We start from the raw sequence: 133,432 nt of genomic DNA, 5'->3' as shown, positions 1-133,432 counted from the left end.
TGCTATGAACAATACTAATTTCGAGATAGATATTTTCTGCAGTTTTTCTTCTAAGCATTTTATCCGCCATTCGATTTTCATCATTGTCACAGGTAACAAATAATTTAATTATTTTGAAAAAAAAACTACTTAAACATAACGTAGGTAACATTTTATTACACACATCTTAACATATACAAATTAACTTTTTAAATACTTTTATTTTTTTACTCGACGCTAGAGCAGTTCTTGCATTTCGCAGCTTGCGTGTGAACAATGTATTAGCGTGCACTCGACGTCGGGGTAACTAACTCCACAAGAATTACTTTTATTAATTTAATTTGTAACTCTCCACAAATAGCCGTATTACAATAATTTACTTTTAATGTTTACTTTGAATACTCAACATTGTTAGGCAACTTGTTACTATACACATTTATATTTTTTATATTTAATTATATTTTTTAACGCTTATAATGCAGTATGTAGAAAAATAACAAACAACTATTTAGTATTATCACATTCAGCTAACTACTATTTTTTGACACGGAAAGTTTTATCGACTTAAAATGTAAAATATAGCAAGACATATAGTGCTGTATGTTTGTTCAATTGTCCGATTATAGGCAATAGGCGTTGGTTGAACCAGGGCTTTTCGGCGTATACAACGGCTGAGGCTGGCATAGATGTATGTCGACTAAAACAGGAACGCATAAATTGAGCCTGTGTCCGCTTAGCGTACTGTGAGCCGTGACAGCACAATGTTCACTTATCTTAATTGCTTTCCGAGATACGATCACCGTCAAATTTATCTGCGGTACTTGAAATAGCTAAAAACTTTTTACTTAAAACTCTTTAGAAGTTAGAAGTATGTAAATAACACTAGCTTGTTGTGACAATATTTATATTCACACACAAAAGCGTGCCCATTCACGTTAAATTATCGTCGTGAATTAACAAATAATATCTAATTTGTATATTTTGTCGTGCTGTCTTTCATTAGTCACCTCACGCACACGCACAAGACACTGTAAGTACGATATCACTCATACTTATTCCCGTCGATAATTATGCGTGGAGGGGCGCGCCTTCGTGAGTATATAAATTCATGATGTATAGTGGCACACTAATACAAATAAAAACCTTACGTAATTAATTTCAATTCGTGTCATGTATTGATAAACTTGTATTCGTGTACGTTTGAATAAATAATTAACGCACGGTTTAATACGTGTTTAAAGTTTCTGCTTTCTCCCCGTAGGCCGTAGCGTGTTGTTAGGCAGTAAGAATCAGAATAATGTTATACGTAAAGTATAAAAAAAAATTACTAACAACAAATAAACAACCTAAAGAAGATGATTATATTAAATAAAAACGAGACCTACAGTAGTCTCATTCTATGTAGCGTCTCGCATATCACTTGTAATAAGGAACATTAGCTTTATATCCTTTAGGAAAATAGGTTGGTACCATCTGATGGCCAACAATAGCACCGTGCGTGCTTGGTTGAATCAAAAAACACGTGCTTTTCCGTCTTGCTTTTACACAATGGGTAACAGGATCAAGATTATCAATTTAGTTATACAAATATGTAGTTCGAATTGCCTTAAAAGACAAATATGTAACCATTGGGATTCAATTAAATACCTAACGATTAATTATTTATTTCAAGGGCATATTAATAAATGTCGAAAATATACTAATAAAATAACGGTTTGAAAGAAAGCGATCATTGCATTTCTTCTTTTTTTTTATGGCCTTGGTTGGCGGACGAGCATATGGGCCACATGATGGTAAGTGGTGGTAGAATATCTGCTGAGTGGGTGGTACCTACCCAGACGGGCTTGCACAAAGCCCTACAACCAAGTTGAAATATGTAATATATATATATATATGAAATAAATATAAATATGATTTTATTGGAACACACTGAAATCTTCTTATGCAATGCCGGATATAATACCTCAGTGGTTTATGGATCGCCACGAATCCTGGAAGTTGCAACTTAACTTCTGATCCTATTAGCTATTGCGGCACCCATTCGTTACTCGAGCTTTAGACTTATTTAGATTGGAAAATAGGAATATAGTAATTCTCTGAAATAAAATTTGAGAATAAGAGTATTCTCTTCGCAAAACAGCTTACTTATTGATCCCAATCTAGTGTATAAGCCCGTGTACTTAAGTGGGATCTGCAACCCACTGCAAGTTTAAGTTACAGTGATAAAGCAAATGATTAACATAACTGAGAAATATAAGAATGTACTAAGAACCTATGACAAAGAATCGAACATATTTACTTTTGTGTATAAAGGCTTCTGGGTTTATAAAATTGAATGTATTTTTTGTTAGGATATTTTGATACACATCTATTTTATATTAAAAATAGAGCCGAGATAGCCCAGTGTATCCACCAACCCGCATCGGAGCAGCATGGTGGAATATGCTCCAAACCTAGGCCTTAGCCCAGCGGTGGGAAATTTACAGGCTGCTAATGTTAATGTTGTAACACCTGAAAAATGTTATGACTTTTTGGCTTTGAACGCTAATAAAACAAAATTTTCAGAGTTTATCGTACCTGATGTAATGTAATATAAATTCTCTCTCCTACATGATCAGCTAGTAATTTCAAATAAGAAAAATACGGAATTAATTGAATCCAATTAATTTAGATGTAAGGGTTTGCATATATGAGTGTTTGTTATTTAATCATGCTTTAAAGCGTGTCTTAACACATGGATTACATAACACTTGACCCCATCCCCCTCTCAAATGCGAGCGAAGCTGTGGGCGGAAGCTAATATAATAATAAATTAAATAATGCAAGGAAGATATTTATCCGTATGTTGGCGCGCAGCAATGCAGCGCTATCCGGCGAGACCGCACTGGTTAATGTTTCATGTTAATGACTCGCACTTAAAATATCGCACGTTTTACTTTACGGTCCGGCAGTTTACCAGCGCCCATAAAATTCTTTGGTTAACGATATTCCCGTATTCGCTATGCAAATTGGTACTTTTTTACTAAAACACGTTCGCTCGTTGAAAGAGAGTATCTTTGAAACAGTTTGTCATAAATTCAGTGGTAAATTAATAAAGCAACTAACATTTCCTTCACTGTCAAAACTGTTCAGCTCTGAAAAGCATTATCCGCAGATCTTCGGCTGTGGAAATGCTATTATTATTTATTAGTCCAGTTTTCATTTTTATTTATATATGTTTAATTTCCTAATTACAGCTATAAATTAGATCCTAGATGCTCCATTGATTCGAACACGTGAATTTTAAATGAAGATCGAAATAAATTTCCATTTGCTTTTTTTGTGTATCTTATAATTAACATTTATCTCGTCCTAGATGGAAAAGGAAAACATCAAGAAGAAGGTTAGACTTGTTAGATTAAAGTATTTCAAATTTGTATTTACCAAACCTTAAAGTAACTTGGTCGATTAAGCTCTTCAAAGAGGAGCAGGCCTTAGTGCAGTAGCGTGACATTTACAGGCGGCTACTTTGTATGTATTATTGTAATTTTTCATACATGTGCGTATTTTAATATCATATTTAATACGATTTAATTTTATACAATAGTTTTCATTAAAAAATCATAGTTTTCTTAACTCGTACTAAACTTCTTTTGCCGATGGCTCGCTTTAGACGGATAAGACTCTTGTCTCTATTGTGAATTTATCTTTTTGATTGATTTAAGTTAAAGAATTATTGTATTTGTGAATAATTCTTTAAATATACGCTCACTGATCATGAATAGTACTAATATTGGTAATAAATTTGTATATATATTATTCATTCAATGTGTAATATAAATTTATTTTACCCTGTTCTTATATATGTATATGACATGCAATAAATTATAAGAGTAAGTAATATATTTTTTCTTTTTAAAAATACTTTCAGTTTCAGGACAGAAAGTGGCCACACTTTCAACCATAGCACTAAAAGATAATGAAGGTAAGGTAATAAATCCCGAGCATCCATCTTATGAAAGCAATTTGAAAAAAAAAACCGATATCGCGTAATTTAATCGCTTTTGTTTCAATATAATAAGTTTATATTATTGTTAATTAAATATTCATTGCATTTCAACTCCAACTGCAAATTAAAGCAATAAAAGCGCTTCATCAATCCGTTTCGTCGTAATAAGTCGCTTAATGTTGCCCAGTAACGGCATATATTTTAATAATGTTTTCACAAAAAGGTTTTATTTGGTACTCGTGTTCAGTAATCTCAGTAATAGTGTATGATTATGGTAAAGAACCACAAAAGAGACAATGTGACGCCACTTAGGAAAGATACTAAAAATTGGAATAGTGGTTAGTGTGGTCGCATGTAGATCATCAAGTACCAGATTGGAAACTGGGTCGTGTATCTCCAACTTATTGGGCTTTACCGTCATAAAGTTTTGAGTTTTCACTTCCTCTGATAATCGTGACTTCAATTACTGTTATTATAATTTAAGTAATGTCTCTCTTTTTATTATAATTGTATTTTCAGTGTTGCCACTTTGACATTAATTAATGAAATCGATTAAAACAAGCAATAATTTTGTACACATAATACTTGAAATTAAATATATATTCTTCACAGTAGATCTCTTAGTGAGCAATTACAATTACAATTTTTATGTTATAGGTGGCAAACGAACAGGAGGCTCACCTGATGGAAAGTGATTACCACCGCACCTGCAAGCCCCCAGCGTGGCAGATGTCCATGGGAACATCTGCCAAACTGGGGGCTTGCAGGTGCATTTCCGGCCTTTAAGGAATGATTACGCTCTTTTCTTAAAAGTTCCCAAGTCGTATCGGTTCGGAAAAACTGCCGGTGAAAGCTGTGTGGTTGTGCAAGGCAGAAAATATCTTAAAAATTGCGCGCACTCAAATAAAAAATATTAAGATCTAACAATCCATCCAAAAAATTAGTATCTCTATCGATATTTATTTTTATTTAAAGTTCATAAAATGAACATCTGTATGTTTGTATCATGTATACATAACATTAAAAGATTTCACATAATGATTAAAAAAAAACGTTATAAATATTAAAAATATATTCAGCAAAAGTAATACGATATTCCGTTAATATTGTGTATTAATATTCTAACGTAACTAAAAAAGTCTTGTGTTACCTAGCTTAGAAAAAAATAGCTAATAATAACAAATTTTTATTATTTTTTTCATTTTTATGGTGAAATAGGAGTTGGAGTTATATACGACGTGGGATAACATATATGCTCGATAAATATTACCGAGAAAAAAGGAATCAAAGTGATCAACGTATGTAATGAAGTCATTTCACGTGCATGAACACCTAAGCCGATTGCCTACCAAATATTTTTTTTTTTAGCATTTGCAGCCCGTAAATGTCCCACTGCTGGGATAAAGGCCTCCTCTCCCTTTGAGGAGAAGGTTTGGAGCATATTCCACCACGCTGCTCCAATGCGGGTTGGCGGAATACACATGTGGCAAAATTTCGTTGAAATTAGACACATGCAGGTTTCCTCACGATGTTTTCCTTCACCGCCGAGCACGAGATGAATTATAAACACAAATTAAGCACATGAAAATTCAGTGGTGCCTGCCTGGGTTTGAACCCGAAATAATCGGTTAAGATGCACGCGTTCTAACCACTGGGCCATCTCGGCTCAAATCCAAATCTTTAGTATGTTATATTAATATTACAAAATTATTAACAACTTTTATTCCATATCCTTATTAAGCTTTTAAAGCTTTCTCTGGAATGAAATCTCAGCTACGTCAATGGTTAAATCAAACATAAACCATTATGTTAGTAAGGTCTAATGAGAATTCAACTTTAAATATTTATTTAACCAAATTACATTGTATTTCGTCGTTGTATTCAAGCACGAAATTTACCTAATAAGTAAAGGGCAGGGGTAGATTTCTAGCTCGAGCCTAAGGGATTTCTGTGTAGTGAGATGTCTTATTTTAAACTGACATTTCTAATTTCAATAGACCTACGTTTAGTACCCTATTTTATTTGACGTCATAGCACGGGATAGCTAATAATAAGATTGCTTTTTTATGGCATAGGTTGGCGGACGTGCATATGGGCCACCCAATGGTAAGTGGTCACCACCGTGCAAAGACAATGGCGCTGTAAGAAATATCAACCATTCCTTGCATCACCAATGCGCCACTAACCTTGGGAACTAAGATGTTATATCCTTTGTGTCTGTAATTACACTGACTCACTCACCCTTCAAACCGAAACACAACAATACTGAGTACTGTTGTTTAGCGGTACAATATCTGATGAGTGGGTGGTACCTACCCAGACGGGCTTGCACAAAGCCCTACCACCAAGTATAGCAAGCTACTTATACAATAGTTATAGTCATAGATTATAAAGGCTGAGTTCGAATTTTGGATCGGGACTGTTGTTATTGAAGATATATTTTTCTTGGCGCATTATGAAATAAATATGTGACTGTAAAGTACGTTTAAGTTTGCTTGCCTGACTACCAATTGAGTGTCAAGTCGCTCGATATGAACAACTTCACACCTTATCACACCTCATTATATCTCACTTACTCTTGCTAAAAAAAAGGAGAAGAGAAATGGAGTCGCTTAATTACAACAAAAAATATTTACAATATTTATTTACTTAAAATGTTATATTTATAAATGAATAAGTAAATAATTATTATTTAATGGTAATTGATTATTTGCATGCAATTAAAAAACTATTTTAAACACAAAAAGGAAGTATAATTTACAAGCCCGTATTAAGTACGCATAGGTTCTTTTGTTTACTATAATGGTTTCTACGTAGTACATTTACGAGTGAGAAATGAATCGTATACACAAATTTAACACATGAAATTTCAGTAGTGCTGACTGCGTTTGAATCCACAATCTTCAATTAAGATATATATATTTTAACTGCTGGGCTATCACGGCTGGGCTATAACAATACAAGATAATACGCTACAAATATTTTTATTGTACCTTTAATGAAAGTAAAAATAACATACAGACAAGGAAGATGTTCAAGAGCCAGTTTTGTCGCTAAGAGAGTGACATTAGGCAGAAGAAAAATAACAATAAAGTTTGTTTGTACTCATCATAAACATGTATATTTATAAGATATGTTGTAGTGACAAATATTAAAATAAATACAATTCTAGTTAAAAATATGTAATATAAATAAAATTACAGATTCTAATATATGAAATAGTTAGCCGACTTCGAACAAGCTAGGTTATCGATTCACCTGAATATTTTTTTGTTTTACGCGGTTTGTGAGTAAACTGGCAGAAATCGTCGCGGAAGGAAAAAGCGAAGATCTCCTGGATAACAGGAGATCTTCGCTCTCTTTCTGTTTCGGTCTCTTTCTATTGCATACAATTTAGTATAATATTTACAATTATCTTTTGTTAATGTACGAGATTTTTAATAACAATTTTATTTCTTTTCATTTAATTATTCTCATCTCATAGTTTATTTAATTGTGTCTGCTGTTTTACAGTTAATATATATCGAAAACAACTTTGCTCTAACCGGGTGTCCCACGATATATTTTTTTTGTGTTTGATACGTATCTTCCGATTCCAAGCAGGTTTAAATAATATTTTATTGAATAGGCCCACCTCATTGACCTTTCAAACTTGCAACTCTAAGGTAAATAAGTCGTATGTGTCGTATAACTTTACTATGATTTACCTATACATAAATAGATTTCCCCTGCCGTGCTTTGACTTATACAGCTAAAAGCGTAACGATTATAGTAAATGCATATTTTAATAACGATAAAAATGTTATGTTTATATTAGTTGAAGTGTGGGGTACAAGTACGAGTGCATGCGGATAATTTTTTGCAATCAGATTTTATTTTGAATTTCATAAAGATTTTATTTATTTTAATATTTAATGAAAACGCATTTACCATAGGTATGTTTTCTCAGTACCGTAACTACTGTTCATATAATTATGTACATCGAATAATTTATACCTTATATTTCCATCTCACTTACTCTTACTGAAAAAGGCGAGAGAAAGATATTCGGCTTTTTTTATTCTTTTTGGTACTTGTCACCATGTTCATATAAAACCGTTTTAATTAATAAAAGCATTAGCAGCCCGTAAATGTCCCACTGCTGGGATAAAGGCCTCCTCTCCCTTTGAGGAGAAGGTTTGGAGCATATTCCACCACGCTGCTCCAATGCGGGTTGGCGGAATACACATGTGGCAGAATTTCGTTGAAATTAGACACATGCAGGTTTCCTCACGATGTTTTCCTTCACCGCCGAGCACGAGATGAATTATAAACACAAATTAAGCACATGAAAATTCAGTGGTGCCTGCCTGGGTTTGAACCCGAAATCATCGGTTAAGATGCACGCGTTCTAGCCACTGGGCCATCTCGGCTCTCTTAATTAATAAAAAAAACATATATATTACTAAAAACATAAATATAACTTTAATCATTTTTTTTTTAATTTATTAATTGTAAATATCTACTACATAAGTATTAGTTAGAGTGTAGAATGTGTAGTGTCTTTTTTGTAATAACATTTTAAATATTATTATTTTAAAATATGAAATGATATTTTTTTTAATTATTTTGCAAGAAAGAAGGCTGACCATTTCTTAATATGTCAAATAATTTCTTATCCTTTAGTTATCTAGGAACTGGTTCCAAATATATATTATAATGTATATTATTGATAAAATACCTTTTGCTCGTTATATAATAAACCAAAAAAACCATTCCGTTATTAGAAACGTGAATTATAATTAGTAAAATATACCCAAAATATAACGGCTCAACTAATAACATTGTTAAATAATCAATGATATTTTTACCCACGTAATATCGAATTCGGAAAAGTTTTGTACCTCAAACATTCTAAATTGACCCTTTGTATGATATGGAAAAGAAAATTCGCCGTTCTGATTTATGTAATGTTTAGTATACTAGTAGTATAACTCGCGGCTTAGTTCGTGAAAGTTAGATATTTATATAGTAAGATGATCGAAACTATTTGCCTTGTATTATTTGGCCAAGTCATAATCAGTGCAAATTTGTTTTTTAATAAGCTTAAATAAACATATATAGAGCCTATTGAAGACGTCGTTCAACTAAGGCTTGGCTATGGCTACGTTACAATAGCCAGAATTTATCCGACCAATATAAGTATAAAGGTAATTTCCATTAAATACAAAATTGCCAAAAATAATAATATAATAATAAAATAAATGTCCCATTGCTGGACTAAAGCCTCCTATACCTTTGCGGCGAGGGCTTAGAGCTTATTTGCCACCACCATGCTGCTCCAATGCGGGTTGGTGGAAATACAGGTGGCAGAATATTTTTGAAATTAGTTACATAAAGGTTTCCTAGGCTATCACTAAGCAAGAGATGAATTATAAAAACAAATTAGGTTTGAACCCGCAATGATCGCACTGTGCCATCTCGGATTTTTATTTACGTTTATTTTCTCTTATTCAAATGTCGCCTTTTCATGACGTCCAAAAAAGTATAACAAAGTATAAATAAATAAAACGACGTAAAATACTTTTCAAAGTAAAGAAATATCTGTCTGGATGATCGAGGTCCTCTCAGACATACAAGTATACGTAAGAACTATTGGCAGATAACTTTAATACCAAAAATATATTAAATATAACACCCACCTTCAATGTTGATAGAGACAGCCCAAGAAGTTCTAAATCAAAACACTAAACTAAGCACACAAAACATACCTCCTTATAACATAGGTATATATATATATATATATATATATATTTAAAGAATAACAGATAGTATAAACACATCATTTTTATAAAGTTCCGTGGATAAAATTAAGATGAGAATGGAAAACCTTCAGATCTATACAACGTATGTCAGGGACAGCGAAAAGGTTTTATGTCCAGATTAATCTGCCCCTAGAGTTCACCCCCATTAATTAGGCCAACCGCCGCTGCCTTAGCGGTTTTTGCGGTGACAATTGACGTATGGTTCACACTAATACCAGCCAAGCCAGTAATGCCAATTAGTCATATAAAAAATTGGACTATGAACTAAAAATATTAATATTTTTTTTATATTTCTTATCGGAAACCCTTTGCTAAATATCTGACCTAACAATATACATATTAGTTTTGTTGTTAAATACTAATATTATGAAGAGGTAAGTTTTGTTACGTTTTTTTTAGTCTCACTCTTAATCTAATAGTCCTATTGATAGTTAATATGTTAAATATTGTGCTTATTATTGCATTACATGTTGTAGTTAGCAGCACTGTAAAACCATGAGTAGATAAAAACAATCTAAAAATAATGAATAAACTACATTTAATAAAATATCACATCGTCATCCACTTCTATAAGGTAGACAAGCGGATATTTATACGGAGTGTTACAAAAAAACTTCAATTGACGAGAATAGAACAGCCACTATTGATTGCCTCTATTTTCAGTACCACTTCAGCTACCTCCATATAGCACACCTGTTTTATCTACGGCGAGATTATTAATGACTTATAGCCTTTACTAATGAACTAGAAAAACTTGGAACTGGAACTTGGTAAAATAGAATTCGTTTTTTCATCAGATAATTCTAATTTTCTAACATATTGTGTTGATAAAAAGTGTTTTATCTTTTTTAAATGTGCTGGGTTTTGGCTTCTCTTGTATAGGGGAACATTTAAAGCATGTATCGACACGCTGCTCTAATACAAGAGGCAGAATTCCATCTTATCCGCCGAGTAAGAGTTGAAATATAAACATAAATTAAGAACATGAATATTCAAAGTTTCTTGCCTGTGTTTGTATCGCTATCTTCACTTAAGATTCAGGTGTTCTAATCACTGAGCCATCTCAACTTCATTAATTATTATTATTAGTCTCAGTTAGCTTAAGTTTCGTTCAAACAGAGAAAACCAATTCGTACCCGCCGTCACGTAAATGATTTGACTAAGATTGTATCAAGTAACCAATTTACATGGAGAGATTTTTAAATTTCCCTTCGCAATGTTAGTCGATTTAAAAAGGGATGGAAGTTATAAGAATGGGAGAGATATTTTAGGCGTGTTTACATTAACATCTGATTCGCTCGTGACGTCCTTTACGTGTAAAAACGGCCGAGTAACAGATATTGTTTATTCTCGGCACGTATTCGACTCCATTGTAAACATACGCAAGATAATCAAAGTGAATTTTAAAATAATGTATTTTTTTTAATGTTTCTTTTCTTTTAATTAGAATTTTTCGTTATGATCTTTAAGTATTTTGAGAAAAAGTTTTTACACTGTATTTTTTATTTAAATGCTCATTACTGGGCAAATAGCTCCTTTCCTAAAGAAGTTTTGGTGATACATGCATACTGCTCCCTATTGGTGCTTTGGATTGGTGAGAAGAAGAAGAAGAATGTGGCAGAATTTCATCCGACACATTATACAGTTCTCCTAATGATGTCTTCCCTTGCCTGGTGCCAAGCACGGGATGAATAATTAATTGGTTTCCTCAATCTTTGGTTAAGATTCGGTGTTCTAACCGACGAGTTATCTTGGCTCTCGTGTTAAACTTGTCTAAGAAATTTTAATTAGTTATGTTGTTGGCCTTAATTTTTCCAAGCAAACTAGATAGAACTCTAATCATTTCTATAAGAGTCTCAAATTTCATAACCATCATTAAAACATCTCTAAGAATATTAAAAGTTATCGTATTACACAAATTATTAATAATAAAAAGTTATATTAACTTAGGTTAACTCATATTGTTACTGGACAAGATCCTTATAAAATACGCTAAGAAACTTATTATTGATAGACGACGTTACCTTATGAATACTTAAAAGGTGAAGTACATAAGCTAAGTGCACACCAGAACGAATTATTGGAACAATGCCCGCAATAATTCACGGATCGCGCGAAACGTTGAAAAATATTTGTGAAACGACTGCTGTTCAAAACATCGTGAATTCACTCGTTGAAACAATGGTCGCATGTAAGGAAAAATAAGTTTCACGGTTCGTGCGAGCTCCAGAGCTGTCGGTGTGAGTTAGGGCTTACTGTGATGGAGACATGCGCGGTGTGCGCCAAGAGCGACTTCGACACAGTGACGGCCGGCGTCGCGGCAAATGCCCGCCAGGGTGCATTCGGTAAGGTGCAAACATGCCAGCTCCACGTTCCAACTTACGTAAGTTGCTGATTACGCGAATTTGTAATTAAATTAAACTTGACTGATATTACGGGGCTTAATAGTGTCGATTTGAAAAATAATAATAAACTTTTTTATGTATGTTAGTCGTGAAGTGAGCAATTATAAGTGTGTGACAGATAAGTGTTTAGTCAAATAAAATCTGGGACTCGAATTCATTGAATTCATGTAAGTTTCATTGAATTTACATACATTTATTTGAAGCAATAACATTTGTGGAAAATATTCTCATTTACGTATTTTCTAAATATTTCGACGAATTTATTTTAAGATATCGCTGATCATGTAAACACAAAATTTATGAGTTATCTATAATAGATTATAAATATAAAAACTAATAATTATAATATCAAATTATTCATGGTTCACGTGACACAGTATTTGACGTTAGATATATTGAAAAAGTTGCCCGAAAAATAACTAAAAATTTAAAAATATATAATTATTTCATTATTTTAGAAGAGTGATACATCCCTTGGTAGATTACCTGATTACTAATAATATTATATAAATTTTTGACTGTATTCCATTCGATGGAAATAGTATTTATACTACTGATATGTAATATTTTTTATTTTTTTATTTACTTTACAACATTCACGGGCTCACAGTTGCCCGTGCACATGCTTTTTTCACATTTTATTTTTATAAATTTTGGCGTTATTTTATACGTTTGCTGAACATCAGCAGATCTTCGCTGGACTTCTATTATATGTACTATTAAGTTTTTATAGTTGTTTTTCTTTAGAACAAACATCCCGAACCGTTGGTAGCTTGACATTAAATGTAATTCTTTAAAATGATGTGCTCATCTTTCAATAAAGAGATTTTATTGATTTTTGATGTTAATTTTTTTAATGAGTTCAGCTTAAATATTAAAAAACAGACAGTATAATAAAGAAAGTATACACCGTGAATAATCTGTTTTCGGCTTCTTCGAACAAATTTACTACGGAACTTAGTCCATTAGTGCTTGCGAAGTAACGTTTTTAACTCGCCCTTGAAAACTTGGGTAATTGCTGCGGCAAAATGTTTTTGGATTAAAATTTGTACTTCATTGTCGTAAGTCTCGAATGATCTCGGGGGCATTTACTCGAAAAATGTTAACAAGAGTTTGTGATTACTTTTGCAAGAGAGGTTTTTAAATAGAACGAAATATTTTTAGTACATAGGTCGTCTGTATATTATAATAAATAAATAATTCAATTTACTAATCATTTTATACTGTATCTTGATTATTATTACAGGTAGTTGTTAGTGTTTAACCATCTTTGAAAAATATAGTTAAGTTCAATGCTAAATTTTTATTTAACGTGTGCAATTATTTTTCATAATTTTTTGTATGAAGCCGTTAGAAAATTTCTTCTAATCGTTCGAGCGTCTTTGATTTTTGAGGACATCATATCCTGAAAGACATTCGGTTCTTTTTTATTATTTATTTAAAAAAAAATACATGAGCAAAGCATGCTGGTAGTAGTTAGTTCTGAATTCGAATTTATTTATCCAATTCAGAATCTATTGCCAAGGTAAGAACAGGAAAGAACAAAAGTAACTCATTGTGATTTCTGATTCTGATGTTTCAATAAATAGCACAAGGAAAAAATCTTCGGAACACTATCATCGGTTTTATAAGTTTAAGTTTAAATATTTAATAATAAAAAGAAACGTCTCGTAAATCGCTTTTCAAAAATTGATTTTCTTATATTACTATTATTTTTTATAGTTTGTGTGATTTAAGAAAGTCGTCTATATAAAGTTCAAAAGAAATTGTCACAGAATATATATATTGTGTGACGAATATATGTTTATTTAAAGAAACATATAATACATAATTGGAATTATAAATCTAGAAATTTCTCGGTCTTATTGCTAAAAAAAAAATTCGTACAAACAAAATTTTACACTTTATTTACACAAGAAAGAATCATTAATTAAATTCATTGTTAATACGTATACTATTATTATTAAAATTAACGAAATTTATTTAACTTATTACATACAAATTAAACAAAACATAAACTAATTATATCAAAATAAGTTTAAAATTATGCTCATTTATATTTATAATCATGATAATATAATTTGAAGGTAATTTTAAATAACTGTGTAATATAATAATCTTAAATGGGTTGCTTTATTATCGGCTGGCGAACTGTGATTGATTTACGTGGGTCGAAAAAGAGTGATCTTGTTCCTCCGCACCCCTCATTAAGGCAGACGACAGCTCGAGGCCATCTAGGCTGTCTACTAAACAAAAAATATATTTGTTGCATATGAGGCCTTGGTGTTAAACTTACTTTTAATAATATATTTAGATGACGAACTTTCACATAGTATTATTATTACGATTTACCTTCAGTAGCTCACCGCAGAACTCGAGCGACGAATGTCAGAATGTGACATTGACTGTAATAATAATTAGGATACACGTTGATACGTGTGACGTTAGACTTACAGTGATACCCCAGTTTGATAACTGGGGTATCACTGTAAGTCTGTTGTCAACATTTCACGAGTGAAATAGGTAGTGAATTCTTACAGAATACCACAGTAGGTTATTTCATAGAAAATATATGGCATTGGACAGTCATGCGGGTACAATTATAAATAACTCCGAAAATTTCAACAACAACTATGTTGAAATTTTAGAGAGAGCGGAAAATTATTCTCCTAAACTTAAATTGCTTAGTTCATTATAATAAGGAACAAACAATTACATTACATGATATATTTTTTTCTTTTGCATTTATCAAAAGCTGATGTGAAAAAAGTATTAAAAATTCAGTCATATATGTAGACTATATAAAATGACATGTATGATAAATGGGCTTGTATTTGAATTAAAAATAGTATATATAAATTTATAAATATTGCATTGAATTATTGCATTAACAGCCTGTAAACTTCCCTTTGTAATGTACAAAGGGAGAGGAGGCCTTTATCCCAGCAGTGGGACATTTACGGGCTGCTAATGCATTCATAATGCAAAAAAACTTCCCTCTGCTGGGCTAAGGCCTTTTTTGAGGAGAAGGTTTGGAGCACACTCAACCACGCTGCTCCAATGCGGGTTGGTGGATACACATGGGGCAGAATTTCGTTGAAATTAGACACGTCCAGGTTTCCTCACGATGTTTTCCTTCACCGCCAAGCACGAGATGAATTATAAACACAAATAAAGCACATGAAAATTCAGTGGTGCTTGTCTGGGTTGAACCCGCAACTAACGTTCTAACCGCTGGGCCATCTCAGCTCGGCAAATTTATAAATATTAAATATTAAAAAAAGAGGTTATTCTTGGTAATATCTACATTAAAAACAGGTGGTTTTGTATATTTACATTACAATTATTTTGTTTAATAATAACATAATTATAGTCACAATTTTAACATGCATTATTTATTTTTTACAGATAACATTTTAAAAGTATTTTATTTACCATTCTAAATATAGACATGATTCTTTATAAATTCATAAACTACCTTAAGATTTGTGGCCAGTTACGAAAAAAAGCCCAAATGGCCCAATGAAGGGCTCGTCAAGCGTAACTGAAAGACAAATCAAACACAGACAGTCAAATCCGAACAAATCCGAGTATACATGTTCATCATTTCAATTTAGAATTCATCTCATGATGAATATGCATGTATCGCATAAAATTGTGTTAGATCTCTATTAACCCACTATTTTTGGAGTAGCGTGATGGAATAACCATCAAACCTAAAGAGTTGAAACCTGTACCCAGTAGTGGGCCATTTATTACCTGATAAGTTCCATACCATCAGTTACATAATGTAACACTACATACTTTTACTTAACCATCCAAATAATCAGTGAAAAACAAAAAAGGTTTAATCTATAGGAATATATTTGCTACTATGTTAATCTGTACCTGCATATATATACCAGATTAATATAAACATGTCGTAGCTTTGGTATTTGCTTTGACGAAGTATCATTACACGGTCTATGGCTCATAGCAATAACGGCAGCTGGTAAATTATTATCTCTACAATTTCGATTACTCGCCTTCAGTGTTTGATCAAATAAAGAATAGCATTAAACCTTCACCTTGCTCTATTTAAGACCGAATGTACTAATAATGTGTAAGCTTCAATTTAAATTCCAAAATCCATTAATGGCTCTATCGTTTTGTATAAGCCAAGTTTACATTTTATAAATAAATATTTGAATTAATCAAATAATTAAATTTATTTAATTTTGATGTATTTTTATTTATTGATGATTGCAAGCTCAATCCCATGCAAGCACTACTGAATTTTCATATGCTTAATTTCTGTCAATAATTAATATCTGCGGGCGGTGAGGGAAAACATCGCGAGGAAACATGTGTTCTATATCAACGAAATTCTGCCCCATATATATCCACTAACCCGCATTATAGTAAAGTGGTGGAATAAGCTCCAGCCCTTCTAGTACATTTACAGGCTGTGTGGCATTATTGCGTTAATATATATATATATATATATATATATATATATATATATATTGTGTTATCGGTAAGCGGACGAGCAAATGGGCCAACTGATGGTAAGTGGTCACCACCGCCCATAGAAAATGACGCTGTAAGAAATATTAAACATTCCTTACATCACCAATGCGCCACCAACCTTGGGAACTAAAATGTTATGTCCCTTGTACCTGTAGTTACACTGGCTCACTCACCCTTCAAACCGGAACACAACAATACTGAGTACTGCTGTTTCGCGGTAGAATATCTGATGAGTGTGTGGTATCTACCCAGACGGGCATGCACAAAGCCCTACCACCAAGTAAAATATATTGTTTACATATAAAATACATGATATAAACTTTTGACTAGAAGAGTATTTTTTCGGGTCATGATGCTAATAAACTATGAGTTTTGTATTGGGAACATTCGTGAGAAGTGATGAATGAACGTAAGCGAATGATGCACAGGAAACACAAACGTTTTATCTAAATATAGATAAATAAGATTTAGCAATATAAATTCGTGATGTCAAGTATTTAGCATAATATGTAGGTCAAGTTAAGATCAGCCAAAGGAATGCGCCATTTCGTTCGTCGCAAGCCACTTTCATTTTTTGTATGCAAGCGAGAGTGCCAAAACTTTTGCGCAGTGCGTCGCTTCCTCAAACTGAATATGTATGGGGTGAACTTGCCAATTCAAATTCGAATAGGTGCTTTATTCACCACACCGCGGATTATTGAATTTTTGTTTGGTAGGGAGAAAAAAACTGGCTGAATATAAACGGGATGACTATAACCAACTTCATTTTTGGGTGACCACCTTTATTTTGACATTCTGCATACGCGACTGCATGAGCTCATGTATTGGATAACCATTTTAGGTCTTTTCAATGAATGTCTTATGCTGGAGAGCGTTTAAGTTATTACCATAGAAAGTAAGCCAGTGTAACCGAGACATAACATTACTAAGGTTGGTGGCGCATTGACGATATAAGGAATGGTTAATATTTCTTATAGTGCAAATGTCTATGGGTGGTGATGACCACTTACCATCAGATGGAGCATATTTCAGTCTGCCTAGGATTTTAAATTTAACAAAAAATATGAAATACCTAAAAATAAACAATAAAAAATTACTTGATTACTATTTGAGCTACTATACCCAAAATGGTCTTCGTTGAGCATATGTCGTGTCTGTAACAGCGTTGATCTTCCGTGAAGGCAATATACGTGAAATAATAGAACGTATGCTAGAAGTAATTTTGTTCAATCACAAATCCCATCATTTGGACGAACTTGTGATCTCAATAAGTATTTTTTTTTTCATGTTATGTTCAAACCCAATTAAAACGACATTTTTTTTTATTCAGAACATATTGTGTTACACCTTTGTCGCATTTATAACATGTATAACAAAGCTGTTATACAACTTGAATAAAATATCAAATTTACTTTAGTCCAATTAGCGCCGTACTCAGAGTGCTGATTCAAGATGTCGTTTCATACAAAGTAACATTATATCAGGATTAATTTTCTCCACATTTTTTTATTTATGAGCACTGTTATTGCACGACTACTGACCATTTTAGTAAGCTATTTATTTAGGACATAATTGTTACTTTCTAAATATAGCTAATAAATAAAGCAACAATAGTTTGTAATGATTAAAACATAAATAGTTTAAGCAAAAGTTTTAGAATGACAAGGTCGACCCTATTCGAAGTCAAGTCAAGTCTGTGCGAACAAAAGCATTTATATTCGCTTTATTATATTAAGAGTTGAGTTATATTTCTTTACGTTTTTATGTATTCAATACTAGCGTTAACCTTCCTCGCGTTATACCTCGAATTTTCACCTGCGTGAAATTTGAATTATACATACTTATTAAACGTATGAATTTGCCAACTTTTAAAGTTACAGCTCCGCTCTTAAGGGTCATAACTTGAAATTAAAAAGCCCATAACCTCTGTATCTCTATCTAAACAAATACAAGAAAAGTTACTTTCTGGAAAACCCTCACAAACTCTCCAATACTATTATATTGTACTAGCGCCCCGCCTCGGTTTCGCATGGGTGCAATGCTGTTACTAAATATACTACAGAATATCTTTATACAACATTTACAGCTTTTTTTGTAATTAAACAGTACAAACCGCAATGTCCCTGCATTTTAAAACAGTAATATTCTCGAAAATATATTTAAATTAAATGCTGCAAAGGCCCGTATTAATATAAATATATTAAATGCACAATGTATTTAAGGTACTTAATTGGATTAATGCTGAATTGCTTAAAATCACTTCGTAGATAAACCATTATTTCTCGTAAAAAGTAAAGAATAATAAATGGTTATTGTGGGTTATCCCTAACAGATAGACAAACCATCGCGGACCTTTGGTAGTCCTTTTTAAGGTGTACAATACTGTAGTACTGCAGTAGGGTTCAGCCAGTCTTTACAATGTAAGCGCAAAAAATGTGTTAATTTACGACATTTCATTAGAATTCTCTAAAATTATCAGTGTTTCTCTACTATATTATGCATGCATTGTACATATAAAAGTTTCTCTTGAAATTTTTTTTAAAAAAAATCGCATAAAAATTAGTTGTGTTGTTTTAAATGTACGCCGAGCGTAAATTATTAAAACTAGTGCCATGAATATTGGCAAGTAGAATCCTTTTTAAGTTAATCTATAAATATATTCAACTTCGACGCGGGCAAAGTCGCGGGAAACTGTTTGTTCTAATATAAAAGTACCATAAGTTTCACTAGCAGATAGCTGATGTAATAAGTGATCCTTATTACATCTGCTAGTGAAAGCCCCATCAAAATCGTTCCAGCCATTTTAGAGATTTGCCGGAACAAACGAACAGACAAAAAATGTAAAAATCTTATTTTGGTATATGTATCGTGTATACATACATATGCATTTAGTAAAAAGCGGTTATTTTAATATTACAAACAGACACTAAAATTTTATTATACCTATGTATAGATTAGAGATTATATAACAGGCCTTGTACATTTAGTCGACGTATGTTTAGACAGTTTGTCATGGAAAGGCTTTAAATTGCTAATTGCTGTCCGTATTACAAGCAGATCTAGATCTATTAAGCATTAAATACACAAACGTTATTTATCCCTTAACATAGCCCATGACCGGAATTAAGGACCGTTAGACATTGAAGAAGGACCAAAATAATGTATGAAAGTTAACATAATATATTATTAACAAAAACATATTTTTTTACATTAATATAAAATAATAATAATTAATAACAAAATATTTTAAATAATTTCTGGTTTGCTAAAATTATTACAAAAACAGCTTAACAATGATACGCCTGACCGTATTTCGCCCTGCTTCCCGCCTAAAACGAAATAATTTATAACATGTCTGACAGCTTGACGTATGACGTTCGGAAAGGCACACTACATCTCCTTATAATATTATTATGTATTATTATCTACCTTCACTTTTTTGTATTGGTGTCGCTACTTTGGAATATCGGGTACGATTGGGTGCTCGTAATGTCGCCTCGTTGCGACGTCCGTAACGGGTGATGGCACTCAGATCGGTTCGAGCTTACCGCACGGTATCATACAACGCTAATAGTTTGTTGTCAGCAAGCCGGGGAACTCAAAGCGTTTAAAGAGTCAGTCGAGCGCAAACACGGTCCACTCACGTATCATCTGTCGCAACTCCTGACCGACCACGGGTGTTTCGCCAAATACCTGTGCGAGATGTTTGAAAGGGAGCCGTCAGTGGAGTGATGGCATGGCGGCGATGGAGCCGTGGATACGGCCGAGCATACGCGCGCAGAGTGCCCAGCTTTGGCAGAGCCTCGCGCAGTTTTATCTAAGAGGAGATCTTTCATTTCGGGCCCTCGTTAAGAATGGCTAAAAGTGAAGAGGTCTGGGTGGCAGTATGCCAATGAATCGGTATTGTCATGTCGATTAAAGAAGAAGCGGAAAGGCAGCGGGAGGACGTTATCGACTCGCTCCCGCTGCGCAGAAGAAGACCTTCTGTCACGGGAGTCCCACATACCCGTCCCGGTTCCGACCGAGCGGGATACGTAAATGCATTTCCTTCTATGAAAAAAGGGGTTCAAACTTGGGCAAATGATACTGAATTTTTAGTAACATACAATTAATTTGTGTTTATAATTTAAATCGCATTTAGGGGCGGCCTTAACCTCGCTTCTAACCTCGCTTAACCTCGCTTCGCTCGGCTCTTACTTCACTTAATGTACACATATCTATATATGTCATAATATAACATTTCATCAAGAAGAACTTACAACTTTACGGTAGTTACTCTTATGAACAAAATGCTCGTAAGATAAATTTAAGACATGAACAATTTCACCCCGACGACCACAATTACGAGGTAGTGCTTTCATTAGAGTTCATGAAGTTAGGATTTATGCCACGAAGTTGTACAGAGTTTGACACACCGTTCACGTTATACGCGATCTCGTTACTACTTACTATACTAACTGATGTTCCCATTTTTATTGTTATGTGTAGATTAAAAAAAATTGAGGAAATATTTAGAAGTAGAAGTTCCAAATACAAAAATATAAATGATTCTACATAAAAAAAAAATCTACGAAACAAGGTAAACCAGGATTAACGGGAACACTTGACTTGATACGGATCGAGAGTCTGAATACAACTAATATAAAAATACGTAAACAAATTGAAAGAAATGAATTTATTATAAGTAAAATAATGTCTCTTATGCCATATTTATGAGGTAAATTGGGATTCTTCAGTACAAGTTGCTAAACAAACAGGTGGCAGAACTTCATTCAACACATGCGGGGCGTAAATTCTACTACCAAATTGTCACTTTATCGCAATCGAAACGACATCGTTGCCGTCCAGCCGTTTCCTATTCGACTAACACAGCGATCCCGTTGCAGTTCGCTCGTAGTTAAATCGAAATATAATCTTATCGTAACCAATATTAATAAGTAGAATTCCCCTCTTTACGATTATTTTTGAGCTGCGATTTGTTTTTGTGACGAATAGTCGAAGTAAAAAATATAATAGAAGTATCCGGAAGATATCATAACTGTTATAAGTTGTTAGAATCGGCCCCTAGTTTGCCTCACGATATTTTTCTTCACCCCCGAGCAGGGATGAACAATAACCTCAAATAAAACACATGAATACTTAGTGGTGTAGACTGAACTCGCAGTCTTCGGTTGAAATTCACGCCTATTAGTTACTACGCATTCTCGGTCTCATTATTAGTAAAAAAAGTAGTTAGAAAAATAAACGATTACATCTCGAAACGAAACTCATAAATCTTCCGTTGAACTTTTGTTTTCGACGTCTAAGGGTCAGCCTGCCCATAAAAAGGCCTTACTTTTAACATTTACTCTTTCGCACCTAATAACGCTGTAGTCATACTCCGTTACTGTAGTTACTTAGCTACAAACGAGGTTTTATTATACTGGCTGTTATTGCTCGGGGCTAGCCTTCGATATATATGGATTCGTAGAAAGCAGTTTTGCTTTTGTCCCTAGTAAGCTTATATTCACTTTGAAAACTTTTCACTTCTATTCAATCTAAACATAAATTTGAAACTCCAACAATACAAATATATGGTTCGGTATCGAATCGCTCTGTGGATACAGATGATAAGTGGTAATGCGGCCTTTATAACAATGAGTATGTCGACAGTTGTAATTAATCCTTTGGTTGAGCACTACTTATGTAAATGTTTTTTCCCATAATTAATTCATAGGAACATTGTAATTTGTTGGATGGGCTTTGTGGAAGCCGTACTGTCGAACTTTAAGATATTCTACCTTGACGGTAGCAATACTTAAAACTGTTATGTTTCGGTTTGAACGCACAAGGGATATAACATCTTAGCCCCCTAATGTTGGTGGCTTATTGGTGATATAAGAAATGATTAGTATTTCTTACAGCGCCACTGTCTATAGGCGGTGGTGACCGCTTACCATCAGGTGGCATATTTGCTCGTCCACAAACCTATATCATAAAAATGAATATTTATCTCATGCTCGGTGGTTCAAGAAAATTTTACGAATAAAGTTAGATGTGTCGAATGAATGTTAACCGAATTTGTATTTATCGAACTGGATTAAAACAGCTTGGTGTAATAAGCTCCTCGAGGAGGAACAGGCCTTAGAGCAGCAGCGGGACATTTAAAGGCGGATATTTTAAGTATATTATTGTTATCTGTCTATGTTGGTATGTGTATATTTAATTATAATTTAACTTTATACAATAGTTCTACTTTAAAAATCTTAATTTCCTACACTCGTCTCTTCCTAAACTTCCTCGAAGTATGTCTGTGAGAGATCGCTTTGACCTAATAAGACTGCCGCAGCCATTTCTTAAAATATATTATATATATACTTATATTTATGTTACTCTGTTGTTATATATCTACATGACACGCAATAAATTATAAGAGTAAGTAATAGATATTTTTTTCAAAATACATTCAGTTTCAGGACGGAAGCATTAGGTGGCCTATTTGCCTATCTGCTTACCAATAACATGAAAAAACGGCATGAAGCTTTCTTATACCGTCATCTTCCCTCCTCGACGCCGCTCTCTAAACCATTGCGAGTCTGTGGTGTGTATACTTACGATATACATCTTTTTTTTAACGCAATAAAGTATTTAATTTTAACGATAACAACATTTAACAGTTTAACAGTTATTATAAAATCATAAACAACACCAAAAAAAAGAACAGGTTCTCTAACGCTTGTCAAAATCAGACTCACTAATCGGACTAAATTCTGAGCGCTCATTGGTCGTCTATGGCGTTATCGATTTCCATCAGCCAATTACAATTATAAATTAATTACGCCAGCTTTTCAGAAGCAGATAGAAATTCGCTGTTTTTTTAATTAATGATTTTGAAACATGTATAAATATAACAAAATTAATTGTAATTTATATTACTAGACATTTTAAGGTACGCTTCTGAAATGAAACGTGAAATTAAAAATTAATGCATCGATTTTAATGGAACATAAAATTTTTGAAAAGAGAAAATGTTTTCTACAATACAATTTTCTATTTTATAATTTTAGTTTATCTACAAATAATTGATATTATCTGCAAATTCAGGGCAATGTCCATATTGACTGACTGTTCGACACAGAGACTTGAAATTGGAAGGCGACTTTTTTCGCATTATTTTATTAGAATAGCTTTTACGAAAATTTTATTGTAAATTTCACAAAATGTGTAAAAAAAAATATTTTGAAATATCCTTCTCTTACTTAATGTTTCGAAGTGTTATTGATCCTGTGAATTATTGTTTCCAAGTTGGCTTAAAATCTGTTACTGTCTATGGCTGGTAGGACCACTTACTAAGGTTATCAGGTTAAGGTTTACCAGTTTACCTATTTAATTAAAATAAAAATATACTCCCAAAAACAATTTTGTACAGTTTTTCTCTTAGATTACGTAATAATTAGAATGAAAGCACTTAGCTGCTTCATCTTGTAAAAGGAATCAAATCGCATAGAATTTTATATTCTATTCAACGACTTATGGCTATCTGATCGCATGCCTGAGAGAAAACAAACCACTCATATAATGTCTTAAAATAAACTTAAAAGTAAATCGATATTTTTAAATAAACATGATAAAATAATATTCAGGTTTTCACACGGATTGTTCCTACACCACCAAGCACGAGATGAATTATAAACACATTTTATTAAGCACATTGAAATTGTTACCCCGGTTTGAAGCCGCAATTTTCACACTTGTCCTAACCACTGGGCCATTTCGGCTCTTAAACATTAAATAACAACCATTTATTTCACCAAAAATCTTGAAACCGTATCGTCAAGTTAACTGGGGCTTGAATTTTCGAGTTACAATTGACTAATTGCTGCTTTATAAAATATTTTTCAATTAACATATTTTTTTAGATATTTAACTTGTTTTAGTGATTCAATATTAATTAATTTCATCAATTGCGAAGTCGCTATATTAGAAAATTGAGTCCTATTTGTAATTCAATAAATTAAAATTTGTTTATTTTCTATGTATTGAAACATCCTATTAATGCGTTAAAATTCATGTTCTGCTAACCCGATGCTGTTCATTCTCCACGGCGTTCATTCTTCAGAGAATATTAAGTCCATAAGAGTATAACATAAGTATATGTGCAAACACAAATGCACCCCTTTTTCCTTCACGAGAGGAAAAAGTTCGACACAGCACCAAACGCTTTATTTCGCTCGACTCGGGATTCAAACTCAGAACTCAGGATCTTATAAGCTAACTAGTAAGATACGTTAGTAAATACTTAACACGCTTAAAATAACTTCTTAATTAATACAAAATAAAATTATGTTGCATTCGCTATTTAAAATAAATTGGATTCACGTAAACAAAATACAAAAATACTGGAACAAATATTAAAAATACAGAGAAAATATTAAGCAAGTTTAACGTTTAAAAATAAAATCAACTAGATCTGTCGTAGAACGAAGTTGCTTTTACATTCCAGTTCCAGCTTGTTCATTATATATTATGTATTACATAACAGACGCAATTATATAATAAATCTGTTTTGCATTACAACAAAACAGTTATTATGTGTGTGAGAAAACACACAGCATTGTTTGAAGAAGCATCCATAAATCTTACCATAAACAATTAAAAAATAAAAGTTCATCTTACCTCTCTTTCCGTCCTTTGTTACCTTTCTCTTTCACACACAGCAGAGCGCGCCATTTTGTTTCAAATTTGCGCGCCACTGACATTGTCAAATCATAGTCTTCATCCACCACCAGCAAGCACCTTGCTACAATGCTGTGTGTTTTCTCACACACATAATAACTGTTTTGTTGTAATGCAAAACAGATTTATTATATGTGTATCTAAAACACACAGCATTGTTTGAAGACCTGTTTGATATCTGCTGGTGTAAGAATACAAACGCTATGTGAATTATAATCAATTAAAACAAACATGATGTTTAATATATTCTATATATTCTATATGTTCAACTTCCTTTACTGAACCCTATAATTGAATATACTTATCATGTCAGTAGAAATAATATTTAAACATAAAATCTATATTCATCATATTATAATTAAAAAACAAATAAATTGACAAAAATATATCTCAGGAATTAACAAAAAAGAAATAAAGTTAGAAAATAATTATTAATTCTACCCCTAGGTAAATAAAGTAACTTTATCAATTGAGATCAATATTTATCAACAAAAATATACTAAGTTTATGTATTTCAAGTTAGTCTTGAATATTAAATCAAAATAATAACAGTATTTAATTAAATATTTGAAAAATTCTTCATTAGTAAGTCTTCCTTATAAGTATCTCCCCTTTTCTCCACTACTCGACAGTAATACTTTCTAAAGGTCTGGGCACTTCTCCAATTGCCTCTACTTAAAATCTCATCTATAGGTCTATTTTCCAACCAGCTTCTAGATGCTACAGCAGATCTTACACTACCTGGTGTTGCATCAATTCCCTTTTCCTTAAATATTGATTTTATCCAGCCTGCTATCATTGTTCGAGTGGCTGGTTTAATCACACCCGTAATTGATATAAATAAGTTATTTAAACCTCCTTCTAAACGTCTAGTGTTGGTTACCTCAATTAGCTTTTTGATGTGTCTTACTGGACAAAAACATTCTTCAGTGTGTTGTTTTAATAACCACCCAGGTTGTCTATTATTGATATCATCTGTCTTTGAGCCAAACCTTGGCCATAACTTAATTACTCCCTTATCTTGGTCTATTTCTAAACTTTCTTCAGATACATCCAAGAGTGTGAGGTCATGAATTCTTCTTCCAGAAGCTAAAAGAAGAATTATTGCTGTTCTTCTAACTATATCAAAAATTGTATTACAATTTGGTGTGTCTTTAAGCCATTCAAATAATAATGATGTGTCCCATATTGGTGTCTTTCTTTCTTGAGGTCTTTCTAAGGAAATAGCTTTTAATATTTGGTTTATAAAAAAATTCTTTGATAAATTGTTTAAACCACAGTAAGTAGAGACTGCAGACTTATGTAGAAGTACAGTTCGGTAAGCTAACCCATCTTTCAAATAAATTTTGGCTAAAAATCTAGCAACATCTATAGCCTGAGGCATCTTAGGATCTATTCTGTGGAATTTACACCATAAAATTCATCTTTGTATAGGGGCCTTATAAGTAGTTTTAGTTGCTGCTCGCCAACTCTTATTTATTAATTCCTTTTCCTCTAAGGACCAGTGCGCTATTTTATCTGCCCACCCCCAACTTTCCACGCTAGCAGCTTTAACTTCTCCAGATGTGGTGGGTTCTTCCCCGTTGTCAGATCTATTAAATAATGATGTAGGTCTGGTATCACCAATGGTTCTGCCAGAGTTCGTGCTCGTAAGTCTGTCAGCCAAAAACATTGTGTCCACTGTGGTGCTATTATTATAAATGTCCCCCTGGCCGTGTTTAGGTGACGCAACACCCTTGGCATTAGACTTGGTGGTGGAAACACCCAAGCCAAATCGTAGTTCCATTGTCGACTGAATGCGTCGCAGAATAAGGCGCAACCATCTCTGGAGTCCCAGGTTACGTACCGTTTTACGACTGCGCTGTCTTGGGACGCGAATAAGTCGACTTCGGGGACGCCCCATATTCATAATACGGCCTCCGAGGCCGGGGGCAACAAATGCCATTCCGGCACTGGTCGATTCCTTGAAAGGCGGTCGGCTATGCCGTTGTACCTCCCCGGGAGGTACGCCGCCGAAATTTTTATGTGGAGCCGCTCGGCCAACTCCATTAGCTTCATGGTCAACTCTAATAAGGCTAGAGAGCGCGTGCCTCCTTCGTTTCTTATATGCGCCACCAGAGTCCTGTTGTCTGACTGAACTAAAATGTGCGCCCCTCTTAGATTCACTTGTCGTGAATTTATCGCGCAGTACACTGCAAACATCTCTTTGACGTTTGAATGCCAAGACTTCTGGTGTCGCAACCATTTCCCTGACAGACAAATCTCGTTTAATTGAGCACCCCAGCCTGCATCCGCTGCATCTGTGGTTAAGAAATGAGTGATCTCCCTCTGGTCCAGATCCACACAACTGTGGCCTATGGCTTCGAGCCACCAGGTTAACTCCTGCTTCACAAGAGGTGGAACATTTAACTTTTGTCGTAAATTGTGTTGAGGAAAAATCTTTAAAAACCTCTGTATTCGCCGACAGTGTAGGCGTCCACGGGGAATGGTCATATTTGCGAAGTTTAAGAGGCCTAGCAGACTCTGTGTCTGTCGAAGAGCGCAGCAGCCCGCCCTTAGAATTTTTTGGATTACAGATTGAATCTTTGTTACCTTCATCTGAGGTAGGGCCATTGTAAAGTTGTAAGTGTTCCATAAAATTCCTAGGTATTCGAGTTGCTGAACAGGTGTTATCAGGGATTTTTGAAAATTGATATGCCACCCCAGACTCTCGAGAATGCTTATGGTCTCTGTGACTTGGTTCACCAATAAGCTTCTGTCCTGGCTGACTAAAAGAAAATCGTCCAGATAGACCATTAGTCTGATACCTCTTGTTCGCAGGATCTCTGCGATCCAGTTTGATAAGGCTGCAAATGTTCGGGGGGCAGAAGAAAGGCCAAAGGGTAGAGCTGTTAGCTGTAGGACTTCGTTGTTGTAGTAAACTCGAAGAAATCTTCGGTGTGATTCTGCTATTGGTAGGTGGAAATAGGCTTGTTGTAAATCTATCTTGACCATCCAGTCGTTCTTCTGTAGCAAGTCTATGACATCCATCTGAGATACCAAGTGGAAATGCTTTGTAGCAATATATCGGTTGAGCCCTCTTAGATCGAATATTGGACGGAGCCCACCATCTGATTTTCTTAGCAAAAACATCTTGGATAGAAAACCCGTATTCAATATCCTTGGTGTTTCTAAAATTCCCTTGTCTTTTAGGTCCTGAACTATTGTAGTCATATTTGTGGATATCTTTGTTGCAAATTTCTTTAATAATTTGACTGTTGGGTACTGAAGAGGAGGCTTCAATTTGAAAGGTATGCGGCCTCTGGTAATTATATTTATAATAAATTGGTTTGCACCCAAAGCTTGCCATCTTTGAACTGCCTGTTGCAAACATCCCCCTAGAAACACCCTCTGAGTCCTTATAATGTCATTTCTGTTTCCTGGTAAAGTTGGTAGCACTTTCTTTGTTGTTGTTTCGAAAGTTAGATTGTTTCTTAAATGAACGAAAATTATTATTATTATTCCTCATCTTCTTACTGGTCTTAAAGTTTCTATTTGTATTTTGAATTTGTGATTTATTATCATATTTGTAACTAGTGGATGGACGATCATGTGTTGTTGGTTTTTCTTTCAAATAGCTTGGCATGTTAAGCCATGTTTGTGAACCACCTAAGGACTGAATTAAAGGTTGCAAGGCTTCTCTACTAAATAAATGTTCTGAGCTTGGTGGAATGTTTCTTAGAGTTGATCGCAGGTTAATATTACTAATTTCTTTTAAAATTCTCTCTCTTCTTATTTCAATGCATTCACCTCGCCTGCCACAAATGATTTGCATAATCTTTTCAGAGCATTTATGTAAGGATGAACCTGGACCAAACAGTGTTGATACTTTATCAAAGAGTAATGTAGCATTTAAATCTCTTGGATTTGAAGCAGCCCAATTAACAATATCTTGTAAGCTACTCTTTAAAATTTCCCTCTGTTCCAGCTCTGCATTAGTTAAGCCGGCTAACATATTCTCAGCTGATGCTAAATAATCCTTAGTCTTGTTAAAATTACAAAGTTCCTCATTAACCTTTAATGCAACAAAACCTGGCGAAGCAGCAAAAGATTGTAATGTTGATTTATAGCGAATTCCCTTCCAAGCCTGAGTGTCAAAATGTTGTAAACGTGTAACTTCATCTAAACGTTCCTTAATAGCTACGGGAATAACCCTCTTCTCATCAAACTCTGTGTTTATATCCCCCATCTGCAACTTATTAATAACAGGACAAGGATTTACTAAAAATTCACTCGCAGGAACATCTGTTCTCTCCACACTACTGGGATTCATATTATTTACTTGCGAATTTTGAGTCAAGGCCACAATATAATGAGGCAACTGAGTTAAGTAGCCTGAAATGTAATCTACCTGATTAACTAGTGAATCAACTCGCGGGTCCGACCCACGGTGTTTATACTTACGTCGCTTATTAGGTGGAGGTGACGCCAAGCCCTCCTCATCTTCCGAAGATGAAGAAGACTCTCTTTGATCGCTGGACACCTCGGATACTTGTCGAGACGACCGCTCTCCATCCGAAGCAGCGGCATCCGTCATATCCTTACCCTTACCTTTACCGTTTACGACACTCATTTGTAAATGGTTTCCTTAATGCTCTGCAAGCACGTTTTTAACAAAAATTCACTATATTATTTAATTTTTGAACTTCTAAAAGTTGATAGAAAAATTTTAAAAGTTTACGCGGCAAGATTTACAAACGCTATGATTTGACAATGTCAGTGGCGCGCAAATTTGAAACAAAATGGCGCGCTCTGCTGTGTGTGAAAGAGAAAGGTAACAAAGGACGGAAAGAGAGGTAAGATGAACTTTTATTTTTTAATTGTTTATGGTAAGATTTATGGATGCTTCTTCAAACAATGCTGTGTGTTTTAGATACACATATAATATAGATATTATTAGATACAATTAAATAAATTAACGTTTGATAATAATGAAATGACAATGACAATATTTTTATTAAAAATCTCGTGTGAATTAAAACTGTAACAAAAAAAAAAGTTTAAATTATTTTAATTAAAACCGTATACAATACAAAGAGAAAGGCAGGGAAAGGTTTTTTCCTACGTGATGATTTCCGCCAGCTAACTCTAAGCTGCGTAAAAAATATTCGTTCCAAAAAAAAAAAAAGTTTATTGTGTTATAAACAGGTCTGTAATAGTGAAGGAACCAAATCTAGCAAGTAGTGTTTATTTTAGATAGCCCCGATCTTCAATACCACAACATTAAGTACGTACGAACAATTAAATTTTTTATAACAGCAAATAACTTAGACCAAAATTACGAGTATGTAGGTGTGTTTATGTGTGTGTGTGAGTGCTACTTATTTCCCATACAATAACAATTCAATTATTATAAATTTTACGATTTCGAATGATTATAATAATTCTTTCGTTTCTGCTGGATGGAAAGTTTAGATTATATGTGAGAGGATAAAAGTACCATTTTGATATTATTTTCATAATATTCATTTATACAAAGATTTATACCACATCAAGGCGGATTTGTTTACGGATAGGCAACGCAAATATTCTCATAGAAACGAAACATGAAAGAAAGATATTTCCAAATATATTATTTACTATTTATAGTTGTTTGTTCAAAGACATATATATATGTATATATAGTATTGATTTGATTTCATTAAGGAGGTTATCAATTAGGCTGAATAATTTTTCTTTCGTTTATACGTAGTTACGTCTGGACGGATTAAGAAAATTTTTCTTTTGCTTGCTTGAAAGGTGAATAACCTCAAATTTCAAACATTTGTAATACAAAAAACGTTACATTTTTATGTGTTCGTATATCCTATACTTGCTTGTATTTATTAGGTATTTATGTGTGTAGATATATTTTTATATATTTACACACTGATCTTTATTTATCTTATCTTGTAAAATTCACGACACAGCATGTGCATGGCACGGCACGTTCAACATTTTATAAAGATAAATATTGCCTTGTAAACATTGTAATTCGGACTACTAGTGTTAAGGTATATTTAAATAAATGTGTGAAAAAATACAACGAACTTTTCCGTTTCATTAGCAAAGCACGAATAATAGTTCGGTTGGCAACCACTGAAGATGAATTTTATCATTAGTTGAAAAATATCTAGGTATAAATTCCTTATTTTATCCAAACGAAGTCTGAAAGTTTTTATTTTATTTACAAGATTTAATAAAATTTAAAATTAAATTTCAGAAGCAACATTGTTTAAAATACTTATCGACATTATTTTTTTAAAATAAATAAAGCCGACTTAAAAAAACACTAAATTTATTTTACATTTACGATACAAAAATCAGCTACATAATCTTAACACCCAATTATAAAATACTGATATTAATAATTTCAACTAATACAGTACAAACTAATTTAATACCTACCTATTTATAATTATATTCAACTTCTTAATATTTAATCACCATTTGAAATCTTTTATTTCTTTCTATAAGGAAATGCTTTTTCAATGTGTGTGTGAAGTTTTTTTGACATTTGCTTATGCAAAAGTTATTTAGGCGGGAAAGGCGACACCAGAACTCATATTAATATGCTTAGATGACATTTCTCTGTGATATCTGTGGTATTATAAATATAAATTTTACTTTATAAATAAATCCAGGGTTTTTTTATTCAACGATACATTTTAAGCTTTAAACAAAACAATGTAAGATTTAAGTTTACTCGACTTAACGAGCTTGCGTTTTTATCCATAATTTGTGTTATCTGTTCACCGTTAACAGCGCACACCCGTTGAATCTTGAAAACTTTACGTAAACGATTGAAAGCTCGAATGCAACCGACATTTTAGAGTTTTGGACCTGATTTGCGACGGTTTTATCTTATGGTAGTCTATGGTTATGTTATAACCTATTAATATATCAAAGACAAAATACAAATAAAATGTAAAGCTATGTTAACTATTTTTTCGCTGTTTTACCGATCAGGCCGTCTTGTAATTTTTTTAAAAATATTATGTTAATGTATACTTATGTTTATTGGAGTACAATAAAAATATATTTTTTGAGACTACTTGACACAAATGTTAATATAACTAGCGATAATATTTGACTATTGAGAAACAATTAGTGCCCTCAGAATTGTATGACCTTAGTACACTAATATTAAGTACTAGCGGGTGCCCGCGACTCCGTTCGCGTGATTTTAAGCCACAAAATACTAGTATTGTATGGTTGACATATCTGTTTATCTTTGAGTCTATGTTGGTATTGTAGTTCCCAATAAGTATTTGTCTTGTTGAGTATTTGTAAGTATTTGATTGGGGATTAAAGCATAGATTTTATTGCAGTTCGAACACGGGACAGAGCCACATAAAGCTAGCCGTGTACACTGGACTCGCTTAAATGTCAATGAATTTTTTTGGAGTGGGAAGAAACCGGGGCGTAAACCCTTATATCATCTTATATATCTTCTATGTACAGATAACGATCACTGACTTTTATTATATGTATAGATATAGATAGATATAGAAGAAGACTAAATATTCACACATTTTTCTAACACACATAGTAAAAAATCAGATAGCCAATTTACCCATCCAAATAAACATATGTATAACCAAAGTTCACTCTAACCCATAATGTTCTACTACCTTAATTAAATAATATTTTGTAAAACTAAACTAATTATTGAAGGCGCACATATTTAAGAAACAATATAATAATGAAGTAAGTCTACTTATCTATCCAAGTTATCGAAAATAATACTTATATAAAAGATTTTAAGTATAAAACATAGCAACCAAGCTAACTAATAAACAAAAGTTTAACCTATTCTATAATATATCTATGCAAAGTAATATGTACCTATAATGTATTTACCTATCTTATTAATTATATTACGGAGACATAATACATTGGTTTTTAAAAATAGTATTGTAGCCGCAAGCGTTTTTAAATATTATTGTAATCTACGTGCACACTGCAAGCGTTATTCAATACTACAGGCAGCGCCGCTTTTTTTTCGAACTGAGTAAGCTGTTGGCCCTAATGGCCTATGGACGGCGTCACCGGGCGCGGCTTGTTATAGTATAAGTATACCCTACGGCAGTATAAGTTAAACCCTATTTCATATGATCGACTATATTGCTGAAAGCTCAACTTACGTTGGGCTTCAAATTATATAATTTTTAACTTTATCAATGACATTTTTTTTTAAATTGACATATATGTATAATTTTTGGGAACCGATTTTAATAAAACAAAGCCTATATATTACCCCGAGTTAACAACAGTATATCAGTATATCAGTATATCAATGAAAACCGCATCCAAATCGGTAAAGCGGTTTTCGAGATTAGCTGTAACAAATGAAAAGATAAACAAACAAACAGACAAAAATTCTAAAAATCTAATTTTTGTGATTTATTGCTTTTTGCGCATCCAAATAATATTTTTTCTCAAATATCTTGGTAATAGCGAGGTTCGATTGTAACGTCGATGTGCTTGAGGTTCAGTGTTGTAGCACCAAGTCCAAACTAATTATTTAGGTATAAATCAAATTATCAATTCATCATTACTCAAAATGTGTAGGTGTATCTTATTGATAATTAAGAATGAAACAGATATTCGAAACAAATAAATTCACCAAAAAATGTGTATATCACGACTGTTTATAAATTAATAAAATACAAAATTATCTACTAAACATGGTACACATTTTTAACGATGTTATTTAAATTTATAATTAAAATATAATTAAATAATTATTAAACATAAAAAAAAGCTTATAAAGATGTTCCGCATAATATTTTTGCGTAAAAAGTTTATATGGAATATACACGAACAAAAAACAAATTTCTCTCCGCGTCGTTTTGTTATTTGATATATAGCATCATACATCACCCGTGTATTGCGAATTATCATACAAAACACGCTGAGATAACTCGACTGTTGCATATATATCCCATAAAACTATTCAAAAAACTGTTGAAAAATCGGAAAAATAAAACCTATCTGATAAAAAAGAACGTGACTGCATCTTTGGACTAGCTAGTTTTACACGCTACTGATCCCGTGATCCTGTTTCAGTCCATCAACTTTTTTATTCAGCCTAAAAATTTTCACTTTCAATACCGAATCTGGAAGTCGGCCTTTACATTGCCGTGCCTCGGAAAACACGTAAGTACTGCGCCTAAATTATTGTCGTGTTGTATTTGCCGTCTAATCAGATTACGAGACATCATCGTAAATGTTAATGTTTGGTATTTTTGATGACTATTATAAAATCATGCCTAAAGTTTTATTTTTTCATAATTAATTTTAAACAGAGGCATTTTCTTATAAAGCCTGGCCACGTGCAAGTCGATTTGAGCATCAAGGATAACATATTGAACTTTTTATAGTATTTCGATTATTAATCATGGAATCAGTCTGTGAAAATAAAAGGGATCAGAAATAGGTAATGTAAAACAAAATTTACTTCATTACCGTGAGTAAGACTCACTTTTTGAATTACTATTTGACAAGTTTCGTACAAATGCAGGCACCTTCGATGTACACTTAACTGAGAAGAACAATCAGTACATCATCATAAGGAACTCAGTTGGTAATAAGATTATCGATTGATTGTCACAGATAACTTAAACTGCGTCAAGTTCGTGGCAAATGATTTAAAAAAATATGTACTTTTGTCCAACCTTATTAGATTACAAAACCATATAGCAAAAATGAATAAAAAAAATATTATACGGTATTTGAATACTGTAAAAGTTTTTTTTTCTAGACACTTAATTTAAATTAAGACTCTAAAGAAGTTATACAGAATTATTTTTAATTATGAATTGCACTTCTTCGTTTCATAAGTTGGGTACTATAGCACCCAATGGACCAATTATTGAAGTTTATATTCCTTGTTGAAATATGGTAATCTATTTTGTTCGCTTTTTTTTACTTGAAGAGTTTATTTGTTTCCCATAGGAATCAAAAGATTATTACGATTTTTCTAATCGATTTTTTTGTGGTCAGGCAGATGAACGCCCCTGACGGTGAGTTATCACCACTGTCGGTAGAAATCGTCACCGTATGAAATTTTCATAATTTCTTAAATAACCAATGCAACATCAACCTTGGGAACTGAGATGGTATGTCCTTTGTACACTAGCTCACTCACCTTTTAAACCGGAACACAACGATACTAAGTAGTACTATTTAATGGTAGAATATATGATGAATGAAAGAAAACCTAACCAGACAGGCACACAGCCCTTCCACAAAGTAAACAACTTAAGATAAGTAAGTGATTACTATTAGTTATCTTCATTCTTATTTTAAATAATAATATGTAGTTAAACAAGTATCTAACTTTTTGAATTTATACTTCAGTCGAGTACTAATACGGTACCGAGCAAGATTTGGCACTAACGATTTTTATCGATATTCAATATTTAAACTCTACACAGAAACTGTAATTAATCATAGTGATCCTTGTTAATCTCTTTTTGGTTCGAGTTCATCGATTAAACGTCCAACGGGAAAATATTGTATGGATTTCCTTGTATTTTTAACATCTATTCAATCTAAAACTAAAAATTTATCTTACTTTTTATTAAATTATGTCAAATTATGTACCTAGTCTTATTGCCTCCGCCGTTGACAGGAAGGCTTTATAGACATTTTTATAAACGTTTTGTTACGGACTGTCTTCATAAACGTGCGAGTTTTGTTTTCTGCAGCTGTTTGTCTGTCGATGTCACATGTGAGCAAATAAAAATCAAAACCTATAATAATCTGCGCCTTCATGGCACAAATAAAAGCCACAAAATAAAAATAAAAAACATCTTCCTTATTAAGAAATCTAAAAAGAGTTTTTATATCAATAAATTCTATAATATACTGTCTAATTCAAATAAATCAAACTGTCATCATAGGTTTCGAACTTCCTAAGAACTCTTTTGAATAAACGCGAAATTTCGCAGGGACCCACTAGTATATTTTTACCAACCCTTTCAGTGGAATATATAGCTCTGCCAATAAGCAATATATATGTTATCGATGTGGTTTTATCACCTCAAGTTTAGTAATCTTTGAATTCGGTATTCGTTATTTATCTAAGTCTTCCGCTTCTATACTTGTTTCTCCCTTAAATTAAAATAAAATGAATATTTTGTTTAACAAATATTTTATAATATCTGTATTAATTCTCTACATAACATAATGATGTAAGCTATCTAGCAGTTTTACATATTATGATATTATTAATAAATAGAAGTTATGAATTCGTGTAATAAATTAAATGAAAAAACGTTTTGGATTTAATTTAAATTTGTTTCGACTATTTATCCGAAAAAAATAAGTCTATGACGTACGATGGCTACGTAGGCAATATTTTTTTTAGTAATAAATGCTATCACAACAAAAAAAAAAACATCACATAAAAACCAAAGGCAATAACATAAATTCATGTTAATGATGCTTCATTACACAGATTCCCCACAAATGCTAACATTTACATAAAAATCCAGCGAAATAACGTAAGCGACAAAAATAGCTCGTTTATACGCGATCTCTAAAAGTGTACTAAATCTCACTTCTATTGACAAATGACGCGTCTTGTTACAATATCGTATCATTTCCCGCGCTCATCGCATTTTATACTCGATACCATTTTGTGTCATTCGATCGTGTGCCTCATTTCATTGTAACGATGACGTGAATAATGTCAGTCAGTACTTATGGTTCAATATTCTATGCATCCTATTTTGTTCAAACGGTAGTGTGGGAATTGATTTTGATAAATTAAGGAAGGACAATGTAGGTATGTATTAACATTAGAAATGCCGGCATTTGTATTCTATCCAGAAATATCAACATAATTTTGACGTTAGGATGTCCGTTGTCGTTGATATGTAATTATTATAAGGATCTATAAATTGTAAATCGATAACAGAAATGGTACACCACAGACTATAAAATTCTTACAAACATATAACAGAGTTCAATTTATTCTTGACATTTAAATTTAACCAAACTGGAAGTACAGGGTATCCTAGGGTATATATACATCCAAACAGAAAAGAAAAACAAATGTAAGAGTTAAAAATGCAATTTTTTTTTAAATAAATAAACACTAATTTATGTTTGTTTGTCCTTTATGAATTCTTAAGCCATTTATCAGATCGCTTGGAAGTCTGGGGAGATGTTCGGCTTACGCCAGAGCTGGTCCCTAACCCAAAAAATAAGATTTTTCGTCGTTTTAAGTGGACTCTTAATAAAATAAGCGTGGAGAGCTGGTGATTAGTAACAATGAGAACTACTGTTAACTTTCTATTTAATTGCTATAATATTAAACCAATTTGACAAACAAATATAAAAAATAAAGCTAAGTATAGTCACACATTAAAAATCCATAAATTTAAGTGTATCCGATAATGTTTGTCAATACTCACGCGATGTTTTCATATTTGTTGATAGAAAGTGCAAAGATACGAATGTCTGCTCCAACGTATAGTGCCGGGATTATGCTAAAAGTATTTTTATTCTTGGGCAAATATCATGCAATACAACAAGCAGCATTAATGTACAGATTGACGGTTATCCTTGTCTATATTCACTTACACTGCAAGGAAGTCAGTAAGTAAGAATAAATTAAAGAACCTGTTCAAGTACTCGTGTAATTAAACAGAACTGTCTGTAGTAAGAAGTAATCTGTAATTATATTATAAGTGAGGAAGTAACTATCTAACGCGCTTTCTTGGCCAAACTACTGAACCGAATTTGATGAAATTTAATATAAAGCCAGTTTGATCCCCAAAGATGGACATAAGCTTTTTATACGTAACTAGCGACCCGCTCCGCCGCTACCGCTCATGGTGATAATAAATATAATACAAAAAGTCTTACAACATTCACCGTTTTTCAGTCATAACACAATAAAAACCGATATGTCCTTGCGTTTTAAATAAGTAATATATTCGTAAACATTAATTTAAATTACATGCTGTAAATGTGCACAATGCATTTAAGGTACTTAATTGGATATATATCTTAAAATCGCTTCAAAAATAAGCCATTATTTCTCGTTATTTCAGTAGAGACAGTATAAACATATACCGTTGTAGCCTTTTTGTGGACCTTTTTAAGACGCACAATACTGTAGTTTATAATTTTGATTTATCTCGTAGTGTTCGGCCAGCGTTTGCCATGTAAGCGCAAAAAAATGTATTTATTTACGACATTACTTTAGAAACCTCTAAATGAATCAGTGTTTCTCTACTATATTGTGTATACATATAAACCTTCCTCTTCAATCACTCTATATATTAAAAAAAACCACATCAAAGTCCGTTGTGTAATTTTAAAGATCAAAGCATACATAGGGACAGACAGCGGTAAACGACTTTGTTTTATACTACATATGTAATGAAGCCTAACACCTTCGAACCCCATAATACGAAACGAAGTCGCGGCAAAATACTTTTTAAATGACGTTGTCGTGTTTTTATTTACCAATTTTCCTAGCGATCAGTTGAACGTAAAGAAGTTGATGTGCCGCAGCGCAATCTAGCTACTAGTTACAACAAAGTGGATACTATAAAATCTCGCTATGAGAAAATACATGCATGTGCCAATTTTCAGGGTGATTGGTTAAACGGTGTCAAAGTCTATTAATCCCAAACAGATACACCATCATCCATTTTTATGTACATGGAGATGTGGCGTAGAGTGCATGAATTTATAAAAGGATTATGTGCACTTACTCACTAATAAACTGAATTTATAGTCAGGCGAGATAATGTATTTTCTGTTAAAGAGAATTTTTGTTTTTAATGAAAGAACAGATTAAAACGTAGTTCACACAAAATTACACATTTAAAATAAATCAATTCAAAAAACGATAAATTGATTACTTTATGTATCATTTACTATAGGTAAATGAGATAAAAATAAATCTTTCTTTGGTAGGCAGACGCGCTTATAGGTCACCTGATGTATGATATTAACCATCCTTTATTTAGCTAAATCACCAACGTTAGGAATAAAATATTATGTCCCTTGTGCCTGTAGCTACACTAGCTCACTCACCCTTCAAACCGGAACACGACAATACCAAGTATTACTGCTTGCCGGCAGAATATCTTAATATATTCATGATTTTGAGGATTACGTGATTATCAAACTCACTAAGTATTAATAATAAATTTTTGAATTAGATATGAATACATATTTAGATACGTTTTAGTGCATAATCCATAGTAACAGCGTATAAATATCACACTCATGTCCACTTTTTAAGAGAAGACTTTAAACTTCTTTAGTTCAAGTTTGAGCTTATATACGAATACCGCCCTGCTTGGAATAGTCTTGGATCCGTAAATTGAAAATACCAAATTGGTACTGATAGTACCAATTTAATTTTAAAAATAGTTCTTAATTTATTTATAGAAATACAATTATTAAACTTAATTTTACCAAATAGTATTTCTGGTTCAAAAGTAGAAACAAAAATGTCCCTTATTATGAAATGTCTTTAACCTAGTTTCCGTATTTTTTTCAAATTCAAATTAATTCTGTCCCCTTTATTCTAAGATCTATTCTTTTAAATTTGAGAAAATCGAAATAATAGTATAAATCAACTATTAGTATAGATTTTGATTTTAACGTTTAAATTTAATTTCGTCGATCTAAACCGTCTAGACGGTTAAATAAGATAATTCGCCAAATATCCTCCGAATGCCACAAACGCGGCTATCTTGAAATCGTGAATTCTCTCCGGAAATGATGAGCAGAAACGGCAAGTAAAAGGCATTAAATCTGTCTGAGGCGTTCGATTTGCATTGAGAAAATTGCATTTTCGAATCGGCGGCGACAAGGAGGCGCCGCCTGCAAATGTTTGCGAATGCTTCCGAGAGCTTTACTTTGGAATTTTGTAACAGCTCTTTAAGATCCTATACCAACTGAAAGTTTATTTCTTATATAAATAAACATCCAATAATAAACAGTTTGATTCCATAGAAATTTATATTAAAATACTAGATGTGCCCGCGGATTTATCCGTAGTTATTTCAGTTTGTAACTGTAAGAGTATTATTGTCTACAACCTATAAGAGACCTACCTACCAGTTAGCTTGCCAATTTCAAGTTTTTAGGTGCTAAAGTTTCTGAGATTTCGTGATTAATCAGTGAGTGGTATTTCGCTCTTATATTTATATAGATTACAATTTAAAACTTATGATAAATAAAACATAAATAATACTGGCTGATAATTTAAAAAGCATATAAAAAATAAGAATCAATTTAAATTTGATTTGACTAGTTGAATTTTATTTTCACCGTAGTATGTTTTATAAATTTCAGTGATATATTTACTAAAAAAAAATTATAACTAAACAAATAATACGACAAAAATTGTAAAACGTTAATATAAATGGCTTGTTGTTTCGATGAATTGGAAAATTATGCGGTGACTCCGATGCTCGTAACTCCATGTGTTCCTGATCACTGCTGTGAAAGATCACCTGCATGCTGTGCATCTTTGCCGCGCTGTCGGAAAGGAGAAATTGTATACGTTGAAAAGCCACAGACAAAATGTTACAAAAAGACAAATGCTACTAACTATAATTATTGCAGCGAATGTTCAAAACAATCTCGTTCACCCGAACCCTTAAGACGACAAACGTGTTGTTCATCCCAAGAATATTGTCCCACATGTAACAATCCCTGCAAATCAATAAAGACAAAATACGTCATCCCTTGCTACCGGTACGAAGATGGTCGAATCGTAAGTTTGTGTTATTATTTTCAGACTACAAATTCTCATATACTGACGTATTTATGTAACAAAAATGATAACAAATGAACTATGATTTCTGAAACCAACAACGAACTCAGTGATGTTATTTATTCAGTTGTTGGTTTCAGGAACGGTATGTTCCAACGCGTCACGGTAGACTTCCGGTCTCGGCGTACCGTAGAAACGGCTTACAGGATAAAATCTATGGCTACAGAGGCGCAACTCGTTACTTGTGCGCCGGTGACGATACGAAGGAGTGCTGCGTTTACACTGTCGTTGAACCCATTCGAAGAATATATCCGAAAATTACACAAGAAATGCTGCCTGTTAAAAAGAAAAAAGATAAACGGGCTTAATGTGTGTTGAGACGTAACTACAGAAAATACCGCCAACAGGTAAACCCGATGCCCTCAAGTGCATTTAAACGAAATGGAATCCAAGATCAGAATTTTCGAGAGAGCGGAGGAATATCCTACATTCGTAAATCTTGGGAATCAGCGACATGGAGCTACTACCCATTTGCTATACCCGTCAAACCTATGAAGAAACTCTCTGCTACTGTCTCTAAGAAGCGATGACCCATTTTGGTGCGTTAATTAATCAATTTTGTCTATAAAGGACATCTCATGGCAGTGACTAATGAATTTACGAAAGGGTTGTCTTTAATATTAGATTTATGATAGCGCACTATCCTGTCAAGTGCCTCTTATTCAATATTAAATGAATCATCTAGTAATCGATAGATACTTGAAAATTATTCATAATAGATCAATGAAAAAAAAAAAAACTAAGGCTGACTGTAAATTGCAGGTCAACAAGTTACCAGTCTCCGCATTCAAGCGAAATGGAATGCAGGATCAGGAGCATTCGAAGCTGTTGGGAACTGCTAACTTTCTGACGCGATGTCCTCGTGATGTGTCTATTGAATGCGAAGTTAACCCAATACCTATAAAAGTGAAAGATCCAGTGAAAGTGCCACGACATGGTGACTGCACATTGGAATCCTGCTTGTTGAAGAAAAAACCAATCGCTGTCGCCTTAGAGGATATACTAGATGATTGATTGTTACATAACGAAATGAAAATTTCAGGTGAAATTGGAAAATCATTTGCACCCATTAAATTTTAGTTTTCACATGAATAACGCTGCTCAATGTCTACGTTTTGCTTGAATTTCATATAATTATTCAAAGCTGGAATTTATTTTCTAATAATGGTTTAAACGAATGCTTAAAATGTGAAAACGTGTATATATTGATTCCGTAGTCTATAGTTTTTTTTTTGTAAGCAATTACATTACACGACCCTCGCGCTACCTATTATTCGTTAACGGTAGGTACAGAAGCGTTTAATTAATGCTTGTTTTTGTTCGTTTTGTATGCGTTCACTTATCACTTTCCCCCGATTCAGTTGAAATTTAGTATTGCTGTTGTGTACACTTGGCCTTCCCATGACATCGTATAAATACGATTAATATTTTTGGCGAGATTATTATTATTATTTTTATATATATATATATATATATTTTTACTTGTATTACGTTAGCATAGCAATAAACTGTAATATCATTTAACATTGAAGCGATTTTAATCAATACTGCATTCATCCTTATCCAATTAAGTGCCTGCAATATTGTCCATTTAATATAAATCAATATGGTTACAGCACGTAATTTAAATGAATATTATTGAAGATATTACGGATTTAAAACGCAGGATCATACGTGTATTGTCTAATGACAAAAAAACTGTGAAATTTGTAAAGACATTCCATAGTATATTGAGTATCAGCGTTTCAACTGTGGGAACCGGGGCCGGTCGCTAATAAAAATCTGATTATCAGCTGATTATCAGTATCAGTGATATATTAGTTTTAGCAACAACCAAACAATTCAATTTAAAATCCAATAATATAATTTAATTGTTACAGGTAAATCAACCAACAGTTCTGATGCGCCGTGCATGTGAAGTTGCTGTCGGCGCCCGGCCTCGACGAAAACCTTTTGTTGAGTCCTGCTATAGTGCCGACCCGGACCAACAGATACATCGCTACGTCTCACAAGATGAACGGGTATCTTACAGTTAGTTTCCATAAATATTAGAATAAGAGATCGATTTCCTTATGACAGGTCGAATATTACTCATAATATTATTCTTGCGAAAATATTGATTTAATACCAGAATAAAATGATCGCATTTTATGAAAGATTAATATTCAGAGAAAGGTATATTACCCCGGCACCTGAATTGATTCCCACGCAATATCCTTTGACGAAGCTAGAGCAAAAAGCCGAATAAACGCCGTCTCTATCATCGAAGAGAATTTCAATTTTATTACGAAATCACTTCAGACTTGAAATAGACACTAATATCGATCACAGACTTCATTCGAATATCTTTTAATATTAAACGAATAAGTCGTTTAATTAAGATTTTTCTTTCTTCATTAAATGATGATTTCTTTTTCTTCATTGATGGTCATAAAGCAAATATATTTCGAGGCACAAAATGGTTTTCACTCGTCTAACCGCTTAAGTATTGATTAAATTCAATTACGAATTCAATGAAAGTCCTCATGTACAATTAAACGAAGTTAATTCAACTTTTGCTTATCGATTTCATCTGGTACATGGTAGTTGTATTTCCAAGTTTAAGATAAGGCATTATCGCTTTTACTTGCTTAGTGTCATCAATCGTTTTGCTTGTCAGACGGCTATGTTTATTCGCCGAACGCGACGGGGTTCAAATGGATTTATTTTCGACTGATGCTAAAGACCCGACCCTTCGTGATTTTCCCTTATTTTCTGGCTGATATAATGTCGAAGCTAACGACGTTTCAAATGTAATACCCTTATAATATGAGACGTTTTATGTTCTCGTTTAACGTGAGGTGATTTTGATTATTTATTCAAATATCGTCCCAACCATCTGAATACCTGGTTATCTTCTACCACTTTTTGTTTGTACTGACAAACTACGGAACCAGCTTACTGCTATTGTTTCCTCAAAACTACAATATGCGCTTATTCAAGAGGCGGACAGATACCTCACAACACACTCAAAGGCCCACATTGCGATAGCAGTTTCTGAAAATGTCCATTGGCGACCGTATTCACTTGAAATCAGGTGACCTATGTACATGCTCGATTACCTGCAAATAAATAAAGATTTTAATAAAACGCTATGACTTGTAAACCTAATATATGCAAATCACAAAAAGAGATTTAACTTTTCACTTCGAAAATTAACGGAAAGCGCAGCAACTGGAAAAACATCGAGATAGAAATTTCGTCTTTAGATTTTTAATTACAAAGTTAATTAATTTACGTGATTCGAGTCGGAAAACTTCGCATCTTATGCAAATAAGTCGTTTATTTACTTTGAATAAAACTAGGTATCTTAAGAATTGTAATATCAATGTGCCGATTCGATTGAAAAAAAAAAGATTTCGTTTTAGTCCACCCTTCTCAACAACACTGAGTCGAAGCAGTTTTTATCATAAAGAGGTGTTTAACACTGATGTTTATACATATGTATGTATGTGTGTATTATGCAATCATATATTGGGTGTGATTATTATTTAAATATCACCACTTAAACCTAATATTTTATCAATATACGACATACACATATAAACAAATAATCTTACATAATCTTCTAAAAAACCTAGAATCAAAATCTGTGTGAATCTCCCAAAAAATGCAATGAGCCCTTGAGCCATAAATGTTTGAATTTCTATAAATGCATTACCCATTACAATGTTTCAGTGACTAGGTTAACTATTTTTTGTATATTGTCAGGGTAATTGTTGCTACCACTTCGAGAAAAAGAAAAACGAACCATTTTTCAACGGCACTCATTGTTGCCATTCGAGCCCCCAGTGTGGAGACGGTGTTCGAGCGAATGTTGTTTCTACGGGGAGTCACTGCGCCCATTTCTATTGTTGTTGATAATTGTTATTGTGACATGGCTGGTGGCTGAATAACGTCACTATGGTATATTAAATTGATTACGTAAATATTATTTTATTTTTTTTATAATATCGCCATTTAAGTAAATTGTTGTTAAAAAGGTTATTCAATTAATTTTACCTTTAATTATTCCTTTTCAAAATGTAAAAAATAGAGGGGTAAAAACAACTATTAATTTGTCTTAAAAAAACTTTTGAACCGATTTCGTATATAAGGTAAACTATGAGTAATAAATCATTTAAAAATATGTGAAATATTACTGATGTATATTATTCACTAACATAACATAACTATCATTATGAGTATCTTCGTTATGATGATGTCGTCCTGGCCGATTTCAGTCACGGCAGCCACAGATTTTACGTGCTTTCCGAGGCACGGAAGTACACAACAAACGATTCCAAACTCCGAGCGGTTACTGAGATTTCTTGAAAAGAAAATATTAGATCATTATTTATATGAATGTCAATGCATTCACAATCCCAACTTTACGAACTATAACTAAACAATAATTATGCCGTTTTGAGCCTAATGTGAAAATTGTAAAATATGAGTAAACCTTGAATTACAAAACATATTATTTTACACAATAAATAGTAAAATGTAATTGATGAATACCTGTTTTCGACTCAGCAAATAGATTGTAAAGGTATTGGGAGTCTTGGCGGTTTTTAAAATATAATTAAAACTACGGGTTATCCCCCGCTTTGCTTGGTTTTAAATAAAAAAAGGAGGAAAATTAACGGAATTTAAAAAATCGAGTCGATGGGCTGTAGATACGTTCTGTATTTTTCACGTGATTGCAATACACAGAAAAAAAATAATTTCATTTGATATAAGGATACTAATTTGTCACTGCTCACTAATTAGATATTCACTGCTCACAATTATATAATCATTCAACGAAATTGAACTGCAAATTGATTTTAAGCGTTTTCTTCAAATGTTGCTGTACCAATATATTGTATGGCTGCCAAAGACCGGCAAAAATCTTCTGGTTGGTTGCTGACTGCACATTTTCAAAAAGCAAAATTTCGAACGTCGACGACGCTGTTATCGGAACTTTGGAAGTTAATTTAAAGTGAACACGACTCTACGTGTTGTATTCAAAATAAATATATTCTTTTAAACGAACCCTTAGTCGTGTGTGTATATTCCCAATAAATGCCTCGTTGGTCTAGTGCTTAGATATGAGTTTCGTAAGAGAGATAATAAATATTACATAAGAATATTAGAGTATAAAGTATAACAATAACACACATATTTATAAATCAGAATAATATAATACGCACACGCGAATACGTTATGTATTTTACAAATTGTTTTAATATATGTAATTATTGACATTCATAATAAAATATTTTATTAATTATCTCTATAATAACATCAATAGTTAAAAACATATTTGTATATATGTCGCAATAAATAATAAAAGCAATTAATTTTATTTATTTGTAAGAATTTTTGTTATTTGATACAATAGCAGAAATATTTTGTTTAAAAATTAAACATAATACTATTGATGAAATCGTTGTATCTGAGTATCGTGTTTACGTAAGGCCAATAATAAGCAATGTCTTTTGCAATGCTTGTTCAATGTTCAGATAGGAAAAAGGATTGGCTTTAGTATCCGGTAGTAGGAAAAAAATGGAGTCGTATTTTTTATATGTTGTGGCTCAAAAAACAATTTTTCCGAAAAAGTTACGAAAACCAACCTATTATCGTAACGTTTATAATTAAATGATAATTTTTAAGAACTTCAAGTGTACACCTCGTCTGTTATATTTCCCTGCGCGCCAACGGCTTTATAAAAAAATCTGTAAAGAGTATTTTTCTTTTAAATAGACTATTCTACATCCAGTCAGGATTGTTTCAGTCGGTCTCAGTGATTCTCTGATTTTTTAACGCAATCTGAAACGCGAGTAAAATGAGTAAAATGAGTACCTAGTGGTAGTGCTGAATACTTTCGGGTTGCAGCTGCATGTGCCGGCACGCCCGGGGAAGTGCCGCGTTTCGTCCCGTATGTGTGTGTCCTAGACGGATAATAAAAAACATAATGATTGAGTAGAGCTTGTTTTCTTGCTGGGCATCCATGCTCAGGACATGCACCAAATAAACCAAAGGATGCCCAGGCGTCCCTTCGAATTCTGTGGGTTAGGCAATTTTGCGCTCGTCACTGTTCGCGGCGAGCGGAGCAACTTGAAGTTCACTTTTAACTGGAGACTGCGAAGCCGGTCTTGCTCTTCCTACCAACACTCAGATATCCTCTTCGACTGATACCACTTTACCATTACATGGGATTTTCGTTGGAAGATCCAAACATTGTTGCTGACTCTGTCTGTGCTTCAGGGTATGGAACTGTTCATTCCGTATTCTACAGTGCCCATCGATGACTTGTTCCATCGCACGACTTGACGCATCAGCGTCTTATGATATAAATATTATCGCATTCTGGAATATAATTCTTTGCCTTAAAATTAGTCAATTTTGGTGTTCCACAAGGCTATTCTATTTCTTCTACATATCAATGACTTGTTGCAAATCAACAATATTCACTGATATGCAGACGACATTACCATAGACATCTTATGCACCGGCCATCCTAATATTTCTCGGGAATACATCAACGAAAACCAGAAGAAACTTGTGTCTCAAATCGAGTTTTTGTTAACAAAGTCTTGGACTAGAGCCGGTTAAGCCAAGTCCAATTCAACCCCAAAAAGACATAAAAAATAATTTATAAAATTCCCATTACTGCCATAGCTAATATCGGAGTACTAGGCGTTGGTGTTTCGAACCTCATTCGGTTCCGTGGCTAATTTGAAGTTTAAGCCAAATTAGCATCTAAAAAGCTTGGTATGCTCAGCAAGGTAGGATGGTTCTTCACTTCGGCCCATCACCTAAAACTATGCAAATTCGACCCCAAATGGAGTATTGCTTAACCTAGAGGTTATTTTTTTTTTAAAGTTAAACTATGTTTATTATTAGTTAAAATATTAGTTAAATTAAGGGGGTGATCACGGCTTTTCCGAGTTGTTTGATTCTTTGACTTTATGTAAAGATGTTGGATTACTTTGCATCTTCTACAGCATTTTTCATGGGGAATATTTCGACCAATTGAGTGGATTAATCCCGACTGTTGAATTTTGCCATCGGACATCGCATCAAAATTCTAAAAAAAGTAAAGAAAAGAACGTACACATTTCTTAAAAGCCTGTAACGCACCTGCAAGGCCCCCGGTGTTGCAGATGTTCATAGGCGGTGCTAATCACTTTCCATCAGGAGACCCTTAATGATGAACTATTTTATAAACTTCTGCTACTGGATACTAAACCTAAGAAAAATATTAAATTATATATTTCTTATTATTTTTGATATGTATGAATGTTGAATAAAAAAGTTGTATGAAGTTTAAATATGAAAGGAAAATCCTTTATTGAGCTATTTATGGCTAGAGTAGCCAGAAAATTATTACTTTTCTTTATCAGTGAAAAAAGGAAAGTATACATTTTCTGAAGAAGTAAAATATAATTTCGAGACATCACATTAATATTAAAAAGGGGTAACATTATTTTTTCTGGGGAACTTCGATGAATAACCAATATTAAACCAATTTAATGACTCAGGTTCGTGAGGCTATTGTACAGAAACGACGTGAGATGACGACGTAAGATGATGCGAGGCAAGCCCTGAAAGACACGGGGTTTTCAGAGATTAACCACCCTCCATATAGCCCAGACCTAGCACCTAGCGATTTTGTCCGGTTTTCTAATTTTAAAAAGGACTTACGGGGATGTACTCCAATTGATAGTCGTTTTGTAGTGAAAGATACCGATTATTTTCGTGTGGGTTAAAGGCATTGTATGCGAGATGTGAGAAATGTATTTCACTTGAGGAACATTATATTTAATAATAAAATAGAAACAATATATTTTCTTTTATTACGTACCTTAGGTCGCGGCCGTCCCTCATAAGAGCGTATAAATAAAAAACAAAATGTTAAATCTATGAAATTAGTACCAACTATTGATCCGCTCACGATCTTTCAACGTATATAACTTATCGTTAAAGCATGCGACGACGTCGCCTCGAAAAACACAGACGGACGACTGGTTTAAATAGAAATTGTAACTACTTTAGTTACTTAAGATTTTCTAATAACATTATGTTATTTTCCAAGACTGCTTCACAGTTTGAAGAAATGATAAACAATCTTAACAAAAATAAAAGGAAAACAAGTAATATAATCAAAAATTTAAAAGGAAGAAAAAAATTTAATGATTCCCTACTGTTCAAGAATATACAAACATATATACATAATTAGGTAAATTTATATATTTTAAGGAATTCCAACATCACGATGGCTTTAGACAAGTTGGCCACCGGATGGTGAGTGGTCACCACTGCCTATAGATATTGGCGCTGTAAGAGCTTGGGAGCTAAGATATATGATCCTTATATCTGTAGTTGCATTGGCTCACTCACCCTTCAAATCACAATACAACCATACTTAGTATTGCTATTTAGTGGTTGCATAACTGATGAGTGGCTGGCACAAATTCCTGCTACCAAGTAAAAGCTGTAAATAATTCTTAAAATCTGAATTCCCTCTAAATTTGAGAAAAAAATGCTTGATTCAAGTCTAATACCATGCCTTTCATGTGGAAACCAGACATGGATTTTGAATGAATTAATAATTAAAAAATTGAAATATCTCAATGAGCAATGGAACGAATTATACTTCCGTTTTTGTCTGTAGCTTCTAAGTATGTAACGAAATACTTTTATTACTTATAAGATAAATGTCATAAACATTATCATATTGCACTAAAACTAAAGTGGGTATGGGCATATCGCGTTGCATGCATGAATGAAAAAATGGACTTAAAAATGAATTGGAAAAGAGATAGACAACCAGTAAGGTGGTAATCATATTTAAGAAAATTGGTGAAGGCATTTACTCGTTGAGAGTTCTATAATGATAGTCATATTTTATTATAGGTACTTATTTTAATTACTAATTGATTTTTTTTGCAAAATTATTTTTGGTTCAAATTTACAGTATTATTTCTGTGAACGTATAAAGATGGGATATAATTGAATATACTAAATTATGAAAAATATTATATAAAATAACTAAATTCAACATCATATATATTCATATATGATAATATAATGAAAATAATTTAATGCGATTGAAAATTATATATTTTTTATTTAACTGTACTATTATTAAATAAATACATATATTGTTTTAAATAAAAACATGCAGATACTAAAATAATCAACACAAATTAAAGATAAGATACACCAAAGTCACGTCTGTGAAGATGCAAATATAAGAATAAATAAATAAAAATAAATAAATAAATGAATTTTGTTACAGAAAATCCTCTGGTCGGAATGCGAAACGGAATTACCAGGAAAACAGAGGATCAAGGGGATTCGCAATAAAACCCCGATAAACTAGAAGCGCAGTGAAATAAAAACTACTTTTCAGTGATTGTACAATCATGCAAATCGGGGCATGGCCGTTTGTTACTGTTTTCGTTGGTGGTCCGTGAGCGGGGGGAGAACGGGGGAGTAGGGGCAAATGAGAAAGCGACGCGGTAGGGCGGCGCGAGCGCGGTGACTGTCCGCGCGCATCATGCGGCAGGCCGTAGCGGTTCTGATAATAGCCGCGTGCGCCGCTGTCTCCGCGCAAATTGCTTGGACACCAATATTTCTCGACGGAAGTAGTAAGTATTTTTTCGGAAGTTATAAAAACATTAATAGATGTGTTCGTATCTGATGTTACTTGAGGCATTGGACATAAAAGTAACTTTTCGTAAAAGTTTCGCAAGAACCTGTGAGATTTCATATGCTAATAGAATTAGATTGCTGAAGTTTTCTTATGCTATTAACCATAAAATCATATTTATCAGTATAATTTATTCAATGGCAGAAAAACAATCACATATCATATCACATAGATACAGACACGGCGCTATTGCAAGTGTAATGAATCTAAGTTAAGGCATAAACATAATTGTTTAAGCAAATAACGATAAAGGAATGGTATTCCATAATATTGACTATTGTGATCAGGCCAAGTCGATCTATGGACGCAGTCATCATCAGGCTGTGCGTGTCCCGGAGGGGAAGGCGAAGATTGTGCGTGTTGCGTGCGGGACGGTGCGTGCCCGTGCGGCGATATTGCGCCTGGGCGTTGCGCGCAATGCGGGCTAGAGCAATATTGTTCTAATAGTGAGTACTATTTGTTAATACAAAAATAGCGTTAACGTGTATTTAATGAAAATAATTATATTCAACACTGTAACTACTTAACCATCTGGCTTAACAAATCAAAAGTGTCAGTGATTTATTTAAATTGTGAAATGTCGAAACCGCAAAATAATGTATGATAATAAACGGCAGTCATTTGAGTATTTTTTCCATGTACATTTGTTAATGTTATAATAAAAATTAGTTGGTGATAATATATGCTTAGTATATACCTAATTCAATGAGTTTTTTTTATGTATAGTGTGCAACATTACGATTGATTCGCGGGTGCTCAAGAGTAAGTCAGGGAAAACGTTCGGGCAAATTAAATCTCCGTCTATTGAGGGCCCCAGCGCGTGTTCCTACATCTTGCAACCTGACGCAGGCCAGAGAGTGGAGATACAACTGTATCGACTCGTGTCTGTTGGGAGATTTAATGGTTCAAGGTAAGAATATAAAATATGTAAATTTAAATATTAATTAGGACGTGCTAGATCTTTTACATTTTCAATCAAAATAAATCAAATAATTGAATAATTGAAAACAAAAACTAATCATATTTTATTAATAATTCATACCTAAATAACTGCCTTTGACTTCGAACAGGCATTTCCCGAGTTGGTACAGGTAGGACTAGTGCTTGGTAGGATGAACAGCGATGAAAAAATAGTACGCGGTCTTGGAACGTGCGCTTAAAAAAAGCATAACTTTTTAAAATTCCGTTCCTTGACACTTCAATAAAAAACAAATTACCGACTCTGTTTCGTCATATTCCTCTGGGTTTAAAATATTGTTCTCAACTGTAAAATAAAATTTAAAAGTAGCTTCCTGTTTCCTCAGATTTTTTAATCAATTTGAATTAATTAAAAAAAGTAATACCAAAACCATTTAAAATTAGCTTTTATTATGATCATGGTCAGACTAATTTTATTATATCTTAAAGGGAAATATAAAGTAACAAATCATACAAATTTAAATACTTAACAAATTGTTCTTATTCTTAAGAGAGACTAAGCAATTTCACAATCCGTCATAATATAGTGCACAAATGTAACACACAGATATACTCTCCTTTTCTTTATCCTCGTTATCCAATGAGACGGCGCATCCAACACGAACAGAAAGAGTTCAGGCACGGAACCAACATCTTACGTGCTTTCCGAGGTACGAGATTGACTGCCAATTTCCAAACTCTGATCTGCTACTGAGAATTTCTCGACAGAAAAGCCCAATATTTTTGAGGCCTCACCTGGGTCTTATATATTAGACAGAAGACCAACGAGGCAGTCATACAAAAATATATCGAATGTACATTTAACAATTATTATTCCGCATAAAAAGTATAATACAATACATTTCTGCAAATTGTAGCCATACGAACTGAAAGGGAACCCATACATATGTTTATTTCAAAGTAGCGTCACGCTTTACAACAATGCCTCTTTAATATAGCAGCGACTTATTCAAGCAATTGCTTTGTTAGAGGTTATGAAGCTCTAACCTGAGAGTTATGACGTTGACAATAGTATGCATGATACTTTCTGTGAATTCATTCAATTAAATTTTTGCTTTGAGACGAAATATTTTTTAAACCTAAAATAAAATTAAGCAATAATTAATTCCGTGGCTTAGTGCTACAAATGTTTTAGTACATTTTTGAGTTAAATACGCACAGCAGCACATTTACCGAATAATTAATAAATAATTTATTTCTTCTATAACGGGATAAACTTATTTAAAACAAATTGATTGCAATAACATTTTTAATTTTAATAATATTTAGTAAAAAACATAAATTATTATAGAATAGCACCTAAATTTGTTCATATATATTGGCTCCTTTAGCACCAGGCCACAGAATTATTCTTTGTTATTTTTATAAAGTTCAAGTGAAGCTTATTTTCAATGTGAATTTATTCAGCTTTACAGCTCAGCGTCAAGTATGTTTCAAATAGCGAGGTTTGACAATAGCCAGGGGGGTCACGGCCAAACCAACACAAAATTGAAATATGCTTTATTCAAGTAGGCTTTTACAAGCACACTCTTAATTAAGTAAGAAGCTAGTAAAGCTTCTAAGCGAACGAGTTCCAAATATGGATTCTAAAAAAATTAAAATATCTATTATTTTACAAATCAATCTTTACAATATACATACTAACTAACATACATTATTTTATGTATTTCTGAGTTGTTAAGTATCAAACAAATAACATAGTCCAGCGTTCTTACGAAGTTCACCTAACAACCAACAGTCATAAATATTGATTTTCGAGTTCTAATAAACACATACGCTTTGATAATTCTAAAAAATATTACGTAAATAAGTTATTTCGTGGTTATATTTTTAATGACAACGCTTAAATGATCGCATATCAGCAATCCATTTCTGTATGCAGCGAGATATCGACCGAACCACAATTTATGAAAAAACAGGTTCCATTTCCATCAAAGGTTGTTGAGATCAGCGTTCACAAACTCCATAAATCAAAGCCGAGTAAATAGAGAGTTACAGAATACACAATCCGTTGTTACGATCCGGTTGTAGAAAAATCGCGAACATTAAAAGAACTAAATCTCACAGTGACAAAACATTGTTACGTGTTTTTAACAAAATAATAATGTCATTTACAATATAGATAATTTCTAGTAACACTCAGCTCTTTAAAAGCGCTTTAAATTTTTCTCTTACCTTACGGATCCAGCGCTTAAGTTATGATTTGGATTTATTGTGAAAGAGCACAGCGTGAAAACAATGAAATGCCTATTTAATTTTTTTTTAAGAAATAAGAAGAGTCTTTTTTAGTTATTGGAGTAAACAATATAAAATAAGTTTAGAATTATGGAATAAATTACACATCTGATGATTCTGAGGCGAATTTAGACTATCTCCTCTGATAGTACAAAAACATAATTTGACAGTGTTGTGGACTACAAGATATCTTATATGGATGCAGACCTCGAGGTTTTGAATTTAGATCAACCCAATCAATTATTGGTTTTTTTTTTGTCTATAAGTTTTCTAGTGCTAAACCTGCCAGATCTTTTTCCGAAAGTGTTCGATTCTCACGAGGACACTCATTGATACTATTTGTTGTGGACAATATTTGATAATATGATATTAACCGTATTATGTATTTATCTAGTTGTGTAGGTGGATGGCTGCAGCTGGGCGACGCAGGTGCAGTGCCAGACTCAGGAAGAGCTGCGCAGACTAGGCTCTGTGGTGCTAACGAAAGATACACACCACCGGTCGTATTATTTGCTGATCACGGAGCATCGGTACTTGATTTTAGGTACGCACTTATTTTAATTAATGACTATATAATTAGATTACGCACTGAAGGTAAATCATTTCAATAGAAAATATTTTGTTGAAAGTGTTTTGCAGTATTCCTGATAACCTTCGAAAGATAAGATTCTGTTTTTTTTTTACCGTCAATGTGATTTCGTTTATCTATACTAATATTATAAATCCGAAAGTAATTCTATCTGCTGCTCTTTCATGGTCAAACTGCTGATGCGAATTTGGTATGAATCAAGCTGGAACTCAAGGGAGGGACATAGTTTAAATATCTCTACGACGCGAGCGAAATCGCCGACGACTATAAGTTGACTGTAAACGTTTCGTTACGTCATAGTGGACTATTCCTTAAAATGTGAACATAGTTATTGTGATATATGATCTGAGAAAACAAAAAAAAACTTGATATCAGGAAAAGCGTTTTCTACTGGTTTCAACTATAGCTATACACCATCCAGATCACATCAAAATTGGTCTAGATTATGAGGAGAAAAAATACACACATACCATATTAGTAACCATAAAGATACTAGTAGTTTTCAGTGACGTCAACAATACAATTACAATAGATATTAATAATAATGAACATGATGTTAATTCTACAAAGGAAATGTCAACAGCAGTTAAATTACCTACATCCCGCTTAAATGTTAATTATTCATTTGTATGTTTTTAGTGATTATAATCGTAGCTCGTAATAATATTTATTTGTATGTTTTAACACACTAAAATAGTTGGTGTGTTTATATATGGTCGGACTTATAAATATGTGGTATGTGTTCACATACGCCCGTAGTTATTATGGAAAATATCGACAACGTATCACCTTCGAAATTAAACTGGTGCGTTACGTCTATTAGTGCACGTATCACACTAATGTCACCGAATTATATTTAAACCTGCGTCGAATGATGAGAATACCTACTCATTATCAGAGGAAATGAAAGACTATTATATTACCAATCTGAATGCGAAATAAAACGCTACCATTTTAGGTATTCGTTTTCATTTGTCATTCTTTTTAAGCATTTTTACGTCTTCCTTCGCGTCGGTTCTCATTAAATAAGCCATCTACAGACAGTTATATTATAAAACCTTATTAGAATCCCATTTTATAATAGGATTATATTTTTTGTACTGATCTATTTATTACTGGAAAATTAATAAAATTTAGACCAAAATAAGATGGTCTACAACCGTCCCGAAACTTTTCTATAGCATGTGGGTTAGTGAGCTTATAAACTTATGTCTATGTAAAGGTATATTACTGCAGTATAAACGTGCGGCATGATTGACAGCTGTATGCGTATTTTAAAACCTATCGCTAATCCGTATTCCAAAAAAATTGTTCGCTGCGAATCGGAAGGTCAGACTTTCTTTATGTATAGGCAGGCAAATGGGCCACCTGATTTTAAGTAGTCACCCATCAAACCGGAATACAACAATACCAAGTATTGCTGCTTGGATATTTATTAACATTCCTTCATTATATTTTATTTTACATTTACTTCCACTCGAATGTTATCATATTGTCCATATATTTTTTAAATTTAATGTATAGCCGAAGGAGCTTTCACCGTGCGTCCCATGACGCTTCTCGTTTTTATTTTATATTTTAATGTTAGATATGAAATATATTAAATTCATAGATTACTCGAAGATAGTACGTGTAATATTCTTTAAAATATTTTCATTAAAATTTGTATTTATTAATTGCGTTATAGAATATTCATTGCATTATAAAATAATATACTATAAAACGTATTCATTGTAGCTATGACATTATACAACTTCTATTAATCATTTGACAAACGAATTTACCGAAAAGTTTTGAATATGTTCTTACAGAATGTCGACAGTTGAATCTGTGACAGTTGGGACCGACATTGTCGTCTCACGACAAAGGCGAAATTGTATTCGTGACCGTCGACGCTTCGTGAAACACTAACCTTTTGGGACTAATAATTGATTTGAATCATTGTTGAGTCACATCCTATAAAGTTCAAGAGACAAACAACTGAGCTCAGTTTTACAAATTAAATATAAATAAGCGCTCGGTCCAAGAAACTTGTTTGCGTAGGCAATACATATTGCCATATCAGTAAATAAGTGCGGAATTGAGATCTGAAAAGAGTCAACATCAATACTCAATTATTGGAAAATCATCTATTCATTGCCAATTGAAACTGGCAGTAGTGTATTGTAGTTAGTGGTGAGTGGATGATAAGTCCAACTCCATGCGCCTGCACTTTGATGATTTCTTCAGTCCAGAAATGTTATATGTTATTAAGACCCAAACAAAGCACCTCGTCGGTCCAGTTGATAGCTTATTAGGCTATAGATTCGAAGATATTGGATTCATAACCCAGCTCCTTGTCAATAATTTTGAAACTTAGCAGTGACACATAGTCGTATTGAATTGGTGTCCCAGCAGATTTTTGTGCACGTTTGCCCAACTATATATCCTAAGCAATTAGTTTAAGTCTCTCTGAAATGGCTGCAAAAATTAGTCAGAAGTATATTTTATTTGTAAACATTTAGTTTTCCTTTGTCAGGATAACAGAAAAAACAGTACGATCACAGTTCCTCGCGTTCTTCAGTTTTACTTCTCTGAGCAACACGCAAGGAGTGGGATTTCATCCAAGAGGAGGTTCTAGAATTCCACAGACAGGTAAGTTGGCAAATTTTTGAAAAAAAAATACCAATTTTTTTAGAAAGAGACAAGAGATATATAACAACAGGAGACCCTTAGCACAGGGAAACCTAGTTGGGGCTCCTGTTTCCCACACACAATTGTACTTATTATTAAGATACGTTTAAACTGTAATGTCTGTAATGTGGGAGAGAATAAATAAATAATTATTATTATAATTATAATTATTATTATTTTTATTAACTAGATGAGAAACAAGAGATACGTGATATTGAATTAACAAAGGTCACATTAATTATTAACAACAAATACTCTTTGTAAGAGCCAATGCAATATTTTTTAAGCGTATGTATGTATGCCGAAAGTAAAAGCAATCAAAAAAGCAGCACGTCGGCTTATTTACAATATACGAGTTGAGGTTTTTTTCAGCGTTCGGGTAAGTGATGGCTGGTCATCTGAAAACTTATTTCATTTTTCCCATTTAATTTGACTAAAAAATTCATGAAAAAATATAGATTGGATACAAATTCAATTTATATGCACGTTTAAGTACGGGTATAATAATATTTAACCTCAAAAAGAAAAGTAATGGTAGTTGAGGTGAAGGTAAATAAAAATTATATTAATTCTAAATAATATTATAAATGAGTTTTTTGTTGTTTTTTTTTTTGTTTTGTAAACATTCTAAGATTTACAAAAAAGGACACAAGGTACAACACCAGACTTGTGCCGCGTGCATAAACTTCTAGAATATTCTAGAATGACATCGATAATATGCGATGTAGCTTATAAACATTATTATTTTTCATAATGATGCACTTTTATAAAGTACAGTGATATTTTATCTCCGGCGTCGTTCGCGTTGAACACTTAAATTGCATATGATTATATAACGGCGTCGCTAGTTCGAACAGAGAAAATTGTTTCCTCTAAGTTGAGAGTATGCATTTTTCCCACGTTCGCCTGTGTTCGGATACACTTTTCAAAGTCTTTATACATTAGTTCACGTCCTGTTACGGTCTGGTACTTTCTGTTCAATTCGAAAACACATTTCAATTTATACCGAGTATTTGGTTTACATGTTTATTTGACATTTTGACAATTTTATTTTTAGTTAGTATTTTTAGTGGGGGTAGTTCTTTGTAATTGTTTGTTGGAATTTAACGTTTAGTATATGTGAGTCATTTTGTACTTCAATTAAAAACCAACCAGCCATCACCGTTCAGCATCATCGGGCAAGAATTTGGCAGACAATTTTGAAGCTTGGCATGATAAAAGTTTTTTTAGTCAATGGATTAATCATATACTCATCAATACAAGAAGTAGCCTTTTAATAATATAATAAGAAACTTCAATGGTAAACAAAATATCGTATTTAATAAAAAAATCGTTTGTGTGTCGAGTGACAATGGGCACACATGTGCTAGAGTTGCATCCAACACATGCAAGTTTCCTCACTATGTTTACCTTTACCGCTGAGCAATTGATGAATTACAAACACAAATTAAGTACATGGAAGTACAGTGCTTACCTGAGTTTGAACTCGCAATAAATCGTTAAGATTCACGAGTTCCAGCCATAGTCACATACATATACATATATAAAATAAATTTAAATTCTTAATTAATTAATTTATTTATTTATTTAAAAACTTTATTGACCAACAACAAAAGTTGGAACAAAAGGCGGACTTAATGCCTGAAGGCATTCTCTACCAGTCAACCTTTCTTAATAAAGTAGATGTTCGTTATCTTATTACGCATTGCGGATGAATTAGTATAGAATTCAATAATATTTTAGGCCAAGTAAAATTTACCAAGAAACGAATACATAAAGACATACTTCTGAGAAACAATCATAAACATGAAAACATTAAAAAAAAAAAAACTATAATTATTTTAAGTCAAAAATGTATCCGTCGTCTAAAATATGTATGTCTAAAATGCGTTATTTTTTTTAAGTAATATATATAGTTATTTGTTCGTTAGATTGCGACTGGTTATACCAAGATGTCTCGTGTCGGGGCGTCGGCTCGTGTGTGTTGGCGAGTCCAGGGTATCCGGGACTGTACCCCCCTCATCGACGCTGTCGCTATCTGTTTGCGACGAATTCAGTGCACACACGAGTCAAGATTATTTTCTCCTCGATACTGCTGCCTAGAAAGTAAGTATATTGTATTAAAATCTCGTAACAAACTTTTATATCATATAAAATTACCGTTAATTTATTAATTTATTACAAATAATATAATAATATATGTTTTATTTGCTCTTATGGTTAATCAACTCACGCACATGAAGATATCGGGTAGACATGGACGTCACTCATACTATTGCACGAAGATAATTTTAAGGGGAGCGCCTTCTTAAGTGAATAAATTTCATACTTGGTTAGGATATATATACAAGGCTCAAAAAAATGTCTTAAAAATAAGAAAATAAACTCGGTTTTTATTAAATGATTTTAGTTAAAAGATTTATGCCTCAAATATATGTACATAAATATTTTCGGTCAGATTATTATCATTTTCGTTGATATGAGTTTCCCTCTATAATAATGTTCTTTACGATTACATTTTTTAAATATAAAATATGTCGCTAGAAAGTGGCCTGTTTAAGTACAATCTAACATATAAAATAGTTAATACTTACTAGTAATAAATTGCAATCTCTCATAAAAAACTTTTTATGAGAGATTGCAATTCTCAAAAAAGCTTCTTCCATGTCTTATTCCCTGCCTACTAGTACAAGAAAGTATCAAAATCATGATTTAAACTGACAAGATGGACTCATCGTAAAATTTTTGCTATATTTTGTTATATTTAACTAATTTATTCTAACTCTGTCCTAACTGAAGTTGTAATTATCTAAGAGGAATGTGCAATACCCGAACAAACTAATGTCTAGTTTAAGCAAAATATATAGATTGAATATTAATAAATTAATATAGATAAAATGTGTTTACATTTATATACAAAATAATTTAAATTTGACTGCCAACCGATCCGGTATGCTACGGTCAAACTTTTGATTTATAAAGTTTTGTAAAATCGCAATGTTGATAGTGATCATGGTTTTAGATTCACTATTATTTATTGCTTTTCCGATAAATCCTTTCGCTCAATAATACATTTGAATTATTTCATTTTTATTTTATACATAGTTTATAGAACATATAAGAAAATGAATGAGAAAATAAAATAAACCTTACTGTATAAACATATACAAAAATTTCGTCCACACGCAACTTCTAAAATTTACGTCAAGATCCATATAATCGTTAAATAAATGTATTCACTTTGAAATAAAACAACAAAAGTATAAATTCATGAACTAATAAAGGTAAGGCTTACATATTATATAGTCGATTGTTGGTAAAACTTGATGGTAGGGCTTTGTGTAGGCTCGTAGGTATCACTCACTTATCATATATTCTACAACCAAGAAGCAATACTTATTAAATAGTTAGTATTGTGTTTGAAGAATGAGTAAGTTAACTGCAAGTACAAGAGCAATAATATCTCAGTTGTCGAGGTACGTGGCGCATTGGCGATGTGATGCATTGGTAAACATTGGTTTAGGGACAGTGGTGACAACTAACCAATATGTGGCCCAATTTCCAATCCGTCTAGATATGCTTTAAATAATAAGCAGTTGACTCTGTAGTCCGCCCCTACAACTTCCAAAATGATTTATTTTTATACTTTCGAGCTCTTGAAAATGTAGACGTTTATCAATTTTCGATTTGACATGATTTTTGTTTTCTTGATAAAAAAATAAATAAAAGTAATTAAATATTAGTAAATTTTATAATTAAATATAAATTGAATGCAGTTCAACAATTTGTCATTCAATAAATTTTCGTTTATTTTGTATGTTTTTCATTGTAATTAAATTATTATTTTCCATTGTGTCGTGGTCGTTTATTTTTCTCGGTAAAAATGCGTTATTATTACAGTTAAGAGGTTAGTTGTAGGTTCGCTGTAGATGTAATTGAAAAACTATTAATTTCAATTTTTAAAACTATATATAACATTGGATAATTTTTTGCTTATATAATTCATGGCATTTCTCACAATTTTTATTTGACTGTGTATTTTAGTGTGTGTGTTATTCTAGGTAATTTTTGATTGAAAAAAATATTATTGATAGTTATCAATCGAAACTACCGAAATTACGTTAGAAAATATTTATCTAGAAATCTTCTAATTGTCGTATTTTAAAAACGCATCGTTTGATTTTGCTAAAAAAACTCGGTTTGCAATTTATTTGGAAATGTTTGAACTGATACTCTTTGAAGGCGAAAGGTTCCATTTCGATGTGGTTCGAGGAATTCGACGCATTTTTAGAATTTCAACAAAGTTAATTAAAAATTAAAAAAAACAATATTAATTAAAAATTTTGAAGTTATTTAATAAATGCTAGTCTTTTTTTTTATTTTGAAACGCGATATCTATATGTAAATGTATATGTACGTCCATAAAGGATATTGTCAGATTTTGATTTTGATTATGGACCAGTGCCTAGGTTTTTAAAGGGATTAAGAAATAAATCAATCAATTAACGAAAATATAATAAATATAAATTTTTGAATCGACCTTCAATAAGACATACAAAAAGTCAGAAAAAGCAATTATAAATCAATAGGATTGTAACGCGATATTTACTAGGAGGTTCTGATGAGATAGTCACAATGATATAATTATTACCTAAATTACTAAAACTCTATAATTATGTTTTGTCGTTTTCTTGCACATTTATTTCCACTACTAGTCAATTTTGGGGTCATGTCCGTTATATATGTTTGAGATAAATAGATAATGACACTTTGTTTTTCCAAGACGCCCGAAAATACATGCGAATTCCAATGAGACGGTTTTTATAAAATTTCATAGGCAATTAGAGGTATTTGTGCGAAGGTATCTTGCGTCATTTATCGCGATAATATTTAGGCTGCCCATGTAATTTTGACATGGATGATATAATACGCAAAGCAATGCAAATACTGTACTAATTAAGGGATAAAGTTCATTTTTGTTTGACCCCCAAACCTACTTTTTAGCATTATTCAACATGTGACTAATCTTTTTGTCCGGGTAGACATATGACTCCACCTGATGATAAGTGGAAGTGGAGTCCAAACGCGAAAAAATAAAATAAATAAAATCTGATATAAAAGCTCTTTGGTTGTACATAATTTTACTATGTAGCATCTCAGCTAAAACTCCAATGCAAACATTTTGGTTAATATGTATTTTTGAAAAATATAAATATGTATGTATTAATTTATTTTAAATATATTATATTTGTTGTTTCTTTTATTCAAAATTTACTAATTAAACGTGAATAATTGAACGGGCGTTTATAAGTATAAATCTATTCTGATGGCATATATACTCTTATTAAATTAAAAATTACAAGTTGAGGCAGTATCGAGTTACCTTTGTACTTAGGAAATAAGAATCGTTGAAACGAAACCAAAAACATTTGTATACCGTAGGTTTATTCGTTTGATCGCACAACAATGCGTATATACAAATAAGAACATTTATTAATTAAAATTATATTTCAATGTAATTTTATTTTTCATACAAATTAAATTTATTTTACATAGATATTCTGCTTTACTTAATTTTGTGGAATCGTTAATTGTTTTTCCTGCAACATCAATTTATATGTTATAGATTACATAACAAAAATTACATAATTTTTTAACCTTGTTCTTTAATTTATAATTGACACCATTTTAACGATAATTTACATTTTATTCAAATAAAGTTTTTTTTTTATTTTAGTCAATAAAAAAAGCCAATATTCAATGAATATGAATAAGGTGGTTTGACCAACGCTAGCACCATTAATTAATCACCATTCTATAAATTAAAAACGTAACTTGCTATTACTGTATACTGTGTATATATAGTATGAACTTACCTTTAGCAATCAAAATATATACATAATAAAGTAATACTAGTAGGTATTAGGTAGGTAGATTATTAACATTCATGAAAGTAGGTATGTATTTGAAATAAGAAATCAAAAGAAAATTACACTAATTAAAACAAAAATGTTACGTATCAGTAAAATAAATATGCATGACAATATAAGGCATATTTAAACTTGATTCGCTTGACGGCAACGATGCAGTCAGTGAATTTTCGTCAGTTGGTAATTATCACCTCTTTGCAGCCATTGTGCTACGGACTATTTAACGCTGCGGGCTGGCAGTTCGCCCTCTGCCCCGCTGCTCGCTTCGCTATGCTCAGAGAGAAGTGCTGTACTGGAACATCCCGGTCCTAATCTTTTGTTGGAATTTAAGTGAGTATAATTTCTGAAACTTTAAATGATAAATTTATGACGGTTTTACTTATGAAAATGCTTTGTATCATGTTTAACCATCAAAAACTCCACATATAGACTTTTATTTATTATTGATGAAGTAAGTACTCTTTTCATGAAAAGTCATGAAATGTAAAGTGATTAAAATGTACTACCAACATAAATATATATAAATATTAAAAGTACTTTTCATTTATATAAGGTGGTATGTTTTCAACTATACATGGCTTCCTTAAACACATTAGCATTATTTTTTTTTAGCATTAGCAGCCCGTAAATGTCCCACTGCTGGGATAAAGGCCTCCTCTCCCTTTGAGGAGAAGGTTTGGAGCATATTCCACCACGCTGCTCCAATGCGGGTTGGTGGAATACACATGTGGCAGAATTTCGTTGAAATTAGACACATGCAGGTTTCCTCACGATGTTTTCCTTCACCGCCGAGCACGAGATGAATTATAAACACAAATTAAGCACATGAAAATTCAGTGGTGCCTGCCTGGGTTTGAACCCGAAATCATCGGTTAAGATGCACGCGTTCTAACCACTGGGCCACTGGCAAACACAATTTAAATTATTTATAAAAATAAAAAAAAAAAACTTTTTACCTGAAAAAAAAAAATATGTAACAATAATATCCATTGACAAATTCTTGAAAAAACTTTAAACATTCTCTGAACCGCGGGTATTTCACATTTAAATCTTTTCTCAATAAAATTAAAAAATCCTTCTCGAATTTGATAATTATTCTCGTATATAATGTTATAAATTCAAAAGTGACTCTGTCTGTTACCTTTTCGCGTTTAAACCGCTGGACCTATTAAGATAAATAAAACTATTACTTTTTTTAATTAACCCCTCGCCAATGGTGGTGAGTATAGGTAAAGTTTAATAAATTTAACGCGGGTAAAGCCACAGGCTTAGCCAGTGCTTTATAATTGTTTTTTATCAATAGTATGCCCACAAACACATACTCTGACCCAATTTGTTCCAACTAAGCCACTTTCATCCGGAACCGCGACTATTTATTGCATGACTGAACTTTTTCGTTTTCTCTTATTAAACAGAGTGCTGTTCCTGTTCAGACTCTTAATTTTCAATTGGAGAATACTTAAATTAAATTTCTAAACGTTTGCTTTGGCGATGAATACTAACCAATTTCTTTAACTAGTCCGTTCTTTATTGTAATTATACATTTGAATTAATGTACATTGAATATATATTCGATTTATTTAGGTTGGCAATTTAATATTAAAACTTGTTACTCCTGCATAGAGTCAGTAACTCTTTTGTGGGACAATGCATACGTTTCTACAACAGGATCCCAGAAAGAGTTCAGAATGCTTCAAACAGCCTGTGAATTTCCCACCGCTGGGCTAAGGCCTCCTCTCCCTTTGAGGAGAAGGTTTTGGAGCATATTCCACCACGCTGCTCCAATGCGGGTTGGTGGAATACACATGTGGCAGAATTTCGTTGAAATTGGACACATGCAGGTTTCCTCACGATGCTTTCCTTCACCGCCGAGCACGAGATGAATTATAAACACAAATTAAGCATATGAAAATTCAGTGGTGCTTGCCTGGGTTTGAACCCGAAAACATCGGTTAAGATGCATGCGTTCTAACCACTGAGCCATCTCGTTTTCTATCCATAGGTTTTGTTTATGTGAACTTATTTAATCGAATAAATGAAATTACAAGTTCATGTTTTGTTCATTGTGTTAGTAGTACGTCACAAATTCTGAAAAAATGAAAAACGTACTTTTAAGAAAATTGTAAATAATTAACATTTTATCGGTTATGAATCACTAGTTATGGTATTATTTATGTCATCAGTCTATATACAAATATGCTTGTATGAAATTGATGCTACATGTACATCACTTTCAAATAAATCTATTATCCATCTCCCGAAGATTTACATTTAATATTGGTATTTGAGCAATAATGGGAACGACGCATTCACGTCCTTTCAAAGGTATGGAATAGCCACAACCGCGTCGAAAGAGAAATGCATGAACTATGTTATAAGTCACAAGTCGAAATCCACACTAATGTTTAAAATGCGAGTGTTGTATGTAATTCAATTTTGTAAAGTTGCAAATACTTTTGAACTAACGTTACAAAATACGACGAATAGCAATATCTAAATGTCAAATGATACGATTGCGTGTTTTAAAGGATTTAGTCACAAAGGAAATTTGACGAATTCTTGGATTCAGTAGTAATAATATATAAATTTACACTGTTATTAATATTTTGTGTTAGTGTTTTAATGTTAATAAATAATGGTAATAACATTTTTCTATATAGCTCTGGACCTTTGGTACCTCCATACGACTACAACGGCTTTATAGCGAAATTAGAATTTCTGGAGAAAATAGACACTAGTGGACCTCCGCCCACTATCGCCGCCGCCTCGCTACCCCTAGCCGCTCTTACACACCTGACAAATGGTAAACATACAATTAACTATTAATATTAGTGGTTTAACCTTTTTGTAGATAAAATAAAACTAAATATGACCCAAAAAAACTGTACTAAGACTTGATCATTATAAAAATGATTGTCGCTATAATTAGATCGGGGTTAATACAGATGAAAAGCTTAATTGATAATATTGTGAATCCTGTAGGTGATAACTCAGCTGTGGAAGTGGATCCAGTATCTAATGAAATATCGTCTAACAATGGAGGCCATGTCGGTTGCGGTGCGACGGTGCGAGGTTTTGGAGCGGGAGGTGTTCGTTCCGGACATTTCGATACAAGAGCGTCGGCGTGGCGTTCTCAATGCGTTATACATTTGTTGGGAACATCTACTGATGTTGTTCAAGTGTCACTATTCAATTATAATTTAAGGTAGGAAGTTGACGTGAAACTGAAATAATTTTCAAAGAACAATAGAATACTTTAAAGAGAATTAACGACATAAGATTATATATAAAATATTGTCTTATGTTATTACTGGTAATGCTTGTTTTCTATTAGTTTCCCGTGGTTCTTATTTTTTAAGCATGAAGGCGCCCGAACCTTTGTAATGATCGAATCTTTAACTTTTACAGCAGCATTTTTCATGCAGCCTTTATAACTTTGATATGTTGAAATCCAGTAATATTATCATAAACAGTTGAAAATTTATTTGAAAAAAGAATGTTTACTTTAACCGATTAGATCCGATAATACTCGACACGTGTGTAATTTATCGTTATATGCTTAGATTACCAAGTTGTAGATCTCATATTGAGATCTTAGAAGGACTTCACGAGATCAGCGGAAGAGGGGAAAGGGGAGATAGATTTGAGAGAGGCGACAGGGCCATGTTACGAATATGTGGTCCATCTGTAAGAGAAGCAAGAGATCCTTCCGGGAGATTTTTAGTTCGCCAAGCGGTGACATCAAAGGGTTCCAACTTAACGATATTTGTGAGAAGAGCGACATCGCAAAGCGTCGACGAAGAGGAGTTTGTTGATGGCGCGTTTGCTTTTCACGATGGTAAGAATATATGGCTTAAAGTCTCCATTAGTCTTTTTCATGATATGGGTAGACAAACGAGCAAAATATGAGCCACCTAATGTACCTGTAAGTAGTCACCACCGCCCATAGAAATGTTAACTGTTCCTTACATCGTAAATGCGCGTTGCGAAATAAGATGTTATGTCCCTTGTGCATGCAGTCATACTACCTCACTCATTCTTCAAACCGGAACAGTAATAAGGATTGTTGTTTGACGATAGAATGTCTGATGAATGGGCAGTAATACAAGTCTTAAAAAAAATTGTATATACAATGTTTGGATGAATTGCTTTTAGTCTACTACTATACGTTATGTACAATAAAAGTGACTTCGGGTGTCAATTATACATATGTACATGTATAACTGACTGGCAATGACGGTCTACCATCGAAAGCAATATTACCAGTCTTTTATTTTTTTATAAACAGAACAACACGAAGGAACTGTATCACCAGATGCGACCTGCGCGTCCACGCACTACGGATTGGCCTCACCCACACACGGAGGGGTGTCGGCTCCATCACACCATCATATATTTTGGAATATTGAAGAGCAACTTATGTGCACTAATCGTTTTATACCAGCTTCGAATCAGAGTGTTACTATTGAGGTATTAAAATAAACAGCTTATAAAATATAATACGCATTCAAAATTTAAATACCAAATGTTGGTTTGAAATTCGTATTTAATAATACAGCAAATAGTGGTAAAAATAATGTATTCAATAAACTGCAAACATTTATGATAAACTAATTGCAATCGATAATAATTATTTAATAACACGGCAATCCATTTCGTCTGCGATTGTATTTATATAAATTAAGCCTTTTCATAGTTTATAGCCCATTTGTATTTATTATACAAATTTTATATATAAATATTCGTAATTTCAGATGTGAATAATAGTATTCACCGTTAAAAATAATAAATTCATTGACCTTTTATATATTTTATTATTTATACATAAAAATAATTTCACAAAGCGTTGCCAAATATTATTATCGATTTAAAATCGACATCAACGATTTACTGAAAAGAGGAAAATATTGTAAGCACTTGATTGATTTATGGTTATTGTTCGAAGATACAAAGGCTTGAGCGCATGTGGAGTGCTGAGCCGACGGGTAGTGTCGCGACGGGTAACGGCGGCTGCCGCACCGCTTGCGGAGACGCCGGCTGCGAGTGTCGTGCTGCCACGCCTCTGCACTACCACGACCACATAGCACTGGTAGCAGGGGACGGCACGCATTTATCCTGTTTATGTGGAGACTTTCAGGTGATTATCATGATATTTTATTTGGTAATGTTATGATATTTCTCCACTCTCTCGTTGCAATCCGAAAAGAGCGGAAAGAGTGTAGGCAAAAATAACAGTTTTAAGTGCTTTTCGAAACATGGAACTCAAGAATAGATTTACATCTCTTCTGTTTCAATCTCTTTTAACTTACAACTCAAATCACTTTTTATCGGCCCGACCCGGAATCGAAGTCACGAGTTCAGTATCTGTACGACAGCCAATGGTGACTTAATTTATGTTACAATATGATGCTTGATAAAGTTACGTAACAGCATACGGAGATGGATGATAAAATCTCGTGGTGGGAATTGACAAACATTCAGTAATTTCAGAGTTTTTCCGGTAATAGACACCTTTTCGTCTCATATAATGACCTACCATTATATATATACCTATATTATTATAATACGTTGCCTTATAACATATTTTAAGTGAAAAATCGATAATTAGGTTTATTTTTGAAAGGTCTCTCTATTGTAAGCTATACCTAATCCGTAAGCATTGTTTTTTAGGTATTAGACGTACGTCCAATACCTGCAAGTACTTAGTGACGGATTAAAGAATACTCTTATGTCGGTGCATACACTTATGCACTAAATCCTCCCCTGCGAAGTTATCTAATGTCAGTTTCACTTATATTTTCAGATGTATATCTAGTCAAAGCAGAGAATTCGAATTTCTAAACGCACACTAGTAAAGTCATATAACGTTTAGCGAATGTAAAGCATAGCTTTCGTACACACAAGGATAATAAAGTTGTCTTGTTTGTTTTAGTTATTTTGCAGTGCAACGCTATCTAAATATACAAATAATCTAAGACCAGGTTATCATTTTAAAACATACTTGTATTATAATTTCGTTTCTATGACCCTATTTGCTTCGTCATTGCGTAAATTTTATTGATTCACAGTGAAAAAATCTTGACAATTGTATAAATATATAACAATAATATTACATATGTTTAGATATCTTCATGAAATATTCCTTCCACGAACGTACATACTCCGTTTTATTAAATTTATAGATTATGAATTACGAAAAATCTATTGTAATAAATTAGAGCTTATATATTTTGACCCTCACAAATTACAAAGAACTTAATTAAAGAGACAAAGTGGTCTACTGTTACTTTATGAGAAAAGAAAATTCTATTCTTACGACAAAATCAGCCGTCGAGAAAATTGACGATAATTGCATGACATAAAAGAATATCGAAGCGATCGCTAAACAAATCACGGTCCTCTATATAAAATATTCAAGCTATCAATAGATTAATAAAATATTTCAATATGACGTACAAGGTTTCACTGATCAAACACTACTAGATTTTTATGAAATTGACTTTTTTGAATGGCTTGGTAGATTGACTCTTAGACAACCCGGTGGGAAGTGATTAAATACGATAAACGTTGACACCCTATTAAATATCAACCTTCCCCTACATAGCCAATACGCAAACGCTTGGAACTAAGATGTTATATCCCTTGTCCTTGTAGTTAAACTAGCAACGCTCAATCAAACTAAAAACAATTAACCTTCAAACCGGAACGCAATAATATCTGATGACTGGGTATCTACTCAAATAACCTTGCACAGAGACCCACGACCAAGTAAATTATGTTTATAATTCATCTCATGCTCAACGGTGGAGTGTCGTGCGGACATATAATCGTATATGTCGGACGATTTTATGCTCATATCTATCACTGAACCAGCCTGGTAGATTAAGCTTATTATACTATCATTTCATTTGAAAATCTATTAAGCAAACAATTCTCCAACAACTGACGCCATCAATATTAAATTGTTATGATAGATAATAACATCTGCATTACGAGCAGTAATCATTTTAAGTGTTGTAACATTCAAATAATGTTGCCAGTCTTAATTATTTTGTATATAATTAACTAGGCATCAGTTTTGTTAAAAAAAATTTTGTAAGCTCAGATCATGTTAGGCTATGGTATGTTAGATTGAAGGTATTATAGCTTATCAACTCGCAATCGCATTTCATATATAAAAAAAATGTTGTCATTTAAAATATATCCAAAAATGTCCTTTTATAAGAATCGACTATTAAATAAAAACCACTAAATAAAAATATAATGTAAATGTATTTTACTTTTATATTATTTTCTTATAAGTTTTAAAATACTTTTATAAAATAATTTTATTGTAATAAAATAGATCATGAATACATCTTCTACCTGGCCAATGAAAGTTGAGTCGCCGTAAAAGTCAAATGGTGAAGATATTTAATGTAATAATGTTTCGAATATATAATGATTATTAAATTGTTTGCACCACCGTCCTACAATCCCTCTAATTGCTATTAAATAATTTTGTTTAAAAATTCACCTGGCAACAGACTGCTGACTTACGCCTTAAATTTCGTCGTAACAAATAAATTAATCGCGTTACCGGGGTCTTATGCTAACACGCCTACAGATGAACCAGCCCTTCCCTGGCTGGCGTCCGGGTTGCGGTGCGATCCGCATAATTAAGTAAGAGGGTTAACATTAAGTATGTAATAGCAATAAAGCGCGTAGCGACCATCCGACCGTGAGGGTCTTCAGTATAAAAGCAAATTTACCGCTAAATAATTTACCATGTTCTACAAATTATGCATAAAACGTACATCGACTAACACTTCAACATGGGCTTGGGGTGGCGTATTCAATGACTTTATGTCAACTGTATACATTTTCGTATTTCAGTTGTGTTTAAACGCGGCTCATCCATCCGTGTAAAGTTCCTTTGATTTCTTAGGCGCCAATCTCGAGACTTGTTTCAAAATTCGAATAGCAATTAACAGATAACGAACTTTGCTCGACCTAATTTACTGAAGTTCGCAAAAGTATAACGATGATTTGTACAAAGGAAAATAAAAGTCACTTGTAATATAAATATCGGTTTACATATCTCATTTAGAAATTATTTTAAATACAGAAATTATATTATATATTAATTATATTTATTTAGTTATGAATATTTAGTTATTAATTGTGTTCGGCTGCCTCGTTAGACTAGTATTTAGCTTATGAGGCTGCATACGCCGAACTCCACAGTTCAAACCCCGGATCAGGTAAGTAATATGTGTTTTTTTCCTTTGGAAAATCAACTTGAATGAACGTATATCCCGAGTTTGAAATCTATCTGTCTCCGTCACTCCCTCTTTCTATCTCGCTTTATTGTTGGATTTCTAAGTGAATACTAGATGGATTTATGTTTGCGCACATACTTGTGCTCTATACGATCGCTTTATGCAGTCTGCTCGTGATTACACTCTAGATACATATTATAAAACTCAGTACTTATTAAACTATTTATAAGTAAATAAATAAAAAAGAAAGATCCTTTCTTAATTTCTTCCCTCTCAAGATTACAAAGAATGTTATTCGATATTTTTTTCATTTAAATTGTAGCAAAAAACCTTTACCTACAAAATTACCCCATTCGGAAAGCTAATATTCTCTTGTCCCCAAGGAAAAGGTTTGGGTCTGGCCCTTACTCTTTATTGTAAGTATGCAAAAAACTTATTAAGTTATCGGAGCGCGGTATTGATTCTTCCATAAATTTGGGCTTTGAACATATTTAAATGTTATCATTAGAATACCGAATTCAATTTTTTATCCTATTAGGCGGCCTGGCTGCCGGTCGTAGTCCGGAGTTGGACGAGTCTGCGGTTGGAGTACTCAGTGGCGCACTACACGTACGCTAGTCGAGGATTTGATTATGCCGCCGCGTATAGCTTTAACGATGACGCGATGTGCGGTCAACGCACGTATACAACCCACTCTGGTAAGTTAATATTAACACTCACGTACTACATACATTACATTTCTTGTATTTTGGTGGTATTGTTCCATCGAGATTGGTATGTAATCTTTGGCTTATCTGAAATAAACGTCAGTGGTCGTGATCGCATAAAAGAAAAACATACAGTTCAATTCTGAATTCGTCGTGCGCCGCGAACGTTTGTTAAAACGCTTCGGATATTGTTCTCGGTGGCGTGGGGCGTGTCCGAGAAAATTACGTGGCACCGACCTAGTTTCACGCCGCTTGGGGTAACGTTGAAATGAAAAAACCTTGAACGAGATCGTAATGTTCCAATTACACGCTGGTATTGCGGTAACTCGTTGTTTTTGGCTTTTTGCAGGCGCTCATAAGCATTTAGCCTCAAGAGTTATACAGCTGAATATTTTAACGTCGAGTTTAATAAAAGTTTTCTTTTAATAGGAGAAATAACGTCCAAAAACGTGACAGTCACCGGCAGTTTGAATGAGTTTTTCTATCAACAATGTACCTGGGTCTTGGACTCGAATGTTGAACGTCAGCTCTACATCGACATATCTTCCGAGCAGGTATTTCCAGTAAACGACTTTTAATATAGAACCCGCATTCATAATACTTCCACAAAATTAAAACTGTAAATGAAACGTAAACGAACAATAATACAGAAATGCAACCAAACATCAATCTTTTGTTCTCGCACCGAGCTCGTGAAGCGGTTATTGCATGAACGTTTTAAGAATAAATTTAACCTCTGAAATGAATTTTAAAATTGCATTCATCCCGTAGGATAAGTCGTGTAGTTCGTGGAATATTACGCTCCACGAATGGTCGGGTCCTCGCGCGCACGGCGACGGGCTCGCCGCTTCCGCCGGGGACTTACTCTACACGTTCTGTGCGAGGCACAAGAACCACACATATATTCTGCCGTGGCGACTTAATACCGTAGTTATAAGGTAAGGTAACCTTTTTAACTGTCGCTTTATTATAAAAATATTTGTTCATTATACATTATGATTGGTAACATCACACAAAAAAATCTTAAAATAAAAATGTATATTTCAAATAGTACATTTATTATTGTTACAAAGTAAGTAACTTTTTATAATATTAATAATGAATGTAAAACTAATATTCTAATCTTATTTTGACTAATGTATAAAGACTTCACTTATCCGTCTTTGCCAGTATCTCATTAGTTCAAGGGAGAATTTTTGTAAGAGCTTTTAGCGAGCTCACATTTTCGAGAGGAAGGCAAACACTGTCTGTATTACTTATTTGGTAAATTATTTATGAATGGCCCTTAGCCCTAATACGCCACCCGCCCGTACCAAATCCGTAAAAGCGCATGCTTTTGTAGAGGTACATTGTCATTACAAAAGATATTCTTTGTACATATTAAATAGCCATAGTCAGCAAAAGGCGTGTTTTTAAAAAACATTTCGTAATCTGTAATAATTTTAAATGAAAATGTTCGTTTTTATTAGAGAATACGAACTTTATATCTAAAGATTATCAACTTTTTTGTTTTGTATTGTTTATTATTAATCGTTTTATTTTGATTCCGATAATACTAATTTAATAATATTTATTACTACTAATTACAGTTTATTAACTGAAAAGGTATTCCCTTTTCCGGAAGATAAATATTCGAAGCTTTATGCGTTACACAATTATATTATAGTTTTATCTGAAACACACATTTTTTCGGGACATTTTCCTTTACCGCAAATCACAAGATGAAATGTAAACACAAATCAAGCTCTCAAAATACTCAGGATGATATCCCGGATTCCGATTTATATCCACGTGTCGTATGTGTAGGACTATTTCTGTTTGAAAATAGTATTTTTTTTGCGTAAAGGGTTTGTTTACGTTCACAAGTTTTTTGGGTCGTTCACGGCTTCTCGATTTATTATATTTTTATATCAACTATACGCTCATTTCTCATTAACGTGTAAACATTTGAACTTTATCTATTAATATATATTTATGTAACTAAAAGTGAGTTTTTTTGTTATATTTTTAGGCTTCAATTATTCAACCTTTTAATCGTCATGAAATTTTGCAAGCATGTAGTCAGGTGTTCATAATAGCTAAGGACAATGATCCGAATACCGGGTGAACCCGCGCACAGAAACTATTAGAAGATAAATAAATTCGTTGATTTCCATACAGGACATTAATTCAGATTAATATTATTAAAAGATTGCTGTTGATACAATTCTATAAACGGATAAATCAAATATAATTTGATGAAATCTAGTTATCATCAGATCTATTCAGCGCCAAAATATACGTGAACAAATTCGGCTCCGGATTCCGAGTAATCGAATTCTTGTTCTTAATACAAGATGCCTCAATTAGAATAATACAGATAATGTGCTGATGAACGTAGTAGTTTTAATAATATTATATACTGTAAGCTTTGTAGTCAGGCTGAGTATGGTAACAAATACCTTATCAATATCTAAGTTCCTGTTTCACAGGCTAGTGGCTCTGTCAAGACAACAACCTTTGTACACACTCCGCTGGCGCTCACAAGTGGTAAGGGCTAATCGTCTCGGGCCCCCCACACCCGCGCCCGCCGCCGCCGCCAGCGCATCGAATGTCACGTACAGCGTGCTCCTTATTGTGCTTACTCTGTGTTCAAGGTACGTTCAAATGCGTGCGCAAATAACACGTACGTTCATATTGTGAATGCGTTAGAGTGAGTGTATAAAAGTGATATATACAGTGTGAAGTTTTTGTGTAATATCGACTTTAAATATATTAATTTTTCATTTGAACGTGTAGACGAAACCTACGAAACTTTAATGTGACTATATTTCTGTGTTGTGTTACTTAGAGAGAAGAAATAAATGTGTCTATTATGATAGCGGGACGTGTAAATAGTTTTTACATGATATTGCATTGTAAAGAACAAGTAACTATTATAATAAATAAATAAATATATGCTATGTAAAAAACAATTAAATGTTAATAGTAAAATGTATGTCTTTTTATAAGCACATAATATATAAATATTTTAGACATTAGACGTCACTCTTATGCTAAACAAGATAAGCGAAATCTCATTATTTAGTTTAATATTATAAATAAATGCAATTAATCGATATTAAAATTAGTTTCAGCGCAATCAAAATTAATATTTAATTCTTTTTTTATATTGCTATCGAAATCACGTCTGGGAAATATTCAACTGTCATTTTGCTATAGTTATATGTAAATTGTACGATATTACCAAATGTCAATTAGAATTAATATAAAAACTAATTCCTAATGCTCATATTACTTTAGAGAACGTAATACTCATTTTCAACCACACCATCAATTGTTATACTAAAAAATATGTTATTTAATTAATAAATATTAATTCTTGAAATCGGAATAGTGTACGTACACAATGTTTTTATAATACAATCGATTTTTTTAAGCATTTCTCTGTCAATTTCGAACGATTCTAGATGGTCATTGTTATTATTATTAAATTTGGCTTAAAACGCTTAGCAAACGCAATAAAAGTAATATTTTTTATAAATAATAACAAGTAATACGTATGATAGTAGCTTTTAGTTAAATAAAATCTATTCCTTATTTAGATTCGCAGTTCATTTGCACACTAGTTAATCTATTTATAAATATATTTGTGATTACGTTCTAATAAAAAATATTCTTAGAACTTTTTTACTTTTTATGTTGTTTAAAATAAAATTACTTAATTTTATATTTTTTTCTGATTAACTATTTCTGATAATTACATAATTAATTACCTATGTTCATCTTTAGTACACGAATTTGTTTCAATAAATGTAAATTTTCATGTAATTTTAATGTAGATGTACATAGAACACACTATAGACGTATCGAACTAAGCATTAATTAAAATAGATCAAGTTGAAGTAATTCAGTGATGTTTGTTACACCGAAATAGAGAAATCAAAATAAATTTGACTTTTATTTTACCACATTTTATTGAAAGGGACTTTCCAGCGCTAAATTTACTTCAAGCGCTTCGAATTAACATTCATTTAAATCTATTGGTCGGACACAAATGCTTGCACATTGCATTTGATTACAAAGCTTCAACTCATATTTTATACTTTACGAATATAATTCTCTTAATATTACTACAGACATTGTCTCGATTGTGTAGGAACTAGATATATATAAAATATATAAAAATACCGAACTTGAGAAAAAATTAACAGCAGCAATTTGTTTAAACGATCTTTGACCTTTGTCTGGTCTCTCTTCAGTCACATCTACTTAACGCTCTATATTTTTATTAGAATGAGGGAGTAGAGTGTGAGTCTTTGCCTGTATGTATATTTGTGTACAATAATATCTCTCTCACAGTGAACTAGTCTCCGATGAGAATGGTCCCTGTGACGCAATTGTTCAGGAGGACGTCATTATTAAAGAAAATCAATCAATTCATAATCTAACTGAATTATTTTTGATTTTGTTGTTGAATAATCTTCAATTAATTTTAATTAACATAAAAGACAAAATAATTATTTTATATAATTAAAATAATTAAGAAAAATCTTTCATATTAAATTCATTACGTGTATATAATCAAACAATTATTGAATGCTACGACGATACTTATACACAAAGTAGTTAAGAGGTTCTCTGATAACTATGTCGGCGCTAGAAGTTTTATCGAACCGTTAAACTTTCATTTGAAATGTTCTTTTAGCTTTTAACTTCTGCTATCCTTTGTGGTTTCTAAGAACGAAATTTCTTTTTACGATACGAACAAAACTTGACGTTAAATTTTATTTCACAGCTGCTACTAGTATCATTCCGGAAGTTTTTTGTCTAGTTTGTGGCTGCAAAGGAAATCTACCAGATTTTCAACGAAGTTTCGAATATATACTGTATATAACTCTCTAATTCTTAAGGCAAGGCAATCTAGGTAAAAAGGTAGCAGTTATTTGTGGTAACGATGGCTCATAAATAGACGTTACAAGAAATATAAGCTACTCTTAGCTGCGTCGTTAGACTAGTAGCTTGTTTATCGATCCCGTAGCCACTCCGATCTGTGCAGGGGACTGCTAGCGCAGTGGTTTTAATGTGCAGCTTTCCCGAGCCGGGTACCCTTCGAAACCGTGAAGTGTAACTGCCCATACAGCTGATATGTTACCTCCCTGGACTGGCTGTACCCTGGACTAAAACACGACATTATAAAAAAAACATTGACGTCGGAATGTAGTAATGTAAGTGACTTAAATAAACATATCTAGCCTCTAGAATTTAACAGCTTTTCCTTTTTTTTAGTAGATACATACAAAAAGAACATATGTGCTGTGACAGCATGACGCTCTTTTTGTATATAATAATACTGAGAAGAATTTTTTTTTTTCCGTAATTTTCTTTCATTAACCGATTTCGTTTTTTCATATCTACCAGGATAATGACAGCCACGTGTTTTCTTAAATTAATAATTTATGTGTCAATACAAAAAGATGCGTATTAAGAGTTACGAATTTAATTGATCGGATTAAAACCGGTTTCCAAGCAACTTTGATTCATTGAGACGTAATCCGCCCATCCGCCCCACTACCTAGCCTACCTCATTAGCCAGCCAATTTGTTCAAGGATCACTCAAAGACTTTAATCTTGCGGGTTACCAGTTGATCCTATCTACAGATATAGTCCGTATGCCATTATAAAAGTCGTCGAGTGCGAAATGATTGGGCGGTGTCACTATTACAGATTAACGAAAAGTTGACGCATATACTTTTCTAAACATTCTTAAATAATTTGCATAACATTATTTATTGAAGATACTTTAAAATTAATTTTACTTAACATACTAACTCACTAAATAAAAAATAAGACAACACTAGGCTAGAACATTTTCATATATTATTAAATTATATAAATTAATTATTGAATTAAATATAAACCTACCGGTTTAAAATTACAATATCTATACATATAATAAAATGGAGTGTCTGTTTGTAATATTAAAATAACCGCGTTTTACTAAATGCATATGTATGTATACACGGTACATATACCTAAATGATTTTTTTTACAATTTTTGTTTGTCTGTCTGTCTGTCTGTTTGTTCCGGCTAATCTCTGGAACGGCTTGACCGATTTTGACGGGACTTTCACTGGTAGATAGCTGATGTAATAAGGAGTACCTTAGGCTACTTTTATTTTCACGCTTTTTTAAACGCGTTTTATTTATAACATCTTAAAACATTGTTAAGCATCCGTAAGACTGCCTTTATAATTATAAAGTGTTACTATTGTTTTATTTTGTTTGATCCTTAATTGAAGCCTCAACTAGCTCATTGTCTCGGGAAATATCTACTGAAACAAAACATATATATGCGTAGTGCTTAACCCTAGGTGTGTTCTATCTTAAAAGCAAGATTTTTAAAGTACTCCTAAAGGTTCAGACCCGAAACTTGGATGGAAACTTCGATGGAATCATCACTTACCGAAAGTTTTACTTCCGCAGCATCCACGTGACATCAGCTGATATTGATATTACTCGATCAATATATTTTCCTCTTACGGAAAATAACACAGGTGTAACGCATTATTTTTGGAGCTCCTTCCAGGAATTTTTTTTTTAGCATTAGCAGCCTGTAAATGTCCCACTGCTGGGATAAAGGCCTCATCTCCTTTTGAGGAGAAGGTTTGGAGCATATTCCACCACGCTGCTCCAATGCGGGTTGGCGGAATACACATGTGGCAGAATTTCGTTGAAATTAGACACATGCAGGTTTCCTCACGATGTTTTCCTTCACCGCCGAGCACGAGATGAATTATAAACACAAATTAAGCACATGAAATTTCAGTGGTGCCTGCCTGGGTTTGAACCCGAAATCATCGTTTAAGATGCACGCGTTCTAACCACTAGGCCATCTCGACTCATCCAGGAATTTATTACTAACATAAGAATACTTAGAGTTGCGTTACAGCATGCTTTCAAAAATATTAAACATTCATTATAAGTGACAATCATTTTATAAACATGAAAAGCAAAAACAGACCATGTCCAACCACCAAATTTCCTTCAAGGCAAAGTAAATATAGTATCCCTTCTTGGGCCATTTATTCCCTTCCATAATAATATCCTTTTTTATTGTTGTAGTGGAATAGGCGTTTGTCTTCCATCTCATCTGATGGAAAGTGTAGATGACGACGAAGGTGGTACACGCCCATCCAAAAGAAACCTGTTCACTCTACTCTTAAAGGCTCCAGAGTTCAACTCATCAGGAAAAATAGACCCAGGCAGGTCGTTCCAAATTTTGACGACTCTCACCAAAAACGAGCTGTCAAACCGTTTAGTTCGACTTAATATCTTACTTATCCTGCTAATTCTTTTGGGTTTGCCAAGAAAGATAGGTTCAATTAAATCTAAAAATATACACAAATCAATAAAACATTGCTTAATTAAATTAAGCATAGAGTTATATAGTTAATAAAGTAATAAATGAACTAACAATTTAAATAAAATTCCTTACAATATTCCGATCAGTTAACTTATATTATATAATCACCAAGGCGAGGATGCATTAAGTTAAGGCAATATCGTAGAAGTCATTTGCATGTAAGCGCTGTCTGAAAAAGTTTTCTTGGCCTCCACTTCGCTTAGCGAGTAGCGAGCAGCGGGTAGCGGGTAGCGGGCAGCGGGCAACCGAGAGCGAAGTAAAGCGATCATTAATTAAAAGCTAAGTCTATCACAATTTCCAGCCGTTCCTTAGTAACAATATTATAACTTTGCATTCTTGATATTAAAATATTCACTTTCTAACTTTTATTAAAATATTGATATTAAAAAAAAAACTAATCAAGATAAAAATATAACAACCAATCATAATTGTATCGACAAACTGATTGAGCTCATTAATCGCTGTGACTTAGTGGATTGAACATATAAGTTAACCAGAGTTTGCTAGTTCAAGCCCAAACGAACAACTCCGCATGTTCAATTCTTAATTTGTTTCTATACTTTGTCTCGTGCTCGGCGCTAAAAACATCGCGAGGTAATCGATTTAAAATCTATCACACGTGTATTCATGCATGCCGACGTCACGAACTAAGCCCCAAGCCTTCTCAAAAGACTAGAAGCCAATAGTCTAAATGAGTAATTTACAGATTATTATTTTAGAATTTATATTCTGTAACTGATAACACATACTTAATTAATTAGCTGTGGGTAAACTATCTGACATACTATCGTCGTAAACACTAAACACATCCAAGGGAAGCTCACTATACTCGTTTACAATGAAAACAGATACAAGTCTGCACAAAACTTCGTTTTGTCTGCCAACTCTGCTACTTTGTGCTCTGCCAAATAATTCTAATGTTTGTACACAAAGTAATACCCAGACTAGTTAGTTACTTGATACAAAAGTAGAACGTTCTGACGTAAAGTTTCGTAAGTAACATCCGTATATTTTGTACATCCGTAAGTGTTATGGTATTGTATTATCTATTCTAATATTATAAATGTGAAATTAACTCTGTCTGTTACCTTTTCACGCTTAAAACGCTTAATCGATGAAAATTATTATGGAGTTAGTTTAGAGTCCCAGTTGGTACCGGTCAAAGACATAGGCTATTTTAATTTGGTATTTTAAATAAATATAGTAAAGCGCAAAAAAAATCTGGACTAGAAATGCAAGGTTTTTGTTTAAGTATTTATTATAAAAATGATACATTCTTTGTTAAGGTTCAAAAATACCAAAATTGTTAACCGTAAGAATGATCCGCATCCGTGCAAAATGATCGTTTAATGGGTTCTTAACGACATTAAGAAAATGTTGTAACACTTGTTCCGCCGAATTAGTTAACAAGAGTTAGCAAGAGACAGGCCAGTCATAATTAAGTTTTCAATGGAGCTGAAACGTGGTTTCGGTGCAAACAGCGGCCGACAAACTTGCTGTCACAAGTCTGGAGCACTCCGCTCTACCACGAGCAAGAATTCACCTAATTTAATATGCAGTAAACTGTTCTACCACATTCTGTATATTTTAACCTTTACCGCTTATATAATAAGAGATTCAACATTAATTTTATCTGTAAACTGACTATTTACTATCACTAAAATTCTTATGAAATATCTTATAGATAGTATATTTACCTTTATATGAAAAATAAATAATATTATTTTGTACAAAAGGCAATAATAATGTAGGATTTAGTTACATCATAAGAGAGCAAAAGTAAAATAACAATATAATAATAATAATAATAATGATAATAATATGCTAGATTATTATGTAGAGCAATCTTAAACAATAACACTCACTCTCTTACCTACATATTTTCAATAATGTGTGTATAAAAATGAAATAAACCATTAATCCGTTTATGATGAAACTTTAGTAAGTTTTTCTGCATACACAAGAAGGTTCCTGGTCCAAAAAAAACAACATTTATTTTTCAATTTATCTTGAATATATTTTTTATATAGATACTTAATAAGTATGAATCCAGGGCCAATAACCAATACGGGCCATAGATATAATAAATTAAGGTGCTTTTTATTTCTGTAAAATGAAAATGATTTATATGGAAGTAATGCATTAAACACAATGACGAAACTTTGTAATTCGTAGGACATTCAGAGCCATTAACATTTAGTTATTGTTACATTGTTAGCCAGTTGAAATTCATTTAAATATATTGGTGTGGATGTTTACAAATTCCTACGATCCCACAACAAGAAACAATGTAACTTAGAATGTAGTTAGAACTGAATTAATTAAGAGACAACTCGTATTTTATTCAGTACTGTACAGTTTGTTGCCCCGAATTTACTGTGGGTGTTTGTAACAATAACATTCAAAGGTATTGTTTCCACCAGGCAACATTTCTCGTGTAATGTCTTGAGACAACTCTAAAACGCACCTGTGAGTACTCCGCACCATCTATTGTTCGAGGAATACGCCATTACGGTGTTTCCTCCACTGAGTGCCAGAGGGTACGCAACAAAGGTATATCAGAACGCCTTGAATACTCACTAAGTGCAATATTTTTACATGACTATATATCCAAGGCTATGAAAATGAGATATTAAAAAAAAAACAATTATGACAAGTCTTCTGAGTACCGTAAGCAGCTGATATTACTTTCTTCCACATTTTCGAGTATTTGCCATGATCTACTTTAATCTAGATTCAACGGTTTTTACGTAGACCAAGTACCATTTGACATTCGCAATCCTCGAATTAAAATAATTCTTCTAGCGAATGTTATCCGATGTTTCGTGACTGGATCCGTTCTCTTCCGATAGTTTCACATGACGTATTTTAATGTGACTTAACATTTCGGAGGTAAAAAGATAAAAGCTTGTATTTCAATTGTAAAAAAATTTTATTGTATGTACCAATAATATATTTGTAAAAGTAAATGTATAAAAACTGATATATCATTAAAAAAAAGAGTAAAAAATACAAAATATATTTGGTTCTCTCATTGTATTTGTTAAGATCTACATTGGTTCAATAAATCTGTAATATTAACATATTTCTAAAACATATACCTGTTCTCTATATAAAAATACTCATTGAAAATAAATAAGGAATCGTTGACAAAGAACTTAAGATTCCAATTCAACCATTCATATATTCAAAGACGTAAAGGGAATGTACGTAATTTAAAAACAAATTCTAAAGTTTAGCTAACCGCTATAATGCCGCCAGTCAATGCCCTTTCGTTTAAATTTATAATTGATTAGTTGCTTCGCTCTTTGAGAAGTTGACTTCTTAACAGTAAGTCAATAAGCTTATTCAACCGTTTTCACATGAGCTTGTAATCATTATGCCGTCTCTTCCCAAGCCCTGACATCCTTCGACGTCCAAGGCCACTCCGCCAACTTCTTTTGCATGATAAGATTTTAATAAAATTCTTATTTATTTATTCATATATAGCCATGTATAGTTCATTACATATCCGTGTTGTTTTTAGATAACTTTGTAGTAAGGTATTGTTAGGCAGACGGGCAAAAGTGCAACCTGATGGTAAGTGTTAATAGACGTTGTTGTCCCAAAGAGTAAATACACTAACCAATCTGTCAAATTAGGCAAATAATTAATCTGTGTAACAGGCACGTCTAAATTAAATTTAAAGCAAGTATCTCAAGTACAATTTATTTATACTATAAATAGAGAAATTCTATACATCCGTTTGCTTGTGTGACCTAATTTCATGTTTCAAAACCTTAATTTTAACCGATCATTTTAGCTCGCGGATAAAACTTTAATGCACAAATATACGTGTAGACTTTTTATGCCGCTTGGTGTAGGAATTTCTAATTAAACATCACACAAAGTTAGTTTATGAAGTTTACAATTTTAATACTAATATATATAGTTAAATTGTTAGGTTAACCGGAGCGTGTTCACGAGATTTATTATGAAAAGTGATAGGCTCATGGGATGATATCAAAAATAATGAATTTGGAGATAACGGGTTCAAACTCGGGTCAGCTGTAATCACCGAGTCTTCATGTGTATGAGTGCTTCATTCCAGTATAAAATTCATCTCGAATATTCTCTCAACAAAGGAGGTCACTACAAGGGTTAGTTAAATTTCTGTCGCAACTGTATGGAACCTTCAACCTTAAGAAGAGAGGAAGTCTTAACCCATCACTAAGATATTTAAAGCCTCTTAAAAAAAAGTACACACATATATGTATTATATATAATCTATTCCTTCTTCAACTATACAACTAGAAGTTTTAGAATAAAATTGAAATAAAAAAGAAAAACATATAAAAAATTAAAAATATTTCTTTATTTGATTAATTTAACAATACCCCAAAGTAACTCGACGTAAAGTAAAATAACTGAAATGGTAGAATCCAATTATTTTGTTGATGGGATTCGAAGTGCACTCCGAATATTTGTTAAGCATATGACAATATACGTGGATCATCTCCAACTAGGCTGGTTCGTCTGTATAGCTTCTCACGTTCCAGTGCAGGGGATTCGAAAAATATATGCGAATATTAATATATAATATTTAGAAATTACATACAATATATATGTTATAAAATGATGAACACAATTATAAAGCGTTCTCGTTTGCGTTTCTCACACGTAATATAGTTTATAGAACGAATGTGTACTGCATAGACTGATGATGAGATAAAAAAATAAATGATTATTTAAAAATTATATAACGTACACAATCACAATGTATACTTGTGTGTGTTTCGTTATATAATAGATGAAAGGCCGAACCACAATGCATCAAAGGTAGGTTAGGTTAGTGATATTAATTACACGCACGTCAATACCATACTTGCAATTCCACCTTTATACCGTTGCTCCTTCTATGGCACCCATACCGCGTTCTTTGTCATTATTCAACGCGCTCTTGGACAATAACCCTCAGTGGGACCCTTTTATGAGAAGTGGTCTCTTGTAATATCGGAAATCTTGAAATATTCCGAGTGTTAATATAATATTATAATTTCATGTAATAAAAATTCCATTGTAAATGGAATTGTAGTCTATCTATATTGTCTCTATTCTCGAGAAAAAGGTTTGATTGGAATTTATTCCACGACGTTGTTTCAATGTGGATTGGCGATATGTTACACATTTTTATCTAAAAAGCAAGTTTCCTCTTGTTTCTTGATGACGATGAGGATCAATGAAAACAATTTAGGTACACGAAAAGTGGTGCTCACCGGGATTTGAACCCACATTGAATCATCGATAAAGTTCTAGAAGTTTTATCCGTATTGCCAAAGGAACTTTTTTTAAAAAGATCGATCGGACGAAAAGATCGATCATTTTTATTAAAAAAAAATATGTATAAATACAGAAAATATTAGTTGATATTTTAATAGCAAAGACGAAACGAGATGAGCCGAGATGGCCCAGTGGTTAGTACGCGTGCATCTTAACCTATGATTGCGTGTTCAATCAAGCACTACTACTTTTTCATGTGCTCGATTTGTGTTTACTTCACCTTGTGCTCGGTGGTAAAGGAAAATATCGTGAGGAATATGCTCCAAACCTTCTTCTCAAAGGAAGGTTTTAGTCCAGCAGTGGGAAATTTACAGGCTGTTTCTGTAAAGACGAAAATCATTTCGTTTCTATAATCAATCAATCAATAAAAAAATCTAATTGTTAATGTTATACTGTAATATAAAATTATGATATTCCGTTTAAACGCTTTGAATTCTAAATATTCCTAAATTTCCTTTAAAAGTAGAAAAGAGAATTGTGTTTAACTTAGTGTCGTTAAACGTTATCACGAAGACTCTGCATGTTGTTCTCCCTTCACCGAAGACTCCACAGATACTTATGCCTGCTTGCTGTAGATAAAGGCTTTCGCAATGTTAAATACAGAATATTGCGAATTTACTCAACCATTTACATAAATGTGACGATTGGTTTATTGAAATCTTATTAAGAGAAAATCCATTTGCGATATTGTAACTGATCGTCACTTCAGTTTTAATTAAAATACTGTCGAGTACTCATTTCAATGACTAGAACATTGTTATATTTGTTTAATTGAAATGCTCTTTTATTTATTGTTTCAACTCGTTGCATTCTGAAATACAATTTTCCTAGAATTTAATCAATTAAAATTCGATTCATTTCGTTCTTCGACACAAGTTGTGGCCTTGGTACAACTGTCCTATTGTTCAAAATGGTACGAATGTCGTTTGATTTATCTTTTGACATGCCGACACGCAATGTGTGAACGAATTTATCCGGCTTTCAAAATCAACTTCAATGCAGCCTTTCTCACAGTACTTACTGAAGCGTTAGAGACGATAGGAACTAAATAGAACGTTCACATACAATAGAAGTGATTGCTGCACCCGAAAGCAAATAGGTAGACTAGGGAGGTCTGACCTAATTGAAATAGTTGGGTTATGAATTCATTTCGGGCTAGATAGTGCTTCCGAATTCGGAAGTAGCTGTCGATATATTAAAATCAACCCAATCTGCGTACTTTAATAAAAATTTAGATTCTTACCAAATTATGACGTTGTTTGTTCGTTTTCTTCTAACCAATGTTGTATTGAGATCTTTTCACATGCCTTTTAAAATATTATAGTTTATGGAAGAAATAGAAGCCTATGTGTAATAACATAAAATCGATTAACAACATATTTTCATTGATTTTAATTACATTGTAATTTTAAAAAAGTATTTTAAACAAAATCCATAAGTAATTTAAAGTAAAAACATTGAAAATGATTTGGACCCCACAAATGGAGTTTCTTTGTCAGAGGAAGGAAACGAGCCTCGCGAATGTTTGTCGGCGGTAAACAATGAGTCTGCAAATTGCGGCCGACAACTTCGTTTTGTTGATGCGAATCAAAACACTAACAAAATAGAGTCAGCAACAAAATCCTAATGTAAATTCCTAAGCACGTTTATTCAGTAATTAACATTTACATGAACGAAATTTAACTCTATAATGTGCTTTTGAAACTCAAACGTGTTATATTAATAGTATTTTAATTACATTTAGAAATACTTAAATTTAGTATTTTTGTAAGTGTATTTATATTGTATTTTAGGAAAAAACGTTTTAAAATTATTGTTATAAATCTTGATTTTGATAATTTCTAAAACTATGATTTAAATAATTCGGTGTAGAAGCGTTTTTATAAACACTGGTGGACTATATTCGTTGATTATTCGAACAAAAAAGTGATAACATTTCGATAAACTTAAATCTGTTGGTACCTTATCAATTTAGATTTAGAAAAAATGTATATTAAAGTAAATTCTTAGATTGATTTAATATATATATATATATATATATATATATATATATATATATATAAATATATTAATTTAAATAGTAACAGAAGACATAAACATTATCCAATTTCCCTGATATGACAAAAGCCTTTGAAGCTGTTTCGCATAAAATATTAATAAATAAGCGACAAGGATATCACATATAAGGCAAAGTTAATGATAGCTTTAAAAGTTACTACCAATTTCAAATCACTGGTTTGATGTTGTTTTGTTTTAACCTCATTTTTAACAAAACATACAACATCAGTTTGTAATTTAAGCAATAACGTAATCACTTACTTTTGTTAAGTTAGTAAGCTATGTCGATAATAATATAGACTTTGAAAGTCAAGTTTAAGTCACGGGCACATGACGCACAGAGATAAAATTTACTACCTCGTACGTAGTTGAAGTACCTAAAGCAGTAAAAATAATTTCAAGCCATTGCCTATGGAGTAAACAACATGTTTATTAAGTAAGAAATGACCCTTGAACGCCGTTAACGATGTTTGATGTTGATGCAAATAAGGTGTTTTTCTCGAATTATTAACGTACTTATACAAGTTATACAGATTTAGTAAAAACACAATATAAATAAAAAAAAAAAGTACTAATTGTTTTAAAATGTTTTAATGTTGATATGATTATTTGTGAAATTATCTATTTTACTTACCTAAAAATCAAAATCAAAATATACTTTATTCAAGTAGGCTTTTACAAGCACTTTTAAATTTTATATTAAGTGAAGCTACCACCGGAATGCAGATTCTACCGAGAAGAAACGGCAAGAAACTCAGTAGTTACTCTATTTCAACATTTAAAAATTCGAAGTCATGTTAGCTAAATACAAATACAAATGTATATCAGCTCCACGCTTTTTTATCATCTATATAATCTTTTATTGAATAAAATGCTTTCTTGATCAATGGATTTTTTACATATGATTTGAAATTATGAAACGGCAAAGTTAAAAATATCTGCGAAATTTTATTATAGAAACGGATACCTTGGGTTAAGTTCTGACCGAAGTCGGGCAAAGTTGTCAATTTTAAGATTGACTAGCCAGCTACGCAAGACATATAGAATACAATTGAGTGTACCTACAAATGTGTACTCACTACTCATTCTCACAATGAAGCAATGGAGAACCTAACATGCAAAGAGTTCATAATAATTATATTTCTCCTACGTATAGTACAGTACTAAATAACAACGTTTTATATAAAAGCAAGTGCAGGGTCTGTCATTAGCGTATGATTGAGGTTTCCACCAGCTAAATATTGTAATTCGATAGTCAATTAAACGGCCATATAGTTCTGTCGATTACATAGATTCAAAGCGTGGTTTAATACTTAATTACTAGTTTATTTACTGTTCATATTAAATGATGTCGTATCAAATTTAACGAATCTAATAAATTGTTTATGGGTTAATTACATAACTAAACGCATTGATAATAATATTCGCAAATATGTTAGAAAATACTGAAATTCAATATAACATTTATAACGCTATAAAATTATTGTCAATTAAATGATTTCACTAACTTTGATTCATTAATTTCTGACGAAGATCAATTCATTTCCAGTTATGATTAATTATTAGTCTACAAATTATATCTTAAGTGTGTTTCTTGTATTGATAGTTTTAGAAAGCAATGACATATGTATATAAAAGTATATGTATTAGCTCTAAATGACGACGACAACTAATCAAACAAATATATATTAAAAAAATTGGTATTTTGATAATAAAATCATCAGTAATCTCCCTGAGGCAAAGGTCTGGAGCTTATTTCACCATACTGCTCCAATGTCGGTAATTGGGAACACATTTGATAGAATTTGATTCGACACGTATAAACTTTCTCAGGATACTTTTCTTTAGCACCGAGTAAAATATAAACATTTAAAAAGAATTCGGTGGTGCCTTAGTGGTGATTCGATTTTCAAACAGCAATCTTTGGTTACAATTTTAAGTTGAAAATATTCTTTATTCAAGTAGTCGTAGTACATTTGAATTGTCATATTACAGTATCGAATTAAATGTATAACTACTACCCGAAGAATCGCCAAGAAACTCAGTAGTTACGCTTTTCCATTATTTTAATTACAGCGTATGTCAGTAAAACACAATTAAGTATGTGTCTGCCAAGAAATCAATAAATACGAAGTTCACGATTTTTTATCTTTAGTATAATCTTATATTGAGTAATACGCCTTATTTGTCATATGACATGAGCTTTAAGTTTTTTAACAGGCCAAGTTGAGGGATATTGATAATAATTGTATAGAGGACGTATAATAGCACGCTGCTGTACTCGCATATAGTTTTACCAATTAATGTAGTTAGTGACTCTCTAGTTGTCAGGACTTGTCTCGTATTAGTTTAACTTTATACAATTTCCGCCGCGAGGAAATCCAATTAGCAATATCATCCGGTCACAAGCATAACGGGCACTACGCCTCTAATACAGTTAACATACTACAAATTGATGTAAATTTACTTAATTCCATAAAATCCGAAGTGATTTTAATGGCGCTATAAATACACGTTATTTTTATAGCGTTTTCAATTTCTGAAACGCGTCGTTCGTATTATATGCAGTTTAGGATTCAATCAATCTAACCGAAATTTATAAATAAAAAAATAAATAAAAAACGAATATATATTTAGAGCAGTTCGACGGACTCCAAAGTCATCATTGACCTGATTTAAGTCTGAACCCTATGGAACGTAATGTTGCGGATATCAATTGATTCATTCGTTCCTAAATATGGTCGGACGTCAAGTTGTAAATAGTCACAGTGACTTCTTTGGTCCTCAGTCGAGAACTCGATAGTAGCTTCAAAATTATCGTACAACTCAAAGCTTACAAATAATATTTAAATATTTCCAATATTATATTATATATTCAATAAAGTAAAAATTATATAATTTTATTCATGTCAAAAAAAAAACCAAAAAAAAAATAGGGCTCAAAAGTAAAACCAGGCAATTTATTATGGAATAGCTATATATAATATACTCCTTTTATTTATATATTTCCGTTAAATACGAGTGAAAAAACTAAAAACTCTCTGAGATGTAATACATAATGTCCCGACATTTGCTTTCACTGGTCATTTTACGGTCCGTTGCTAGTAGTAGTAACTGTGACTAGAGCCATAATAAAACACCGCACAAACTTGCACAAATCGTAATCAACGTCGTCTTTTACCCGGGCGACGTTCTTCGTAACCTTTTTTTTTCACTTAACAAAAGTTTTATAATATGAACACTGCGATTTGATGCCACGAACACGGATATGTTTACGGATGTTTTCGTGCGATTTTTATAAATAAAAATATTAGTAAATGAGAATTCTGTGAATTCAATTACACTGCTTTACATTTCTGCTTTTTTATTAAAATAAATCTAAACTTCTATTGGACGATTCGCGTTCTCATAATCTAAAAATCAGCTGTTAAATATATTTTTGACGACTAATAATGACGACAGATCGTGAAGCGTCTAAAGTGCGCTTAAGCTTACACGCTTTTACGTGTTCCCCAAACGAATATTATGTTTCGCTTGACAATATCCGAGGTATTTGTGATAAGTGAGGAAATAGCATAAGAAAACAACTGCGCAGATCTATGTAGTTAGAAATTATTTTACCGGTTAACTTCACCCGCCATCGAGACGCATCTAGCTCAATTAAATACGCTAAAAAAACTACATTACGGCTTTTACGACACACACGGTTTATTATACGGTGTGTTTATTGTATTATTCCGAAACAACAGGACAGTAAGCTTATCCTTTTCATTCAAAAAGTGTTAAGCGTGAAATATATCACGCTATTATCGCAATAATATCGAGTATTCTTACTTTTATACATATTTTTTCGTATTCCATGTTTTTCGATTAAATACAAAAAAAATATTATATTACTTTCGAAACGTGTTCGGTTTTACTTATACAGAAACGAATTAATAGGAACACGAGTCTCATATAAAATTCCTTTTTAAAATCTTCTCACGAAAGTCTTTAGATATAAATATATTTCTTTTAATTTCACCGTGCGACGCTTCAGCATGACTGCCCATTACGAGATAATTAAAGCGCTCCTATCTACTCTCATTTGAAACAAGGTTCACCTTTCACTTAGAACGCTTATCTCTACTTCAAGATCTTTTATACTACTAACCATAGGAATGACGTTGACAAAATTGGCAAATATTTTTGTATTATCAGACACAATTTCTTCTTCCTTATGTAATAATTTGTTTATGATTTATTCATTGTTACTTTTATTGATCATGCTTCCGCTCATAGTCGCTCTCAGCGAAGATATTATCGCGTCTAGGAGAATAGTAAACAAAAAATATACAAGTATCAGGCATACAACTAAGCCGTAGACACCCTACATTTTCATATGTATGCAAATATTTGACAAAACATAATGATTTTTTAAATAATATAATGTAAAAAAGATACATAAAATTCAGCTTTACTACTTTAACGTAAGCGACTAAGATTTTCATATTCGCCAGTATGCATCCATTTATACTTTTAATAATTTATAAATTACAAGTTAATTAAAGGTTTACTGAAAGCTCTTGGACTATAATGAAGCTTGCTTTCTGCCCAAATGATGAGTCTCAACTCAAGAGTAAGTTTCTTGTTAGTACTCCTCGACAAAATTTACATTCTGAATCAACTTAATATAATGTGCTTTAATGTACATAATTTTTTTTTTCTACTTAAATGAAATATCGAGTATGAGAGATTACAAGAAATAATACGAGCGCCTTTAATATCACGAAATCAGTTCACATAACAATTATATTGTCGGCTATAAATAAAAACCAAATGGTTCCTTCATTTTCATGTGTGCGAAACGCTGGAAAGCCTTGGGTATACTCCGCATAATGAAGATTTGTGGTGGGTAATAAAATACTATTGTGCTTCCATCTCTTTGTATCGCCATTCACAAAGCCGGACACAGGAAAGTCAGTGATTACGTTCTGTAGGAAAACTCCCTGCATCCCATTAAAATAATTTATTAACTTTTCATATCACAATTATTTATTTTTTAAGTTAATTTTATTTTATTATTCAATTTGAGTTAAGGAACATTATATATAGGAACACACGTGAAGAGAAATCTTATTGTGTATATCTACAGTCCGTTAAGAATTTTGAGTAAAAACCAAAACAGCAATAAATATTATCGCCATGTTTCAGTTTGAAGGGAGCCAGTGTAATTATAGGCACTAGGGAGATAACATCTTATCTCCCTAGGTTGGTGTCGGATTGGTGTAATATAAGGAATGGTTATCTTCTAGCGAATTTTTTATGGGCGGTCTGACCACTCACCATCACGTGGCCCATTTGCCCGTTTGCCTGCAAATAACTTAAAAAAAAATCCCAACAACGATTTTTCTCTAGCTATTGATGCTCGTAAAGATAAACTTTCAGAAACATATATATGTAGGTATAAAATTTTGTGTCATATTTATTTACAAGCCTGCAATGGTGCAGCGTATTGGAATATGCTCGAAAACTGAGTAATGAGATATTTAAGTACGACTCCAGTTTTACATAGTCATAAGTCCAAGTATTTCTCCAGAATTACTTGGACTTATGACTTAACGGGTACAAAAACAAAACAGTTTAATAGATAATGTTAATTTAGTTAGTTACTGAAATAATTCGTTACTTTTAAAATAAAAATTTATCATTCGATTAATTATAAAATACCAGTGGTCGCCCGCGGCTTCGCTCGCGTTTTAGGGGTTGGTTGTCACATGTTACACAAAAAAGTTGCCGATGTCCTTCCTTGCAGTTCAAGTTTACTTCATATCAAATTATATTATTATTTTATTATATCGAATTCGGTTCATTGGTTTGGCTGTAAAAGAGCAACAGACATACAGACAGAGTTACTTTCGCATTTATAATATTAAGTATATATTAGAGCGCTTAAAGTCGTCACTTTCCTTGCGTACATTTTAATCACAAGGTACAACTTGATCAGCTTATCCGATTAATCGTAGTATAATCGCTTGTAACAACCTTAACGGTAACATATTACCATAATGTTACATTTCGAGACCTGAGTACTAATTGTATTAACATTGATAAATGTCATAGCATGTATTTATGAAATAGAAGTTTGCTCCTCATAAATTTGTTTCGTTTTCGCGTTTCGATCTTGCTTAAAATGTATATTCATATATTTTTACCTCAGATTCTTAGTTTCACGCAATTAATATCGTGTTCAAAACGTGTAGAAATAGAAAAATTATAAAAAATTCTGTCGTTATAAGTTTTAGTCAGAAAGTTGTTGGTAACACGTAAGCGACGCGTTCTCCGTGATGTTTTCGACTTTTTCCTAGTGAACTCTTTTTATCAACGTATATCGTGTGTCAACTATGCCTAAAAAGTTATTACTTGGACTGGCTGTAAAATACTCTTTATTTTTTTGTGTTCGTAAACACCAGTTATACTGTTCGAGAACTTTACTGAATGGCATCCTTTCATGGCTTCATTCTCGGAAAAATCTTTCAAACAATATCATTAATATTTAACGAAACGACTTTGTTACTGTGAAGAAGGAATTCTTGATGTTTATAATCAATCAGGCATCAAAGATTATTGATTTTTTAAAAGCTTAAAATACACAGGTACCATTTTTGTAATTTTTTTTAGACAAGATGGCGAAGATAATATATTTATATACTTATATAACAACATTATTGACAGCATACTTGAATAGTGTAAGGAGAATTTAAACAAGAACCATTAGAAACGTGTACAAAAAAATCATAACAAGACTCGCCTTACTGAAAATACCCACAGGAAAAGGAATAAAAAAATAATAAAAAATATTAATTTCCTTCTTCACGTTACTGAATAAAAATCCTTAATATTATACGAGATGTATTAATAAAGTCTTGAAATACAACGAATTTTGAGCTCCCGATTACTTAATTCATATCTTATTTTTAAAAAAGACCTTACGCAATTAAAAATACATTTATTGCTTAACAAAATACGCTTATTGCTTGCTTACCTGGTAAAACCTCACGATGCAATATATTTACAAACTTTGACCAAATGGTTAAAATATTCACAAGCGTTAAGTTAGATTAATATTTCTAAATTTGCCACGAAAAATCGCATTTCAGACATAAATTCAGCTATTATTAGATAAACTGCCGTGTAGTCGAATAATATAATAATCAGAGGGGTAATAATGTTTACTAACGGACCTTGTCAGATAACCAGGTGAAGAACAAATCCTCAAGATACCTACATGTGTCTAGTTTCAATGAAATTCTGCCCACGTGTATCCTCAACACCTCGTAACCAACCTCAAATCAACCTTCTCCTCAAAGAGAAAGGAGGTCTTAGCCCAGCAGTGGGATGCTATTTTAAGTATATATTAATAGTTATCAAGCGTTACAAAAAAACTATCGTGTAATATTATTTTAAAAATATACATTTAAAATTGAGATGAAAATAATGTTGCATAAGTTTTCCTTACAAAACAGACATAAATGCTTACGAGACATTTTTACATTTTCATTTTATTAAGACAATTATTACTTGACATGTCTGTATCAAGTATATTCGTTTGCTTGAATAGAATATTTATAAACGATGTAAGAAAATCCATTTGCCTCTCGAAATTGTATTTGAATAGTAGATAAAATATACACGTGTTTTTTCTTTAAGCATCCCATTTTGTCGGTAAATCTTTTTAGCAGATAACTGACAAAGGCAGACACGTGACCTACGTTTCAATAATACATTACACGTCACTTGTGCGAGTAATTTAACATTTTACGTTTGAACACGGGCTCGCTTGAACCTGAGTTTTAATTACAAGCGACGTCACAAGCAAATAGAGGTTCATAAAATGCTTTTCAAGTTGAAATATCACAGAGAACTTATTGCAGAGCAAGTAAACAATTGAAACGCTGATGTCTCATGTATTCGCGTGAATATGTTAGCTATAGGAGGGTTTGTGAATAATGGTATCCGAGCTCGCGGAGTTATTGCCGTGCATTCATTACACACCGCAAACTCTCTCCCTGTATGATTGTGATCTCTTGTATTGAGTAATGAAAGCACGTAATATTGAATCGTTTTGTTAAATTTTGTTTGGTGTTCAACCTTCGGTGTTGCTGGAAATAAAGCGAAAAGTTTGGTTTCAGCTTACTTATATGAGAATTTATCAGGGTTATCATGAAACTTGAACGCTATAAAGCTACAATTATAAATGGTAATCTAAAGTAGAAAAGACCGAGTACCATCCAGATCAGCCTAGGAATCCAGAAACCCATGGAGTCGCAAACAAAAAATAAGCAAAGAAGCTAATTAAAATTGGAATTCGACTGTGGTGCTGCCTGCAAATAAAACCAAGTTACACAAAAAAAAACTTAATCGAAATAATACAAAGAAACACCAGAGGCTTTGATAAAGTATCTGTGAAAGTAAGTTTTGCTGTATTGAAAAAACAAATTGTCAAAAATTTTTATTCAATATAGACCCATTACACGACTTATAAAGAAACTCACAAAGAAAATCAGCAAAAAAATCTATACGTTTGCTATAATTCTCTTGTATGTATAGAGTTATGTACAGACGTGCACCATACGCGCTGAGCCCGAGAGTTTATTTACGTGATGAAAGACTCCATAAACTTTTTGGACATCCTTTTATTATTCGAGAAAAAAATATTTTCTATGACCCAGTTCAACTTTCATTTAAACTCGCGCTTGCACGAGCAGAGAGCTGTATTTTTTTTTTAAGTTATGTTTTCGGTTCTTCGTCGAAAATAATAGTCATAGCGAAAGTGTCATGCACTGTTTAATTAGAAGCAAAATAGTATCGCGATATATTAAATACAATAGAACGACATCAGTAACAGTCTGTAAATTTCCCACAACTGGGCTAAGGCCTTAGAGAAGAAGGTTTAGAGCATAATCCACCACGCTGGTCCAATGCGGGTTGGTGGATACACATATGCAGAATTTCATTTAAATTCGTCCTCACGATCTTTTCCTTCGCCGTTGAGCACGAGACGAATTATAAACACAAATTAAGCACATGAAAATTCAGTGGTGCTTGCCTGAGTTTGAACCCGCAATCATCGGTTATGATACGCGATCTCGACTCAAATTAAATACAAACAAATATAATTAAATGTTATCTAATCAGTTCTCAAAATCAAAGTTCGTATTTGATCGGTTATTTATAATATAGTAATTATTTAAGTTATTATTATCTCATGATTCGCCTCAGGATCATCAGGGAAACGGTGTTAAGAGCCGAAGCCGCCGCAGAAAAAGTTGAACCGTACAAACTATCCAAATATTCGCCACTTATTCCAAATAATATATCTTTTCCATTCGCATTTGAATCTTAAGCCTTGGAGTAATATGGTTTATTAATAGAGGTTTTTACGACCTTAATTAAAAGTATAGCACCTTGTCTTATTGCCTCCGCTAGTGATAGGAGGCTGGTTTTTGGGGAGCATTTTTGTTTTTTTTTTGTCCAGAAGTTCGGAATTGCGTTTCAACGAGGATATGCAGCTAGTATTCTTGCCATCATTCCACGGTGTATAACTAATCATGACTGTACAAAACAGTAAACTTTTTCAGCTTTTATTTGTATATAATCAAGGCCTTAATGTTAATATTTTTTTGTTAATAAAAACAGTCGGTTATTCTCGTATGATGTTAAATAGATGCTACTGTATAGTCATAATAATAATAATAGCCTTTGTAATATAATAAATTGATAAAAATGTAATATATAGTAAACGCAAATAAATGTATTTAAATTTATTATATAATGTTCATCACATGATATAATATCACTTCCTCTTGATAAGTTGTCACAGCCGCAAGCTTTTTAAGGCTTTAAGGCTATAACGCGACGATTTCTACCAGTTCACTATACTGTAAGCCGCGTAAAAGAACTTCTTTCCAAAAATGTTGCCATTTTTTCGAATAGACATTGTTCTCATTGATTAATTTTATTGTAAAAAATGCAACATAATTGCTTCTCCATACTAAAATGTATGCTTCTTCTATTTTAAATTGATTTTAATTAAATCGAAAGCACTCAGAATCCAAGTCCCTACAGAATCAATTAAGCCCTGTAATTACGTACTTTGTTAAATGCTTTGACAGCTTCTGGATGAACGTCTAAGGTGCTACATCTAAGTATCGCTTCCGAGCCTCGCTGACTCCGTAGTGAAGTTAATTTGCGAAATGTACGCTGCTAATAGCATGTTACATGTTAAGTGTAGAGATAGCTCTTAGCTTAGACGTTTCATATGTAATGTGTTTTACCACGTAACAGAATATCTTTGTCTCAAGTATCATCATTTAAAACATCGTATCGATTTTATGAAGTTATATAATAGGGCGCTTGTTACTAAAATAGTTATTTATCTGACTGACTAAACTGGACTAAAATCGTGATAATTTTTTTTTACCGATATTTAATTGATAATATTGATTTAATTCAAAGCACGAATGCAAAATAAAAATGCAAAAGAATTCCTGTTTTTTTTTAATGTGAAGACTATATTGAAGGGATAGATTTTATCAAAGGGAGACAAATAGGAATAAGATAGTGTGGGTAGGACAAATCCTACGTATACTGATTATCCATAATGTCTACATCGATAATAATTAGACTATCGCTTTGTGTTAGTAATCGTAGTGATGAACGGACTAATGGATTCGATTAATGTCACAGTAATATATAGCTTCGATATTTAAAATTATATATTTACAAATACACTCAAATCCCATATTACAGCCAAAGGAAAATGGAATGTTAAAATTGTATCATTTTAATAATATTATCACTTGATTATTTGCTTAAAAATAAATGACAAGCCTAAGTTTTTTTTTTTCAAAACCATAGAGAGAAAGATTCGATTGACAAAAGTATGATAAACTTAATTTGTAATGAAACAACTTAATTATCTTATATATTAAATAGACATTTTTAAATAATTTTATTACTTACTACTTCTTCATAGTATATACATAGTGTTCGGTGTTAAAAGCATAATGCTGAATAAATAATTTAAAATCAATCTTGTCTGAATAAACTCAGTTCGTAAAACGAAATTAATTAATGGATGCGATTTTACGGTCTCCAGGATTCACACGGATATTTGTGAGAGAAAATTGAAAATACAAAGGCATTTGTGGTGGATTCGAATTTTATTGAACGCACCATACGTTTAATATGCAAGCTTCTCGCTGACGGTTTCTCCTGCTAAAATTGTTTTCATATCTCATGACTAACCAATGAGATTATGATTAAGATGTAAAACTATTATGATACTAACCAATGGAAGGAGTCGTCTGTTCAACCAACCAATGGGTTGGTTTTGTAAAAATTTAGTATAGTAGCAGATCTGCTATTTGTCTTTTATAAATAATGATATGTTATAACCTATCGTTAGTTAATATGCATGATTTGAAACTAATTATATTATTGTATTTCATACAATTTTAATCATTATACATATAATGTACCCAATTGTATGGAGTAAGATGGAGTAGGTAGTGATATAAATTACGTAGAGTCACTGCTGCGTCTGTCGGCAGTTCCATCAAAAGTTGTACAATTTAGTTTTTATACATACGGTCCGTTTATATAAGCTAAAATGAAAGAAAATGGGTAATTGAAATAGATTTTAATAAAAAGCCACGAAATAACACAATGATAATTATTCAAAATATAATTATATTTAGTTTAAAGTCGCTCTGAAAATCGTATTTCTGCCCACATTACTTTACAAATGAAATCTTTTAAGCACTTGATTAATTATAGTTTATCTTTTATAAATAATTTGTAATCTAGTTTAGTAAATATTAGAGAACAGTTAATTATATTATTTGCATATTTAACATAAAACTAAGACTATTATTGTATTGTATAAATATTTTGTATTGAAACGATAAGAGTTAAAAATTATATATATATATATATATATACTACGAATGAAACGAACGTCTTATGTAAAAGAAATAAAAATGGCTAATTTTTTTATTTCCTTTTAATTAAATTTCTACATAGGTATGTATATGTACACTGATATTATTTAAGAAAATATACATACTTATACATGTTATTAAAGACAATTGAGAATGCTCCGTGAATGTACTGACGTATATTCGACCAAATATGTATGTATGTTATATTAAGTACACAATTTACTTTTTAAGTAATATATTTTTAGCTTATTCATGCTTTATGACTATTTTAAATTTTATAACTAGAGAGTGTTTTCCGCGTGAACAAAGTTTTTTTTTTTTTAAATAAATATTGGACAACATCACATACATTAATCTGATCCCAATGTAACTAGCTAAAGCACTTGTGTTATGGAAATCAGAAGTAACGACGGTACCACAAACACCCAGACCCAAGACAACATAGAAAACTAATTAACTTTTTCTACATCGACTCGGCCGGGAATCGAACCCGGGACCTCGGAGTGGCGTACCCATGAAAACAGGTGTACACACTACTCGACCACGGAGGTCGTCAAGTTAAGATTAAATATTATATTCCTTAATGGTTTAATGTTGAGGATTATATTATACATAATTGTGCTCCATCGTGTGTCATTTTGTATCAACTAAATAAAATAAAGCATTCTAACAAGGACATATGAACCGATGATGATGAAGATGATGATGATAACGTCGCCGTTACCGAAATCGGTAATATAATCTCAAGGAAGAGTATATATTATAGTGCCCAAGTGCACAAACACAGTTGCACTTTTGACTCACTCTCAATTTGACAGTTTTGCAAAGACTTCAGGCGCAGGAAATTATTTTAGCAAAGCACGGAAAACTGAAAGAGCTGAGATAGCCCAGTGGTTAGAACGCGTGCATCTTAACCGATGATTGCGGGTTCAAACTCAGGCAAGCACCACTGAATTTTCATGTGCTTAATTTGTGTTTATAATTTATCTCGTGCTCGGCGGTGAAGGATAGCATCGTGGGGAAACCTGCATGTGTCTAATTTCAACGAAATTCTACCACATGCGCATCCACCAACCCGCATTTAAGCAGCGTTGTGGAATATGCTCCAAACCTTCTCCTCAAAGGGAGAGGAGGCCTTAACCCAGCAGTGGGAAATTTACAGGCTGTTAATGAAATGAAAAATAATGAAACGGAAAACTTGCAGAATCTGGACTGCTGCTGAGAATTTTTTCGAAAGAAAAACCTAATAACGCTTATATCTCTTAGGCTATTGGTATATTTATGACTGGAGTGAATGAACGTCTGTCTGAATCTCAGTTGATCGCTACAAGGTCAGGTAATTTATTTTAGTTTGTGTTCACTGATTAAATTTAATAAGAGATCTTTGTTTAATGTTATCAATTTATTGTTGAGTAAATTTTGATTTGGTGATTACATTGTACTTAATAAACGGATTTCTTGTTCAAATTTGTTTTCTTTTTCATTTATTTATATTTCTTAAAGTAAAAGTTTTATAGAGAATAATTATACTTACAAAACAAATCAAGGTGAGAATATTATTTTTTACTAGGTAATTATTGTGTAGCTGTACTTCGAAGCCATAACACTATATCTATGTAGCCTGTAAATGTCCTGGGAAAAAGTTGGACCTTATGCACCTTCGACCACGCTACTTCAGTCCGGGTTGGCGTAAGGTTCGCTGACGCTGAGCACGAGAAACACAAAGTAAGCTCATGTGAATTCAGTGCCCGGTTTGAATCCGCAATCTTCCAATAAGTTTCACATATATTCACTGAGCCATTTCATATGAGTACTTTTCTAAGATTAGGTAAAATGTTATAAGTACCTATATATTATAATTATAAATTGTCAATTTTTTCTCTGAATTAAATGAAATAATTAATCAATGACGCGGGGTGAAGTCGAATCGGGTCGCTGATATAATAATATAAAATGATCAAATGTCATCTAAAGATTCAAAATTGTATTTAAACAGTTTCAATCGTGCTATAAAAATATGTGTTATACACTATTTTCTTTATAGTTAAGTAATATTTTAAGTTAAAGTAAACAATTTATTAGGTAATAAATATTACATTTAAAAGCACTCATTGTTTGTTTAATCATACTAATATCATAAAGAAGTGATTCTCGTTTATTTGTTTTTTTCGTTTTCACGTAAAAACGAATTAGACGATTGATGTAAAACTTTAATATTATTGTAATTTATAGTTTCAGGAACTTTGTTATGTTTAAAAAGAAGAAAAAAATAATGATTGAAGTTTAGTTTAATTGCCTTACTTTATGTGTATATTAAAGCATTTACATAGTACGGTAAAATTGATTTGTTGGCAAATTTGTATATATGTTTATTCTCTTGGTTAAGAATTGTAATAATATAAAAAAAATAAAAGTACGAGTGTCTACGCAGATAGGCATGAAACACAACATCTTAAATCTTATTGTTGGCGGCACAATGTCGGCGTAAGGCGTGGCAGAAAAAATTCTCAAAATGCTAATTTTCATCAGGTGGCCCTGATTTACCTGCGTAGCGTGTATAATAAAGTAGTAAAAATGTATAATTAATCACCTTTTTATAGCAAACTTTCACCATATAAATATAGTATTATATATTATACTGTTATACACAAAAGTATAAACACTACATAGGTTCAATAAAACTATTTTTAAAATCAATTTTCCGATTTGAGAAACACACATTAAAATAAAAAAAATAAAAAAAATGTTACGATTCCCGGCCGAGTAGATATACAAAAAGTTCGAAATTTTCAAAAGATTAATTAGTTTTCTATGTGTTGTCTTGGGTCTGGGTATTTGTGGTACCGTTGTTACTTCTGATTTTCCATAACACAAGTGCTTTAGCTACTTACATTGGAATCAGAGTAATGTATGTGATGTTGTCCAAATATTTATTTATTTTTTATTTATAAGTCTAGGCATAGTAAATTAATTAATTAAATCTTAAAGATGTAACGAACGGATGTTATAAAGACAAGTTCTCTTCGAACAAAGGATCACAACGACCTTACTGGTCTACTTGGTATTCTAATAATCTTAATGCACATTCAAGTTATTATAGTAATTAAAAAAGGAATAACAGAATGAAAAGCGCAAGAAATCCTAATCGTTCCCCGCGTATAAAGCCTGGGCACAAATAATTTAATCTGTAGCCATTAACGATCTCAATTATGGAGTCACGAGTAGCAATTACCACTTAATGGATTCTGTCGTGCCGTAAACCAATTATTAGTAGAATGAATTTCTTATATCATTTGTCTTGTATATATTGTTTTTTTATGAATAATATTTACATGTACAAGATTTAAAATTCCAGCCTTGTTAATATTTACGTATTATAATTTAGCTTCGAATACTTTAGTACACGGCTTTCAAATAACTTCAGTTATCGTTCAAAATCTATATTGATATATTTTTATTGAAATCTGAAGAGTTTGCTTGTCTATTTGAATGCACTAATCTCAGAATCTACTAATCTGATTTGAAAAAAACTTTTAAAGTTAAATAGCACATTTATAAAGGCAAGTAATTGAACTTTACAGGTGCAGAAAAATATATCGCGAGTGCGCAGCCAGAGTAGTCGTTTTTTTTTATAATATTTGACCTTCAAATGGACAACCTGATGGTAAGTGGTCACCCCTGTGGATAGAGATAAGAGCTATAAAAAATATTAAACATTTCATGCATCGCCAATACGCCACCAACCTTGCGTCCTAATACGTTATGTCCCTTGTGCCTGGTTACACTGGCTCACTCACCCTTTAGGCCAGAACACAATAAAACTATGTATTGCTATTTGATAGCAGAACATTTCATGAGAACCCACTTATATATTTATACCTGCCAGACGGGCTTTCTCAGGGACCTACCAAGTAATGTAATCGTACTAGTGGTAATTTATTTTGATTTTAAATTTTGTAGTATAAGTTGACGAAAAGCTCGTTATAATTTCAAATCTCAAGTAAGTACATTAAAATCGTAAACGATCTCAATATTCTGGTTCGTCGTCTGATTCAGTAAACACGGTTTCTACGACTACAAAACCTTAATTAAAGCAATTTCGAGAGAAGGCCTAATAAATGCGTGTTCAGATTACAGTAATTGGGGATTAAAGCCACCGAGGATTTTCCGCGACATCCCTCGCGATGTTCCGTGTCTACGGCTGATATTTATCGCGGACATTGGAAATTCAATTATGAAACCTTTCTTCCACCGCACCCCACCCACCCTCTTATCTCCTTCTGACCCTTAAATCTTATTTCGTTACGTAATTTGCTCCGCTCATCACCTCTCCAGTCTTGTTACGCATGTTTGTCATTAATATTATAAACGAGAACATTTATATTTGTGTCACTAGATATGTAATAGGCGTCCATACTAAATATATTGTTTAAGAACCACTGCTTAATGACACAGCTTAAATAATTAGTAGAAAGTGTTGCCATATAGTCTTTATTTTCATTTAAGTTAAAATAATTTACTACGAAATGGTTTTTTTATGGTCTTTTTATTACTATTTTTTATGAAAGTAAAACTACAGCTGTATCTATTAGAAGTATACATATTTTAAAAGCGCGGCCAACCATAGATTCTATAATGCACTGCACCTTGAACATTGGCTCACTTACTAAATATAAAAGTATTAAGATAAGGTAGTAAGTTGTAAATACTACCGATACGGTTTATGTGCCTACCGATGAAGCCTAATTTACTACTTACAATAATTGAGCTCCAGTTTAACAAAAAAATAAATGTTCCTCCAAACACGGCGATAATAAAGCAAACTAAGACATGTTCTTAAATATATATTCAGATTCGTCGGTCGTCATTTCTCGAGGATAAACTTAATTAAACAATCTCGCTAGACAAGGTCTTTTGGATACGAAAAGTTAAGAAAAACATCATTAAGAGAACGTCGAGTTGAAATAACGAAGAATATTTTAGCTTACGTTTTAATTTTTAAGAGACGGAATAGTCTTCTTCGTATTTTAAAATTACGGCTTATAAATAATAAAGTTTTATTGGATAATATATTAATCTGTTGAAATAAAGATATATGTAACGAGAGATAAAATCTAATAAAAATAAAACATATAAAATTTTGGGAATCTAGTTTTAAAAAAATAACTGAATTCTTATCAGTTATTTTTTCCTGATTGGTATTCTTTGAAGCACGATAATAAAACTGCAACGACTTTTTTCTCATAATGTTGTCTTAGATTTTCGCGATTATTACACATTGAAATAAAACTAGTTTTTAACGGATTTAATCGCGTATATTACGGTCACGGGCAGACTTCCCGTCTGCCCGTGACCACGAACACTGCAAAGTGCTCGAAACGTCGGGATGTTAAAAATAATTAATATACGCGATTAAATCCGTTAAAAACTAGACTTTTTTCTCATAGAATATACCTACTACATAAAATCTACTGGATGATTTTAAAGTGTACGTGGATAGCAATTCGAAATATAAATTAAATGGAATATTAAAAAAACGCTTAAAACATTCATGAGCCCAATTTCAAATTAAAACCGCAACATTTTTTTTAAATCTATTTTCCGATAATACTGCTCATTGATTTGAAAATATAAAACTTAAAAAAAATCCCATTGTTTATAATATCATGATTTAAAAAAATATATTGTAAAGTAATTTATATGGCTAGAACGCTTGCATCTTAACCGATGATTTCGGGTTCAAACCCAGGCAGGCACCACTGAAATTTCATGTGCTTAATTTGTGTTTATAATTCATCTCGTGCTCGGCGGTGAAGGAAAACATCGTGAGGAAACCTGCATGTGTCTAATTTCAACGAAATTCTGCCACATGTTTATTCCGCCAACCCGCATTGGAGCAGCGTGGTGGAATATGCTCCAAACCTTCTCCTCAAAGGGAGAGGAGGCCTTTATCCCAGCAGTGGGACATTTACGGGCTGCTAATGCTAATGCAATTTATATAGATACAATTATAGGCCAACATAAACGTATTATCATATAATGTTGAGACGAATCATGTATGCTTACAATTTCTAATCTTTACATTTCTCGTAACGCCTTGTCCAATTAATAGTTTATGAAGTAATTTACTTGGTTCTAAATCACAAATTACAATGTTGTTCAATAACAATTGCTTAGCAATCGTTATTCTCGAATTACTACGTTTACTAAACATTGATATCCAAATGACCTAATACAAGATATTTATTTTTTATTTTTAGGCATTTTATATTGTTTATAACATTAGCTTATGTCAATGCTTACTTAAAAGCATGTCATTTCTCGTATCTTATCTCATATCGTTAACTCCATTATAAAATTTAAAACAAGCCTACGATTAATGTATTCTTAAATTAAATGTATTGCACTTTTTTAAGCGTTTTGGATATTTTTGTAAATTTATTGTTTTTTTTTTTTTTTTTTAACTCATATTGCGCAAAACGTTTGTGTGTCAGAGAAGTTAACGTATAGCGCTGTGCTATTCTGTATCACACGTCGTATATATATGGATTTGATAATGTATCCTTGATGATATAATTATTTATTATGGTAAATTTTTCATACTACTTTCTATCATTTATTTATCCATTTCTGAGTATTTTCGAGTTTGTTGTCAAAATAGAATACATAGAACTATTGAGTTCTACGAATAAAGGCAAAGAAAATCCTCGCGGACCCAATTAAAAAAAATTTAAGACCCACTTATGAAAACTTATGAAAAGATGATGGTTGATTTTTTTTATGATTTTGGTAGGTGGATGAGCAAATGGGGTACCTGGTAGGAGGGGTCGTCACCCATATACAATGACACTGTAAGAAATATTAACGATTCTTTACATCACCCATATGCATCTAACCTTGGGAAGTAAGATCTTATGTCCCTTGTGCCTGTAGTTACACCCACCCAAGCAAATCAAATCGGAACACAACTATACTGAATACGAGTTTACTGAGTTTGGCCCTAGAATATATGGTGCGCGGGTCGTACCTACCGAAACAAACTTGCATAAAGCCACCAAATACAAAATAATATAATATCAAAAGTAATATTTAATTTTCATCAAATTTTTAATTTCATATCTTTATTATTATTCCCATTTGAATTCCAGCAAAATGAAACCCCGGCCCGCTGTGGACGTATAGTCTATTCCAATGGAAGTAGGAAAAACGATAAATAAACCTTAGATTTACGTATTTCATGCGATTTTTTAATAATTCAGCTATATTATGCATTACTAAGAGTTTATCTTTATTTATAATACAACACTATTACACTTAACAAATTATTTCTTCTTTAATTTTATTTCCAAAATTCCGATTACAATTTCGTCGACGATCAAAACGCCATTTTTTCCCAAATCCATAGTGAATATCATAGATTAATCAAGCCCTCGACCAATGATATCGCGTCGATTTGCTGTCAAATGTTGTTTATTTGGCTTTTCTCCTCTTATGGTGATGGTTATGCGTTATAGTTAAGGAATAAACACTTTTTTATGGTTGGAATACAGTAAATATCAAGTTTTGTAGGTACAGCTATTTGTAAAAAATGAGAAACGTCATATATTTTTCCGAACGCCCTTCATTAAAATATAATTATGTTAAATAAAAACTTCGGTAGGTACATTTCTTCAACAAAAATAACGTTATCTTTTTTTATAAGCGCATATGCTATAATTATAATATATTTTAACTTTATAACCTAAGCTATCCAGAAATTCGGAATCATGATCTTAAGTTTTCTTAAATGCGCCGACCAATTGCAATTGTAAAAATAAAAATATTCAAATGATATCCGTTTGTATATAAATAACACGAACAAGTAATGATTTACCGAGATATAATATTCGTTCGCAATATCAACGTAAACATTGACTGTCAGATATTGTTGATACAGAGCAGTTTTTGAACGAAATGAAAAATGTATTCTTTTTAAAAAAATATGTTCACTACGCAAAATAAAACTGATATTAAATTGACAGATAAATTCTATCGCGAATCGTGAAATGGAACGTTATATTTTTATCGATACTTGACATTCTTGAATAATTAAACTACAGTCCAGTAAAGACGAAGTGCTTACAATTATTGAATACAAAAACATGGAATTCATGCTTATCATTGTCAGATTGAAGTTGTATATGAAAAATTATAGCATTTAATATGATCTATAGATTATATACAAAGAGACAAAATTTTTTAAACTTGAACAGAAGGTTAAACAACTATGACGTTGTAAACAGTGCTCTCACACAGGTTCTTGGTTGGTTTGACATAAATTATCTAGTCCTAAATGCAAAAAACACTAAATGAACTTTATTTTTCCCGCCAAATGTCAAGTTAAATACTTCCGCGGTTTTTTTGAATAATTAATGACTTGAGTTTGTTGAGTTGACGGTTTTTCTAGGGATTGCCCTTGACTCCAAAATTCAGTGGGACAACCCATTTGTAAGCACCCTAAGTAATGTCATTTATGCGAACTAAACAATTCGAAAACTCGCAGACAAGTATTGCAAGGTTAATTTATCTTAGTAATTTTCATACTCATGGCATATGGAATGTTTTAATGGGATAATGACGCAGATTTTGACATTAAATTTACTCTGCAGAATGAGCTCTCCGAACTACTATAATATTAATTCGACAACGTCATTACGCGATTTTTTTTTATTAAGAAGTATTAACGGCAACTTCATAATATATTTAAGATAATATAATGTGTATGCGGTAGAATATTCATTTATATATATATTAATAAGAATTAAGGAATAAGAACAAACTTGTAATCCCTGCTTTCCGATTGCATACTGTACTGAGAACATGTTTGGGCAATAGTGTACGCATATATAATAAAATACCGGAAAATATAATCAATTTACAAATGTAACTGAAACACTTTTTTACTGCATTCAAATAAGAAGGTTTTATGTTCGACGTTATCGTGTGTTATTTTTTTTTTAATCTTTTTTTGTCTGTGTTTACTCAACAATGACTAATCCGAATTGGACGATTTTATTAAGGTAGCCAAGTGATCGCATATATGTATTTATTTCATATTATTATATATATTTATCTATTATACATTTACTACATATTTTATAATATTGTAGGATTGTATACAGAACACATTTTTATTTTAATTATATACATGTTTTGTTAAGGTCTATCACTTCGTCACACTCAAAAATCTTAAAACATTTCGATTAAAGAAATATATAATAAAATAATTTATATATACCTTAAATAATAAAATTACAAAATCGAAACATAAAGTATTGATCATTCTAAAACAGAGTAAGAATTTATGAGCTGCAGGTGTGTTCGCTTACAGCGTCGTTGTGGCACAATTGCCCGACAATATGTTATTGGGCCTGTTGTTATTGAACCATTTGTCTGCAGCTGCAGCTGTCATTTGTTGGGTTCCGGTAGCAAACTGACATTAATACATTTTATATTCTTACTACTGGTAACACTCGTTCGTATCACAGTCTTCGTCCGAATAATTTTAGTAATAGTGCACAAAAATGTAAATTCTACTAAATAATTAAAAATCTATTATGGGTTGGCGGACGAGCCAGACGAGATTTTTTTAAAGGAATTGGGAGCCAAATCTATATCGGTTACTTAAACAAAGACAAAATCCGTACCGTTTTGTCTCTTATTAATATAATCTATTGAAAAAAACTAACTAACTATAATAAACAAAACTTTGATTATATTTATTTAATTAATAATATGTTTTTGTATTTTATTTGAACATAATAAAATATGTATCATCGCCATAGCGTAAAATAAAAATAAAAATATATATATATATATATATATATATATTATTTTTTTCGGACGGAGGACGTTCAAATCGGCGGTGATATAAGATATATTAACTACTCCTTATATCGCCAATGCACCACCAATGGGAACTAAGATGTTATATTTCTTTTGCCTGTAGTTAGACTGGCTTACTCACCATTCAAACCGGAACACAACAATACGAAGTATTGCTGTTTTTCGTAAGAATATGAGAAGGTAAAGTAAGTAGAAGGTAAGGTAAGTGGCACCTGCCCAGTCGTGAACGCACGAATCCCTACTACGAAATAAAATTATTAATATTTTAATATAATTTATATGAACACCTAAGCAGACAGCCATATTAAGCTCCTGGATTCAAATCCCGGATTGGTATGATAAAAGTTATTTAGAATTACTGTAAGGAAATTCTAGAGTGGCAGCTGAAGTTAGAACTTGTCAGTGTTTACACTCCTGGGCCTCGGAAAGCCTGTCTTGGGATACATGATTGGTTAACCATACATAAGCAAGATAGTCCAGACTCAGAACTGTAGCAAATTTATTATTAAAGTATATATCTAACTAATATTATTTTAATAATATAAATAATAATAGACCAAATTAATTAAAATTATTCTGCCAAGTTTGAAACAAAAATAATCTATGTCAAACTTTTTATAATTTTATGTTTTTTAAAATATGTTTAGCTAACGATGAATAATTCAAAAAACAACTTACTGAAATAACATGTTGTTAACTTTTTTATTGTTATAATGTTGCCTTATTGTAAAAGTAAGACTATTTAATATTTTCATGTATTAAATTTTAGAGGCTTGAAGATTATTCAAAGATCCCATCAAAAACATAAATGTAAAAATGAGAGCCAAGTTAAATATTATGATATATACCTTGGTTCTTGTCTTCAACGACAAAAGAAGTGAGATCTAAATTTGTGCCAAGTTAAATAGTCCTTTCTGAAATTTATTTACAACTACATAAAATATCATTTCTTCTTATAACTTGGGATAATATATTGTTGCCTAAGGTCTGACTTGGCTAGTTCTCATATACGAATTATATTATAGCCTTCATAAGTTCTAAGCCTGTTACAAATGAATTATGAACACAAATTAGGCACGCAAATATTCAATGGTACTTGTCTGGATATGAACTCGCAATATCTGGTTAAGATTCATATTTTCTAGAGACTGGACCATCGCAGCTCTTAATGTACGTATACTAACTAAGCAATACTGACCTGTCCTCCATTCTTCTTAGATGTTCTGAGTTATAATTTGTTATTCTAAACACAAACTACAATTTGTGTTTATAAACATATAAGAACTAGCCAAGTCAGACCTTAGGCAACAATATATTATCCCAAGTTATAAGAAGAAATGATATTTTATGTAGTTGTAAATAAATTTCAGAAAGGACTATTTAACTTGGCACAAATTTAGATCTCACTTCTTTTGTCGTTGAAGACAAGAACCAAGGTATATATCATAATATTTAACTTGGCTCTCATTTTTACATTTATGTTTTTGATGGGATATCACTACTTTTTGTATATAAATTATTAGTAGGTACTTATTAATAACAAAATTAATACCAAGTGGTTTTTGTTAAACTATTCTATTTTCCTACGTTTACGGGGTATAATTATTGTCTTTTTTTTGATACGTTCTATTTTTTCTTGTAGGTACCTCTGAAATGTTCGAGTGAATTGCCCATTCAGTGTCCGGATTTTTTTTACGCGTTTTCTGTTTATACTTAATTTGGCCAAGTAGGGGTGGTATAACGTGCGCAGACGGTTGTACTCTACAATAGAGCTCTCTTGTGTCTTGATTTGAATTGGACTTAAATTGATAAGTACTCCATCTAAGGTTTTAACTCTGGAGAGGCCAACGTAAGCCTGCTCTTTACTTAATATAGAGGAGCCTATGTCGAAAAGAGCACCGTCAAGGCGAAGGCCTTGTGATTTGTTTATAGTAGTAGAATATGCTAAGCAAATAGAGAATTGTTTCCTTTGAACATATATGTACATTACTTAATATCTGTAACTTGGTTTTGACTTCTAGTTCGCAAATTAAAGTATGTTTAAATTAAATTGTTATTTTACGTGCGCTATTGCTGTTATCGACGTCCCCAATGTATCTTCTCTATTTTTCCATTGAATCCATTCACCAGTCCTTTACTGACATCAGCATGCTTGCTTGATACTGTTCTTCCAAGCAATAAGGATCCCCGTTTGTAGCGCTAGAGTACAAACTTAAATCATTCCAGCTACGATATACATACTCTACTACAGTCTCACGAAACTTATTTTATTGTTGTATACTAGTATACTCAAACAAAAAATATGCAGTCGAATAGACTAGGCAGCTTCCATCGGAAGGCATTGAAATAATTCTTATGAGCGCGGTTGCCACTCGCTCAGACACGTCCGCGTTAAGGTTTAAACGCAACGCTCCTATCCCGCTGCTCCGGCGTCGCGTCGCGCGCTGTGTACCGAAATGCCTATTATTATTTTTATTTAAGTATTATGATTTTGCGCCATTGATGTGCACTAAATGCTAGTTAATAACGTAATAAATACGAAAGTCGGCTATACTCATAAGTAATAAAACGGAAATATTTGGATTTAAAAAACTTAAGAGTGGTATTCAACTTGTTATATATTCACGTGAAGACCTTAAAATCCACATTAGGACCGGCTGTCATAAGTTTTGATTGCTGGTTCTTACATCATTTTTTTTATTACAGTTATTACAGGAACTAAATATATAAGTGTTCCTAATAGACCCAATAAAATGAAAAATTATAATAATATGATAAAAAATTACCAGTTTCAGATTTTTTCCTTTATATTGGCTTAATTATCTACCTGCATGCCAAATTTGAACTTTCTAGGTCACCTGGAAGTAGGTTATAGTTTTGATCTATAGGTCAGTCAGTGATAAAAATGACGATTTTTAGACGTTAATATCTAAATAACCGTTTGAGATGCGTTTATGAAATTTAGAACACATATGTATCTCGCGAGTCTCAATATATGAGCCAAATTTGACACATTTATATCAAATACTTTTTGAGTTATGAGGAGGTCAAAAGTGGCTCCAAATGGTTCGTGTAATATTACACACGGTGCTGCACGCCAGTTCTGCTATACTAGAACTTGGCTGACACGCTTCCGCGTGTCTAGATACGTAACGTCTTAACGTCTACAGACGCAGTTTATGGACTATTAGACTTGTACCACACATGTGATTAATCGATAGCCTTTAACACATTAGAGATCACTGGATCACGTGTGAAATTGACTTTGAATTTTATAGATATCAAAAAAATACTGCAAGAATAACACATATTATATGTACTTTGATAATATGTTAATTATAGCATTTATTATTAAATAAATGATAAAAGTTCCTCGAGTTAGTTGTTCGTTGATTTAATTATACATTGTTACTACATGTATATTTTTTGATTGATGACAAAGAATAACTACTGAGTTTTTTGCCAGTTGTTCTACGTAAAATCTATAGCTTTACATTAAAATTAACGTAGTAAAATATCAATTAAAACATGTACATATCAAGTACATGTTTTGTATTTTTTTTTTATTTATATTGTTGGTTAGTTTACAAACTTTCTCGTTGAAGGATGAAATTACACTCGACAGTATCTCCGAGGGCTTCCTTCACTATATTGTGTCTGGTAGCTAGCGCACATGATCCTAGCACTTAAAGTTACAATTCATTACTATGACCTTCCGTAGCATCAAATTTAGTTTTAAACAGAGAAAAACTTAAAACACTTTTCCTAATAAAAGCAAATAATTATTTTCTTTTTCTTTTTAACCAACAAAAAATCGATTTCTAAGTAAAATTAGAATAACCAGGCCCTACAGATGGAATATCTGAACCTACATCAGTCGTCAACAGTATATCGCTGTATTATTCACAAATAAATGAAAACAAAAAGGGTTAAAAGCAATGAAAATTCCGAACTGGCAATGGACTTGAAAATGTAACACATTATAACACTCCATGATCGAAGATTTTTTACTGCAAACGATACAGAGATATATTTTAAGGCAGATACTTAAATTCTTGAGACCGTCTCACAAAAGTAATGTCAGTAATGTTGTAATTCGTGTTGAATGATCGAAATTTCGTTTTGCACTAAATATTGCTAGATACAAAGTTTTATTTAAAGGAAGATTTCAGATTTTTCTCGTGACATATCAAATACCGAAAATCTTAAAAATAATAGCAATAATTGTGTTAAAAATCTTATAATTTTCGTTAATGTTTCCAGAACATAATTAAGATTTTTAATTCATAACTTCATGAAGGTTCTTAGAAAATTCAATTAATTTCAGAGTTACGAAGGGTCCGCTTTGTAAATTACAAGTGGATTCCAAGTATTTTTTTTCCCACAGGAAATTCTGTAACGAATACGGGCCGTAAAACATCCTTCAAAATAGATTTTCTTTACATATGCTTATAAATTTTATTAACATTGATGTTAATATCTGTAGAACTAATAATACCTTTAAGGGATCCTTAATAAAAAGTAATGCAGATAATTTAATTCTTATTTTTAATTAAAACAGCATTTTTTTTTATAATTATAAATTATTCTTTATGATACAAACTCATTCAGCAAAATTAAATAATATAATAATCAGACATATTTATCAGAATGAAAAATGTTACTTTTATGCCTAAAACGCTTTAATTGACGTATTTATATAAAACTAACCAAACCCGCATCTTCGCGAGCAAAGATACAGTTTGTGACAAAAAAATCCTTGTTTAGCTATTTTTTATGATGTCGGATTTAATCAACTTACAAAAAACTTTATAATCGCATTTTAATATAAACGTTTTAAATAACGATAAAACGATTATTATGTGCCGAAGGACCCTGCAAAACTGAAGGAACTGCACCCAAATGACGTCTGAAGCGTCGGTGATCAAAAAATGGGATACTCCAACCGAGTGAATAGGAGTCCTTTGGTTTAAGCCGAGTAAGAAAGGTCCTTCCTCTCATATATGCGCTTACTGATTTTTTATCTCTTAAAACAAGAGAACTTAACTATATCTAAGTATTAATATTGAACACAGAGTAAAAAATACTTTCTTCATAATTTCATATAGTTTATTATGTTAATTTTCTTTAAGTAAGTTTATAGAAATTGAAAGAATAGTTGGCAACGGCGATAAAAAATGCCGGACGTTAATTCTCGTTATACTGAACACCGACCTACTGCCCCATTAACAGCACAAATAACTTATTAACGACATAAACTCAATTAACGTCTATTTTCATGCCTTACCTCGTGGAATTTATATGAATAAGTTTTCTTTATTTAATTTCCTTATTATTATTGCAATTGCGAGTTCTCTAATTATTTGGTACTCGAGAGGGTAGGTACCAGCCACTCATAATAAATTCTACCACTAAACAGTAATACTGAGCAAAATGGCTCAGTCAGTCTTTTCAGGTAGTTCAGTTACCTTGTGCCTGTAAATAAAATTAATTATAGGCAAAAGGCACATTACACATTTCTACATTCCTTAAAAGCCGACAACGCACCTGCTAGTCCCCTGATGTTGCAGATGTCCATGGGTGGTGGCAGTCACTTTCCATCGTGTGAGACTCCTGCTCGTATGGTACTAATTCTAAAAATAAAAAATAGCACCTATGTTCACTAGTTTGGTGTGCGCATTGGTGACGTAGGGATTAGTTATCATATGGAGATCAGAACTATATTAAAAAAAAGGAAATTATATTTAAAAAAGGTGTACGCAATAGCAGAGGAATGACAAATTTTCAGAGGAGGATTTACTAGTTAGTTCCATAACGGTTCTTCTTACGGAGACTAAAATCTTCATTTGGAATCGTAATTTCCTCTAAATTTTATTAATCTTGTATAGTCACTAGTCTAAATGACTATCCTATTTAAATGGAGGATATTTTTTTTCTTCTTTTTGATCAAGTAAAATAGTCCTTTTACAGTATTCTTTTTTATCAAAAATTCTAACAAAAAAATCCATAGTTGATTACTCTGAAAGTCCTGACTGATATTACAAATTGATACCTTTACGCATCCCCAACACATAACAGAGAGCGCGTATTCTGAATAGCAATTGTTTCGGTTTCTTAAGCTCGCATTTCAATTTTCTATTTCGTCTCACGTGAAATGTTATATTCGTAATGATTTGTCAATAGAATATTACATAAATTAATAATATTACATGTTAAGTAGCGAATTTGTGAAAGGAAATCTTTACGAAATATTCAATTATTCCGAATCAAACCAATGTTCCAATGTTTGATATATATATGCGTACAGTCTTTACAATAAATATGACTATATTTTTTTAACATTAGTTATTAAACAGAAAAATTGACGGAACTAAATCTTGAAAAAAAAAAATTCCATCCATCCAAAATAATCTTAATACAAAATAATATTCAACCATAAATTGAAGATCGAAATATTGTTTAAAACACCTTATTTTCGTAAGTGTAACTTTATGGCGTCGTTTCCAATATCTTAGCAAATATTACTGCGCGTGATGATGACCAGCTGTAAAAAAGTAATTTCGGGAAGGTGAGGTCGCTCGTAAACTGTTGAAGGTGTAATATGTGGGTACAAGATAAAGCGATGAAAACACGTTTTTGCTGTTACTATATATTTTTATTAATGATCGTTACTTGAACTATTAAAGTACTCGAAATTACCAGAAATAGCCGACGATGCTTAGCTGTTTTTTGACCATAATAGAATGCAAATTGTAAATAAAATCTGTGAAGAAGGACAAAAATGTATTAATGTATTAAGCGTATTAATAAAATGAAAATCATTTTTTAACTTTATCAATTATAACTTTTAATAGCTCGTTTTTCCTAATTTTCTCATGGCAATAATATAATTTGATTCTGAGAATTTGTTTGCTTAGTTAAGTAAAGTTTAGTAAAGTTCTTTGAATAGAATCATAGGCCTACGATTGTATCTTTTAGTATCACGAATAGGTATCCTCTGCAGCCGGAATAATTTATATTATCTCCGAAATTAAAAAAACATCATAAGGTATAATGTTTTGCATATATCTAACACAGAAGTCTAAGCCAGCGCTGCCAAACTTAGGAACTAAGATGTTATGTCCTTCGTGCATGTAGATATATACAGGCTTACTCACTTTTAAAACCGGAACATAAAAATACTAAGTAGAGTTCCTTAGTATGTGATGATCGGCGTTACCTATGCAGACGGGTTTTCAAAAAGACCAACCACCAAGTGAAACATCGTTGACGATTATTGAAAGAATTTATAATGAACGAAAATCAATAAATAAATATGAGGTAGTCTGGAAGTATTGTGAAGAGAGACACGATGGCATTACGGCCTCTTTGTCGAGTCGGAGCAAAATGATGTGTGTCTAGAGATGTTTAACTAATTTTTTAAATTGCAGAGGTATAAAACCTTACTATTAATGAGATATAAAATTCTTCGCACGTTTAATTGTTAACAATACGAATAGATTATAATTTGTATGAGGCTCCGTATTCGAATACTGGGTCAGACCAAGAAAATGATAAAAAAAAGTATAAAATAGCAATAGACCCCGGGACTCCAAAAAAAAAAAATAAGGCTAATTTAGTATTATTAAAAAAAAATACTAATATTATAAATATAATATTTGTTATTTTACATGTTCCTTATTTCATTTATTATAATGTTTTGCGATATGTAAAGTTCCAGAAGTAGGATGAGGGACTACGAATGCAACAAATAATTTGCTCAACGCTCTAGGGCTTTGAGAAGCCACTTTGAATTCATATGCGAGTTAATTAGAGGAGAAATGTTAACATGCAAGTTACATGTGTGATGTGTCGTTGTTTTAAGGTCTCTGTTATGGTTAACTTATGTTTCTATGCAGAATTAAATACTACGGATAACTATATCTGGTGTATTACGTAATACCATATTTATAAAAAATAATAGGTATAATCGATCGATTATACCTATTTACTATTTACCTCACTTTTTACGCGAAGGTTTGCGAGTTATCTACTTCACCTCGCTGCTCCAATTCGAGTAGAATACACAATACACATGTGCCATATTTTCTGACACACACAGGAATAAAATGAATTATAAACACAAACTATGATAATTCAGAGGAGTCCAAGATTACCAGTAATCTATCTACGGCAATATAAATTAACATACAGAAACAATCTCGAAATTTCGTCAGTACTTATTCCCAAAACTAAAACAAACCTACTAAATGATTTTAACAAAAGTTTTTGAGGTAGATCTAGATTGCACTTAAATAAATTCAGAGCGAATCCCATGGGAACGAGAACGGACGCTATTGTGGGACGCCACATGAGTTGGCACATTGGCCCCGTCTCATCCGAGGGAAACAATGTTTAAAGCTAAAGCCACAGAGAAAAACTCTGCAACCAATAAATAGTACAAATATTAATTTCTTGTTTTAAATTAAATGTTTCTAACGCTTACAGTTACGCAAAATTTGGACATTGGAATAATAATTATGCAAAACTATTCCATATAATTTAGCTTATCCATCCGGCCTCCACTGGTGTTAGGAGGTCTGGTTTATTCTTTTTGCAGAAAATCGGAAGTATAATTCAAAAAGGAAATGCTGCTAGTATTCGTACCGCCATATCAAACCATCGCAATTTATACTAATAGCTATTTTTATTTTGATCAATAATGTCAATAAATCCAGAATAAATTAAAATATCGTTCATCAAAATGAATAAATTATTATTTTACCAAAAAAATGAGAAGAGTAATTAATACCTTTGAGTGAGTCTTTTGTGATTCGATGATAATGCACCAAACCTATATATTATAAGTGCTAATTTTCAAGGTCTCCGGGTCTAAATTTAATATTTTTTTAACAGAAGAGTATAATTTAATGATTGCAGCTTTCAAATACACTACATTAGAAAGCTTTATATATTCTCTTGTATATGCTTAGTAGCAACCATAAATACACCACTGGTAGGCTAAGGCTTTGAGGATTTTTAGTTCATTCCACCAGGCTGTGTTCCAATGCGTGTGTATTATGTGTGTAACGCACACACGTGGCAGAATATAATTCCAACACATGCAAGTTTCCCCTCGTTTCCTTTCCCCCAACAAGGAGTAAACAAGTATGAGGTGCATTATAAAATTCGTAATAATAAATAACTCTAAAAATCTTACTTACTACCCATTTTATGCCTCATAAATTACACATTCCAAACTAATTTTAATTTAAAGTTTAAGACTGCTAATTAGTATGTTTTACTAAGACGCCTTGGAAAACTAAAGTATTTAAAAGTCATTAACCAGCGCTAAGAACCTATAAAAAGTTCTGTTAAATTAAAAATGGTCTAACATCTTCGTTCCGTAGTTTATTAGAAAAGTCAGTCAAGTGTGAGTCTTACTCGAGCACGGTAGTTTCTGTTATAATATTAATTAAGAAATATTATCGGCACAAACCAAACAATATTGAGAACAATATTATCAATGTCCGTTATTAATTAAGTTTGTTAAGATGTTATTGTTAAACTATTGTTAGGAAGAGAGAAGTTCTGTTTGTTTGTTTATTTGCAAAACAATTAGATACAGATGATAAAATAAATGCTTCCACAGGAAACTCCGGAACAGCATAAGTTTTGACCTTTGTGTCGATGAAAATTTGTGTTTTTTTACATACTAGTAAAAATCGTGTTTACCAGCCTAAATTAGGCGAATACATTTAGATATTATCTATGTATGATCGTATGTATTTCTTTCTGTGATTTTGATAAAGTTTTTAATGGAAATAACTGAATATACTTCACATATTTGTAATCTATTTGATCTTGTTTTGTGTTAGTAATGAGCCTCTGTTAATGTTTTATTTTAAATAAATATAATCAAAGCTGAAAAATGTCTGCAGACCTTGCTCTAGAAGGTTCTATTGACTTTGTGGAGAGGAAAATTTGATGTTTGGTTTACCTTTACTTGTCGTGTGTAATTGTCGCTGTGTCTATAAAAACAATCTATATTATTGTGATACGTATTATTTTTGTGAATTTTTTATTGGTGTATTTGTATTTATTTCTACTATGAATGTAAAGGTGTCGTATATTGCTTAATATTACGATTAAACTATGTTTTTTACATTAGGGAAATCCTATTCATATATGTAAGACTAGATGTTGCTGCAATTAAAAATCTAATTCATAAATAAAATTTTAAAGGTTTGACTCCGGTTAGTAAACGTAAATACTGTATTGTGTTTTTTAAGCCGAACGTTTCTTATTGTCAATCGTATAATAAAATCGATCCTGATTTTAGACCATATTCAGGTTTTATCCACCACCACCACCATCGGCCTAAAAGATATATCATCATATATAAGGTAAAAATCAGTAGCAACAGCATTCTTCAGCTTTTTAATGCAGAAAAATGATTTTTTTCACTATCATTCAACTTATAATTTGTTCAATTTACATTTGTAGATGGGTCATTCCGTGTCAAATCGATCAATAGCTTTTTAATCTTTAACGGAAAGTTTTCTTTTATCACAAAACGGAGGTCGACCAAAGAAAAAAATAAACTTTTCTTTTAAAAGTTATGCGTTGTATATTCAAGATATTTTTTTTTCAAACGATCCTCGAATCTTATTGATATGCTTTGGTAGAACTTCATTTTATTAACTGACTTAAAAAAAGAAGATGTTTATTAATTCGATTGTTTTAAATTTTTTTTATATATGTCGGATAAACAGAAGGTCCTTTAAAATGTTCTTGGATGCTATCCTCCACGGTGGGCGTGATAATAGCTGAATTTCAGAAATAAAGATGCGTTGTAATTGTTCAGTACATTATTATTTAATTTCCCAGTACAAATACACAAAATATAATACAGTAAGGTCAATTAACTCAGATTAAGAGCCAATAGGTTAGAAATTGTCTGCCTCGTGCGACGGGGACAACTCGAATGACTCAGCTTTCAGCACGCTTTACGACACACTAGCCTATTCAGGACAACCCGCTCTTAACATAAATATTCAATTACAAATAAACAATTTGTTATCACAAAAATAACAATTATTATTAGACCGACAGGAACGCCAATAAAATAGGCGAACTATGATTAATACTAAATCTCCCTCTGAAATTATATCAACGCGCCGTCACATACATATATATTACCTCAGAACTCCTCCTAATTATTGAACTATATAATTAATTTATGAACAGATTTGGAAAATTCTTTATTATTTGGGATATTTATGTATAGGATATTGTTATTTGTCGTTTTGTCAGATTTAAAGCCGAATGTTTTCTTGTTAAAATATTTAAATAAAGTAATAAAAATTGGTCGAAATAAAAATTGGCCAATTACAACCATTGGTTTATTTGACATGGAATGATCTAGGTTTAAGTTGTAAGCATTGTAAATCTATTTTTCATTGGCAATCACAATTTTTCCCAACTATAGTGATTGGATATGTTTTTGAAATATTCTATAATAGTCATTTTTTTCCTTTGAATACTTCCGATTACATTCGAATATTTGAAAACAGTGTTTTCGGGATGTTTTAGCTTTTTTGCAGGCTCTTTGAACGGTCTTAGTCTATATTCGTTAATACTTCCAACTCATCAACACCGATTTATTTTAGTTAGCGCTGCAGTTGTTTCATATTATTCAACCATTAAATTATTTTTGTTAATAGAGGCTAACCAATTGACTAAAAAGAATATTATGAAATGTCAACATTACTAACGACTTTCAACAACTATACTAAATATTATAAATATAGTAGCATATTTCCCTTTTCACGCAAAAACTTTTCCGAGGTTACGAGGTTGGGCCTATTTTGGTCTTTTTTGTGAGTGTGTAGGTGAGTTTATCCTCTTCCTGTCTAGGGAAGACCCAGTCTGGGAATGGGCATGGGCATGGAGGGTAAATCAAAATATAGAATAGTCTATATATACATATATATAACATACATACTAGCCTTGGGATTTACATATATAACTTAACTTAACATTGTTAAGTTTAGTTATATATGTAAATCCCAAGGCTAGTCCATATTGATTCAAAAGTACCTTATACTCGTATAATATTCTTAATACATTTCATGTACATCTATCAAATAATTCAATAAGTCAAATAATTTCAGGGGTATTACTGCAAGAAAACAAAAACTACAAACGCATTTAAAAAGAATATGTCGGATAGCTTGGTTCGATATTGTTTTGTTTCGATTTCAACTATTTTTAAAATATCGTGCATCGTGATTGTATTCGTTTAACTTGTTAACGGCTAACTGTTCTTTTTTATATCTATATATACATGTAATAAAAATGGAGTGTCTGTTTGTAATATTAAAACAACCGCTTTTTACTAAATCCATATGCATTATACACGGTACATATACAAAAATAATATTTTTTTTAAATTTTTGTCTGCCTGTCTGTCTGTTTGTTCCGGCTAATAGACAGATTTTGACAGGGTATTCCCTGGCAGAAAGCTGATGTTATAAGGAGTAACTTAGGCTACAACAATAACTCTTTTGCTAAATTCAAACGCGCACGAAGACGCGGGCACAGCTAGTACTTATATATGTTTAAAGTCATGTGTATGCAAGTGACCAAACTCAACTATTTTTATTTTCTATTATTAATATATGTCCAGGCGGACGGCTAATGGGCCACCTGATGTTAAGTGGTCACCACCATTCATAGACATTGACGCAACCATACATACATCACCAACCAACCTGAGGGGCTCAGAAATTAAGTCCCTTGCGTCTGTAGTAACACTGACTTAACTGAACCATCTATTACATAATGTATAAAATAAATTCATATAGCTTATCTATGATGTTACTTAGGTCTAAGTAAATCACTCTAATACTGTTAGTTGTCAGTGATCGAATAATATTTTACTCAAATACACATTACATACATACATTTGATGGTTGATTTTGACATTTCATCGTTTCTTTTTTTTATGAACTGAAAACACATTACTTTTTGTTATACTCCTAAAAACTAATATGATCAAAATTTCCATGAATATTTTAAACCTACATGTCAGTTTTACTACTCATGAAAATAACTAACACCTAGAGCTCGTGACCAAGGCCTTTATAATATAATACATTTTGTCCCTTCTAATTATTATAGTCTAACAAACCCTTTGGACCCGAACATACGAACCTTGTCACAATGCAAAGTTTATACTGATATTCGGTATATTTAGTAGTCATTACCATTAAGTACTTAGACACCTGGCTAACTAGTCAAACGCTACTAGCGAAAAAGGCAAGTCTGAATTTATTTCTAACCTTCGTTTAATTTTCTGATATGTCACTCATACTACTTTCGCATCCTGACTTTAAGCGAGAACTTACGTGGAATGAATAAAACGTCCATATTGGGGCTGGTTATGTAGTTCGCTATCAGCTTTACTTATTTTACAGGGCAGAATATATATTGCTGTTTCCTGTTTAATGTTTGAAGAAATAATCTAACCCTACTAAATATCTGTATAATTATATCAATTATTAAATTATATAGAGTTTCCATAAATCATGAATATTGAAGGACGAAAATAAGCAAGATTTCTGGTTTTCTTTTTGAGCCATGAACCTTCTCATGTGTGAACGGAATAATTCATAAAATTTTCATCACAATCGGATCAATGGCTTAAGAACGAGTAGAGGACAAACGTACAAAGATTTTTGTTTATATAAATATTTTTATCAAATTTTATTGCTTATTCAGGCTATTGTTATAATAAGGCTATATTACATACAAACAGTGGTAGTTAGTTTAAGCAGATATTATTAAGCAATAGTTCAAAAGCTAATCCAAAGATATAAAATGGAGTCCCAATATAGGCTCTATTCAATTAGTATATTGATTAATAATTAATATTACCGGATTAATTTGAAATCTACATGAGATTCTAATAAACATTATTATGAATATTGAGAGCCGTATAAAAGCTAGCGGATATCATTTGTTTTTACAAATCATCTCGTGCTCGGCGGTGAACGAACGCGTCGTGAAATCTGCATGTTTCGGATAAAATGCAAACCAAACCTGTGTCCGTCAAAGTAGCAGCGTAATGGAATAAGCGTCAAGCAAAAAATAATTTACTGTTACTTCTTTTGATAAGTCTATCACATGTCTATCAGATGTTTGCTTTTACTTTGTCTACTTAAATAGGACAAAAAATCTGTTTATGATCATCATGCTACTACTACTTCATGTATCATATTTTAATTTATTTATTCAAAGAAGATATGTAAATGGGTCATCTAAACACACCTATAGGGAGTATTGACGTGCGGGGTTAGAATAACTGATGAGTGCTACCACCCAGCCAGGTCGAACAAAACCATTAGAAATTTTAAATACTTATAAGTAACCAATTTCAGGACATCACGAGCTTTATATATATAGCGAGATATATAGATAAATTAATCTATACATTAATTGTATATAGAATATAAATTATACAGGACATAGTAAGGGTTTCCATAAATCATTAATATTGAAGGCGTCCTTAATATTGATTGTATTAAATAAAACCTTCATTTTTATTTATTTATTTATTTATTTATACTTTATTGTACACCACAAGATACAGATTAAAATATGTTACAAGAAAAATTTAGATATTATTGTAGAGTACAACGGGCGGCCTTATGGCTAAGTAGCCATTTCTTCCAGACAACATTTTGTTGTTATAAGCCACAATCAACAAACATTGTAAGTATGGATTTTGATATTTTTTTTGCCAACAGACAAATTAATTCCTAAGAAGGGTTTAGATGTATATTTGATGAATACTATGTATACATACTAGATAATATTTCAACAATATTTATCGATTAAATAAGTTTGATTTGTATACATTATTTAGATTATATGAAAATAAAGGAAGGAGGTGTTATTTTATCTCACACAGCTTTAAACTCTTTATGTAAATATTATTATATCAAATACGAAATTCAAAAAATATGAGATACTGGCCCTTTGTAATAATACGATAACAAAAAGTGTTACTGGGCGCCCAGCTCATAAGATATAGGACACATCATTTGTTACCCCGACACCTGCCCGTCGCCGTCACAGCGATGTTCACACCGGATTACTTTGATGGGTATATTTTAAATACTCAACCTAAATTTTAACGCAATAACTACAATAATGTTGAATTTAACCGAGAAAACGTGACGTTGCAACGAAACGTGACAATATATAACCTAGTACTCAAAATAGTCGGTGAAAAATATATCAAATATACATATATCCTCATTGCGACAACTACGTTGCGAATCGTTGTTTAATTATAATTTATGACAAATTATATAATTTTATCAGAAAAGACTTAATAATGTGTGTAATATGATTTACAATTTTATGAACAAAAACTATTTTAGTGTGATTAAAACATTTCTTTAAAATAAATCATATAACAATCATTGGTATATCATCGTTTTAATTTATTTGGATAGTCTAGTGGATTATTTATAGGACTGCATATTCTTAGGTCGGTCTCCTTCAAACAAAGGGGGAGGTCCATAAAAAATATTGGGGCTATCATCAGGAAATTCTCAGTGGCGAGCCTAAATTGGAAGCTGGTAGTATTTACACTCCCTTACCTCGGCAGGCACGAGATACTTCAAAACACGGTTCTAAAAAGCGTCAAATAGTACAACAAAATCTTGAAAGTATATTTTAATGTATATTATATGTATACCTAGTATGTTGCATGCAAACTTAAAAAAATATTACGGAATAAGTATTATTAAAATTATCTGAATGTAATAAATATGTATTGATTTCAATATTATTTTTTCAACAATTGTCGCACAAACTTTAAAATCAGTTCCTTATTAAATATTCAGATCAGATTAACAAAATGACTTTTTTAAAGCATTTGGTCTTCATGAGAGATAAAGCTCTCAAAAAAGTGGTTTTTGGTACTTCAAGTATCAAACGATTTTAGTATGAATATAATAAAGTTGATTTATTTTCGTTGCATGAGTTATATGTTCTTAGCATTTTGGAATTCTGTATTCCTGTGTGAAATCCACATTATGATACGTCCAGATGTTGGAAATGATCCAACGTAAAATTCATTACTTAAATTTTTGTGCAAATTACATTAGCTCGTGTACTCGCCATAAAATCTTTCTTCTCTCTGAAAAAACGAAGACACGTTGCTGACTAATTCTCTAATTCTCTTAGTTGAACTAACATAATATGTCCCTAGTAGGACTTCTACCAATCTGTTTAATGTTCTCTGATGTCGTTCGAATTATACCAAGAATCCAGTCAAATATCTACCGCGACGACAATATAACCTTTGACGATGTCGATCCTTCTTTCGTGTCTAGGCGACCTTTTAAAAAAGCTATAATATATTTACTCGGTGTTACTGGTAAATAATAACATTTCCACATCCCACACACATACGCTCGAACAAAGGTGCGGACGCGCACATACACAATCCAATTTCCGCTAGTAACAACCATTTCCGCATTTTTAAACATATAAAGTATTTTATTTATTCTCTTTAGTTTATTTCTTATTTTTGCATTGAAAGTGTTTCTTCCATAAATCTATACAATATTATAACTATTATGATTGCTCTATAATGTTGAACTATTTTCTTTTTTTTTTAATTGTTTTTTACAGGTAAATTACAACTAAAAAAAAATCGTCACTGAACAGCATTAAAGAATATGACAGTAGTTTCAAATTATTTAATTCGATATTCAATTTTCAGCAGTCTGTAAGAACTGAAGATATTATAACCACCTAACTAAGAAGTTATGAAAAATGTAGTAGAAAATACAGAGATGAGCCAATATCTCTAGTCTAACCCAAAGAATCATGTAGGACGGAAAAAGGTTTTAATTGAAAAATTGATTAACATACAGTCAAATTTAAAAAGCTGGTACGAGGGAGCTTCCACCAGAGGTGAGAGTTTAGACGCTCCTTGTATAGTTTCAGGTGCCGAGCTAGAGCTCTTTGGATGCCAATTTGACTTTGCCTTCCAATTAACTGCGTAACTGAACGACACTTGAAATATCGATGCCTCCTTCCGATACTAGCTGTAGTAGCAAGAGAAATGCTATCAGAATATGGAGATAAGACAAATATTGACTTTCAACTTTTAGCTATGAATACGCAAACTTATGTGTTTTTGCAGTTCAATTGAACTAGGGCTACCCGGCCCCAGTCCGAGACTTTTTTTTCCGGTTGTCGTCGACATTTTGCAGAGAAATATTAGCAATAGAGTTGTAAGCAAAAAGTTTTTTCCAGAAGATCGGCTTTCTCCTGCGGACTGTGAGCTAACAAATTATCCGTTTTCCTGAGCACAGATCAGACGCCAACAGCTACGGGAGCTTGTAGGATGCGATAAAAGATCATGGCCATGGTTGTGCATCCGCTCTTATGTATGCCTTCTTACAGAACTTGGATTCTTTATTGAAGGAAGCTTTCAGTGAGTCAATGTTCAAAGCACCAATAATCTCAATAACCCGCCTGCTTGCATGACCAATTCCCCAAAAGACCAATTCCGTGTTAGAAAATTGCTCTTATGCAACATCTGCCCACCGACTAAGATGGTATCGTAGAACGGAATATTTGTGTTTCCGTAAGAAATAACATTAGTAGCCATGCTGTATCAAGATTATGATGGACAACATTGAGGTTAGCGTGGAGTCCACAGGTGGGTTACCATAATTTCTATTCAAAGGAGATATGAAGCGACCAATGCCTTATCACAACAGAGTTGGTCGAAGCGCAGAGATGTGTTGCTCCAAGAAGCTGCCAAAAGGGAAAGTACACTGATCCACCAAAAGGAAGGGCACCCAAAATCCCCTGAATAGTTGCCACCGGGACTCTACCTACCGGTCACCAACATAACACCCTACCACCAGAGGATGGAGATGGTCACTTAGATATGCCTTAGTCGCCTCTTACGATGCTGAATGACAATAAATCCTACATTAAAGTATCATAATGGAATAAGCTTAAAGTTGTTAATTTGAATTCCCGAAATATGATTAAGATACGATATTTATGGAATATATGAAAAAAAATGGAAATTATAAAATAAAGGAATGTTTTTTATGTTTAAAAAATTACTCAAATAATAATATGTCGAATAATTTTAAGCTGAATTTTAAATATTATGTTTTCATGATGGCGTAATTTCAATGGAACGATCAAGGCAAAGAATGAGCTTCAATTTCGAACACAAAGCAATACAAATTTTAATAAACGTCAATCTCAGTATAACGCTATAGACATTTTAATATGCATCAATTTGGGGTACAAATTACCTATTGATTTTTTTTTAATCTAAAACTAGGCAGATTATCGCTAGGAAATTAGCAATACTAAGTATATATAAGGTAAATTCGCATATAAATGGGTACTTTTTCCACCATCATTATTATATTGTCATTCATGTCATACAAGTAGAAACTCTTTGCATTATATTTTATATTGTTTATTTTTAAATATATAACACAGATCATAGGAAACGTTTTTAACGAAAAATACAAAGGGACCAGTTTTGTTTCTAAGAAATTTCTATTCAATACACTATCAAAATACATAAATAATAATCGGTTCTTAGAACAGGCCGTACGTCGCGTACCCTCGATTTCCCATTCCCTGTTATTTGTTACAAGACTTTGACCATAATTATGAGGCTTGTGTAGGAAAGTTTTAAATGGCGGAAAATCCTAAGCGATAACAATTGTATAATTTAACTATTCTTATATATGTTACTGTAAAAGCTCAAACTACGGTAAATCTTAAGATTTTCCAGTAAAATCTAAGATTTACCGATTATGAATGGTAAATTTTCATAAAACTTTGGGATTTGAACTTTTACCATCATTCACTTGGTAAATATTAGGATTTACATATTAGGTTAGATTAGGTTGGAATGGTAAAAGTCCGAAAAAGTCGTCCCGTTATAATAAATACTTACATTTACCAACTCATGTCGGTAAATCTTAGGTTTTACTGGAAAATCTTAAGATTTAACTTAGTTTACCTTTAAAAATAATATAAAATCAACCAAAATCAAAATATACTTTATTCAAATAGGCTCATACAAGCACTTTTAAATCAATTTACAAAACTATATTAAGTGAAGCTGCCACTGGGTCCGAATGTAGATTCTACGGAGAAGAACAGGCAAGAAATTTAGTACTTACTCTTTTCCAATATTTAAAATACAATGTTAGGTTAGTTAAAGACAATTATATAGTATATATATAATATATCCTACTTGGAAGTCGACAAGTATTAGCTCCACGCTTTTTTATCATCTATATAATCTTGTATTGAATAATAAACTTTTTTTATTGATGTATTTTTACAAATAATTTGAATTTATGAATCGGCAAAGTTGAAGTTAGATGAGGCTATTGAGGCTTAAATGTTGGGTTGGGCCAATACAAAGTTATTGAGAGTGCATTTGTATTTACGCAAACACCCGTTCACTATATTTCACGCTCAGTTGGTTGGTCTCCCTTGAGAGTAGCAGCCGTGGGCCAAATCGGTCTGAAGCATATCAATGTCGAAGAAGTTGTTAAATGAGAAGGAAAATCTTTTATTTTATTATTATAGCCTATTTCAATCACAGGAATTTTTAAAGTAAATACAAATAATCAAATGGAACAGTGAAGTATGAATGTAAAGTTCGCACGAATAAAGCCGCGGGCTTAGCTAGTAGTCAATAAATAAAAACATTATCTTTTATATAAAAAATATATAAAAAACTCGCTCAAAATAATGATGTATTCGATAAAATAATAGATCACGGAAAGTGGGAACGTAGAAGTGATTTCGAGATTTAAGCGATCACAATCTCGGTGAGCGTTCTGGCGGGAAAAAGGTACATGAACGGCCATTTTTCACTTGTCACTCATAACTTGTGTTTCTATGGATTTTTCCTTTGGGCAACGTGCCTTATAAAAAAATGTACATGTACGTGAAAAATTTGTAGATCTTAAAAGATCCATGTTTGGAAACATTTATTCATTCAATGAACGTTTTTTTAGTTATTTATATAATGAACATCTGATAGTAAAGTAGTCACTACTGCTCCGTACGAAATTAGCGCCGTAAGAAAATTAACCATTAATTACATCGCCAATGCACCTCAAACACAAGACAGATCGCGAAAAGAGGCTCTGAATCTGACTAAGCACTAATTGCTATAGAAAAATATCTATTCCGCTAGAGCCCTAATAAAATATATGACTATCGTTTTTCCAAAAAATCTCTTTTAACAGACAAAATTATATTTGCTTCATGACACGGAGGTTACAGTAACAAAATTGTCCGAGTCTAATTATTTAAAAAAATATATGTTTTTCCGCCATAATTCAGTTGGGCTTTGTATGTAACAACGTAACATCTAAATCGGTACCTACGCACCAGCTATTCTACCACCAAACTTATACACTTTGTATTGCTTCCGGATTAAGTGGTGAGTGAGCTTTAGAAATTCGGACGAGAGAAAATACTCATTGCTACAGTTAGCCTGGGGCAATAAGTATTCGACGCATAATAACGGTCTAAAAAGAAGTTCATTTATCGTACATTGAAACTTTTAACTAGGTGAAGCATTTTATATCGATCTACTATTACCAATTTAAAAGGAAAAAAAAAACAATATTCTAAAGTACCTAATGCAAAGAAACAACATTGTAGAATATTCTTTATTTCTTCAACGGAAATAAGACAATCTTTGGTTTCACAGGTCCTTTGATAATGTAACGAAATCTTACAAGTTGGAGTGAATTATTATTTCCAAAGCGATCTCCGTACTATGAGCTGTAAGACGCGTAAAAATAGCCAATTGTTAAAACGTCCGAGATTCCTTAACAAAGTCAAAGGAATTTATGTTTTTGGATACTTTGATAAAACACTGAAAGGAAATATGTATCCGAATTTTATTAATTTTTTTAATATAATCGAAGCCAATAAATTGTTCTGAGTATTATAATATTGAGTACGGACTTCCTACTCTGATATTATTTAATATTACATAATTTTTACGTATACATGTTTTTTTTGTACTTAGTTTCAATAATGTATTATGAATAACAGATAACAAGAACGTTGTATATCTATCTGTAACTGGTAGACATAGCAGTTAGATATACAACGTACGATATGACAATATCAATTTATTTACTTGCAATAAAAACAAAATAATTGATTAAATAAACAAAAGTATATTTTTTTAAACCAGTAGTTCGAATATCTTTAGCCGCGGATTTATATGTAGGCAAAATACTCGGCAATAAAAATTAACGCCATGACAAATTCTGCCACATTTGTATTGACTAGCATGAGAAGAAAATTTGGGATAAAACCTCTAAGCCTTCGCCTTAAGACCTTTGTCCATGTGACAATTTCAGGCATCTTATAATATTACATTAAAATAAATCGTAGAATTTTCAAATTGATAATAATTATATTTAAATAAGTTACCTCTGTATAATATTAATATTATCTGTAACAAATATATGTATACAGCATGTAACAAATATAGTATCGAAAGCGTTTAACGATAACCTAAATGTAAATATTGGAATTATATTTTATATAACGGTATTCTGTAGCAATTTACAGGAAAATTGGACAAGACGCATTTCGTATTCGGATACCGTTCAGAAATATTCGCAGAAAAATTCTATCGTATCCACTTCTAATTCACACGGAGGACATATTTATACTTCTACGGAATACTAAATTTTTTATAAAAATAACGAATATGTTTTAAATTTGGAATACTAGACTATTAGTTAATATAATGTTACACCTTGTGTAGATATAATGTACCTAACTGTCAAACCCCGTCTCCCGACTTTTCCCGCGAAATTTAATTAATAGAAAATAAGTTCCTTAAATATGTACGCCGTGAGATCGACAAATCTTAATTTGTTATAAGTACTTCAATCAAATTTAATCCGTCATAATAGAATAATAAACAAAATTAATTTTGCGGTTTTTGTTTATAATTAATTCAACAACACTACTCGCAAGGATTCTAGCACTAAATTCAAATTACTTCACGAGATATTGAGCATTACACTTTTAGTCTAAGGAAATACTGAGAAGAGCCGTCGGATGAAACTCAGCGGGTTATTCTAGTTTTATTTTCTTCACAATTTTCATTACAATAAAGAAACGACCCGGAGATGCTCGTTTCATTTCCAAGATGAGTCATCTTAGAGCTCACTAATTGATTATAATCGTAGAATGGTCGTTGAGTCCGAAATCAGTCAAGTGGAGCACAATCTTAATTATTCAGTATGTTTTAATAAATAATTTTGGCTTAAGTTTTTAAAGACGTTTATGTAACATTTATAAAAACACAACATATTACTATTTTTTTTTTGTAATAGTTGCCTTTGTAATTTAATAACTTTACAGAAAAGGTACTGAAATATGAAAAAGGGATTTCCTTTGTATACCTGTTACTGACATTTGAATAAAGAATGAATTATAACGGATATAAGAAACAGCGATACCATTTCCGGTTCACTCAAAACATTCAAAGACGACTTTTGAATAAATTTAAAAACAGTCTGGTCATATTATGTCATATAACATCTAGTTGCTGAAGTATTGATTATTATCACATATAATTATATTATAAATGTCTGTCTGTATATGTTGTGCTGTCGCGACTACGCCATTGATCCGATTTTGTAGAAATTCGGTACGAAGCAAGCCCCAAGACGAGACATAACTTAATTTTTGAGTTGCATTCTTCACACTAAGCTTGATTCCTGATAATGTATATTTATATATATATTTTAAATCTAATCTCTAATCTAAATGGCCATTGGCCGATGGCAGTGTATGACGACAATATAGACGACAAATAAGCATTCAGTAAAAGTATGAATCTAGTGTTATAATAAAAACATAACAAATATTTTTAATAGATTTTTTTTTCGTTAAATACGTAAAAAGTATATCTAGCTCGCTCGCTTTACTTATATACGAGTACATATATTTCAATTTGAGCTTAAGTCAAAAACATTTTAACTACCTAATAATAGAAAAATATTATATGATCACTGTGACAAAAATGTCCACCCGTGTCGAACTTAAAGACGGATTTTTAAAACATAACATTATATTAAATACTAAAATAAATCACTTAATGGAAAATATTAAAGGGCATCTGCTTAATCGTATCAATTACAACGAAAGCAGTTTTCTTTACAAAAAATAGAAATGAAAATTCTTTACGATAAGCGTAAAATTTCAGATATAATTTCAATGCAACGTATATACCTATTTGTAGTCGCTTTATTTTCAAATGATGTGTCTAGACGATCTATCGTGATTTATGAAAAGTCTTGACGTAAAATAGATACATTCATGAATTATGTATTTTACTAAAAATATAATATTTATAAAGTCCAATATCGGCACACAAGCATAACACAAACATGGTTATGAATAAGTATGTTGGTTTTATACGGTCAAACTCATAAATCAGCGGGAGAAGGTGGTCATTACGACCGATTCGGATGAATAAAATATGTCTATACGTAGCACCATAAACATTATTTATTACGTACTACCAAAATAGCACTCGGCTACAATCACTGGGAGTATTTTGGTACTGAATTGATATGATATATTGTCTAAATAAACCGAGATGGCCTAGTAAATATATCATATAAATCAAAATCGGGTCTAAGTCTAGAAAAGTATACTGAGTAAAAAGTAAAAGTAACATGCCTTGAAATGTCCTACAAATGGGCTAGAGCTTATCCCCGATTATACTTAAGGTGTCTTCAGGCTTAATTTTGTTTATAAATCATCTCCAGCTCAGCCTTGTATGAAACTTAGACGTTTAAAATTAAGTTCCGACACATTTCTGTTCAACCTACATTGGAGAAGTGTAAGGGAATAAACTCCAAGACTTCTGATTAAGAGAGTGGGATTATGCCCAGCTATGTGAGATATCTATAACTGCTACTATGTAAGTATGTACAGTTGCATTATTACCAATAGTTCGTATAATTAATTTTCCATGAGATTTGTTATAATTATTTTCTAATAATCGTTGAGTTTTAAAAACCACTGAGAAATAATAAAAAAATTCTATTATTAGTACTCATTTTTATTAAAGTGGAGTCGCTAATGTTATTAGAAAACTACTATGTAATTAGTGTATTGAGATATGAGGAAGCAACTTTTAAATTAAAAATATATACGCTCTAAATATAACTTTCAATGCTCACGAGGCGCCGTTATATTCTCGCAGAAATATAATATTCCATCATCGCATGTAACTCAAGGGAGAATCATAAGCAGAAATATCTGAAAATAGAAAATTTCCGATCCAAATCTAGGAGCGAGATATTTTGTTGCGACTCAACGAAACGAAA

The 133,432-nt window shown here is 32.2% G+C and overlaps 1 protein-coding gene across 4 annotated transcripts; it reads left to right on the top strand.

The window, feature by feature from the left end:
• Positions 1–12,084: 12,084 nt before the first annotated feature.
• On the top strand, positions 12,085–75,254 carry LOC125076917. 4 transcript variants are annotated; one of them, XM_047688670.1, is made up of 20 exons: positions 41,076–41,178; positions 41,586–41,777; positions 42,001–42,280; positions 43,119–43,259; positions 50,546–50,897; positions 51,247–51,405; positions 51,686–51,869; positions 54,567–54,716; positions 57,280–57,395; positions 59,366–59,540; positions 63,566–63,694; positions 66,025–66,167; positions 66,347–66,569; positions 66,928–67,202; positions 67,653–67,834; positions 68,310–68,501; positions 72,164–72,323; positions 72,762–72,886; positions 73,104–73,270; positions 74,804–75,254. In XM_047688670.1, the coding sequence occupies exons 5-20, from the start codon at positions 50,807–50,809 to the stop codon at positions 75,012–75,014; spliced, it is 2,682 nt and encodes an 893-aa protein (XP_047544626.1). In that variant the 5' UTR covers positions 41,076–41,178; positions 41,586–41,777; positions 42,001–42,280; positions 43,119–43,259; positions 50,546–50,806; the 3' UTR covers positions 75,015–75,254. The 4 variants fall into 4 exon arrangements, with proteins under 4 accessions (XP_047544633.1, XP_047544626.1, XP_047544614.1 ...); XM_047688658.1 differs by having other exon boundaries at positions 43,119–43,269; XM_047688664.1 differs by lacking the exon at positions 41,586–41,777 and having other exon boundaries at positions 41,113–41,178; positions 43,119–43,269.
• The last annotated feature ends 58,178 nt before the right edge of the window (positions 75,255–133,432 follow it).

The sequence above is a fragment of the Vanessa atalanta genome, chromosome 1, assembly GCF_905147765.1.
Source record: "Vanessa atalanta chromosome 1, ilVanAtal1.2, whole genome shotgun sequence".
In the NCBI taxonomy this organism is placed as follows: domain Eukaryota; kingdom Metazoa; phylum Arthropoda; class Insecta; order Lepidoptera; family Nymphalidae; genus Vanessa; species Vanessa atalanta.
The sequence above is the reverse complement of the archived record's forward strand: the minus strand, read 5'-3'. Positions and strand labels throughout refer to the sequence as shown.

What these genes read in the sequence shown, in the direction of transcription:
- LOC125076917 (XM_047688677.1), top strand. Translation starts at nt 50,807, where the DNA reads ATGCGGCAGGCCGTAGCGGTTCTGATAATAGCCGCGTGCGCCGCTGTC. An exon ending in CTATTCAATTATAATTTAAG is followed by an intron (nt 66,570 to 66,927) that starts GTAGGAAGTTGA and finishes TTATATGCTTAG; the next exon opens with ATTACCAAGTTGTAGATCTC. An exon ending in GTTTATGTGGAGACTTTCAG is followed by an intron (nt 68,502 to 72,163) that starts GTGATTATCATG and finishes TTATCCTATTAG; the next exon opens with GCGGCCTGGCTGCCGGTCGT.